General features: G+C 33.2%; 1 protein-coding gene across 3 annotated transcripts; it reads right to left on the reverse strand.

Moving 5' to 3' along the window:
* Window positions 1-20,273: 20,273 nt before the first annotated feature.
* Window positions 20,274-102,328, reverse strand: LOC129227005 (uncharacterized). Of its 3 annotated transcripts, XM_054861633.1 has the most exons (14): window positions 102,185-102,317; window positions 82,751-82,852; window positions 66,650-66,778; window positions 57,337-59,381; window positions 55,631-55,780; window positions 51,806-51,957; window positions 49,934-50,189; window positions 48,358-49,068; window positions 45,754-46,262; window positions 41,649-41,740; window positions 36,114-36,284; window positions 34,415-34,484; window positions 31,069-31,354; window positions 20,274-21,230 (listed from the first exon to the last, which is right to left on the reverse strand). In XM_054861633.1, the coding sequence occupies exons 3-14, from the start codon at window positions 66,767-66,769 to the stop codon at window positions 20,597-20,599; spliced, it is 5,196 nt and encodes a 1,731-aa protein (XP_054717608.1). In that variant the 5' UTR covers window positions 66,770-66,778; window positions 82,751-82,852; window positions 102,185-102,317; the 3' UTR covers window positions 20,274-20,596. The 3 variants fall into 3 exon arrangements, with proteins under 3 accessions (XP_054717608.1, XP_054717610.1, XP_054717609.1); XM_054861635.1 differs by lacking the exon at window positions 82,751-82,852 and having other exon boundaries at window positions 102,185-102,328; XM_054861634.1 differs by lacking the exons at window positions 82,751-82,852; window positions 102,185-102,317 and adding an exon at window positions 71,293-71,433.
* Window positions 102,329-111,127: the final 8,799 nt, after the last annotated feature.

Genomic DNA, 111,127 nt, shown 5'->3' on the forward strand with positions numbered 1-111,127 from the left:
ACTCTGTTTCTAGTGTGGTATCTATCTAGGCCTAGGGGCCTAGTAAAGAGAAATGTTATTTTTTTCACGAGTTACGTGACACGTATTATTGTGAAATATGAAATAGTTAGGAAAATCATTGATATTTAAATGGCTCTAACTAGATTAACGCACAAATAAATCCTGGAGAGGAACAAAGATCAGTTTTTAGTGCCAATCGTATAAAATGTTATGCGCATTAAGAATTTTTCTTTTTTCAACCGACTTCAAAAAGAACGTTCTCAATTCGTCAGAATCTTTTTATGTATGTTCCCTGTAAACTCAAACACGCATAGACCAATTTGGAATTTTTTTTCTCGTTTGAGAAGGTATATACTTCCCAGTGATTCCATGGTCATCAAATCAGTATCTGAAGCTGGAATCCTTGAAAAATCAAGAAAACTCTTCAAATTCTATGGGCAAAGTCAAAGCGATTTTGGTTGTTTTTTAGTGACTCGTGAATTGTTTTTGGAAAGCATACTTTAATAAAGTTAAGCTGATGATGAAGACAATTTTCTTTGTAAATAATTGCGCATTTGAAAAAGTATTCCCTCGCAGTCTTCGCAAGTCTCAGAGACGCTGTGCTCTTTTTCTTTCTCTATTTTGTTCATCTTAGCTGTTTTCAGACTAATGTGCTTTCTCACTCAAAATGTACGTAAAGAGTGAACCACATACTCTACCCTACGCACTTATTTTATATCTACACCACTAAAAAGCAAAAAATAAATTATTTTCAAATAAAAAAAGAACCGACTTCAAAAAACAAAAAGGAACTGAAAATTAAAAAATAATAGATCATACTTACATATGATTTTTTACCCAAACGTATAAATCAAATTTATTTTACAATTCGTGTACAAAAATCAACTAAACTAAACACCCAATTATAAATTAAACACTGATTTTTATTACCGTACGATGAATTTTTTTAATAACTAACTAATTATATACGATCTCTTAATTTTTAATAGCCTTTTGAAGTCTGGGGCTCCTAACGTAACTGAGTAGGTTTAGATTTAAAGACCAATTTCGCGTTTAGTTAAATTAGTGTTCAACTCACGTGGGTTGTCAGTTACGTTAGGTAGTAGTTTAAAGGAAGCCCCGACTTCAAAAGGTTATTAAAAATTAAGAGATCGTACATAATTAGTTAGGTACTTAAATAATTCATCGTACGGTAATAAAAATCAATATTTACTTTATAATTTGATTTTTAGTTTAGTTGATTTCTGTACAGGAATTGTAAAATAAATTTGATTTATACGTTTGGGTAAAAAATCGTATGTAAGTATGATCCATTATTTTTTAATTTTCAGTTCCTTTTTGTTTTTTGAAGTCGGTTTCTTTTTTATTTGAAAATAATTTATCGATAATATCTTTGTTAAGGAAAATTTCTACAAAAGTGTCTACACTCAAAATGTTATTAGTAACTGATACCTTGAGCAAATTTTCGCAAACGACATAAAAGTTTTCTTGTTCTTTGCTGTTTCCTATATTCTGAGTTTTAATTTTCGAGGCAGCCGTTTTTTTGCTTCAAATAGTTTATATTTTTTCCGTATCACATACTCTTTCCTTCTCGAAGAGCCGCGTGTGTTTGATTAATGCTATGTTTTCATTTGGCATGACACTTTGCAGGTTTTTCTTCGGATGTCAACACCATTGTAACCTGCAGTAATTTTCATTTAATACTAGCTGCGTTACCCGACTTTGCACGGCCTACCTCGAAAGTAAAAGATGTCTAAAATGACGCAAGTTCAACAATCAAGGTTGAAATGAAAAATAAACTAGTGTACAGTTTCCCATCGGCGTGTAGAAAAGAGCAATTTTATGTTTCAACATTTTAGTTTAGACCTCGTTGGATTTTCTTAAAAATCCTAAAATTTAGTCATTGTTATTCATTGGCGTAACCATTTCGTTTCACGGATTTTTGCGGGATCACGGACAAAGCGGGATATTTGTTTAAACGCTTTTGTTATTAATATCGAATCGGTTTCTGGTTGAGGGAGGGCGGGTTACAGTAGCGAAGTTGTTTGGCGTGCTAGGCGATAAACAATAAAGTTGCGGGGTAATTTGACATCTTAAAGCTACTGTTGATGTAATTCAATGTACTTTTTGTTTATTTTGCGAAACATTTAAAATTGCAAAGAATTGGTTTTAGTGTTTTGAGGGGTGTTTATGCATCGTAGTTTTAAAAATAAATAAATAAAATGATGATTTTGCATCAGAGGGGATATTTTTTTTTATTCAAGGGTCATTTTTCTTTTTTCTTTTCTCTTTTCTCAAACGATAGCCTTTGGACAGTTTATTATTTTTTTTCATACGGTTACGAGGAAGTAGGATTTCCTTTTTGTTCTAGAAGTATAGTACTATGTTGTTAATTTCGTTGCTTTCCTGCTGGGGAGAGGAGAGAGCGGGATTTTTGTTCACTCGTTTTCATTAAAACGAAAGCATTGCTTTCCAGCTGGGTTACGGTAGCGAGGTTGCTTAGCGAGCTAGGCGATGAAAAATTGGTTTTCCGGATTATTTTACGTTTTTAAGAGAAATTTTAATGTAATTTCATGCTTTGGTGAATTATTCTGACTTGCAAAGAATCTTTAATGTGTTTTTTTAAGGTTGTGCATTTATTTTAGTAAGAGAAAAATGATTATTTCACATCAGAGAGAAGAGAGGGCGAGGGGGTTTTTTATTTTGTCAAGGGATTTCCTTTACCTTCTTAGCATGGGCATCGCCCTGCGGGAACTGCTGGTTTGTTTGATAATGAAAAGGAGGGTAGCTCTCTTTTTTTATCTTCTACAATCATTTTGTTATGCTCATTATTAAGACATGAAAATTATCTTTCATGAATAGCTTATCCATCTAACAAGTAACTTTACCCAAGTGTAAATCACCGATTGGAAAAAACTTTGCACATCGATAGAACACTTTAAAATATCGAACGCGTATTTTTTTTTTTTTTTAAATCGGCAACAAACACTTTTAACGGGGTAAAATTTATTCCTAAATAGTGGATAATTACATGCTAGAGGGTACAATATATTCTTTTGTTTTAAATTTCAATTATAAAAAATCAAATAATTTTGGAAAATTTGAAAGAACTAAACAAACTAACGTTGACGTGTTTTAAGATTTTTCTGAGAATACTGTTTATAGGGGTAAATCATCTCATTCAATCTTACTCCGTCACGCTGCTAAATGCCGATGAACAAATCCATGTAATAAATCAAGTTCTTGATCTCAACATTTCCGATTTGAATAAAATTTGGCATGAAAGACACATAACGTCACCTCAGAGCAACAGTAGGATATCTTACTGTTATTCTTGGGATTAGATGTTTTGCTGTTGCTCTGAGACGACGATATGACGATAAGTGATCCTGCCAATTTTTAGATTTCTACTTCGAAAATTCTTCAAAACATAGGCCCGTGAAAAAATTCAAAATGTGCGAAAACAATAAAAAGTTTGTTTTTACAAATGACTGTAAATTTTCTCCTAATTATAGTAGAATGAAAATTCAAAAAATATTGTAAAGCAAAAAAATAAAATTTTCTATTGATATGTTACACGACTTTCTTACGAGAGATATATTTAATTTTCAGGGTCATTCACCGATACGGGGTAATATATGGTATACCTCTATAAACAGTAATTTCAGAAAAATCCTAAAACATGTCAACTTTAGTTTTCTTAGTTTCTTGAAACTTTCCATCGTTTGAATTTTGTTAATTGAAATTTATACAAAAGAATATATTGTACCATCTAATATTCCAATTATCCAATATTTAAGGAAAAATTTCACCCCATCAAAATTGTTGTTTCCGATTTAAAAAAAAAAAAAACACGTTCAATACTTTTAAGTGTCTATCGATATACAAAATTCTGTTCAAATCGGTGATTCACACTTGGGTAGGGTTACTTCTTGTAAGTCAAGTAACTCTGTACTAGTAAATTGTCGTGACACTAAAGATTCCCTTTTGCGTTTTGCAATGAACAAGCATGCTAAAGGCAAAATATACTAACGGGGATAAAAAACACATTTCCAAGCAAAATGGCAAAATTCATGTTTCAGTTGTAGCCCAAAAATTGACTGAGGATTTTTCAGATGCACTAATTGGTCTGCATTGTTTGACAGGCTGCGATACTTGCAGTGCATTCAAAGGAAAGGAAATATTAAAGCCTTTCAATTGCTGCAAAGAAATGATGTTTATGTTAAGGCTTTTTAAGAATTTAGTACTGTAAGGGAACTTAATTTTAAATTTATGCCTACACATAAATCGTTTGATTGTAAACTGTATGGTCAAGAAAAACAAATTAATAACAATGATGCTCGATACTCGGTATTAAAACAAAATAATAATTTTAAAAAACTAAAAAACACGCTTTCGTGGCAAAATGAACTAAAAAGTGAAAAATAATCTTTGGATGATAGTAGTTGACCAATCACTTAATTTTAATGTAATACAAAAAAGCGTGGGGTGCTGTCTAGTTACATTTTTGCTTGGACAACAAATGGAAAAAATTCAAGACAACTGATAACAAGCCCCCACGCTTTTTTGTATTACATTAAAATTAAGTGATTGGTCAACTACTATCATCCAAAGATTATTTTTCACTTTTTAGTTCATTTTGCCACGAAAGCGTGTTTTTTTAGTTTTTTAAAACTATTATTTAATTTTTCTGTTTTTTAGTCTTATGTTGGAGAATTATCAGGCGACGAAATTATTTATAAAACGAGTGCGAAGTAATGTCTTAAAGTTAAGACAAGGGCACCCCAATGGGAAGCTACTGTGAGTCATCGATGTTTGTTTGCGGAAATCATATTTATATTACTTTGAAAATTTGAGATGCATTTGAATAAAGTTTTGTTCAACAATGGTCTAATCAGCAATGAATTTCCAATTGAAGGCTCATCTAAATTTTGGCATGAAATCAGTTTAAATTTAATTATATTTCATGTTCTAATTACCTTGGAACATTGGAACAAATTTTGTCTGATGTAGAAAAATTAAAGGTTTTTGTAGATATTTTTGAATAATTTTTCCGAGCATTTTTCAATGTGTTTTTTTTTAAATTTTTCCTTTTTCACATTGTTGGATTTATGCCAAAATATTGATTAAAATTGGAGGAAACTAACAATTAAAAGAGTTAATTAATTAATTTGATTATAGAATATTGCATTGTCATCGGGTCTGAGGTCGCGTGCCAAATTTCAAAAGAATCCGATCGCAGGAAGTGGGCGAAATTTGAGCTGCAAGATTCCGTTACAAGATACATACATACATACATACAGGTGAAGCTAATAAAAGCGTGTTAAAAATATGAAAGTTTAACATCGTTTCCTCCAGTTTATGATGAACTACATAATCATATAAACAGCAAATGTCAAGTATGCATTCACCACATAATCATATAAACAGCAAATGTCAAGTATGCATTCACCACAAGTATGCATTCACCACTTGTTTGAAAAGCAACATTGAGTTATTTCCCCCCGACGGAGATGGTTGGGTTATTGGTTAAACTATTACCGCACAGTCATTCTTATCCATACATGACCTAAAAGGTGCTTAAGCGGGTATCCTGTTCACGCGAAACACTTTTCAAACAAATGTTCATGCCAAAGGGACGTACTATTCTCTTTACATAAGGTAATGTAAAAATGGGATTCATTGCAAGAAATAAGTGAGAATTTTCAAAATTCAAGTGGTTTTTATAGTGACTTAAATTAGTAGCGAATTTAAAATTGTTTATGAATATTATTAATGCTAGATATTCAGATACCAATGGTCACTCACTGAGCAGTTTTTAGTATTTGATTTTAATTTTTGAACTGAGTGCTTTACTTAGTGCTTAGTATACACTTAATTTTTATGAATCTGATACTTTGGTTGCAAAGTAGGCATAAATATTTCAAGGTATAAACAAATTAATTTACAAGAAAAAAGTCTCTCACTATTTGTGACAAAATTTGTAATTAACTACCTTAAACTTTAAAGGAAGTATTTTTAGCAATTTTAAATTTTAAACTATTGCATTTATCAAAATATTATCGATACTTTAATGCTCGAAGTTAAAATGAGCTAATATAAAAAAAAAAAGTAATTTGAATTTTGACATTTTGAATTCAAATATGTTTCTTGCAATCACGTGTGTGCGTGTGTGTGTGAGTGTGTGTAGGATACGGACGCAACCGGTAATCAAGCGTTGGCGAAACACAATCTTGCAATTCGAAACGAATTTCAATAGAAAATTAACGCCTAACTCAAAGGTGAGGTGCACATTGTGGACATCTTGATTTGCTTAAAACGTTTTCACCCCTTCACATTTCCTACGATTTGATGTCTTTGACACTTCAACCGAGCGTCAACAATACTGAGCCACACTTTACATGCAAATATGTTTTTCTATTTTTTTCGAAAGAAATACCACTGTTGACGTAAAAGAGGCTAACCATATAGTAGCCATAAGGGGAAAATTTTCACCTATACTGACATAATATAGTTCTTCGAAAACAAAATTACTATTCGCATAACAGAAGTTACCTGTAAATATTTCGGCGAATCAAATGCCCTTTTAATTGTCCACCATGGCCAAGGCCTCACGGATACTGCTAGTATAGCTACATAACTATGAATGTAATCGGCACAATTGCTACTAAATATTCAATTTTAAGTTTTCAAATCTACATTTACATATAGTAGCTTATTTAAAAAATCTTATTCTCTATTAAACCGCCAAAGTGAATTATCTTTCAGGGAATTTAGTACTCAATGGCGCTGATTACAGTTTTTGAAACTGGGGCTTTTGAAAACAAAAATTGATTTCAATTGTTTTCTAATATTCTGTAAAAAGAAAAATTTAACATACATTAAAAAATTATGCAAATCATCTTAAAAAGAAAATGCCAGATAAATAAAGCTACAACAAAGTATCGTGCACCGTTTCATAAATAAAGTAGTTTGAATATTATGTCAAAACATGCAAGTGAGAGATAGCAACCGGGTTGACCCTATGTATTCCAAACATTTTATATGGAATCACTTGCTCTTAGAAGGTTGTGTGTTATGGTGCTAATTGGCACATTCGACGTGGGATAAAATGGCAGGCCTCACCCCGTTTCCGTTTAGGGGAATTTTCGTTCTCCAATAGGGAGTATCATTTAAATGCCATAAATGTTCGATATAAAACTTCTGGAAAAACATATTTTTGCCAATTAGTGGGGGAGCAAACGGTGAAATTTTAGCTCCCGTGCGTTTTTTGTGGTACAATTATGAGAGCTAGTTTTTCTGAAAGGTATTGGGACGAGAAAAACGAATTTGGATTTCGCCAATCCCGAAAATGGTGCAGGTGGGACAAGGGGGAGGTTAGAACTGCGCTGGGGGGACAAGTGGTTTACCGTTCAATTTTTGTAATACGATTATGAGAGTTAGTTTTTCTCTAAAACGTATTGGAACGAGGAAAACGAATTTGGATCTTGCCAGGCACGAAAAGGGTGCAGGGGGGCGGTTATAACTGCGTTGAGGGGCAAGTGGTTTTCCATTTAATTTTTGTGATACAATTATGAGAGTTAGTGTTTCTAAAAGCTATTGGCACAAGGAAAACGAATTTGGATGTTGCCAATTCCGAAAATGACGCAGGGGGCAATTATAAATGCCCTGGGTGGCAAGTTGTTTTCCGTTCAATTTTTCTGATGCAATAATGGGACTTAGTTTTTCTAAAAGCTATTGGCTCGAGGAAAACGAATTTCGATGTTTCTTCCCTCAAAAATGCTGCAAGGGGGCAGGGGGACATTTGTTCCCCAGATGACCGGAATGAAACCTGCCCCACAGGCGGTTTTAGAGCTGGTAAAATGCTCATGCAAAAAAGTAAATTCTCAACACTTTTACGCAAATGCAGAAGCAGCGGATTTACGTGCGAACGTTTATATCGAAATGACGCAAATTACTCTTTAAACTAGAAAGGGGATAGTAGTTCCGATGAATATGACAGTGAAACGTCGTTTTAATTGGTGTTGTTTATTAGTATTGTTTTGTTGACTTATTGTTCAAAATTCGTGATAGCAATACTCTTCTAAAATAGTTTAGTATCTAAAAAACGTATTTTAATGGTTAATTTAAATGTATATTTTCACTCAAGCAAACGAAAGAAACACTTCTACAAAAATATGAACAATAATAAGCAGCCCATAAGAAACATAATAGCTTCATTTTTCATAATATTATCATTTGACTGAATGTAGATTAAATATATTTCGCTCATTTTCGTAACTTAAAAAATTAGGTACCATCAAGGGCGCCCATATAGGGGGGGGGGGCAAGTGAGGGCACAACCCCCCCCTGAAATTAGAACTTCCTTGCTTTCAGTAATTTTTTCTTTGCAAAAATGTAAACATTTCTTTTCCAGCCGTTAATGAATAAGTTATTAAAAACGTCAAATTTTAATAACTCTAATCTGCATTAAAATCAGTTTCCATGGGGAAAATATCTGACCCCCCCCCTTACAATTTTGCATATTGGCCCCCTTGGGTACCATATTCCAGGCCACTCACAACTTAAAGGCTTCGGGTAAAATATTAGTGGTTTATATTATTTACAGCACATTCGTAATTGCATGTAAGCATCCTTTAGGAATGCTTTAAGCTATGAAAAATTGTTGCGGGTGTATAACTTATGAACAAATTGCTTGTTTAGAGAAATAAATAATCTTTCAATTGAATCTCCCCCCCCCCCCACAAATAGAAAAACAATGCCTACTTATGTGTACAAAAAATCACATTTTTAATGTCATGGGGAAAATTGACCTCCACCCCCCTCTGACATCCAATGACGGACCTCAATTAAAGTTATACATTTAATAGGGATGAGGGAATATATTGGGAAAACGATAAAAATCGCAAATGCAAATTTGTAATTTTGTTTAAATCAGCGCCCCCACCCCCTTTTTTTTGCCTAAATGATGGTCTTGGTTCCAGGAACCCTTTATCAATAGAAAGATCATCCTTAGCCGGATAAATTTTCATTCATAAACTCACATATTTTACAAAGAAAAAGGTGCTCTTAATAGCTCCTAAACAGGAGTCTGCAATTTAATTATGTTGTTTATTAGTGGATTTAAGCATTTTAAGCTTTGAAAACTTGTTGTAAATCGAGAAATGTCGAAGATATAACTGTTTTATGTTTGCAGTTATACCCCCTACCCCCCTGCAGCATTTTTGGAGGTTGAACCATCCAAATTCGTTTTCCTCCTGCCAATAATACCTTTCAGAAAAAGTATCACAACAATTGAACGATAAACCACTTGTCTCCCCCAACACAGTTATAACCGCCCCCCCCCCTGCCCCTTGCACCATTTTCGGGCATGGTCACATCCAAATTCGTTTTTTTCGTACCAATAACTTTCTGAAAAATTAACTCCCATAATTGTATCACAAAAATTTAACGGAAAACAAAAATTTAACCACTTGCCCCAAAGCAGTTATAACCGCCCCCCTGCCCCCTGCACCGTTTTCGCTGTTGTCAACATCCAAATTCGGTTTTTTCGTATCAATATCTATCAGGAACACTAACTCCTGCAATTGTATCACAAAAATCGCACGGGAAACCATTTGCTCAAAGAATAAATTTCTACTCTCGTACCCCACCATTCGCAGTATAATACCATATTTTTGGTTTCCTTCACAACCATGTGGAATTTACCCTCACTTAGGGGAACCCTCACCTAGTTTAAATTTTTCGTCAGTTTAACTCATTAGAATTGAATAAAATTGCTGATAGCTGCAATTACGTTTTTAATTTTTTTTTTTTTTTTTTAGGACACCAGTTTGCTTCACAAGTACGTGCAGCAACAAGATATGCTCAAATGTTATTTAGAAACGATTATGATAGTTTTGCATTTAAATTAAAATAACAAGATATTTTGGGAATGATAAACATTGAACTTTTAAAAATGTCCTTTAGTTTTCTTATCCACTTTCAAAAAACAAAATATAAGGCTAGGTTAAGCTCACCAGTAACAGACAAGGATCTACTAATAAAAAATTATAAATTAAATTTAAATAATTAGCCTTTTAGTCGGGTAAAACTGATGTTGCTGCGGCCCATGAAAACGGTGCAAACATCTTGTGTTGTTAGAGTGAATTTCATGAGCCAGTTGGTATTTACAAGGCAGTGGTGGAAGGTTATGAACAGCTGCCACGAGGTCAGCTGGTGTTTCATGCTCATTTGAATTTAATAAGGGTTTAGTTCTAAAAATGAAGAACTTTTGCGCATTTTGAAAAGAAAAAAAGGAATTGTGTCTATTACTCATCCTTTCCTCATCCTGTCTGTTCCTGGACACAATCAGGTTTTTTTGTTTCTATTACTAGGGGGTTTGGACCATTTTACTAAATTGAGCAAATAAAAATAGACTTAACTAATTCGGAGAATCCATAAGCGGCCAAACGTTACATGAGATGCTGTTGCATGGGAGAAAAATAGTCTAAGAAGTCTAAATACATTAAAAGACTCAGAAAATTGAGTTAACCTGAAAGTGATATCTTAAGCACGTCTGTGACTGGTGCCTTTACACTAATTTGTTCTCAATACAGGGTTAGAAAATAACATCATGATCAAACATAAATTAAATTTGGCAAGCGATTAAAAAAAAGGCAACAATAGTTAACTTTTTTTGTTGAATTTATTTGTTGCTGAGAGGAATCTTTCAAAAGAGATCTATATGTACAGCGTTCCACTAAAGTTCCTTCCCACCCTCTAATCATCAAAATGGCTGCTGCTATATTCATAAAAGTGGTGTCTAGGTAAATAAGCCATGCGCTATTAAAAAAAGACCACCTATGGCACCACCTATTGGAAAACTGAAGAGCTAGAGATCCTATCACAAAAAAAAAAAAAAAAAAAAAAAAAACGATTCGAGATAGGGGAAAAATTGAAATACAAAGCTGTAGAGTATCACCTATTTGCTACGAACAGATTTCTTGTTGACATTAATGCAAAGAATAAAACGGTAGAACGTACATTTGGTTTTTCGTGATTTCACGAAAACGTCCCAGATTCACGTTCCTGTGATGTCACGAGTTTTAAAAGCTAGGATAAACAATAATCTTTCGAGCAAAACAAGTCACCGCAATGTCAAAAAAATGTATTGTTATAACTTGTTGTTTCTGAAATCATTTTCTCACGCTACAATTTTGAAAAAAAAAAAAACGAAAAATCAAATGACCTATCTACTCTTATTGATACCAACAAGGTATTTTTTCGTACTAAACCAATAATCATCAACAACTTTGTAGGTCACTTCTTTACCATATCGTGCTATGTTTTCAAGATAGAAATACTAACTCCGCAGTGTTACACCAAGTGGCCCAGTAAGTGGTTTTACTCAGTAGTGCATGACTGCTTTACTATACCTACACTGTAAAAAAAAAATGTTGATTGAAACCGTTTTTAATAGGTGTAACGTCATACAAATTCTGGAGTAAGCTGTTTTTGCTTTTAAACTCAAATTATTGGAGGAGTCTTGCACCATGGTTTGTGAGAAGCCCCGTTTTCCGTCAAAACCTTAAAAAAAAAAAAAAAACTTATCAGTGGCTGAGTGGCCAGAGTGATTGCTTGACACACTTGACGCGGTGGGTTCGACTGCCACCATCGCTCCGAATGTACTTTCACTTCTATGTGCTGTAAATTCTTTCATGTTCAGTGCTATATGGAATAAAAATATAACATATGTAAGGGAGGCGAGACATCTCCTGAGAATGTAGTCCTCATCAAATAAAACCTAACCATTAGGCTCCAAGTAGACAGAAGAAGAAGAACTACGTAGCAACCGAAGCAGAGCCCGTGATTTCTCGTAAACGAAAACAAAATGGACGACACTTGTTGTGGAAAAGCCGGAAAATGATCTAAGTTCATAACGTGAAGTAAGTTCTTATTATCTACCCCTATATATATATATGTATATTTCTATATATTCTCTTAACCACAAAATATCAATGGTTATAACGTTGTCAGAATGATAAATGTAAGAAATCATTTTCGTATATTTTGTAGCTTCAATCTTTTTGAATCTCTCACAATTATCTTGACTTTGCTTGTTTCCTGTTTAAATTGGATCCAAAATTCCCAAAGGTAGTGTGATGTGGAATGCCTCGATTTTTTATGAATTATTTTTCTCACATTAAGATAAAAAAAAAACTCATAAGTATAAGTTTTACACAATCCTATATTAAAACTAAGTTAGTTCAAAATAAATTACTTGCTTCGTGTGTCTTAATTCAATTCTGTGACAGAATGATACAGCCGCCTACATTAAAACACAAAATTAAGGTGTTGGATGAAAAAAGATTCTTAAAAATACTCACAAGCTAGTATTTATGTCAACACTGCATCAAACATGTCTCATGGGAATTAAAATTGTATTTTAAATTCGCTAACTAAATCATAACTGTTTAAAGATATTTTCTGCAGGTATAGAACCATCAGGTGGGGGGAGGAAGGAAGTGCTTGGGGATACCACAACATAAGAACCGCTCTAAAAAGGGATCCTGTGTAAAATAAATAAATAAATGATTAAAATTTGTTTTTTTTTTTTTTTTTCACTCAAAAAATGCGATGCGATCCAACATGCGATCTAGAAACGGAGGTCCTTTTAGAAGGTCACTATTACATGCTTTAAATCTACCAATATACTCTGAAAATGGGAGTAGATACTTGGTCAATGAATATACCGTATTGCCCCGCATTATCCGGCATGCCGGAAAAAAGCGAGGTTGACGAGTATGCCAGGAAACTCGAAATTTCCGGCATGCCGGATAATTCGAGGTTTATTTTGCAACAAAACAAAAGTAAACTTCCCCATTCAGTTCCAGTCAGAGAGCAAACCACTGTAAGAAAAAAAATTGATAACTCCCAAAAGTAACCTTCTTTCAAAAAAAATGTGTATTGCATATAGTAAGTGCTTGTTATTTATCGTAGGTCATTATTAATGGATTTAATTATATGCCGATAAAGTAATCAATTCAAAAGCAATTATTGTTGCTTCGATTTGTTCGTAATTTTTTTAAATAAATTAATTTAGGTTAATTTTAGAGAGGTAAGTTTAATTTTTATTTATCCAATGTCGTAAATTTTTAGCACTAGTTTAGTGGCTGTAACTTTCTGCTTAAATGTATGCTTACTTAGCTTTAATTTAGTTTTTATAAAATTATTCGTCATTAAACAATAGTTTTCTTGTTAAAATAACAAATGACATTGTTAGTAAATATTTTTAACAAAATTAAACTGTTTATTAATAATAATAAGATATGCATATAACTTATATTAATTTTTAAGATGAACATATTTTTCATAGTATTTTTTTTTCCTAACTTTGATTTTTCTGGCGTGCTGGAAAGGACCAGGCAAGTGTTATTGAAAATCTGGTGACCCTCAAATTTTGCGGCATGTTGAATAATGCGGGGTAATACGGTAGCAATATTAAAAGTATATAAATATATAAACCTAACTATAGTGCGCATTGTTATCTAAAAATAATTTTTTCTGCAACACTAATTGATGACTTCTAAAGAGAGTCTTTTGGTGTCCTAAAACCTAATTTTGAGTGCTTTATAAATTTAAAGATATGTACGTATTTATATTTATACTTTTTACTTCCTTTTACAATAAAGGTAATATTGTATTCGCAAAAAGAATTTCACTCAAAAATCGACCTTAATTTCCATTTTACTCACCATCGAATCAATGTTAAGTTTTTTTTACGACTCGACCACATGTGGATAAATGCCTAAGAACGTATAGACACGCGAAATATCCATTTTGACGATTCCCGAGTTAATTACAACGAGTTTTCTCGTGACGTCTGTATGTACGTATGTGTGTATGTTGTATGTGCGTATGTATGTCGCATAACACAAGAACGGTATGTCCTAGAAAGTTGGAATTTTTGTACGTAGACTCCTAGTAGGGTCTAGTTGTGCACCTCCCCTTTTGGTTGCATTCAGGTGCTTCTAAACGGGTCTTTTGCCCCTTTTTGGAGGGAAAGCATTGTTAGTTCCGATGTAAACTCAAGTGGTGTTATAATTTGGCGGACACTTGGCGATATATCGCCAGTATTTCGGACGCAAAGTTTTGTCCCCAACTAGGCGACAAATTTGGCGATTTTTTTTAAAATGTGGTCTCAATTTGGCTACTGCTGTTGATATTTAGGGAGTAAACTATTAAAACACATTAAAAATGCCATTAATGAGGAAATGACATTAAATTGGAGTAAAAGGAGGTCATGTGATGCACACATCAGCTCGTTTAAGTTAATGATATCGCAAGTTAGAGACATATTCTAACTAAAATCATTTCATCTGCGTACTAGTTATTATTTTAAAACCTGGTTGAAATAACAAAATGTAGACTAAAATCACGTTTATAGATATTTATTTCATTCTTTGTTGTACCCATTTTGTGGTTACGTGTTACGTTTGATTAGGACAGAGTGCAGATTTTTCTCTTTGGTATTTTAATAACAAGGCAGAAAAAGAGAATAACACCTCCAAAACGAAAGCTGAAATCGTCCTTTGTCACCAAAATGTGAGCAGTATAATTGTTGACTTTTAAATAAATTTTAACAGGATATTGCTACTTAAAATATCTTAGTTTATATTTTCAGTGTGCTTGATATTTGAGTAGCCAACTGCCAGTTTTTATGGAAGATAATATTATTATAGACTCGGGGTTTTCAGTGTCAATAGTATGTTTTAAACACACACAAAAAAAAAAAAGAATTGTTTGTTCTACCACAGTTAATAGCTGTAAATTCTATGCTTTGAGCTGTGCATAAATGTCACTTTTTTCTTAATATTTGACCCTTCCCCTCTTTGTCGCATAGTGTCCCGATCCGCCGTACCAACTCGCCTCCCTTTATTAACGATATTTTATTTAATCACTTGTGGTTCCCGCATGGCCTTGCCCATGGTAGAAAATAAAAAAGTCATTTGGTTCGCTTGTTTATTTACAGGTAATTACTGTTATGCGTTCAGTATTATTGTTTTTCCAGATATCTACATATATTAGGCAGAATTAAAAATTTGTCACTTGGTCCTACTCATTGCTTATTCTTTATTTCGTCTAACACTCTATTTCTTGCAAGAGAAATGCAAAGGAAAACAAATCATGATTGCATATATTCATGTACGCTTGCCACTGGATTTGAGGAATCATTTTCGGCTCCAAATATCAATGAGACTCTATATTCTCGTCAAATGCTCAACATTTATGACGTCACTTTCGCCTCGTTGCTTCCACGATTTTACTTCCCACGAAAATGTAAAATGTTCCTTTATCGGAGCAAAATTAGTGAAACTTTTAGATTTGTGAGTTCACAAAACGTTAGTTTTGTTTTGTTCTTTAACTTAAATTCATTAAAATAGTGCGGCTATAAGAAAATATAATGTTTGGTATTAATTTACATTTAATCAATATTAAATAAAGAACCAAACCGTAAAATTTATTAACTTTAAATTGAAAACTAAGTGAACATTTATTTCTGGAATAAACTTAACTAAAAAATGTTTTTTTTTTATTCGGAAAGATGTATTAATATTATAAATTAAAATCAGCAGTAATTAAATCGATACCACACTGTGAAAGGATTTAAAAGTTTAGATATGATTTAACTATGTTTCATCAAAGGTATAAAAGTGAGTCAAGAAAAAAACACTAACTTTGTTCTTGCAAAAGTTTTAATTATTTTCTATCTTAAAAATAAAAATAAAAGTAATATTTTTTTTTTCCTTTCAAAATTTAACATTTTAAAAAGAACATTGCAAATGCATTTATTAGGCATATTTTAATGTTTCGTTAGCAAGTCATTAAAATTGAGCGGGAAAGCAGACGACTTGTATTTTTTGCAGTTAAAATATTTAATTAGTTTTTAATAATACAGCAGGATTAATATCACCATAGAATAAAGAGCTTTGAAAAAATAAAAAGGAATTAAAAAGCAGCAAAAAGACGTAACCATAGAAACAAAACAAAATTTTAATTTTAGTATCAAGAATAAATTTCAGTCATCTTTGATTTTTAATTTTATTCTCGAGCGCTCAATTATTTAAAATAGTTTTAAAATCGTTTGGCTTACTTAAGGTAAGCCTCGGTGTTTATAAAAGGAATTCTCGTAACTCTGTAAGTAAAAACTTCGACTAAACTTTACCTTATGCAGAAGATTCAAAGATTTCGAATGACTTAAACTTTAAAGATGGGCATGATATGTTTATCTCCCATATTTTCAAATTCATGCAAAAAAAGTTTTTAAAATTGAATAGAAAAAGGACAAATTTGTATTTTCGGATAAACACATCGAGGTGCACATCCTCAACCTTAAAAATAATTTTGTGCCAAATTTTATGAAGAACAAGACAGAACAATCTTGACCGCAAGCGCGTAAGAGACATTCATCCATCCACGCAACTTCGATACCTTATGTAAAAAAAAAATGAGTAAGTTAAGGTATTAACGCATGTTCAAATAAACATCTAAAATATTGGAAAAAATAAAAAACGAAATTTTTGATATTTTAAAGTACGATTTCACTATCAAGGAATATTAACGCAATTACTAGACCAAATAGTTAGTTTAAATAGTTTTTCCTCCTGAAGTATTTTTGCTGTTATTTTTCCATTAAAAGATCTAGACAGAAGAGTAATTTGAATTCTGAGGTAAATTAGCAAGTTTTCAATCTTTGTTAATGCCTCAGATTAAAAAAAAGCCCTGAATAAATTTTACTTTCCTTTTTCCTAATAGAGATTTGTTCATAGAATGTGGAAATATTTATTTTTTTATTGTATGTTTACAAATTTCGGATTTATTGAGTCACAAACTGACTACCACGAACTCTGAAAATTCAGGCTTAGAGTAAGCATTAATTTCTAATTTTAGTAACAAATCAACAGACAGTTTCATACTCTGCATTCCTTCATAGATATGCATGATTTATCTAAATAAAAATTTTCATTGAAATCTATGACATGTCAGCCACAGTTATTGTTCATTTCGCGTGGAATGACCCTTACACTAGTTGAAACCTGATTTTTCGATCTGCACTATTTACGCGCCTAAACCATTAACTGGACCAGTTTTATTCGGAAAAAAATCTCGCTTTTGTTGAAACATATGTTTCAGCTAATATGTTTCAGTTAATTTATTTACACGATTTGCTCGCGTTCGTGTAGTGTACGTTCGCAATAAGGAGTAATAATTTTTTAGCTTTTATATTAATTTTTTACAAACACTTTTATCGTTCTCAGTGATAGTTTAAATGCATACGAGCTTTATTGATCTTTGTGGGAGTTTTTGCATACACTAGCATTGTTTTCAGACCAATTTCGCTGATTTTCCATGAAATCTAACTATCCGTACTTATTGTGACGTCCTATTCTGCGGATGATTGGGAATTTACTTTACTTCTAGACGATCTCTAGGTTATTTCAACTCTTTTAGTAACTGACTCAAGTTCTTCTTAAGTAATATCTTTACTTAAGATCAAGTGGCAGCGATTTTTAAAAACATTTAGGGAATCCTTGTGTTCAAAGGATTTTCTAGTAGTGCTGTAGTTTTTAATTATTTAATTTATTGATTTTTTTTTCGTGTAGACGAAAACTATAATTTATTTACATGAAATACACCGCCAGTTCAGTCATTTCCAGTCGAGGACTGCAGTTTTGTGCTTATTAGCACTCATCAGCCCTGCATAGGAAAGTGACTGAGCTGGAGATGGAAAACCTCTTAAGGAAGCCAAGAGTGCCAGCTACCAGTTAGTTTGGCACTCTTGGCTTTCTTAAGAGGTTTTCCATCTCCAGCTCAGTCACTTTCCTATGCAGGGCTGATGAGTGCTAATAAGCACAAAACTGCAGTCCTCGACTGGAAATGACTGAACTGGCGATGTATTTCATGTATTTCTGCTTTAGCCCTGGCTAATTGTGCGGTAATTTACTGAATAAATAATTTATTTGTGTAAAACTTTCAATCAATTCCGAAGGAGTACAGTTCAATTTAACTCGCGAATATTGCATTTACTTCAGAAATGCCAAAAAAAGTTGCAGACAATCACTGGTTTATCTAAATACCATGAAACCTTGCATACTAATATAAGATGCAATTGAACACAGTGAAATTGGTGACAACTTACACTTAACGATGAGTAATTTTTCAAGAACGTGAAAAGAAACTGTACTCTTAATAGAAATGTAACGTTACAAACATTTTATGTGTAAGCTTACGGAAAACTTTGGTGAAACCTTACTTAGAAATTAGCGAAACGTTATTTTATAGTTAGATTACTGCGGTGTAACTTTCCACAAGCGTTGTGTAAATTCATAACAGTGTAACAGTTAAGTTACTCCAGAGCAGCGGAGACAGCTGTGCTGCCACCGATTTTATGGAGCATGGTTACACAATTCTTTTTTATAGTGTAGTACCTCTTTTAGAAAATAGCAACAGCCGCTCCGAAGTTAAGAGTGTGGAAAGGTATTTAGTTGGAACACTATAATATAAAATATAAAAAAAAGAGAAAAAAACTGCCCATTGATTGTCAGTTCTACTTTTTAGCCCTTTGTAAATACAGGGTGATAAGAAATAACTTACTGACACATAATACTCCATAACTTTAATGGTAATGAAAATGTTACGACCAAACTTCAAAATAAATATAAATACATTATTTCGTCTAATATATTTACAAATTTTCAAAGTGGCTACCTTTAGGATTAATACAGAGCTTTAAAGGTGTCCCAAAATTTTCGGCTCTGGGCCGCAACTCACTTTCTGATATTTTATCCTATCCTTTGCACAAAGATTTCTTTAGGGATGTCAAAGTTTTAAAAATTTTTACTCCCAACCTTGTCTCCAGAGGACCTTTTTGCAATGTTGAACTGCGTCTTCGACGCCAAAACATATCGCAAGCGCATTTTGGAAGATGTTATCTTACCTTGGTTGCAAAAGTTTCTTGGAAACAAAAGATGAACCTTCCAACATGATTACACACCAGCACAAAGAGCTGAAGGCACTCAAGATTGGTGCAAGACTCATTTTCTGGCCTTCATTGGAGCTGAAGAATGGCCACCGTATTCCCCAGATTTGAACCCAATGGATTATTCTGTTTGATCCATCGTGGAAATAAGGGTGTGTGCTAAACCTCATAAAACTTTGGCAACCCAAAAGAAATCCTTATGGAAGACATAGGATAAAATATCAGTAAGTGAGTTGCAGCCCAGAGCCGAAAATTTTGTGACACGTTTAAAGCTCTGTATTAATCCTAAAGATTGAAAATTTGTAAATATATTAGACGAAATAATGCATTATTCAGTAAATTAACGCCCATTAGCCAGGGCTAAAGCAGAAATACGTGAAATACACCACCAGCTCAGTCATTTCCAGCCGAGGACTGCAGTTTCGTGCTTATTAGCACTCATCAGCCCGGCATAGGAAAGTGACTGAGCTGGAGATGGATAACCTCTTATGGAAGCCAAGAGGGCCAAACAAACTGGTAGCTAATGTAGAATTAGCACAGATGAGTGCTAATAAGCACGAAACTGCAGCCCTCGGCTGGAAATGACTGAGCTGGTGGTGTATTTCACGAAATAATGTATTGATATTTCTTTTGAAGTTTGGTCGTAATATTTTCATTACCATTAAAGTTATGGAGTATTGTGTGACCAAGTTATTTCTTGTCACCCAGTATAATTTATTTTTGCTGGCTATATGTCTGATTTAACGTTTCGTTAAGTGTGCATCAACTTGACCGCAAGTAACTAACCGCGGGACGGGGAAAGTTAGAGCAGAAATTTTCTCTTTCAATAAGTTTTTGCAAAACGAAAATTGCACGAGCTACAAACTCAAAACTCGAGGTTACTTATAGCCAAAAAATGTATGACAACAATATGTATGACACATTAAGTTGCAGTTCAATTTTTGCTTAAATATTTTACGAAAAAATATATTATTAACTGAAAAGTACGCCTTCTAGTCTTGGTCTCCCTTAAACGTCATACACATTCATAAATTATAACGAGGGCATAAAAATGACTCTCTGTGTGGATATATCTTATGAACACGGACATGACACTCATGCTATAAAAAAGTTATAACGATAAAAAAGAAAAAGAAAAAAAAACAGATTTTTTTTTCTCGGTTGCTTGCTGCTAAGGAAAAATTGTAAAGTAAGTCGGTTTCAAAACAGATTCCAAAAAAAAAAAAAAAACTTTATTTAAATAATAACAAACTTTATATGCAGCAAATTTTATTAAGTTTTAACTCATTGCTTATTATACATTGTAAAGGAATTTGTGAGAACATCATGGACAAGAGAGAAACCAGTTTTACCGAAATAAGTTTTTTATTCTTAAAATCTCTAAACAACTGAAAAACGCACTGATATATGTACCCATCTTTAATGAATACTTACACATACATTTGTGAAGAAAGTTTTTATTACATATATATTTCTTGTCGGTTATAAAGTTTTTATTGCATCGTGTTTCGTGTTTAACTTGATTGCGAATTGATGGGCACATGGGGAGAGGGACTGATATGGATATATTTATATCTACACTGCTGCAGCAGCACCGACACTTGCAGCTACGCCAACTCCAACATCTGCAGACGCAGAGAGTGCCTCGATTGTCTCGTCCACAGAGGCTGACACGAAAGGAACGGAGAGTCCGAGTTTGCTAAAGACAAGCTCAAGGGCAAGTTCTTTACCACCCGTGAAAATGCCGGGTATGGGTACACTGGCGCTAGGGTCGACTGGAATGAGAGACACGTAGGAATCGATGGCATCCTTAGCAATGGACACGAGGTCGATCGCCTGGGAGATCGGATCGATCTCTCCACTGAGGATAAGGCTCTCGAGAGCAGAGGCAATCTCTTCGGCGACCTTCTCGACGACGTTAACGACGTCACCACCGTGAGGGAGACCGTACGGTGGCACCAGGAACGTGCTCCAAGAGTCGCTAGACCTGAGGAGGTCGTCCACAACGCCACTGAGGGCGGATGAGTCGACCGAGATGAGACCATCAGGAATGATGTCGACTTCGATCCACGACGATGAGATGCCGTCACTCGGGCTGCTGTCACTGCTCCAGCTGAAACTATCGGAAGCACCGACGATGCTGTCACTGTGACTGCTGGTATGGTGACTGCTACTGCTGCTGCTGCCGCTACTAGAGCTGCTGCTGGAACTAAGAAGAAATTGAAGAACAAACAGAATTTTTATTTCGAAAAAGTCATTTAAGAAAAGCATTTATTTCATTTTTTCAAGATATGGATTTGAAAAAACAGTCAGTCATGGAGAATGCAGACAGAAGTGTAAACGTAAAACTTCAAAGGAACGATCTTTATTTAATTGTGTATTGTTTCAATTTTTGCTTTTCAAATTAAGTACAGTTTGAAAAAATATATGCTGCACTAAATTTACAATGGTTAAAAATATTAACCTTGTATAGTTTTGTAAGCATTGTTTATTTTTTAGAGCATATATTGATACGAATGTTGGGAACATGTGCAACTAAATGCTTTGTGCCTGTTATTCATCCCCCCCTCTCCCCAAAAAGCAAAAACTGTTGTACTGCAGATATATCTGACAACAAAGCAACTGAAATGATAAGCTAACAAAATATCAAATTAAACGAATACACACTATACACAAATTAAAATCTGACCGAAGCCAAATAGGGGGGCAAGGCAGTGCCCCCGCCAAGTCGAGCGCGAAGCAAACACTGCCGTACCATCCTTTACTGGAACCATTTCGCCGCATTTTCAGGCCCCTATTTGAGAATCTCTGGAAGAGACCAGAACGCAGAAATTTTCGTCATCCAGTAAGCTATAATCACATACTCAAAATCCAAAATTTCAAGTCTGTAGGTCATTTAGTTCCGAAGTTAAGCAAAAGCAAAGTTTCGCATTTATAACACTCACTCACTCATGGTCATCAGAATAGAACTAGTACTTTCCATAAACTCAGAGAGGTGAAATTTGATACAGAGTTAGGGTTTAATGGCCACATAAGGGGAAAACTATAAAAACTAAGCTAATCGAAGATCTGGAGTGACCGTGATTAGAAAACACAAGAGCCCAACCAAACTATTAGAGATCGACATACCGCCTTTACAAAAAATATTCAACTTGGTGGACCGCTTCATTTGATGTCAAAAATCGAAAGTCTGAAGTATCTAATGAAGAACCCCCAACTGGTCTCAGCTGTATTAGAGATATGGTAGTGCCCCCTTCTACTATTTGTACATAAAAAAATTGACTGTCATTGCAAAAGTCCAGCGTAGTGGGACACATCTTCTAATTTAATCTAGCCTAACTTTAGTCTACTCGAACATTACACAAATTAAATGTTTCTACAAAAGGAAGTGAAAGGCCACCAAAAACAGTCTGTAAAAAACTAGCCAAGTCTCGATGGAGCTGCTTGTTTATCTCTAAAAAGTAATGAAATCTAGACATAGTCATATAGTCATGACAAGTCTAAGGTTCCTTACTGCGATTTCTTTATTATTATAGCTAATATTGTGTGACTTGGCCGTTAAAGGGTACACAAGGGTTCAAAACCAGGTGCTCCATGACACCATGGCACCAATCTGTCTCCAGTTCCGCTACCCATTGACGATGGAAAATTGCCACTTGGAAAACGTGTAAACAAAATTGACTTGTACCTACTAACGTATAAAGAATGTTTAACGGCCAAGTCACACAACATTAACTATAATAATGAAGAAATTGCCGTAAGGAACCTTAGATTTGTTATGACTTGTCTGGATTTCATTACTTTTTAGAGATAAACAAGCAGCTCCATCGAGACTTGACTAGTTTTTTACAGAATGTTTTTGGTGGGTTAACTTTACTTGTATACGTACAATATTATAACTACAGATATACTGTTCTTATACAAAGTCATTGAACAGAACTCGCAAGATTTCACCCTAAGCAAAAAATGTTCAACTCGGAAATCTAACAGTCAACTAGGTTACACATCATAGTTACAGATACAGTTTACATTAGTTGGTAACTCGAACCCATTCAGATTACCCAGTACTAGGGTATGCAATCCCTGAATCCCGATCCGGAGTCCCGCATTTTATTTAGCGATATTAATCCTGCGTAATTGAGAGCAAAATCCCGCAAGATTTCCAATCCCGCAAAAATTTTCCATGCACGCATCTTCCAACGTTTGCCGCTTGAAAAAGAATATTTTCACAAACATTTGAAGTTTGAATCACCTTCGTCGAATTTCTGCAAGAAAAGCAAGGAAAACTCATATGATGAACGATTAATTTAGAACACAATAAGACTAGTCTATTCTTCTGAGAATGAATTGGTATTCTCTCTCGAGGGTTTTGTATGTTCAGCAATTCAGAAATTGCATAAAAGTCATAAATGTTTTCTTAAATCGTCGCTAAAATTTTAAATCCATAAAATTACGCTTTAATAAAAAATGAAAAAGTGCATTATGGATCGCAAAACCCGCTGGAGTAGCCTGAAGTCAATGTTGGAACGTTTTATTATGTTTAAGAAAAACACTGAAAATCTGTTACTTGCTAAAAGTGCACAATATTTATCTCCGAAGAAGAAAGCAATGAAAAACCTAACATTATTTATGCTCTCTAACATGTAGAAAGTGCCTGCTGTTGTCTTTGTCACCGCTTTTATAAATGTGGGTGGTACCTTGAAAATTATGTTGAATTGGTAATTAATGAAATGTTTGTTAATGAATTAGCTGAATCTGTAACATACGGCGTGACTCGAAAAGAAGCGACAGCAACTTGGATAAAACACAGATTGACTCGCAGTATGTTAAGCGGCTGATTTTTTTTTTTTTTTTCATGTATCTTTTAACTGAAAGGTGAAATTAGCGAAGTTATCCAAAACCTTTTACTGAGACTGCGATATAGTGAAACCAATCAGCGTTCATTTCCTGAGCTGTAATGTCTCAAATGCACTGATACATTAACCAACGTTAATGTAGCAACAAGGTTGGGTATTCTCAACGCAAGTTAAATTAGATACAGCAGTACACAATTCAAACACATTGTTTTTCCTCGAAATTTGCAATTCTTGAGTAAAAACCAAGCATGGCAGTCATTGGAAGAAAAACTCTATTGTAGTATGTCATGAAGTTAATGGTCTTTTGCTAAATGTCCACAATTATTTAAACTCTCTAGAACCAACTGCATTGGAGCCATAACACGCGTTTTCATCAAGCGCATTATTTTTGGGGCACACTTTAGCATACCAAACGATAGTTGCTAATTGGTATGTGACTTTGCAGTACTCTACTAAATGATGTACGGAATTCGAGAAAACTACTAATTTAAAACAAAATGAAAGCAGTCTTTCGTAAGAAGCATAACTTTTTCTACTTGGCATTAAAATTTAACTTTTAGAAGAATAGTCAATCCCGTTTGATCCCGCGGATTGGCTCCTTTCAATCCCGAAGTTCCGCGGGACTGAATTCGGTGCAGGAATAGAAACCCTATCCAATACAGATAAAATTTAAGATCCACCTAGCTATCTTATTACAATTATTTTTATTATTCATTTTTTTTTGGAAACGATTAAAAAGTTTTAAGTTTTAACACTCCCATTTTGCACGTTTTTATGCTTAAGATTAGACACGAATTTTATTTGCTAACTTTATTATCAATTAACATTGCAAGTAGGGGAATGCGAAGCAAAGTTAAGATGAATGAGCTTTTTCAAAATGAACAAACTGGAAATTTGTTTTGAAAATTGCAGTACATAAATAAAGAACATTGTATTAAATAAAATTTGCATTGAAACATCATTTTTAATTTTTGGCAGTAAAATTGTTGCTTCAAAAAAGTGGATATTTTTTAATTCTTTTTTTTATGGGGCAAAGTGAAAAAATGAAATATTTTTTGAATGAAATATTATTTATTCAATTGTGAAAAATATTTTTTAATAAATTAATGAGCAAATAAAAGGATAATTTAATAAATGAAAAGATAGTGAAACAAATTAATTAATTAACGCAGAAAGGAAAATAAATGAGCAATAAAATTGGTGAATGAATCAGAAAATAAGTGAATGAATTAACTAATGAGAAAGTTATTAATAAGTAATGTAAATAAATTAGTTTATAAATAAATAAATAAGTGATTTAGTTAATGAATGAATGAGTAAACGAAACGAACTCATTTCACTTTGTCCCATCCGTTTTGTCCCGAATGCATTTGACTAAAGTGTGAAAAATATTAAAAATATAAGTGAGCTAAAAATTAACTAAATTAATACTGCACCGAATGTTAGGAGGTCCCAATTAAAATTTATAATGCTAATAACAAGGAATTTATCATTTGACAACATCAAAATATTTTTTTACATACAAAAAAGTATTACAATTTGAGTATAAATTTTTTGAAAATTGCTTGTATTATTAGATACTTAATTTTCAGAGGTAATTTTTTCTTGACTGGATAGACTACATATTACTAGGTAAGTGGCGCTAAAAACGGAGTAAATATTTCACCAATTCACTTTGCCCCACATTCCTCCACCACTAATATTTTTATGCCTACTTTTCCGTCAAGGAAAAAAATGAATAAAAAACGACACATGAAAGGCTGTTTAATACATCATAAAAATATTTGTACAGTTTCGAATTTTTCACATAGTTAGATTCGAAATTACAGGTTGGGACAAATACATTTTTAGAATTTTGTTCCTCAATGCTGACCAATATCTATGCCTAACAATTAAAAACATTATACTTTGTGCTAGTGCAAATATTTGTTCCGTAAGTTAAAACAATAATTCAGGACACATATTGTTTGCATGAAAACAACCGATGACAGCGGTTTTATTCTAGAGGGATCCTCCAGCTGCAGAGATTCCCTAATGATTACGTATATTGTTTCTCTGGTTTAACTTCACAACAGTATTGAGCCCTCTTTTATTCAAATGTTAGTATCGTTTCTTCTCTCATAAAGAGAACAACGTCTATCTCTTGAATTTTATACTACAGCCAAATGAAAATATGTAAAATGTATTTTTCCCGTATAACTTTTGTAGGATTGGGTACATGTTTCATCTGAGGCTGTGAGAAGCAAATGGGTGAAGGGGACGTTTTCAAGTGCCGAGTAAGTCGCGTAAAAAGTTAAAATCATAGATAGGCTTTTATTAAATTTCTTTTCTAAATCTTGTTAAATAGCAGCACCTACCAGGGCTACTGGTTCTATTCCTTGCCCCATATCGGAGGAGAGGTTCTCCTGTGATTTGTACTGGTTATCTGAAAATTTTGTCACTTACATCCCTTTGATTATCATTGCGTTATTTGTTTTAACTTACTGAATTTTTGATCGCTTTCGTTTGGATCTAAAGAAAGTTTCCTCGCTTTCATTTGAATCTAAAGAATGTTTCTTCGCTTTCATTTGAATCTAAAGAACGTTTCCTCACTTTCATTTGAATCTAAAGAACGTTTCCTCACTTTCATTTGAATCTAAAGAACGTTTCCTCGCTTTCATTTGAATCTCAAGAACGTTTCCTCGATTTCATTTGAATCTAAAGAACGTTTCCTCGCTTTCATTTGAATCTAAAGAACGTTTCCTCGCTTTCATTTGAATTTAAAGAACGTTTCCTCGCTTTCATTTGAATCTTAAGAACGTTTCCTTGCTTTCAGTTGAAGCTAAAGAACGTATGTTTCACACCTTGCTCATTAAAAATTCGACAAATCGAATCTCTTAATCCACCTTATTGTATAACAGAGGATAGCAAATTCATTGTAAAAGAAAACGTGTAAGGTTACCAGTATTAATAGGTGTAATGTTACACGAATTCTGAAGTGTGCAGCATCATTGTTTTAAAAACTCAAATTATTTTAGGAACCTTGCACTATAATTTCACTAGAATTCAAAGCGAATGCGTAAAGATCAGAATCGGCTCAGAGCAGGTTAACTCTTAACTAGCGGAATGTAAACCGACCTTGGTAGCCGAGCGGTAAAACGCTCTTGCTGTGCGAGTCTGTGAGATACCGGTTTTGTGTTCGAAGTCATTTCCTCTCTTAGTGCAATAAAAATGCCTTGTTTGTTTATTAAAATAAATATTCATTGTACATTAAAATAATTGGTGTGTATTGTTTGTTAAAAACCATGAACTAGATAAATCGTTCAAGAAAATCAGATGAAAGTTTCCTTTTTGGTCATGTGTAACCTTTCAAGCAATTACTCTGTAAGCATGCAAAAAATTCTGGTGTAACCTTACATAGAAATGTGTAAGACGTTACGCTATAGTTACATTACCATTGTATAACCTTCCACAAGCAATGGTGTACCTTTACAAAAGTTACATAAGTTAAATTACTCCAGAGTACTGGTGGCTGCTTAGCTGACACCAATTTTATGAAGTAAGGATACACAAAATGTTTTACAGTGTTGGCAGCAGGAGCGGACTGGCCAGGTCGGCTAGTCGGGGATCCCCGACTGGGCCAACCGCCCGGTGGGCCACTTCAAGCATTTTTTTTAAATTGAACTTAATACATTTAAATTCACACCTAACATTTTTTAGAGTGTCATTAAAAAAAATAATAAATAAAACATGTAATTCGTTTAATCTGTGTAAAAAAAAGCGTTCGGAAACAGGTTTATTTTTTGTTTACACCATAAGCAGGGACCAAAGTAAATAGCCGAAGTTCACCACCTACGAACGCTTGCCTCTCTTTTATCAACTTTCTCTCTAGTTTTTAAAGCTCTGGGGGGCATGGCTCCAACCCATCGAGGAAAGGGGAGGAGGCCAGAGAAATTGGGGTCCGACGCGGCCTGGAAAAGCGTCCGGGGCGAAAAAAGCGGGTTAGAAACTCGTATTTGTACTTCCGCTAACAAAAATTGAAGGGACCTGCACCATTAGACAAAGCGGCCCTGGCACTGCTATAAATGTGTGGATCATGCTTTGGGGTGTTGATACACGAGCAGGAGCATACACGGGGGGGGGGGGGGGGGGGGGGGGGGGGGGAACGGGACAGCTGTTGGCCCCGTTCCGATCCCGAAGAAGGCCCAAGATTTTTTAAATGAGAGGTGAAATACATGTAGGGACGTAGGGGGTAAACAAGATAGAAGGGGCCCGTAAAAGTCATTTGTGACGTGCCCCAAAATTTCTGTGCACGCCCCTGGTATTTCACTGGTTGTGACAGATTCAACTAAATGCTGTCAGCTGGCAATATATTTCATTGCTCTATTGTAAATCATCGCTACACGAGTATTTTCATCTCCGAATCGCATACGGGAAAGCCAAAGCAAGTCTGGACTACGATAAACTGAATCAGAAACAGAACAAAATTTCGACTTTCGAAAGAGCTCCTGAACGCAGGCGGATTTAGGACTGAGTTCCGGGGTGCTGGGGAGGGCAAGGTTTCTTTTTTTCTTTTATTTTTCTTTTCTTCTTTTTGAGCTACATTAGTTTGAGGAGTAATTTATCAAAAGGGAATATGTCAAATTTTTTGAAAAATTCATTTTATGATATTTTCAAAATCTTTCAGACGACCTTTATCAAATCCGAACGTGGAAAATCCTGTTTTATTTAAGGGTAAACTGTGGCTTTTTGATCAAAAGGTAACAAATACGTCCTCTGCACGTTTTGTTTTGAACAAAAGGGGACATATCCTGAAAGAATCTGTAGTACGGAGACTTTTATTTCCAAAGGAACACGATGTCCAAAATCCTCAAATTTTAATCCACTACTTTTAGGTTCGTGTACTTCGATAAGAGAATATGAGAAGGTGAAACAGTAGAGTTTTGTTGAAATTGGAATTTTCAACATTCAGGTTTTCGTTCAAAAGGGCACATATCCAAAATTAAGATGGCGATAACTCTTTTTTTTTTATTTTTTACAAAAACATTTCTCACTCTGGCCCTTTGATTTGCTTTTGTGCTCAATTCTGTACCCAGAGAAGTTGATAAAACTATTTTGCTCTTACCTTAATTCGTTTTTCTCAATTTTTGGAAATTGGATATGTTTCTTTTTGATAAATTAGTCCTCGGTTGTAATCAGGGCCAGATTTATGCTTAACGAGGTACCTAAGGTATTTCAGATATGAGGTGCCTCTGTAGTCTGAAAGTCACCGACGATACTAGCCTTAAGTTTACAGTTGAGGACTTGGATGCAAGAACCAGTTCAGTCCAAACTTTTTTTTTTTTTTTAAATTCATTTTTGCATGTGGCCGATAGTATAGAAGTTTCGATTGGTGCTACAACGGGAACCAAATGTAAGATCAGACCTCTGCTTTCTGGTAAATAATGTGGGAAAGAAATTAGCCTTTTTACCGGACACTGATGTTTTTTTTGTTTTTTTTACCAAAAATGAGAAGTCTGGACTTACTTAGTTCTTGCATCAAGGCCCTCAATTGTGTTTTTCAGATTTAAATATCGAAAAATTGCCAGACAAAGTATTCGAACCTTCACTGTTCCATTAAAATCACTAAAGATAGCCTAAAATTTCACATTTTGAAAATTTCGTGGGAGAGCTCCGTAACCCTTTTATAAGCACTATAGCCAAAAATTGATTTCTGTTTCAGAAAAAATGCCCTGAGGAAACCAGTGTTTCCCCCAGACCAAAAGAGGGGTAGTGCGCTTTCAGATAAAAGGGTACTGTTTAGAGAAGTTTTGTAAAACACAAAAGGTGCTTCTTTTACTTTTTGGTTTTCTAGGTACATACAATGTTCAAGTGTTTTCCACAGTAATTATTTTTAAAATATTGAAAAGCTTTTTCATGTTTAGTTTTAAAGGTAATGCGAAAAATATTCAGATATATTCTAATCAGATTCTTGTGATAAGTTATTGAAACGAAAGACTGACGTTTCAAGGACAGGTTTATGTGAATTTTTACCTTTTGAAAAAAAATTAGCTTTTGTGCAGTTTTGTCTAAACTTTCAAGGGGCAAGGAGGGATGATCAAGTTAAGGTTCAAAAGTTAGCTTAAAAGCGGAAGGGCACAACGTCCTCCTAAAAGATCTGGGGGGAAACACTAAAAAAAACCTGTCCCCATTACTTTTAATATTTTCAAACACATTATAAGATTATGTTTTTAAAATTCCAATGTCGAAAAATTAAGGAGGAGATTCACCGGATTCCCTATGGTAACTAAATGCAGTTTAAAATTGGGTAAAGTATACTTCAGTTTTTAAATGCTTCCAAATGAGATCACTGAGCCTCCTCCTCTCTCAAGCGTGACCAATGAGTTTTTCGTTTTTTAATAGTTCAAAATCGAAACGTTTTCGTAGAGAGCTCCCGATGCTTCCCTGTTCCATTAATTTTACCAAGAGTAACCTAAAATTGTATTTCTAAAACTTCCCATTTTGGAGAATTTTTGGGAAGAGCCCTCAACATTCTATTGTAAACAAAGATAGCCAAAAATAGACTTCAATTTTGAAAAAAAAAAATCGTGGGGGAACCCTTTTTTTTTCAGTTTTCAACGTTACCGAAAATTGTAAAATTACGCTTTCTGACATCAACTTTGAAAATATTGCTTGGAAGGGAACTCTAGAACACCTTCTCCCAATTCTTTTCGCCTTATGCCTGTACAGATTAACCAATTTCGAAAAACTTCCGGGGGAATTTACTCGATTCTTCCCTTTCCTCGTGACCTTCCTATGTTGTCAGTATAGAAGCCTAAAGATGTGCCTTTTCAGAGTTATAACATTAGTATCCTTTGAAGGCACATGAAAAACGTGTCAGTGTTAGCTTTATTTTACGTTTCACAATTTTCTTTTTTTTAAACTTTAAAACTTGATTTAGAAACTTAAAGGGAAATGGGAACTATAGCGGTAGTTTAATGTCTTTGCTTGGCTCCGAAGAATCGAGATCCGGTACTGGTTAATTCAACTTTTTTAATTTACAGAGGTGGGCCAAAATACTCTTTAGCCGACTGGGCCAATGTCAGCCAGTCCGCCCCTGGTTGGCAGTGTTTGTTTTTACCCTAAGTTATCTAACTTTTGAAAACCAAAATGTTTACTGACCAGTACATTGGTAAGGGGGAATATTTCTTTGAACATGTGTAAATTACATACCTGCTGCTGGAAGAGGAACCGAAGAATGAGTAGGAGGAGAAGGAGAAGTCTGTGTCGGCGAACCATTGATCTCCACCGTCCAAATCGAGGAATGTGTGTAGGTGGCCGTTGAGGTGGTTGTCCTTGTAGTCGAACGGACAAACAAGATAGTAGTCAGAGTGGTGACCAGAGCTATGACCACGATCGTGGCGATCACCATGACGACGGTAGTCGGATTCGTATCGATTGATGTAGTAGTTCTGAGATACTACCATTGAACGGACTATGTCGTCGATGTCTTTAACGCCTAGAAAATCGAGAAATTTGAAATTACTATATTGAAATCTTGCCTTATCGTCACATAGAGTGCTAACTATACTTTCCACAAAATATTGCTTACAGCCTTGTCCAGTGGTCAGAGAAATATGACTGCGATGGGAAACTCCTGGGTTCGAATCCCGGCTCTGGCATGATGTACTTTATCGTTCCTCTTCTTTTGCTTTCTTTGTGTGAATGTGTTGTTATGCTGTGAATGGCTGCACTGTTAAAAATTCAGGAAGATTTTCTGGTAATTGTTACTGTAAAATGGCGGACTTAACGCATCGCTGATATTTACGGTAATTTATACCGGAGAAATAAGCGATCCCAGCGCCAATTGGTTGCTGTGGCCTACCGAGGAAACCGTAAAATTTTACAGTAACATTTGATTTTTACGGTAATAGTTACTGGCAACATGGATGCCAGTAACAATTACCGTAAATTTTCCAGAAAATTTTTAACAGTGAGCCTACCCTATAAACGGGTCCTTATGGCATGTGTGTACCGTGGAAGTCGGATTTCACACGAAATTACGGCGCAGTTGGAAAACTGAAGCAGCGCACCAGAAAATACCAGCTAGCTGGCACAAAACAACAACAACGTAAAATACCGGTTTTTAGATAATGTGTTCTAACTTTTATTTAATGTCAGGAAGTAAGAGTTGAGACTCTGGCCATCTGCCATTCGTATTTGAGGCATCAACAAAATAGACCATCGAAGATGGATTTTCATTTTTCTTAAGGGTTCTAAGGACCTTTAATCTTCAGAATTTTCGATTTTCTGGAAAAAATATATGTTATGCATAATTTTATTCTGAACAATTTGATACCTTATTTATTACCGTACGCCAAAAACCTTTCGAGTTATTGTAAAAATGCGTAAACTTTCCCCGTAGAGATTTATGTTAACAGCAGCTGTTTAAGCCTCTTTTTCTCAGGTGCCGATTTCTTCGGTTTTCTCGTTTTGCGCGCATTAAATTTCAGAAAGTTTCTCATATATTTCCGTAAAACTTTTCATGCATGTTTATCTGATACATCTTAACGATCTGAACCTAAATTTCAACTAAAAAATTAAAGTTAATATTTAAAAATAAATATTTTTTTACCCAAAATTTGGAAATTTGCGATAATAACTTAACACATTTCAAAAAAATAAATAAATAATTTTAAAAAAAATAAATAAATTTAGGTTCAGGTCATAAATATAAACCAGATACGCATACATTAAAAGTTTTACGGACATATATAATAAACTCTCTGAGATATCATGCGCGCAAAACGAGAAAACCGAAGAAACCGGCACCTGAGAAAAAGAGGCTTAAACAGCTACTGTTAACATAAATCTCTATAGGGAAAGTTCAGGCATTTTTACAATAACTTGAAAAGTTTTTGGCGCATAGTAATAAATAAGGTATCAAATTGTTCAGAATTAAACTGTGCATAACATATATTTTTTCCAGAAAATCGAAAATTTTGAAGTTTAAAGGTCCTTAGACCCCTTAAGTTGTGTTGATCGGCACTGAGTGATCATATATATAAGTTATAATATGTTTAAAGAAGAATATTGAAACAACTTAAAATATCACTGAAAGTTAAGCAAAAGAAATAAAAATTTAGCCCTAATAATAACTTAATTTGGGATAAATCTAACTTGGCAGCATTGTGAAAGTTACGCCGATCCCAATAACAACATTACGTCGCAACCTGCCAGAACTATAAATACTTTTCCCGAAGTATAAATACTCTGTACCAACGTAAAGTTGATCATTAGACAAATACTGGACGTTAAACTTTGAAGAAGAAAAATCTAAAAATTTATATGTTTGCCATAAATTTGTAAAGGTTGTATATTATTTGACAGGTGAATCTGTAAAAGAGCATAGTCCTGATATTTTGCATACTTTCTTACAAATAGTCATTCTTAGTATTTAGCCAGTAGACTGCAAATGATTTTTCTCAGAAATAGCTTCTTCAAAAATAATTTTTAAATACTATATAAAATTAATAATCTTTAACAATCTATTATGTAATTTTTGAACAGTAAATAGGATCTAAAATAGTAATTCATTGATATGACAATACAAATAGTAAATATTTTCAGTAAGTTACCAACATATAGCCAGGGTTAAGGTCGGAATAGTTTTTCCCACAATATACTTTGTCGAGCACTAAACTTGTTACTGAATTATTGTTTAGATATACAAAGGCAGAAAAGTATCCGGCATCATTTTCATTTTTTATGAATTTATTTTACTTTATTTTATTTTTTATTTTATTACTTATTTTGAGAACTAGATGGATATGAATTACGCGCACTTACATGAGCTGACCTTGAATTTTGTGCACATGTGGTATTTTTTTCCGATTGTCAAATGCGGCAGTCCCTGGCAAACATAGCTTGACTGAGTCAGTGTGAACTGCTCTCATCGATTTTATTTAATTTCAAAAAAATTATAAAACCATCGACGCAGCGCTACTGCTTCAAACTTTACCAGAAACTGGACGAGAGCCGAAGAGAAATCATTTGAAGGATGCAGATGGCTTTCGGTTACATTTTCTCAGCACCTTTCTCGCATTTAAATTTGATGTTTTTGGCAAAAAAAAATCATATTATTGAAGTTTAAAAGGCTCTATACTCTCCTGATATGGACCCTTGCGACAACTGGTTGTTCCCTAAACTTAAGAAGCGATTGAATGGTTAGTGCCAGCAGTACTTCAGTTGTTTCATCACTTTACTTGAAATACAAAACATCCGACTAGGGCACTGAACTTACCGTCAATCAAACTCTGTTTTCCAACAACTGACGCTATTGATAGACGAGAAAAAAAATCACACAGGCGCAGAAAGGTTCAAAGTCGACTCATGTCAGCGCGCTTGTTTCATGACTATCAGGATTCCATGCAAAAAAATACGGTAGGATAGTTTTCTAACAGCCCCATAAATTTTAAATATGTAACATTTAATGTATTTTCATAACACAATGAAACTGATTCGAAACAACAAATTTGTACGAATTTACTTATTGTTAAAAACATAAAACTTTCTTTACCCATCAAAGTTGCTGTTCTTTCAAACTCCTTTCGCAAAATTTGAAGTGCCCTTTGCACACCATTTCTGCCCTAAAACAGAAATTTTTAAAGTAATGCTGCAAATTTATAAAACAAAAAAACATAAAAGTGATTAAATGATCCAAAAACATTCAACCGAGACTCTAATTATACATGTAGCTTTGTATTACATAATGTTTTACTTTTGTGTGCCGCAGTCAAAAGTTTCTGGAAATGTTGACCTTTTCCCTGTACTAGGTGTTACCTGTACAAGAAGCCATTATGTTTATCTTGTCAAAATCAGACACTCATATAAAATCGAACCGCAACGAGCATTCATGTTTTCCCAAGTAAGTTCAAGATTCGAAAAAAATATCTTAATGTTCCCACCCAGTGTGTCTTAAGGCCCCTTATACAGAAGGACAAAAAATTTTTCGTTTCAATTTTATTTTTCGTTTGTGTGAACTTGTGTATTTTTTCTAAATCCATTTCTGTCATATTCTTGTGCATCACTGTACCCACTCTTCCTCTACCTAAAATGCATGAAATATTAAAATATACAGAAAGACAAGGAAATACAACAGTGTCAGCATCAGATTTTAAATTTTAATATTAGATATAATGCCTATCTTATATAATTAAAAGTTGAGTGTATAAAACCTCTGTATGTATCTATGTATTCATCTATGTCCGAGTTAATTCCCCGAACGCCAGTGAACTGACCATCGAACCAGGTATCGATAGATTAATATTTTTAACGGTCTTTACGTTTGACTATTTAACATAATCCTCCGATAATAATAAGCGGAGATATTAAAAACCATTAATTATGGTATTTGGATTTAAACATAAAATCCCTATTTTTCAAAGGCTTTCTTCCATTCAAATTACTATACAGTGTTTCATCTCAACTTTCCGAAACACTGCTTTTATAAAAATTTGTAGTGTGAAGAAATGTCTGTTGCAATTTTTTTTCTCGAATGTGAACAAATAAAATTCTGGCTTTTGTTTTAAAGGCTTTTCCTGCAATCGGGGAATTTAAAATGTTTCCTTTTTGGTTATTTTCCCGCAATCAGCTGCAAAATTTTACTGTTTTTTTTTTTTTTTTTTCAAGCCTCATTGTTGAACACACGTCACTTGACATAACTTTTACTTTCGAGGTAGACCGTGGAAAGCCGGGCGACACAGCTAGTAGTTTAATATTGTTTGGGCAAACTAATGTTGTGGACATAACAAGTAGGTCTTGTCTCTTCTTATGAAATGCTAGAAAATCACCCGTCAGGGTATGAGGGGGGGGGGGGAAACGGCTTCTGCATTTAAACGAAGCAATTGCTTGTTTGGTGATATTTATGGTTGAAAATTTAACCCTAACTCCAGTGGATAAACTTTAAACTCCAAAAGATATCGTTCATTATTGATTACTTTTTCGTTTCTTCATTCTTCTAAAATGACAGTCTTACCACTTAAACAGTTAATTACTCTATCCAGTTCAGCCTTGATAAATAATAAATAAATAATGCATTTCTCTGCCTGTCGAACATTACTAAAAATTATTATCAAATTATCATAATATAATGCGAGTTTCACTGTTGATGACGTCAGAACGTTACTTAACCAGTGAATTGACTACTATATATATGACGATTTCAATATGTCATGCTGAAAACCATTGATACAGTTAGAGAGACGTTGAATACTTACACTGTGGAGATGTGCCCAAGCAACTGGTCTGCCAATAAACACTGCGTCAGCTCCTATGGCGATGGCTTTGAAGATGTCAGTGCCAAATCTTACCCCTCCATCCATGAAGATTTGGACATGGTCGAAGTCGATGTCTTGCAGAGCTTCTACTACCTCAGCTAATGCTTCAATCTATATATATATATATATATATATATGACATCTTAAACTTCAATTTTTTTGGAGTGTTTAACGGAATACTGTCTTAGTTAGACTACTGTCCGAGTCCGTTAAAAGTGGAATCACAATCATTATGGAAGCAATAATGATAATATAGTATAAATAAAAATAGAATATTTTAAAAAACAAAACAAAAACAGTGTATGAAAGATCTCGGTGAGACCACCTCATTCCAATATTTCAAATTTTGATCCAAGAATGCTTTCTATTTGTTGAAGTGAGGTTGAAGTTTTAAAGAAAAACTTTTTACCAACCAGCGACAGAGCTATTCCACGGAAAAGTCAACCCTTTGTCCCGCACATTACAGCTCATACAGTTTATTAAAAAGTAATAATTTTAAAGGTTAATGATGATTTTTTTTACTTAAGAAATCAAATAAGTTTGTAGTTTGTTAAGCAGAAAAAAAAATGCTTATTAATATTTTAAAGTATTATTTTTAAATGAAATATATGAGCCAACTCGAATTGAACAAAATGAGTTTTCCGTGAAATGACCCGATGACATTAGTGTAAAATTTCAAAGGTTTCCTTTTCGTAAAAGAAAGTTACTTTTCCTGGCATTTAGCATAACTTTATTATATTTTTGGAAAACCTAAGGCGTTTATTCTACTTGATTTCTGAATAAAGGTTCTTGCACCACAGTGTTATCCAAAATATTTTCAGTTTGGAATGCTGTAGGTTTTTTTCCGACTTTGATTCGATATTAGTTGTCTGTTTCGTGTCCTTGCTTTTCCTGTTGGATTTTTAGAGCATATTTAATCATTTGTCGCCTTCCTTTCATATTAATTTTGCTTGGTACCCCCTATTTTCCTTTACTATCCACATCTCCCATCTTTTTAAGACAAATTATGAATTGTGCACAATATCTTCAATATTTAAAATTTTGAATGCGATTTTTTTCCCCACTTCAATGATAATAAGAAATTTATGGATTTTTTTTTTCAAATGAGCTTTTTTTTAGTATGTCATGTTAACCATTTTGAACTAAATGTCAGTAATTGAAAACATGTTTTACACCAATAGAGATTCAATTCATTATAAAATTACATGATATGGTAAATAATGATCAGAAAAAAATATTGCTGTAGTATTCTCAATCCGTTTTCGTGGTTGCGATAATATTGCTCCTATACTTGCACTTAATTCCCGGAATTTTAAACTTTGACTTTAAATTTGTATTTATCCTAACACAGGGAACCATTATGCATCATAATGTAAAGTATCAACTTTCTAAGAAGTTTTCTAATCTTTAAGAAGTAATGATTCGTGCTAACGGCCATACCTTAAACACGTTCAAATCATTATTTCTTAAGTTTTTTTTGAGTAATCACGATTGCTTATTGCTCTCATTCGACTGTTTTGATGTGCTATCATTTTATTTTCCCACTAGTACCCTCTGCAGCATCACCGTCGACCGGCTCCTCACAATGCTGCTCCTCTAGCGAAAACCGTCTCCAGGTTGCGTCCATATCCTACAATTACACGCATACATACACGCACGCACTCTCAAAAAGCACATACACACACATATACCTACACACATACACAAACACATACACACACACAAACACATACACAAACACATACACACACATATACCTACACACATACACAAACACATACACACACATATACCTACACACATACACAAACACATACACACACATATACCTACACACATACACAAACACACACACAAACACATGCACACACACACAAACACATGCACACACACAAACACATACACACACACAACCACATACACACAAACACATACATACACACACACGCATACATACAGACACCTACACATACACACACAACTACCCACACACTCATCACACTCATGCCTGCACACATACACAAACACATATGCCTACACACACATACACATTCCCCACCACACACAAACACTCATACACACAACTACCCACACACTCATACCTGCACACAGACACAAACACACATGCCTACACACACATACACATATCACCTACACGCAAACACACATACCCCCACACACACATAAACACACATGAATACACACACACACACACGTGATTGCGAAAAACATGATTTGAATTCAAGAGGTCAAAATTCAATTTTTTTTTTTTTTTTTTTTGAATGTAGGTATTTTATATTACAATACACAATGGTTCCTTATTCATAGCCATAGTTAAAAATTCGGGAAATAAAATGCAAGTAGGGGAATATGGGGCAAAGTGAAATGGTGAAATATTTACTCTGCTTTTAGCGCCACCTATCTGGTAATATTTTAACTATGTAGTAATATGTGTAGTATATTCCAGTCAGGAAAAAAATACCATCGAAGATTAAAGCATATGATAATGCAAGCAACTTGCAAAAATTGGTACATTTTAAATAAAATCTGAGGTCTACTAATATTCATTGCAGTATTTATCTCTTTAAGCTATTGTAAACTTGATGCATTTTGAATGCTTTGTACAGTTAGTCAAGTGCATGCGGGTCAAAGTGAAATAGTTAATTCATTTCTTTTTCATTCACTTACTTATTCACTTTTTTTTTCTCATACATTAACTAATTTATTTAATTATTTAATCGTTTATTATTACTTCATTCCCTTTTCACTTATTCATTCTTTCGTTTATTTACTTAGTTATTTAATTTAGACACACGGCAGTGTGTCAGCCAAGTTCGGAAATCAGGCGACACATCTGCCAGTGTGTATCTTACACGAACCATTTCAAGCTACTTTTGACTCCCTTATTTCTCAAAAACTATTAAATCTACGTGCTTGAAATTTTGTATGTCTAATAGAGCTGCCTAGCAGACTTATAATCCTAAATTTCATGAATGTACCGCTTATAGTTCTGGAATTATTACTATCTGAAAAGTGTCATTTTTTACACTGACTCACTCACTCATCAAAATGTTTACGAACTTCCAAGTGTCTCACATACTTGAAATTTGGCATAAAGACATATTTTGGGTGATTCCTGGAATCGCCCACTTATTCACCAAATGGCGATAGTGCGCCAAATCTAGTGATTGGTTGAAATCGAGCTATTTTGGAGTCTGCCGTCAAAAGCGTGTGATTGGTTGAAATCACGCCAACTCGTCACGCGCAGCGTGACGAGTTGGCGATTTTTGGAAATTGCGCCAAGCAGGGGGTGATTCCAGACTCGCACCCATATTTTCATGCATATGTAAAGGGAAAAATCTAAAAAGTCAAGAAACTACTTTAAAATAGCAAAAAACTAGGCCATTTTTTATGAGCATCATGGCGTAAGCGCTTCACCGCGCAATTGCAAAATATTTCGCCTAATAAATCAAAACAAATAGGCTCGTCAAACATTGCCAAAACAAGTTTGTTGAAGTTTTAAATTAACTATTTAATTTCTAACCAAAATGGGGCTTGAAACAATACTTTAAAATCCACTAAAATGAAAAATGATCCATCAAATAATTAAAATTGCACATCTAGAGCTAAGCCTTTAAAATAAAAAATAGTCGGCTTTAAAATTTTATAAAAACTTTAGATCTCAATTAAAAAATGCAAAATTTTACAGGAGGAGCAAAAATGGCAGCAATAATTTCAACAATTGAGAAATATTTTCGCAAATTCTGCATATTTTACGATCTACGTTATGATAATCCCCCCGAACAATAAAGAAACTCCAGATAGATTTTGAGATGAGTCTTAGCAATTTTCCTAATTGCCGACAAATTTGAGGAAGCCAAAGACCAAGAGCTAATGTACATTGGCCTTGCTGATAAATGGGAAAACAGAAGATTATTGCCAAAAATTGGCGATCGCGCCAAGTCCCCAGTTATCAAAATATCTTCATAACTTCTAATAAAAAGAAACCGCAAACCAGTGTACCGTAGCAGCAGGGAAAAAAGGAAAATTTGTAATATACTCTTTTGCATTTATAACTCTCTAAATTAGAACATAACCTTTGATTTAGCTTTTCAAAAAGTAATGATATCCCAACAAAACATAAATGTGAAAAAAAAAGCCAAGCTCGGTTGAAATGAGGTGAGGGAAAGACGGTATCACCGACAAAAAAAGTTCAGATCTAAACAGTTACCAAGTTCCATAGCAGTTCTTCATAGAAGTTGGATTTTCCCATGTTCTTCAATTCATTTAAAAAAACATTTTTTTACTTTCTTTGATATTGGATTTAAAACTTGGCAAGTTTGAAAAAAAAATAAAAAAAAATAGTAATGACTAAAACTTGCCGCAAGTTTAAAATCCATTATCAAAACAAGTAAAAAATTGTTTTCTGAATGAATTGAAGAACGTGGGAAAATCCAACTTCTATGAGTAACTGCTATGGAACTTGGGTAACTGTTTAGATCTGAACTTTTTTTGTCGGTGACACCGTCTTTCCCGCACCTCATTTCAACCGAGCTTGGCTTCTTTTTCACATTTATGTTTTGTTGGGATTAAAACTATCTTTAATAATCGAATAGAAAATATTTCATTGTTAAAATATTTCATTTTTCACTTTGCCCCCTAAAGAAAGAAGTGGACAATATCCAACATTTTTTGAAATTACAAATTTACAGTCAAAGATGAAACATAATGCTTCAATGCAAGTTTTGTTCTAAAATATATTATTCATTCTTAATATACCATAATTTTCAGAACAAATTTCCAACTTGTTCATTTTGAAATAAGTAAGTTTTCTTAACTATTTCACTTTGCTCCGCATTCCTCTATGTGCCTAAAAGTATCGACACTGTGCAAGAGTGTGGATTGAGGAAGTGTGTTAATATCAATCCGAAAATAAACCGACATTTGTATAACTTTGGATAATACTGCGCCTTTACTATTTTTATGTCGAAAAAAAAACATGCACAGAGAACAGAAGAAAAAGAGCATTATGAATAAAAGCAAAAACAAACAAGATACAACAAACAAGCGGTTTTTTTTTTTTTTTTTTTTTTGTGTGTGTTTTTTTCTTTCTTTTTTGTAACAATTATAAATAGTTCATAATAATATTGGCTATTTTAAATAAAAGTTTTGATTAAAGTTAATACATAATCTAATAAAACTAGATTATATACCATCAGTTCAAGTTTAAGTATTGACTTGAACAATAAAAAAAGTAAAATAACTTTTGCTTTAATAACATCTATACTTCGTAGCAAATAATCAATTCCGAGGTTATGGAACCTAATGATTCCTTTAGTCAAAGGTTTATATTTGCTTTAAGCACCATCTCCATTTTTTTGCTAAAGCTCATCTTTTATTAAAGAATATTTTATTCGCTGTGTTTTACTAACGAGAAATTTTGGTCAACACTTTTTTTAAATGCCTAATACTTACTGTTGCGGGAGTTTCATCGAGTCTGCTTCCACCATCATTTGATACAATGACACCGTTTGCACCATTCTTAGCTGCTTCCCTGGCATCACAACCTGAAAAATTCACTCTTAATTACCTTTTTTCCTATTTTTCAGAAAACTTAATATATATAATATATAGGGTTGACCGGGGCACATTTGCGAGGATTTTTCTCAATAGATTTTCTAATTTCTATGTTTGAACCCAGGAAATTTCAGACTTTGTGGTTTTATGAAGCAGTAAATGAAGTCAAAATTTGTATATTCAATTGTTGCTCAGCTTGTGTTTTTAACCGTAAAAAAAAAAGTATTTTTTGATTCCAAGACGGTTGCGTAAACTTGCTCCGAACCCGGGGTAAGTTTGCGCATCCAGTGGAACACGTTCACGCATATTAAAAATGATACCAAATAGTAAATTAAATAGATACTTAACCAAATTTGAATATTTTATTTATCTTAAAACACTTTAAAAATAAGAAAATCACAAATAATTAATCAAAGATTATTTTGTAGGCTAAACTTAAATCATAGAACTTATTGCTAATTAAAAACAGAAACTATTTATTCATCTTCTTCATCGCTGTTAGATTTTACTAACAAAAATTAAGTATTTCTTTTCGCATACTTGTCATGGGACTGCGTTTTGACATCTAAGACGTTGAGCCCTCAATTCTCTACTTCGTAAACAGAATCGTTCATTAATTTCCTTTTTAACAGAGTGTACCAACTTTTCTCTGTCGCAGATATCGGTTTCATACTTTTTTTCTTTGATATCTTCTATTTCTGCTTCAATAGAAACTTGTAAATTTTAAATTAATTTCTCATTTTTGTTTTCTTCTGCCCATTATGTTTCTTTTCTTTGTAGCTTCTAACTGCTCTTGACAGAGGGCTTCTTTAATCAGAGTATCAGTTAAGATTGTGAGCATCCTCTTTTTTCTCCTTTCCTGGTTCCTAAGCTTTGGTCCTACTTTTTCAAATAAACTCAGTTGGGGTAGTGATTTTCCCCAGTAAGCCTTCTACATCCATATGTGATGATGTAGAAGGCTTACTGGGGAAAATGCTTGGATTATTGATAAGCCTTTTCATTATCTTGACATCTAACGTGGTTCTGTTTGAACGTAATGTCTTACCATCTTTAAAATAAAGAAAATGTATCAGAGGCTGAATAGTATATAAAGTTAAAGCTGAACAAACATGAAGACATCACTCTGGATTGTAAGCTATAAGATACGAATCTTTTACTTAATTTAAAATGAATGTGGTTCTTTTAAAATTAAGCAACTTGAAAATACTCAAGGTTTGAAACAACACGGAGCGAAAATAGCGTCCAAGACCCGTTTAGAAATAAGACAGAGTAGTAAGACACAGTAAAAACTTTTGTAAATGTGCCCCGATGAAAATGCGTAAACGTGCCCCGTCGGCAAGTTTGGATTTATTTTTACCGTGCAAAAAAATTTAATAACTTTTCTGCCCAGACTACAAATACAATTCTCAAAAAAGGATAAAATTTTGTTACGTTTTATGTGTTTATTTGTTTTTAGCAAAGTATTATTCTTTCACAATAAGCTTCAAAACGTTTAACACAAAATTTACTCGACATGATAGAAAACAGATTTTCCTCTCCGCATGCTAAACCGAAGCTCAACTGATGCTCAAAAACTTGTGAGAATATTTGCTAGGGAGCAGTATCAATCTGCTATGACTATTGACTCTCCAGTTATAACTCGTTTTTGAAAAAGGGCTCTGCGTAAACGTGCCCCGGTCCACCCTATATTTAACATGATGTTCCTGTTTAACCTGAAAGATTTCACAACCCTTATGATATTTCAAATTGCAAAAATGTTCCAAATCAGATGCAGAGCTGAAAGTTTGAAGCAAAAATAGAAACGACTGAGAAAATACAAATTTAATTTTTTATACGGACCCTAGGTCTCCTAACTTATATTTAAAGAAATAATTTCTATTGAAAAATATTACTAACACAAAAAACGTGACATTTGGTAGACCAAAACTCAAGGAAATATTAGAGTTCGAAGTTCTAAGGGACCATACAGAATATGAGATTTTAACTTATCGCCCATTCAGAGAATGTCAGGTTGTCGAAGTAAAAAAAACAAAGTATTAATATTTTTCATTGCTATTCTAAAATAAGTGCAAATGTTATCCCATGATCAGCGGAAACAAACTTTAAAACCTCGAACAACTTGAAAAATCACGCTATGTCCAGCTTTAAATGCTTGATAACCTCTATATTTTAACCCAAAAGTTGCCAATGGCGGATAGTGTAAAGTAGTGTAAGTCACAAAACGCTGCGTTTCATATCTCGGTGAATATTGGTCGAACTAATGTCAAACGTTTTGTGTTGGAATGATTTTATTATAAAAAAGTATAAAAGATTATAAAAAGCTAAATTTTTGTATTTTTGACTTATTTTTATTTTTGTTTCAAACTTTCAACACCTTAACTCTGCATCTGAATTTGAACATTTTTGCAATTGGAAATATGTATCTAGGACTAACGGTTGCGAAATTAGAGGTCTTGCAAATTAAAACAGAACGCCCTGTATATGTGTAATAAATATAAAGAAAGCCTAATGTGTCTAGAAAGTAATGTTAAAAATATTTTTAAAAAGTAAAATATAAATTTAATAATTAGATAAATTAAGTAAGCATTTTGAACTGGAGAAAAGCGTGCCCGTTGGTTTGATTATCTGCACCCTTCCCTCTTTCCACTTTGAAGAAATATTCCAAATCAGAATTACATTTCCGTAACTACCAACTTTTAAAAGATTGTGATTTAATAACTGATTGTGATCAAATACATCGAATTTTTAAGATTTCGACTTAATTATTGTTCATTTTTAAAATACGTGTTGAAATACCATTACTTTTCCCCACTTTTGTTAATGTGATGTCTCTTTTACGCGTACTTAATTATTTTTTCTTCTCTTTTTTTCTTTCCTCATTTTTTCAACAAAGTTAAATGTTTTCTTCAAGTAAATTATAAGATAAATAGTTCAATGCCTGTGGCTAAAGATGGATTTTACCTAATAGTTCATTTTACTTCAATATAAAAATCTTTTTTTTTTTTTTTCAAAATCTTTCATTACGTATTTACACGAATTAAACAAACTTTATTTGAAAATATTTGTTAAATAAGATGAATTTCTATGTACACATTATTTTTCGGACGAAAAATTTCTTTTTCGACGAAAAATATTGGTCTTAATATCGAGGATTTCCAGAGATGTAAGTCTGTAAAATGTGTGATAAAATCTTAATAAAGATTATCACGTTGAAAATCACAAAAAATGCATTTTTTGAAAGCAAGATTTTAGACAAAATATCATCAAGGGGAGAGACTCGATTTGCCTGTCCGCTATTTTTACGCGGAGGTGAACGAAGAATTTCGTGAAAGTAAGAATTCATTGATGGCATTCTTTCTTTTTTTGAATCAGGAAATAATGTTGTATGAATTCTTTTAGAGGTTCATCGTTTAACCAGAATCTTTTTGAAAAATTAAACCGATACTTTTAACAGTGTAGCAGAAAAGTATAACCGTAACTTGTCGATATTTTATTGGAAAAAATATACGCTCTTTTCAGTTTTCATGTAGTGCATTTGTTACGTAAAGGTACACCATTTTACAATTGAAGTATTACTTTTCAAATTTTCTAGCTAATAATACAGGGTGTTTCAAAATTATCTTTACAACTTCAAAAATTCATAACTTCAAACAAGATATTTATATTATGTCTTTTGCATGTATTACTGCAACTAATAAAGATTTTTTTAGTATACTTCAACATGCGTACCATTGGTGGCCCTAAGCACTTCCAGTCTGTAACCAATTTCAAGCCAGGTACAGTAAAAATAATTTTGGAACACCCTGTATAGAAAGAACGTGCAAGATTTCAGTGCTCTTCGCTATTTGGGATTTAATATTTGAACTAAAACAAAACCTTGACTGTGATTGCAGCTGTCACGGTAATAAGATTAGTCATTATTTGTCGAATTACTAGATATGTCTTGACGTAGAATAAGCTATTCAACATTAACAAATATTTATAGCAGTAGCAGCTTAAATACCTGTTAGTATTCCTTTAGCAACGACTGGTAAATCGGTATTGTCTCGAACTCTCTTGAAGTCGCTCCAATCTGCACCTGGATCCACTAGGGCGTCAAAGAGTGTCTCGAAGCTATAAGAACCGATGCAGAAGCTAAATGTTCCCGCTAGTCCTTCAATATGGCCTTCGAGTACTCCTTTGTGGTGGATGTGACCGAATCCAATGTCAAACTCAGCAGGTTCATAGAGAAGTCGGTCTGCGCTGTAAGAAATGCTACCGGATACGGATCCAGAGACGCTGGCAGACTCACTAATGCTTTCTGATATACTGGCGTCCACTGATGTACTGGCATCCGCAGACAAACTTGCATCTACTGAAGCACTAACATCTGCAGACAAACTGGCATCTAATGAAGCATCTGCTGATATACTTGCATCCAATGACGCACTAACATCTGCACTCACGTCAACACTTGCAGAGATGTCAGCATCTGCACTTGCAAAGGCAGCAACGTCACGTTTTCGACGGTTTCTGCAATATATTGGGACTTTTTAAAATTTAGCAACTACACATTTGTCAGAATCAAGTATTTTTGTATGCGAGAAAGTCGATTTTGGTGTAATGGAAAGTAGACTCGTTCAGTTCTGAACGAAATTTCTTGATATTAACCTTATGGCACGAACACAGCAATGCGGGTACAGCCATTGTTAATATAAATATTTTTAGAGTTTGAATCATGTTGTTTACATCATACTTATATACTTGAACATTTTACAACTAATAATTTTTTTATCAATGTTTTATACATACATGAAGTAAAGTTATATGTTAATTGCGCAACATTTGATAATTATATAAAATTTCGTTTATATAGGTAGCTCTCAAAAGTGCAATCTATTAGAAGTGTAATACATGATACTAAAAAGCAGCAACATGGAGTAAACAATTCGCTTAAATCTAATCCGACGAAGCTTGTTTTCGAACCAAAGAGCTAACTACATTTATAACCTGGCTCATACAAGTTAATTTTCAGTAGCGTGATACTTAAAGGTTCCAATTTTAAAATATAAAATAATTAAGCCTCCCCTTTCTTTTTTCTGCTAAACGTCGTCAACAGTGATTATTGGCCTTGTGTCAATCCAAGAATTTCTCATCTTTCAACTGAAACAAGAATGGGCGCGTTTAAGATCAAACATCTTTTTATCAGAGTCATACTGTAGCACTGTTGTACTTCATTTTCTATTATTGCTAAACACATTCTCATTTTGCGCGGAGGTTGATTTAATGCTGCGTTAAGCTGTCTTCTTAGCTATTATATACAGGATGTTCCGTTATAACCTGCAAGACCTCTATTTTCGCAACCGTTCGTCTTAGATGCATACTTCCAATTGCAAAAATGTTTAAAATCAGAGGCAGAGCTAAGATATTGAAAGTTTGAAGCAAAAATAAAAATGAGTCAAAAAATCCAAAATTTAACTTTTTATACTGACCCTAGGTCTCCTAACTTATGTTTAGGAAAATAATGTAAATTGAAAAACAATTCCAACACATAACGTTTGACATTGGTACGACCAATATTCACCGAAATATGGAAAGCAGCGTTTTGTGACTTACATCACTTTACTCGCGCCGTCAATAACACCTTTTGGGGGAAAATATAGCAGTTAACAAAGGTTCAAATTTATTTGTGTGCACAGAGTGTGGTTTCTCGAGTGTTTTTGTGTATCACGGCATAGCATTGGCAAAAAAAATTTAATAGCAATGAAAAATATAAATACTTTGCTTTTTTACTTCGACAACCTGTCATTCTTCTAAAAGGGCGATAAGTTCCAATCTCATCTTCTGTATAGTTTCTAAAAACTTTGAACTCGAATATTTCCTTGAGTTTTGGTAGCGCAAATGTCAAGTTTTTTGTGTTAGTAATATTTTTCAATGGAGATTGTTTCTCTAACTATAAGTTAGGGGACCTAGGGCCCGTATAAAAAGTTAAATTTTGTATTTTTTGACTCATTTTTATTTTTACTTCAAACTTTCGATATCTTAACTCTGCATCTGATTTTGAACATTTTTGCAAATGGAAGTATGCATATAAGACTAACGGTTCACACACACACACACAACTACCCCACACACACACACACACATACACATACCCCACACACACACACAAACACTACATATACGCACACACACTCGTGATTGCGAAAAACATAATTTGAATTCAAGATGTCAAAGTTCAAATTAATTTTATATTTCGCAGTCAGATGAGGTACGCAGAACTGTCTGATTGTGTTGAGTAATTACGGAACAACAAATTTTAAGTTTTCCTCTTCGAAATTTATTTTAAAGAACATAATTTCTCAAATGTTTTCTGTAGCCAACTTTGGCTGTCTTATGTTCCACTGGCTGAAAAATCAGACAGGTTGTGGTTTTATTTAAAGCAATTCAGCTCTGTAAAGTTGTGCATCAAAATCTCTACTTTCCTGTATTTTGTTGTTGAAGTCACGAAAAAGAAAATAATAAACATTTTAGTCAATAGATTTCTCATTTTCAGCAGTAACATTTGAAAGTACTTAGAAGGTATGCGAGGAAAGTAATTATAGAAAAGAAAACATATTTTACTTACACTGTACCGTCAGCTGTTCCGTAATCAGCATTACCATTGTAGTCGTAATTGTAGTCTGCTGCTTCTGCACCAGCATAGTCATTATTCTGATTGTCAGTGCCACCATAATCATAATTTCCGGTAGTGCCACCATAATCATAATTTCCAGTAGTGCTACCATAATCATAATTTCCGGTATCGGTACTAGCATAATCGTAAGCTCCAGGATCCGCTCCAGCACCAGCATAATCATTATCACCTCCAGTAACATCTCCAGTTGCTTCAGCACTAAATTTTGCATCAGCCTCAACACTTGTGCTTGCACTCGCATCAAGTACAACGCTTGCACTTGCGTCAGCTTCAGCGCCAATATTTAAGCTTGCACTAGCTCCAATATTTGCACTGGCTCCAATGCCTACATCGGCTCCAATACTTGCACTGGCTCCAATACCTACATCGGCTCCAATACTTGCACTGGCTCCAATGCCTACATCAGCTCCAATACTTGCACTAGCTCCAATGCTAGCACCGGCTCCGATGCTTGCACTAGCTCCAATAGACGCACTGGCATCAATACTTGCATCAAGACTGGCACTCGCACCAAGGCTAGCGCTTGCATCAAGGCTGGCACTTACGTCAACACTGGCACTTACATCAGCTTCAGCATCGAGCTTAAGTTTTAACCTTTCACCCCTGTCAATAATTACATCGTGATCTTCTATGTTTGGCAACCTGGAAGAAATAAATTTATTTTTTCAAACTTCATGTAAAATGCTGCTACATATGAATCTATAAGATAAACAAATATTCTTCCTGAAATGGAAATTCTTTAAGTAAAAGTGAAATTAGCATTTACTATGTCTTTTTGACCATCTTCAAAATGGACACGGTTAACAGTTCATACCGAATGTATAACTTCTTTTTTACTGTTGTTAGCTCGGAGCGTTCCAGTTAGAGAACCGATTTTGACGACTATTTTTCAAAGGATGGTGGGCATTTTAACTTAGGCCCCATTCTTTTGCTAGACCATATTTGTTCTTGTAAAACGTTATGGGTAAAAAAGAGTAAATTTCATGCAATTTCTCTATTAAATGATCCTTTACACCCCCCTCCCCTCCTCAAAGAAAAAAAAAAGTTGCCGTACAACAGTGATATTAATAGCAATCATCGTGCGAAATTTTAATGAAGAATTCTCTGAAGCAAGCATGAAATTCATTCTCTAGTCGTAATTTTATCCTCATCTTTGCTAATAATAGAAAACGAGACTAAGTAAGGAGACAAAGGATTTTATCATGGGTAACTTGTATGTTATGAAGTATACATTAGGTTTTTAAACCGTTAATATTTAAACGTTTCTAATTAAATTATCTCTCAAATTAATCCGCGAGAGGAACAAAAAAAAATATTTTTTGTGCCAATCGATTAAAGTTCAACCGTGTATGTAGTTTTTAGCATTTATATAAAAAAAAAAAAATAAGGTGAACTTTCGTGATTGTACTATCGTACTATTTCAGAAATACAATTACGTACATTCAAAAAAAAAAAAAACGCACAAAAAAAATGCGCTGCTAAAAAAAATACGTATAATAAGTACTACCTTAGATATTCAGGAAGAATGATGTCTGCTCCTCTGGTAACGAACTGGTCAGAATACACCGGGGCGTCAACGGTCACCACAATGGCTTCGTAGCCGGAGTCAGAAGCTCTGCTGACGATGTTGTCAGTGATTCTTCTGTCTTTGAAAACGAATGTTTCCATCCACAGTTTCGCATGAGGCGCATTGAAACGGATTTCTTCTAAGTAAGTATTTGAGAAGGCACTCACAATCATTGGAAGAAGGAAGGCTTCAGCAGCTGCAGAAAAGAATAAGTGTTTCTTAGAAGTGATAGCTAAGATTAGTTTTAGCAGCACAGCGTTTTTCAATATACAGGGCGTTCCGTTTTAACCTGCAATACCTCTTTTTTCGCAACCGTTAGTCCTAGATGCATACTTCCAATTGCAAAAATGTTCAAAAACAGATGCAGAGTTAAGATATTGAAAATTTGAAGTGAAATAAAAATGTGTAAAAAAAATAAAACTGAACTTTTTATACGGGCCCCAGCTCCTCTAACTTATATTTAGTGAAATAATCTCCATTGAAAAACAATTCCAACACAAAAAGTTTGAAATTAGTACGACCAATATTCGCCGAGATATGAAACGCAGCGTTTTGTGACTTATTCCAATTTCATCTTCTGTATGGTCTCTTAAACTGTAAACTCGAATATCTCCTTGAGCTTTGGTCGCTCAAATGTCAAGTTTTTTGTGTCAGTAATAGTTTTCAATGGAGATTATTTCTCTAAATATAAGTTAGGAGACCCAGGGCCCATATAAAAAGTTAAATTTTGTGTTTTTGACTCAATTTTATTTTAGCTTCAAAATTTCAATATCTTAACTTCGCATCTGATTTTGAATATTTTTGCAATTAGTAGAACTAACGGTTGCGAAAATAAAGGTCTTGCAATTTAAAACGGAACACCCTGTATAAGGTTAACTGTCAGCTAATCATGTATACATATTAATTTTTACAAATACAAAGTTTTGAAATCTGATCAAATTAAAATTTGTATAAGGCATATAATTTTCAATAAGATATATAAATTTCATACTTATTAGGGTGATTCTAAAAAAATCGTTTTTTTTTTTTTCTAAATTTCGAAATCGCGTTACCACTCAAAAGTTGTAGTTTAATGCCCTCAATCGGAGAAAAATAAAAAAAAAATTTAAGTTGATACCTTCGATTGGCGCATGAGGCTGAAAGTTTAAAAAATAATCTAAAAATTGATGCTTCCAAAAAAGTAATAAAATTAGTTTTTCTATATTTTTGTAAGGCAACAGTCATAAATTATCAGTATTTAGCTTAGTTTCATCCTAAAAAAATATTTTATAGCTTTTTTAGGTTTTTTTTTTTTTTTTTTGCGCATACGCCTTAAATGGGGCTAAAATCTCCTGAATTTAGGCCATGCGCGAACTAAAAATCTTAGTTAAAAGCTATAAAATGTTTTATAGGTTCAAAATACGTTATATACTGACAATTTATGGTTGTTGCGTTATGAAAAATACAAAAAAGAAACTAATTTTATTATTTTTTGAAAATTTAAATTTCAAACATTTTTTTAAACTTTCAGCCTCATGCGCGAACTGAAGATGTCAACTTGGATTTGTTTTTAGATTTTTCTCCCATTGGGGACACTAAACTACAACTTTTGAGAGGTAACTCCATTTTGAAATAAAAAAAAATCGATTTTTTCGAACCAACGTAAAATTTATTTCATGAAGTGTAAATAAATTTTCAATTAATTTAGAAAAAAACTGATGTTTGAAAAATTAAATATTGTCGAGTGTGATTACATATTTAAAATAAGTTATTATATTTTTAAATCAATCGTCAAAGTACTTTAAAAAGACAAAGCAGCAACTAACGCTTTACCATGCGCTACGCCAATTTCTCCATCGGGATGTGTCCATTCCAAAAAGGGTATAGGAGAAATTCCAAAAGGTGCGGACGCAAAATGACCCAAAATTTTTTCTCCAATGTACGGGCTGCCAGAGTTCTTTTGCACTCGAGGACGAAGTTTGTATCTGAAAAATAATGATCCGAATTAAAAGAACATTTTTAAAAAAAGGCAAAAGCAACGGGAAAAAATACTGCATTTATTATGCTACAACGCTAGCTACTTAAGTTTAAGTTGTGCATGAAAAACCGCTGCTAAATGAGTATGCATTGGTTCGGTTTAATTTCACAAAATTGCAGATACACGGGGTTCGCGATTGCAAGGCATCCCTCTTTCAATGCAAAATAAGTGAGCTTATGGATGAAAAGATATCCGACAAAAGTTTTTATCGAACGTCTTTTCATCCATAAGCTCACTTATTTTGCATTGAAAAAGGGGTTCATCTCCGAAACTTGTGAATGTAGTAATCTGCAATTTTGTGCTATTAAACGTAGTTGTTTTTCATTACGACAGAATGTTCGAGACATTATCTCCATCACAGAATTGCCGAAGCAAACATCCGACAATGAAAACCAGGTATTTCGATAGCTTATACCCCAAACAAACATACTGCATGATATGTAATTTTTCAGAAGGGAAAAAAATACGAGTAATAAATAGGTTTTAATTAGGGATGCACCGAAAAGCAAATTGGCCGATTACCATTTAATCGGCTGCTGATTAATCGGATCCGGCCGATTAATAATCATAATGATTATTTTTAATGCTACCAATTCCTCCGTCATTTTTTTTCTTTTCGTTTTGACTTTAGAAATAGTTAACAGTTTATTTCTGAGAGACGATTTTTCTCATCTCTCCTAGTTTTCCAAAAATAATTTCAAATTTTCATGCAATTTCTTTCATCCAATTTTTTTGCTAATAAAATCCCATAATGTTAACCAGACATGAAAATTTAAAATTATTAGGGGAAACCTGTGGTCATCAGGCAAATTTAGGAGAACTTTTAAATTTAAATTTATTTTTAAATCATTTAATCCAAGTTTATTTATTTAAAAATATATAAGGTTAAGGTTAGTTAAAAGCATTATTCTAATGGGGAAATTTATCGAATCATGAAACATGATGCAACCTTTTTATGTATGTGCACATTTATTCAAAATAAAAATAATAAAATAAAAATAATAATATTACTTCAACCAACACTTTGTAACAAAATAATAATAGTAAAGTACGTACTCATTTTTTTAACATAAAATATTTCTTCTTTTTTTTTTGAATCAAAAATTCATAATTTAAATAGCAAGCTGCATGATGTAATCGTATGTATAGTTACGAGCAACAAAATAAGTGAAAAAAATAATCAAGTTAAACTTTCTGAAATAATCCTGATTTTCTTTAAGAAATAAAACAAAAGCATTTGGAAATCTTTTCGTTTTCGTGGGAGAGAGTTAAGGGGAGGTTTCAGTGAGATCACATACACACTTCCTTGTTTCTTTTATATTTCTGTCCTTCAAAAAATAAATAGAAATAACTTTAATAGCATTAAAATAAAAAGTAGTTGCAAGGCTGGTGATACAAAAAATGTAAAGGAGGGGCCAGGGTAGAGGGGAAGGGGAATATGTTTTGCATTCCAATTTAAAAGTCCAGAAATTTTATTTGTGAAAATTATCCTTAAATATTTCATTCAGTTTTACGCACTTTCTCAACTTTGTTTTTACTCTATGCACTTTCATATTGCAGTTCTAAAATAATGTTTACAGCAAGTTACATTTATTTACTGTTCATAAATGTATTCACGACAGTTTCTTGTTTAAGGTATGCTTTAAAAAATATGTTTTGAAAAAAAAAAATCGGCCGATTTATCGGCAAATTTTTCTTCGATCATAGATATTCGGCGTGGTGGTCGATTAAGGTTGATTAATTGGTGCATCCCTAGTTTTAATACAACGAATTTCTCTATCTGTCGGGTTTCCTTCTCGTTATTCGTTTATTTTATTGATGTAACCTTAAATAACGACATAGTATGAAAAACTTTTTTTTTTCTGAAAATAATTGGAATTAACTAGTTTACAGTCTAAGATACTGATAGTTTCTACATAAATCATGTCCGCGTACAAAAAAGGCCGAAAGAATGCCGAGAAAGAGCCATAAGGTCACAAAACGCCTGAAATAATGACAACCTTAAAGGATTTGAGACATTACAAGATCACTGAAGTTTTGTTTTTGTAGTCACTATCTTAATAAATACGAAGTTTCTATAAAGTTTCTATAAATACGAAGTTTCTATAGAAGTTGTTCCGTTCGAATTATAGATAAACAGAGATTCTCAACGGCTAGCTTTGTGGACCAGTTCTTTTTCGTGAAAAAATAGGACCGGAGATTTATCCCTAGCTGCATTAAACAAAATTTTCTTATTAAAAATCATAATAATATTAAAACTTTGTCAGATTTTTTTACGTTAATTTTGTGATTATACTTGTCACAATGTTCCTTGATTCTTCTCAACAGCTTCTTATCGTGCAAAATATTGATTGCTGTTATTATTTGTCTTTAAGTTTATGTAGGGGAAGACCGTTATATACGACCACTACCATTGGACATCAGGCATAAAAACTATCATAAAGCTCCATAAAACCTTGCTCGATAAAATAAAGAGCTCGTCGAAAAATACTGTTTTCAGTAGATAAAGAAAAATATTCATATACTACGTGCACTACTGTTGGAAGAAAGGTTAATAGGGCTTAGAAACAATAACATTTGGTGCTTAGTTTCGCAAACAGTAGTAGTGAGTTTTTAATTACAACTAGGAGTTGAAAAAAGCAATGAAATTCTTTGATATTTGGAAAACGATTGCAGATGAAAACAATTTAGATGAAACTTAAATGTTTAGAAAAAAATTAATCGGCTTTTACACTGCCCAAAATCTTCAAAATGTGTTAGTGTGTAAGAGTTGATTCGAACATGTCATGCTCTTACGTGAGAGCATCTAATGATAGCTGTAATTCAAAGTCAAATAAGAGGCTTGTTTTTTTTTTTTTTTTTTTTTTGGATAAGCTGCAAGCGTATTCAGTTTTTTGAGTAGTTTTTCTCAAGAACAGAAGTTTGGCCTGTAAATAGACACCTGCTTCATATCAGTGATGTTTCTGCTTCAAACATAGAGCATATAAAGCAGCGTAAAAAATAGACCGAAAGATCACAGAATGCCTGACTTGATCTTTGTCAATAATGTGCCAAAGAAGGAACTCAGCGAAAAACGATCACTTTCTAATCCTGTAAAATATCTTTAATCAGGCCCGTCATTTAGGGGTCAGGATTGATATGTAACCCCTTGGCTTTGAAAAATTCATGTATGTACGTGGGCGTGTTTTTGTTGTTTTTCGGAATGATTCTCATCGAGTATACCCCTCCCCTCCACTCTAGAAAAAATCAAAATGATGGGATTGACCATGATAAAAAAAAAAAAAAAAATCTCAAATTTCCGGGGTTTGTCCCATTTAAGAAGGGATATCTATACCTAATTAGGACGTTTTAAGCATTGTTAACAATACCTAATTAAAAAAGAATATTTTTATTTTTAGAGCAATTAAATCTACCTAACCCATTTCTTCATTAAATTTGACTTATGACGTCCTATTTTTTTTTTTTTGCTTTTGTTCAGCCTCACATATAGCGGCACATGCCTCTTATTCGTAGGGGTCCCATATTGTCGATCTTACCCTATCATTGCAAGTAAGCCACGCAAATGGAAAATATATTGTAACTTTAAAGCCTATTAAGGAGGTCACATAGAGACTTTTCACCTGTCAAAGGCCAGATCATTTTCACGCACTGTCGTTCTATTTTCCCTGTTATCCAAATAGAAATCTCTGCGCTGAGAATCCACTTCCCTCACGACGTATTCTCGGAAGCTCTCCAGAACGGGATAGTCTTGATATCTTCGGTACAGTCTCCTAGAAGAAAAAAAAATGAAATTATTTCTTATAATAACCCTTATGGAAGTTAAAATCTTCCTTTGGACGTCAAACAGCACTATATACATTTCAAGAAAAGAGCTTAACTTTTAGAGATCCCCTATTTATTTATTTTTTATGCTTCGAAAAGTAATAAATGAATGTTTTTATAAATTAACTGTACGTAACTTGATTCCCGTTTCCAGTTCCCTCGCGTTAAATTGTACTTGAGTTTTCAAGATCTTCGTACATTATCTAAAAAACAAAAGTTTTCGATTAAGTTTTATTTAACATTAAATTGCCAGTGTATGTCAGCACAGCGCCAACTATTGTTCACAAAGCAATTTAAAAAGAAAAAACTCTCATGTTTGCATTTCCTAATAAAAAGCAAAATTGCTGTAAGGCGAAGCTTAGAATTAACTATTAAGTTTTCTCAAACATGATTAGTAAAAAACATTTTTTTTTTTTAATATGGTGTGTTTCTTATAGGTTAAACTAATCAATATTTTTTTCCCTTTATAGAAAGCATCTTTTTCCTGAACAAAAAACAAAAACTTCTGCCATATATTTGAACAAACTGATATTTCTATTTGGTTTTACCTACACTTCAAATTCTTCTGTAGAGGGAACATTTCGTTATAAGCAGAAAATGAAGATTTCGTTTTACCTTCTAAAATATCACGTTAGCTAGAAATTTCTAAAAAATAAGCATGCTTATACCCTTATTTAAAAAAAAAATGGTATGAGCAAAACTCCTAAATTTGCGTTCTTAATGTTTAAATATTGTGTTCAATTTTCCAGTTCACTCTTATTTATAACATCTTCTCAAATCTATCCCCAATGGAAGTCAAACTGCAATCAAATCATTACATCAGATCTTATTGAGCCAATAAGACTTGTTTCTTTTTCTTTTGGTTTACTATTGCGACATCTGCCCCTTCCATCTTAACACCTCTAGGAGAATTTTTCATGAAATATAATCTAAAACTTATTCTGTGCACATTTTTACCCCATGTAAGGGAGAAAAAGCATAAAATTCCTAGTTCATAGAAGAAACGCGTCTTTGAAGATGCTTGCATCCACGTCAAATCAGCCAATGTGCTAAAACATTTGATTTTTATTCTTAGCTGCAGGACTTTTTCCAATCCTAATCTGCCATATTCTTATCTTAAACCTTTGCCATTCAGATTATATAAGAATTTCAAAAATATTTGAGTGAAACTTAAGTTAATATCATTAGAAAGATTTTATATTTTTTTATTTTTTTGGTTTTGAGAATTGGCAAAGTAATGCTTAAACGACTGCACTAAATAACTGTATATAGTTTTGAAAAAAGTTGCTTTTTGCTTCATTTAATCTATTTTAAGAGCAGTACACTTTTTCAATTGCATTGAACATATATTCCTTTTTTTAAGATTGACCAAACAAAATTAAATACTCTCCGTGTTTTGTTTTCCTTTAGGACATACAGTTTGACGTCTTTGAGAAATGGTTTATTTTGTGCACAGTTTCTGACTACAAAATGTAATTTCTACCAAGTGCAACAAAATACTTACTGGTCAAACTCTGGATCCCTAAGATGAATCGTAACATGAGTATGTGTGTCATCAAATTCATTAATAACGGCATTTACTTCAGCATCGACTTGAATAAAATCGTCTATTTGGGCTTCGATTTGTTCCTTTACCTTGACTTCGACTTCATCGCCTCTCAGCTGCAAAGCGGCCCCAAATCCTCCTTCAGTGAGACCACCGCCATGCTGTTCCAGATCAAGCAAAACATCAGCTTCCAACTCAGCTTGGATTTGCTCACGCGTTCTGAACCTTGCTTCATCTTGAAGGATTGACCTTTCGTTTTCCAAAACTGCCTTTATTTCTGCATCTAAAGCCTCGTCTAAAGCCCCGTCTTCTTTTAGGAAAATATTTCCTCCCTCTCTCTGAGCAGCTAGAGCTTCTTGCTCGATTTCGAAGTCAACAACGGAGCCCCATTCCTCAGAATTTGAAATTTCTTGAGAGAAAGATAACGATGGTTCACCTATCTCTGCTAATCTTGCGTCTTTCTGTGCTTTTATCTTCAAAGCAGCTTCCGCTTTGAGCCCTTCAGCAAGTCTCATCTCTTGACTGTCAGCATGTGAACCTTCCGTTGATATAGACTCCAAAATAGATTCCTCATCGTATTCTGAATTAAATCCTCCCACATGTTCTATTACTTTTATTTTGCGATAATGTTTTTTCTCTTTTTCGTGAAGATCTTTTTCTGTCTCATTATGATCCCTCCAGCTGATGTGCGTTTTAAAATTTTTTTTTTGTTTTTCGTTCACATCTAACTCCTCTTGTTCTTCTTCGATAATTTCTTTTCTATGAATTTCCACATCTTCATAATCTCGCTCTTCGTAATCATATCTTCCTCCTCTATGCCTTCCACGTCCATAATCATAATCGCCACTCTCCGAATAATCGTAATCGTCACTCTCTCTGTAGCGTCCACGGCCTCTGTGTCGTCTGCGTCCTTTACCATAATCTTCTTCATAATCTGCTCCATAATCTCCTTCAACGTCTCCACCACCAGTTAAAGCTCCATAGTCATAATCGCCTACTTGTTCTGTTTGCGCTTGAACATTTACTCCAGCTTCTACGTCAGTTCCGAAAGCATCATCAAAACCGTAATCACCACCAAAATCAAAACCCTCATCACCTTCGGCGACAACGTCTTCCGTGGCTTCAGCTTCGTAATCACCACCAAGCTCCAAGCCATAATCAGCTCCAAAATCATAATCGCCACCTATGTCGAAACTAACATCACCTTCAGCTTTAGTCTTCGATTTTACCTTTATGTTACCTTCCACATCATAGTCTCCTTCCAAATCGTAATCGCCTTCCACCTCAAAAAGGCCTTCATCGTCAGCGCCTTCATAATCATAAGCGTCTTCAAGATCTACATTCTCATCAGCAGTTGCTTCAGTTCCTTCGTAATCATAAGCGCCTTCAAAATCTACAGTCTCATCTGCAGTTGCTTCAGCTCCTTCGTAATCATAAGCGCCTTCAAGATCTACAGTCTCATCTGCAGTTGCTTCAGCTCCTTCATCTTCATAATCTTCGTATTCAATCTCATACTCAACCCCTGGGTCTTCAACTTCTTCATAATCGCCAAAGAGATAGTCACCGCCCACATCAGCCTGTGTAGTTTGTACCTGCTTGGTACTTGTTTTTACTTTGGTTGTGGTCTTAGTTGCTCCTCCGACGTCGAGTTCTCCTCCGACATCGAGTTCTCCTCCGACGTCGAGTTCTCCTCCGATGTCAGTTTCCCCATCAACGTAGTAATCTGCACCTTCACCTAAGTAATCAAAGGCATCAAGACCTACATCGCCCTCAAAGTCTACCTCGGCAGCACCTCCGTTGACTACTTTTGTACTCGTCTTAGTGGAAACAGAAGTCTTCGCTCCGCCTCCGGTGACCGTTGTTTCGAAGCCGCCGACATCCAAGCCCAGTTCAGCTTCAGCATCAGCCTCTGCTTGGTCGTAACTTTCACCTTCGAGAACGAGTTCTTCTACCAAGGTTGATATATCGTCATTCGTGTCCAAGTCATAGTCGCCATCAGTGTCCTTCAAGAATAAAACAAAGAAGACAAAATAAACAAAAGAACAACAATCATGTTTCTTTGTTTTATTCCATTTTTACTGAAATATATTTTATTCTTATTCTGAGAATGAAATATTTTATATTTTTCTTCACTTGCAAACTTATTTATACTTTTTAGTAACAGCTCTTCATATTCCAAACTATGGAAGTTCTTCTGATTAAAAATTTAACTTAAAGTTAATACTTTAGATGATGCTTTGGGAAATGATTGCATGGGGATTCAAGCTCTAACTTTCAATGTCGCAGTTTGATATCAGTTGTAATGTAACTATAAAAATTAAATATATTACAATTCATATTTGCATGGAAAAGCGTGGTTGGATCATATAGTTCGTAATTTTTATTTAAAGTAAGCGCAATTTTTACAAACGACTGCTACTGAAATTAAAACACTTGAATAGGTGGATGTTAATTTTGTAAACTTTATAATATTGCCTTACAACCTTTAAACCCTTGCAGTCGATATAAATGCATATTTTATGTTAAGTTTTTTATTCAAACTTGCTAATAGTTTTCAAGAGGCAGTGCGCATTAGCGACGAGTTGCTTGAAAGGTACGGTGAATAAGCATAAGTATACTGATGCTAGGTCAGGATTGACGCTTTCATTTTACGATTGTTAATACATTTCACAAACATTATTCTAATATATTGATAGTTTTTTATTCACTCAAGTAAATATAATTTACACATTTTAAAATAAAGTAAAGATATTATAAAATGTATGAACTAAAAGATTTTATTGTTTTGCTACATTTAGAGACTGAGAATACTGCAACATAACTTTAGCCAAAAACGAAAATGTTTTCTCTCAATCTTTAGATATCTGGGTTGTGACACCTCATATAATAAAAATGAACTTTTAGAAAATAAGCTACTTGAATTCCAATATGTTTGACAGATCTTTTAAACAGAATCCTAAAAAATAAAACACGAAAGGATACTCAGATAAAAATTTAAAGGTAATGGCAACGCCGATATTTATAGAAGGATCAGGGACTTGAAGGAAGGATCAACTAACTAATGATCACATACGCAAAGACTCAAAGATATATGACATCTATACTAATAATGTTTAGCTGAAGAGTTTTTGTTTGAACGCGCTTACCTCAGGAATTGCTGGTTTGAACTAAAAAACTCATTTTGCGTTGACTACTCCATTTATCGAGAAGGGCTATAGGGTACTTTTTTCAAATCAGATTGATCGAAATACTTTTGATTGCAAATTAAATGCTCAATTAATTGTTGAGTTCTACGAATTCCCAATAGATGGCGAAGTAAGTTAAATAATCGAGAGGGTGCTTGCAGACAGTGCCGATAGCTGCGAGGAACCATGACACACGGCTCAGACGCTACGCTAGTGTGTGACTATTTTGGTCAGCAAACTAATTTTATGCGTTTTTTTTTTTGTTTCCTCCTCCCCCCCCCCCCCTGATTTTCAGGCACCGATTTCAGGGTTTTCTATTGGGTTTTGTTTTCCTCATTTCTTCAACGTTTGTTTTTGTTCTTATGGTTAATGATAGTTTCTTATCTAAGTAAATAATTTGATTTGTCGTATTATTCAATTGTGATTGCTCTGATTAACGTTTTTATTATAGTATTAGTTATTTGGCGAAACATTTTAAATTGCAGAAAAAAACCGCTTCACTCGCCAATGGGCAGGGTTACGGTAGCGTGGTTGCTTGGCTCGTTAAGCGGTGAACTATATGCTTGAAGGATTATTTTGAGTTTTAAAGCTACTGTTCATCTTTTTATCTTGTGTTTGGGCGAATAATTTAAATTCCAAAGAGACTTTAAGATGTTGTTTGAAATTGTGTGTACACATTTTAGTTTAAGAAAAATAATCACTTCAGAGCTGAAGGGGGAGGGGGCGTGGATTTTTTTTACTCAACGGACTTCCTTTAAATTGTTAGAACGGGCATCGCCGTGTGGATACTGCTTATCAACCATAAAATAACACTATCAGGATAACTGGAAGAAACAAGTGGAACGAACTAACAACGACCGACTGCTTAAAAAGAATGATGAACTACAAATCTAGAGGTCGCCGAAATCGACGCAGACTATAACGGCTCTAGTGGACTGATCAGCGGATATAGAACAGACTTTGAGCCTAACCCATGATGATTAAGATGATTTTCTAGAACTTCTTGGCGGAACACGTTGACAGAATTTTATGCGTTTAGAAAATATGTAATGCGTAAATCAAAGCAATGATTGTAGGGTATTTTACGTAAATGTTTGAAAAAAAAATGCTGATTAGCAGGTTTTTAGTAGCCAAGAGTTTTTACAAAAATAAATTAATAAATAGATTTAAAAAAAACATACAATATACTTGGAATCTTGATAGATTGTTGAATTTTTTTTTTCCTTTGCTTGAGAGCTCGTAACTGACAAACATATTTGTGCAAAGGCAAGGCTTCGTTGTATCTTTTGAAGGTTTAAAGATGGAAGGTTTTGCTGTCCACCACACTGGACTCCAAATTAAACTGTTTAAGACATTTTCATGCATGATTTTTTTTTTTTTTTTCAGGTAGGGGAATGTGGGGCAAAATGAAGTAGTTAAGATTACTTACTTTTTTCAAAATCAACAAGTTGGAAATTTAAACTGAAATTTACAGTACATAAAGAGAGAACAATATATTTAAAATAAAACTTGCATTGAAACATTATTTTTTATTTTTGGCAGTAAATTTCGTGGGGGGGGGGGTGGAAATTTTCACTTCTTTTTTTCATGGGGCAAAGTGAAAAATAAAATACTTTTCTACTGAAATATTTTCTATACGATAATTAAAGATAGTTTTGATCAAATAAATGAATAAATAAAAGAAAGAATGAATAAATGAAAAGGAAATGAAACAATAAACGAATAAATAAATGAAATAATAAGTTAATAAATGAAAAAATTAATCTATTAATACAGTAGTGAATGAGTAAGAAAATAAGTAAATGAATGAATATGTAAGGGAATTATTAAATGAAAAAATGCAAATAAATTGATAAATTAGTTCGTATGTGATTTGACAAAAGATTGAATAAGTGAATGAAATGAACTATTCCCACTTTGCCCCGCAAGCACTTAAAATACAAATAGGGGAAACCCGACTATAGTGGATACCCAGGGCAAAGCGAATTTTGCCTATAACTCCCAATCCCAAATAATTAGTAGGTCGGCAGCCGCGTTGTCATAGCAACGGTCGCCTGTTGCCGCAACGTGTGCGACAAACACGTCGCGACGAGTTCGCGTCACGCGACGCCAGTGACAGAACAAAGTATGTTTTGGGGAAAACAATATTAGTTTACAGAGGTTAGTGTTTCATTTATAACTTTAATACTATTTGTGACATGTTCTTTGTTATGGGTAGGATTTGATGTACGGTTATATAGCTTTCAACTATCCGTAGACGACCAGTTTAGATGCTCTGGTTTTTTAGTAACTTTTAGTAACCTCAAAAATGTACCTGAAAAGCAAAGCGGATTGGGCAAAGTGGATACCATATTCACTATGCTTGGTCATGAGAAATTTCTTCATCCGAACCTGGAAGTCCTTCAATTTTAAGATCTCAAGAAAATGCTACCATTGAACACTGTCCTTATACTCCCATGGAATCTGAAACAACAGAATAAGTCCAAGGTAATGATGTTCCCGCCGCTTCACCCAAACCTGGATGTACTAAGAACTACTACAGTCTTTCAGTTTTATGACCTATTCCTCAACCTGTTAAACCAATAACAACACGTAAATGAAAGCTACAAAGATCTACACTACTGACAAGTGCTCCAGTAAGGGACAATTTGAAACAAAAATTTGAAAAATCAAAAAAGACTGTCATGAAGCAACTAGGTGATGTTTCAACTAAAGCATCTTAGAAGACTGTTAAAAAGACCACTACCAAAAACACTAAATCAAAAATATCTGCTACAAAAAAAGGACTGCATAAGAGAACGATAAGAGGAAAAAAGTAAAGAAATTTGATGATGTAAAGTGCATTTTCTGTGGTGAAATGTTCATTGAAGAAGATGATCAGTCAACTGAAAACTACATACACTGTCGTATTTGTACTCAGTGGTGTCATAAAGAGTGTTCAGCATTCGAAAATGGTAATGATTTTGTTTCTGATAACTGCAATGATTAGTATTGTAGCAGAAAAATGTTTTTTTTTTTAATATGTTCCTAAATTTTGGATGTTGACTTTTTTTAGTTTAATTTCTTTTTTATTTTAATAATTACTGCAATAATTAGTATTGTAAAAAATATTTTTTAATATGAGCCTTTAATTTTCGATGCTTATTTTATTTTTAAGTTCAATTTCTTTGTTTGTAATAACTACAATAATTAGCATTGTAGCAAAATAATGTTTTTTGGATATGTTCCTTTAATTTTCGATAGTTATTTTATTTTTGATGTTTAGTTTCATGACAAATAATGTTGTTATTCGCTTTGCCCTAGTACCGAATCTACTTTACCCGGGGTGTAGGGCAAAGTGGATATTCATGCCATTGTTAAAAAGTGGCCTAATATATAATAGTGTAATTAATATTAAGGAAAACTGTTACTGCATTACGTAAGTTCATTAAATGAAGACTGATTATAAACATTTGTTTCAATTTTCAAAGTTATAACTAAAGGACAATAATCAAGAAAATCTTAAGGTATTCACGTTGCCCGGGTTTCCCCTAAGCATATTATTAAACAAATCAATACTGTACTGAATACTTACAGATCTCAATTAACACTTAAAATGTTCATAACAATTACTTTATCATTTAATAATAGCAAAAATATTTTTTATTTACAACAAAATATTACAATATGCGTATCAGTTTTCGAAAATTGCTGGTATTATTATATTCTTTGATTTTCAGAGGCAATTGTTTCTTGACTGGAATAGACTACTTTTACTTTGCCCCGCTATTTCACTTTGCCCCACTGTCCCGTACTTTTCTTTCTTAAAGGTCATTGTTTAGCAGACGATTTTATTTCCTGTCACCCACGTGATCGGTCACCATTGTATCTGTACCTTCTATAAGGTGAGGTCAAAGATTGATTTTGATGCTCAGACGATCGCTCTAAACCTGAATCTTAAAATGACTATGAAAATACTATTATGACAAAAAAATTGAGATTTATAAGTTGTTTTACCTTGATTAATATTTGATTTATGTATCCCAGACCAGTGGTTGGAAAAACTGCATTTTTTTGTAGCGAACTACAACTACTTTGTTATAAATGTAGTTAACTACAACTACAACTACTTTTTTGAAAATGTAGCGATTACAAACCACTTTTGAAATGTAGTCGCTACTTCGCTACTTTTCAAAAAATAAGTAAATAAAGAGCATACTCACTATAGTGTCCCACAAAAAATGAAAGTTGATTTTTTTCAACCCTTGCGTACCCTCTTATATTTTTTCTCTTATGTCAAAAGAATTGCGCAAAAATGTTTCATAGAATTTGAGCAACGGCAACCCGTGTCCACTTGGCGTCTGAAAGTGTAAACCAGCACTTGTATGCTAGGCCAAATCGAAGAAAAAAAAATATTTAGAAACTCGAGCTTTCTGTTGATAAAACGTCGTCCCTATACCCCAGATGTACCACAAAAATATTTTTTCAAATTCAAAAACATTTAGATATCCCATACTTGCCCTAAAATTCAAAGTTTTCTTCAAAACATAGATTTTATTTTTCTATTCATCTTTTTAAAAATTTCTTATAAATTTAAATAAAATATCAAGTTCAAAAACTTAGCTTACACATTTTCAGATCAACATTTGCAAATGAATAATGAAAAAATAATGTATTTAAAATTCAAAATATTTCTTAACCTTACAAAAATCCATATCTTTGAGTACTATGTGGGAAACTCATTAATGTAGAAATATTACAGTAATTATAGTAGAATTATTTTGTAATTATCATATATAAAGTAATTATATTATAGTAATGTGTCATAACTATAACATTTACTCGGAAAAGTTATTCTGTTCTTATGAAAAGTGCTTAGTACTTTTTTAAAAAATCTGCTTTTATTTAAAAAGTTTATTGAAAAGTATAGTTTCAAGAAATTGCTGCAAACTACTATTTTTTTGTATTGAACTACGCACTACACTACTTTTTTAAAAAGTAGTGCGCTACACTACAAACTACTAAACAATGTAGCTACTACAGTAGCGTTGCATATTCTGTGTACATGGATAAAGCTCAGTTGTGAATCACTGTACACGAAAAGAAAGTGATACATTTTATTAAGACAAAAAACTTCTGATTTTTCCGCTGTTGAGTAAAAAAAAATTTTTTTAGGTTGTTGTAACTTGTAATGGTAGTTCTTTAATTTTATATTGCTACTTGATTTACGGAATATATAATTAGTTTTTAACCTGACATTTTATATGTGATTCACAACACATGACCAATGTGACTCACACTACAATTCCCCTAAACATTTTTATTGACAGTAAAAATACATACAAAAAATCCGTAAAAAAAAAAAAAAACAAAAAAACAAACAAATTGTTCTTAATTTTACACAAATATTAAAGTTGAATCTATTATGTGTATACAGGGTGATTAAAAAAAACATTGACAAAATGACGTGGTAGATCAGTCATATCTTATGGATAAAAATTTGCATGTGGGAACAGAGGGTCCCAAACGCAATGCTAACGCGCTACACGCACACACAGCCAGAAACTAATGTATGCAAAACAGGTCACAAAGAAGATTTTACGTAACGTTTTAGTTTTTAAGAAAGGCTTAGAGCAGCTTTTAAAAATTACGGCCTTGAGTAGCTCTAATACATTCGTCGCAGCAACGGCAAAACAATCGATGAATGGTTCGTTTTTGCGACAGTGCATGCTTTGCCCCTACGACGCATGTATTACAGCTGTAGGTCACACATTTCAACAACCGCTTTAAACCAGTCTTAAAAACTGAGATGTTGTGTAAAATCACCTTTGTGTAATGAATTTGTGACCTGTTTTGCATCCATTAGTTTCTGACTGTGTGTGCATGTAGCGCGTTAGCATTGCATTTGCGACCCTCTGTTCCCATGCAATTTTTTATCCTTATGATATGACTGATCTACCATATCATTTTGTCAACGTTTTTTTAAATCACCCTGTGTAATTATTTTTTGAAAAAATGAAAAGAAAAGGTAAATCCACAATTTTGTGTTATGGTGTACCTTGCATGGAAATAACCTACACCAAGAGCTTGCTATAAATGTTTCTTACCACTTCAAAGTTTACTGTCCCATCAGCGTCAAGGGTAAGCTTTTGGGCTGTTGCAGAATGTAGTATGAGGAGTAAAAAAGGTGCCACCAAGAGTAAGGACCATTTCCCTCGAGGTAACATCCTGAGAATCTACAAGCGGAAAAAAAAAAGGAATTTGTTAACGTGCCTGGAAATAATTCTTGGAAGGCTTTTTTTTCTTTCTTATTCAAATTGTCTTTGGCTGTTTAAAAAAAAAATGAATTGGTGAGATTTACCGGAACGTTTATAAGTGTTTTCCATATTATCTTTATAAAAACTGGTGGAGTGAGTGTACCTGGAAAATGTACTTATTTATAGTAAAGCAATGTATCTGATTGAATACGGTATTGAATGAAATTATTGTTCAAACCCAACTTTTACTAATAGATAGTCAACTTCTTCGTAAAGGATATCAATTTAAAAATCCGGCAGAAAAATTCTTAATGAATTTGGATTATTTTAAAACATTGTATTAGTAAATATATAGATACATCTTCAAATTTCGATTAAATATAATTTAACTACGAGCATGTTTTGCTTGAGAAAAGCTCATTGAATTTGTGTAAGTTTGATTTAAGAAAAATTCCATTTAAAACTGATTACTAACTATCAAGTATCACAGCATTTACTTATGTACTATAGGGCTTCACTCTTGCTCGTTTTGCTCGCCAACTCCAATTGTCAAAAATAACGACATTTGAAAGATACTCGAATGTTCGTGAATGCATAGCAATCAACTGATGCCTTAACTTTCGAAACAATCATGGTAATGTCCGTACCATGATTAGGATTTCGATATTTATCGCGAAGTAGCATCCTCATCAGAGGCAATTTTTAGCATTCTCCATTTGACAGCGGAGATAAAATTATTAAAAATAGTGGCTAATCCTTTTCTTCAATATCATCAGTCTTTAGTAGTTCTGTTTAAACATTTAATTTTATTCGTGATATACAAATGCTTCATTGCGATGACTGGAAAATGTGTCATTAATTCTTGAATTTTGTCGGTTTCTGAAAACTAAAGTGCAAAATAATACCGTAATACAAATGGAAACATTATCTCTTTCCTCTTATCTCTAGCGCAAATAGCGTTTACTTTCGGGGAGAGGGGTCGCTGCAATAAATCTTACGTATAAGTAAAATGACATACTAAGATCGGCAATACAACTTACTAGCTGATCCGTGCAAAGCATTTGCGCTCGACCGAGTGACCGAGTGTTTTTTAAGTAATTTTCTGAGCAACAGAAAAAATGTGATTTGTTTACTTGATAGGCGAAAAAACATCTTCAAAAGGCTATAGTACTTTTGAAGCTTGATGAAATATTTAGGACGTTATGGCGTACTCTCCCCCCCCCCCCCAAAAAAAATACACGTCTTGGAGAAATCATGTATATAATACTGCGATAAACCATGTTAAAACAAACTCTCTCTTGTTTTCTCTCTTGGGGGGGGGGATTTCAGTGTCATAAAACAACTGTGGTTTATTACAATCCTGCCTTAATGAGTTATGATTAGGTATTTATGGAAATTTTGATCAGAATTAGGATGAGGATAATTAGCCATTTAAAAACTACATTTTCTGACTTAAGAAAGGTTCAAACCCACAGCGTTCGCGCTATTAACAGGACGATCTTAACAACAGGAGTAATGGACCCTTCCATTTTTTAAAAATATTTATACAAAATTGTACTACGATTTCTCATGCTGAAATTAATTTCATGTTTCCGAATTTCAACAACGGAACAGTACCTCAGAATCCAGAAAAGAGTTCAGATTATCCATAGACAACCTAAAGTAACTGCTGATCTACTTTCCAAATTTAGCGAATTCCAAGATCGACTTGGAGGGAGGAGAGTGATCCTTCCCTTGCTCTACCACTAGTAAAACCTAAATCAAAATTAAGTTTTTGTATATTTGCGCCTTTTGACGTTGCACTTATTTTAACAATGTCAACGCAATTGTATTTGATTTTAATGTTGTTCTGCTTTAAAAATTTGTAAGACATTCATACCAAGCAGTATCTGCAAATCTATAGTAATTTTTGTGAACATTTTTCAATAACAAAAAGCAAAAAGAATTTTTTACTCGAATATTAAAAATTGCGGAATTTCCAGCGATTATTTTGACACTTATTCGAATTTATTTTCAATAAGGAGCTTATATATATTTATAACAATACATATTTTTTCTCTAAGAATAGACATGGTCCAGAATATCGTCCTGATCGACTGAAAACGGGTCTGTAATCATCCGGGATGCTGCCTACCATTTCACGTTCGGATCCTACATTCAAAAAAAAAATTAGTTAAAAAATCCGTTAGAAAAAAAAGTAATTAAAAGATTTATTTCGACCTTGTGGCCATGAGGTATCGAACCTTGCAGTATCACGACGCTTTAACTAATTAACGCACGAACTAGACAATGCGTTTCTATTCCGGGATGCATATGAAGAACAGAATATGAAGTTTTTTTTTTTTTTTTTGGACAGTACACCCAAATCGTTTTTTTTTTTTCTTTTTCGTAGAAAGCGGTGAAACAAATATTTAAATTGATGCCTTACTTATGAAATTTGATAAAGTAATTAAAGAAATTTTGGCATTCCGAAAAAAAATGACGGAAACATAATTTTAAACAATTACTTCGATCTGATGGCCGTCAATACTAGTTCGGGGTGTAAACGGTTAAGACTGATTATATGCAAAACGTTCTCACTATGTGACTATTTCCAAATTTATTTTCTCAAAGGCAACGCCAGCTCAAGAATTTATAAAATACTCAAAACATTATTCCTCTTATGCAAGTTTCGTCACATTCGCTATTTTTTTTTAACTTTTACCTCTCTTTTAAGTTTTTTTTTTTTTTTTTTTCAAGTTAAGAATATATTGAAAAGTCTATTAAAATGAATTGACTCATGAATAAGTAACATAATTAAATGCATACGTTATTTAAAATCAGATGATAAGTGCTAACACATTTTTGATTATGTAATCCTCGACGAATGCACTTTTTAAAAATCAGTACATTTAAAAAATATTTTGAAAATTTATTTATAATAACTCTTTGAATTAATTGATTCTGGAACTATTAAGTTAACTAAAACTCATCATATAAACCCTTTCGACAGAACACCCACCTCCTAGGTGAATATAGTGTAGGTTATTAGTTATACTTAGCTGTCCGTGAAATTTTAATCGGTCTGAACACTGTACGCACAATGTCGAAATAAAATTTAAAATGTTTTCCCCATTGTATTTTATTTAAGTTGTGCCACCACAAAAAAAATTTCTGACTCTCTGTGAATCAAAATGTGAAAAATACAAAAACAATTTACCCGTCTAAGAGATGGAGTTCCTGTATCGCTCGAATAAAAATGTACCGCTCAATACCACATATCAAATAATAATAATAATAAATAAATAAATAAATAAATATCCTCATATAAATAATAGTCGATTTTCGAGTAACGCGCGTCCAACAATGAAACTCGCTTCAAGGCATGATAATTTGATAATATGGTTTGGTAATGTATAACATGCAGGGATATACTTGATCGTGACAAGGCTGAACTCGATCCGGCAACTCAACTGTTTTACTGGTAAGACTGTGTCATTTCAAGGGAATGAAGAAACGAAAAAATGGTCAACAATAAACGCTACCTACTAGAGTTTAGGGTTCATCCACTGGAGTTTGGGTTACAATTTCAGCTATCAAAATTTTACCAAACAGGCAATGGCTTCGATCAAATGTAGAAGCAATTTTCACCCGTCATACCTTGACGGGCGACTTTCCAGTAATAATAAAAATGATGTTGGAAGAATGAAAGAAATTCAAGATTTTACGCAATACTATTTTTTACAGATTAATTCTCAAATACTATAATATTCACAAAAAAAAATCAACGTTACAGTTATTGTTTGTATTTTGTTGTTAAAGTTCATAATGTGTAGTTGATAAATATCCTTCCAAATTGTAAAATTCTAAGTATGTGCTAATACTGATTACGTGGTTTGTACCTACCACTTAATAACAATGTCATTTAGATTTGTGCCGTTTTGTGGCAGGAAAAAATATTTATCTCTGATTTTTAAACACTAAGTTTTTAATTTTTATTTTTTGCTCCATTGTTTATTTATTTCTGTTCGAATTTTTGAAGTATGCCACTGAAGTCGCCGATGAGCTATATGTTCCGCTGTTAAAACCGATAAAAGACTGAAAACAATCTTGATTATATGACTCTCGGAAAATAAGATTGTCTAAATACAATCGCATACTAAAAGTTCATTATTTAACTGCAGTCGCATATTATTAAGTTTCTCAAGGAGTTCAATTCATTAAGTAAAGTGAAGTAAAGTAAGTTAAGTAAAGCTGAAAAAAATTATTTGAACTCGAATCCTCGACCAATTTAATTTATTAAATACAGTCCCACTTATTTGAATGCGTGGATTTAGTCTGATTGTACACAACTGTCGACAAAGACTTTTAATACAGTCGTTTCTGTAGGTTAATTGCTAAAATTAAATTCGATCTATCTTTTTTACTACGCGACTGTCGACAAATTCAAACTATTAGACAAAGTCGTATGTCTAAGATATGTTAAAGTTTATAAGACATTAAAAACTTCTTACTAAGCAGCTTCTTTAGAAAAAAAAAGCAATTATCCTTCTAACATTGATAACTGCTTAAGTTTTATCGCTGTGACATCTCGAAGGCGAAAAGTGAATCAAATGGAAACCATTTCCAGAAAAAGTGCGCTTAAATACCACTGGAACGTTACGTAAAATGAAGCGAACGAAATAAATAAAAGCTTCAAAAATCATATTGACTGAAGCCTATTTGAAGATGTTCAGGTGGAATACTCTGGAATCACGAGGATAAAGTTAAACACATAAAAATGGGTAAAGCAAAGAATCTATAAAGTTATTGATTTTATGGACAAGATCTGTGATTGTGTTTAAAGTGTACAAAAGAAGAATGATTTGTTCCTGCAAAGGTAGTAACAGAAGTAAACAGCGTTGCTGAATATTTGCTTAAAGACACGTAGAAATTTTAGACTGCTTTTGTCAAACATATTAAATTTTTGAATTCGCTCTATTTTTTATAAAATGATAAACTATTAAAAAGCAGATGAAAATGATATATGACTTGATGAAAAATGATATACTACTTCAACAGTCATAAAATATGTATCAAATGGCAGTTTATACAGTAAAATTGATGGTTGGTTGCTATACCTCGTAATTGAGCTGTCTTTAGGTTACCTGTTAAGATTTTCTAATTTTTCCTATTAACCGCAAATACAGGACAATCAATCCTATGAGCTTTGAGAAAAGTAGGTTTCTTCCTATAAACTTAGGGGAAACTAGGAAGGTTTGACCCATAAAGAGACTTGACCCATGAGGATTTCTTTCCATGAAAAGGATATTTACGGAAAACTTTAGACATATTATTGGCTTACCAATCACACAAAAGTATTTTGCTGGGCGAAACCATTTCAGAATGTTCAGTGGTTTTCAAGAAATTTATGAAGATTTTGGAATTTGTTGAATTTTAACCTCCAGTTTTAAGGGAAATGAATTTCAAAGTGTTTATGTTTTAATCACTTTTCTAGCTATATATTGATAGGTGGTAGTTTTAAATAACGTTGCTAAAAAATTATGGAAAACAAAAGAAAGCTACCTTGGATGCTTTGACCCTAGCTAAGACTAATTTGAGGTTTTTGTTTAATTTGATGTTTTTTCAATGAATTTTTGCTAATAAATAGCTGAGATTTTATGATTGAGGCCTAATGGTTTTATTTTAATTAAGTAATGACTCTAGTATTGTGAACATGAAGGCCTGATTTTTTTTTTTTTTTTTTTTTTTTTTTTTTTTTTTTTTTTTTTTTTTTTAACTTAATGAATAGCTAAAGTATTTCGGTCTAATAAATTGTTTTTATTTGACAATAACTAAAATACTAATAATCTTTAAGCCCAATGATTTGTTATTTATTAAAACGGCTTAAATATTGTTTAGGTCTGAGCTGATAAAGTTTTGAATTAGACGTCTGCCCTTCTGCTGATGTGGAGTAAGATTTATTTAAAAAAAATATATATGTAACACTTCACCTAAGGAGTGAACATTTGTTCATTCACTTCAAGTATCAATTAAAAGCAAAGTTTTAAGCAAAAAAAACCATCGGACTTGCGTTTTTGATTTCAGTATTTATGAGTTTTCTTACATTCATGAAGGGGGATCACGTCTCCCTAGGTGTTGGGTCAAGTCTCCCTAGATCAAGGGGGGATACTTGACCCATATGCAGAAGTTAGGAACATAGTTTTTTTTTTTTTTTTTTTGCTATTTCTACTCAGAGTTATGCTATTATTTTTATTTATAATTATTTGAAAAATGGCAATATATGTATATTTTTTATTTCGTTCTTACAATTCAAAAAAAAAAGGGAAACAAAAAAAAAACAAAAAATGGGTTAAGTCTTAGGATCTAAGAGACTTAGAGTCTAAGTCTTAAGTCTTAATTGGGTTAGTTTCCGCTTTTCTATTTTTTCGCTATAGTGAACAATTTCGATATAATGCACCGAAATTGTTCAAAAACAAAATTCGCCTGATACAATGCAACGAGCAAAGCTTTCACAGCCGAGTGGTATAAAACAAACATACTAAACAAAGTCAATTTTACTAAGGCTATACCTGAGCTGTCAAGTTGATAAAATAGAGAGAATAACTTTTTATGAACCATAAATCATTTTTACAGAATTGAAAACATACAGTAAAAAAATATCTTCTAAATAAATATGATGTCTAATTATCATAATTACTATCAACAGCAAAATTGTTTTTCATAAGCAAGTAAAATTAGTCAGTATTTGAAATAGACTGAATTATCTGAGAAGATTTTGCCTCGTTTTCCTAGTTAACGTTTGTAATTTCCCTATAACAGCTATTCGATTAATTTCGCCCTTTCTGAATTTAAGGACTTGTATTTTGAAACATATATTCAGAACAGTTCGAGCACCTTTTTAAAGAATTTCACTAGTTTGTTTTCTTCCCCTCCCACAAAATTTCTTCACCGACCGGTTAAAAAATAAGCTGCATTTAACGCACTTGCTTATCATCACAGCAAAACTTGTTCTTCTGCAGAAAAACGCAGTTATAATAGCATTAATTATTTCTGGCATGATATCCTATTTATTTGAGCTCATTAATAATTTTTTTGGTTATTTTCGAGCAGTTGGGAAGTAGTATGAATAAGTATATGCACGAGAGAAATGTATGCGTATGGCGTTAGACAATAAAATAAAATGTAATCTTGTAACCAACCAACGTTTTTCTAGCCCAAATGTCAAAAATATTTCCCAAGCGTGTTTAAGAAAAACCGTTTTTATATGCCAAAAGAGTTCGAGCATCTGGACACTAAACAGCAGTCCCAAAATTCCTTGATATTGCACTTCTGACGTAATGTAATGCAAGATGGATTTCTTGTAGCAGAAAGACACGCGTATACACAATACGTTTTTTTAACTTGACAAGAATGTTATGGATCATTCTTCAAAAAGTGTAACTTTTCTGTCACACGTCTTTTACAAAAAAAATTTAAGGAACGATTAATTTACCAATGATTTTTAATTTCATCAAAAATATATCTATTTAATCCTGCCAACATTCTTTTAATAATAATTTTTATTTTAGTATATTTTTGGTTAACAACATATGAATTCTCACCTCTGTGGCATGTCACACACCTTGTGGGGCTGTTTATGTTGCTTAATTACTTATTTAATTAAAAGTGCATACTTATTTATTTATTGTTCCTTTCACAAGTGTCTCAAATACTAATTTGTTTAAGTATATTTAATTTTTTAATATTGTGTTTTAGTTTGTTTTAGAAGGATAAGGACTCATGCCACACAATAAATTCTCACCTCGTTACCTAAACTCAAAATGCCATTCCTCGTTAACGCGTGGCAGGAATGACATTAAATTTTATTTTCCATGATACAAGGCCCCCCTTGTTTATTTTCAGCTATAGTTGAAGTTGTGAGATTTTTGTTTGAAAACAAGAAGATAGATTTTGCTTTAAAAACTTAGTGTGGTTATTCTAACTTCTCAACTCCGTAAACTTAAATTTCAGGAATTTAAATTAATGCAAAAAAAAAGGAGTGAGCATGTTTTCATATGCAGATTGTAGCAACGAAGAAAAAAATTTCCATGAAAAATGTATCTATTAGGCCTATATTAATAGAAAGATCCTCACCTCCGTCACAGACCTTATCAATGTCATTATTCCTGAGGTGAAAATAAAAAATGGAGGGGAAATACATCAATAATAGACATTCTGCCAAATTTATAAATTGCCTGTATATCCTCAAACTTACTAAACACTATTTTTAACATACATTTGAAATTGCTAATTAAGCCGTACTTTAATTAAGATAGCTTAATATTATATTCTCACTAATCATTAAAATAGCTTATTGTTCGCACAATTCATAAAATTACTACTTTGAAATGAAATTGACCTCGATTTTTACACATTAAAAGTTTTTTTGTTTCTTTTTTTTTTCCATTTCCGTCAACAAGGCATTTTTTATTTATTTTATTTATGAGTGAAATAATTGGAATTTAGCTGGGCCATTGTTTATGGTTTTTTCTAGTTGATAACACTTTCATGTGAGAATGAAAAAAAAAAAAAAAGAAAACAAAGCAAAAGGTTTCGAAATTGGAAAATATTTGCGTTCAAAAATTACTTCTTCTGGAGAATGACACACATCTTATATTTGGTTTTCATACAAAGGTAAACGTTTTCTGCAACCCATCATCTTGTAACTAAAATACTTATTCAGCCCTTTATCCTTAGTTGGAAATGGTTATCCATGTTATTAATATTATTATAATACTTATATTTACTGTTTACGGTCACATTGCTTATTTTTGATTTTAATGGCTCTCAAGGGGAAAAAATTATAAACATGGGTGGCTATCACTATTATCATCCTTTAGAGCTTTATGCTCTAAAAGACGATTTCCATAAAAATTTCCGACATACAATATGCCTTTTAGGGAACGCTACCGAACTTGAAAGTTTTGAAAATTCAATATTTTAAAAAAATCCATCATTTTTATATGCTAAAATGAATTGCAAATAGTTTATTTGTTAACAAATAGAAATTGGGGACGATAAAACTTTTTAATACAATAAATTAAAATAATTTAAATAATAATTACGATTAAATAATAATTATAGTTTAAATAATAATTAAGTAATAATTACAATAATTTAAAATCTTTCAGCAAACAGCTATGGAAACTGACAGTAATGACGTCGTAACCCACCACGTGAACAAAGTCTTAAAATTTATTTTAAAACTGAAACATTTATTATAGCTTGAGTTAAAGTGTATCTTTAGTCCTTGAATTCATAATTTATTCTTTAAATAAGACTCTACTTTAAAAAAAAACTAATAATTTCATTTCACTGAAATTTTACAATTAATAACTCATTGCATAAAAATCTCTTCTTTTTTTACTTGCCAACATCGAGGTTGTACTGCACCGAAACTTGCATGAAGTATTTGAGATTTCAATTCTTTTGCATCTTGTAAATTTCTCAATTATTTTTTGAGTTAGAAGCTATTTTAACGTCACTACTTTAAATCTGCTAATTTTATTCTTTATTTTAATAGATTACCTCTAAATATTGGATATTTGGAAATTAGAGGGTACGTTATATTGTTTTATTTTAAATTTAAATTAAAAAAATCAAAACAATGATTGACGGTTTGAGAAAACTAAACAGACTGTGACGTGTTTCAAAGTTTTTCTGAAAATGCTATTTATAGGAATAAACCATCCGTCGCAATCTTACCCCGTCGCGCGGCTAGTTGCCTATGAGCAATTCCATGTCGGAAAAATCACCTACTTGACCTCCCCATTTCCGATTTCAATAAATTTGGCATGAAAGACACATATGACAATATAAGTAATGATGCCCATTGTTAGATTTTTATGTTGAAAATGTTTTGAAATATAAGCTAGTAAAAAAACTCAAAATGTGCGAATAAAATGAAAGTGTGTTCTTAAATGTAACGTTAACCCTAGTTATAGAAGAATAAAAATTCAAAACATATTGTAAAGCTAAGTATTAGAGCTTTCTATTGATATGTAACATAACCTTCTTACGATAAACTTAAGTTTTACGGTTATTCATCGTGACGGGGTAATACTGTGAAGGATGGTTTACCCCTATTAATAGTATTTTCTGAAAAATCCTGAAACACATCAACTTTAGTTTGCTTAGTATTTTCAATCATTATATCATTTTTTGTAATTAAAATCTTTACTAATAATAAAGCTGAAAGTCTCTGTGTCTGGATGTCTGGAGGATGTCTGGATGTCGTCTGGAGGATGTCTGTATGTCTGTAGGATGTCTGCATCTCTGTAACGCGCATAGCGCCTAGACCGTTCGGCCGATTTTCATGAAATTTGGCACAAAGTTAGTTTGCAGGATTGAGGCAAATCACCTCGAAGCGATTTTTCAAAAATTCGATTTTGTTCTTTTTTTACTTCAATTTTAAGAACATTTTCCGGAGCAAAATTATCATAAGATGGACTAGTAAATTACGAAATTATCATGACGTGGAATGGGAGAGCGAATGAACATAGCCAATTGGCGAGAAATTCGTCATCTATTATTTGTAAATATACAGGCGAACCGAATGACCTTTTAATTTTCAACTACGGGCAAAGTCGTGCGGGTACCACTAGTTTTAAATAAAAGGATATATTGTACCCTCTAATTCCCAATTATCCGCTATTTAGCGTAATATTTCATCCCTTTAAAAGTGTTTAGTGTCGATAAATAAAAAAAGGGTCCAGTATTTTTAAGTGTGCAAAGTTTTATTCGAATCGGTGATTCACACGTAGGTAGGTTTGCTAGTTAGTGATTGCTCTAAAGTTTTGGAGAGATGTGTTGAGAATTTTGAAGATATATTAAATGGAAATAAAAATCCCGTCTCTCTTGCTTTTCCTCAGGAATTAGCTGAGCCAGATCTCAGGAATCCACCAGGTTTGAGGAACTCTGGAGTTGTTGTTAAAGAACTTAAAACTGCATAGCACCTGGAATTGATCTCATACTGACTGAACGTTTCAAATTTGGAGGACCAAAGGTGATCGAGTTCATTCATAAGATTATTCTGCCGTGTGCAGTTAAATGACAGTATCTGCAGAAATGAGTTTTTGAGATATTTGAAGAAACGCGTTTTGGATTAATATTAGCAATAGGGAAATGTTGGAATTAGACTTCTTTTTAGCACCTTTTTTTCAGCGGAAACCAAATAAGCGAATTTGTACAATAAAGATAATGTATAATAGATGACAAAAATTCAAAAAAAGAAAAAGGAACTGAAAAATTTGCAGTTACTGCCCTTTAACTTCACACGGCAATGTTCAGATTATACCAGACTGAAAGTTATAGGGTTTCTGAAGTTATACCAGAGGGCTGGCATTAAACCGTTTTGTGTCCAATCCACAAAAAAGGAGGCCCCTAAATTTGTGATAACTATAGAGGGATTAGCTTACTTTGCAGTTGTTACGAAGTTTTTGTCGAAGACTTGTCTCTTAAGTAGATGATATTGTTGAAGACTATCAGTGTGATTTTTGTTCAGGTAATTTTGTCGTAGACCATATTTTTATCTTGAGCAGATACTGGAAAAACCATATGAATTTTTTTAACATTGATTAGCACCTTTTATTTATCGACTATAAAGCGACCTATGATTACATCAACCTCAGTGAATAATTGAAAAACATCAAAATTTTTAGTAACCTATTGATTTTTGTTAACTTGATAAATATGTCACTTAATGCGACTTACTGCTAAGTTTTGGTTCTGGGGTTCTCCTTTGATAGTTTTTCGTCGACAGAAGAGTTAGACAGTGTGATGCATTTTTGTGTCTCTGATTCAAAATTGCCTTAGAAAGTGTTATCAAAAATTCTGAAATCAGCAACAGTGGAAATGTTTTCAATAAGTCTGTCCAATTGCTTACATTTACCGATGACAATATGCTGGTAGTCAGATGCAATTAATTCCTTATGGAAGCTTTTAATAGCAATTTCGAAAGAGGTTGTTCCGATGGGCTTTATATAATAAACCAAGATAAAACAAAATGGCAGATTTTTTTTCCTCTCGTATTTACCTTGTGTTTGGGGACTAGAAGTTTGAAACAGTTGCATATTTCATTTACTTAGGATCGTTGTTCACCCAGAACAACGATATTTTTCTGCAAATACGAGACGCATTGCTGCAATTGCGAGACGGACAACAAAGTTATCTCTATACAGGACTGTTACTGGTCTCGTTCTAACTTACTCTGAACATGTGGGAGGAAATACTGTTGGGTACCTTTCATCGTAGAATCTTAAGAAGCATCTTTGGAGGAATTCACGAAAGTGGAGTCTGGCGTAAAAGACGCAATATTAAACTGTACAATCTATTTAAGCGCCCTCGTGTTCACATTATTAAGATTAGTCATTTACATTGAGTCGGTAACATCATTCGCCTTGCAAATAGCATTACTCTAAAGAAAGTTTTCATAGCCAAACAAAGCTGCCTTGGATGGATGTTGTGGAAGAGAATTGCACTGTCCAAGATGAATCTCAGAAAAGGAGGAGACCGCCTTGGCTTTCCCTGGGCAGTCAAGCCGAGGATGATGATGATGAATACTCAGGGTTTTTTAATTTATACGAACTTTAGACCTCTTGCACAAGTGGCAGATATGCACCGATTTTACGTCTTTTTTTTTTTTTTCACTTTTTACGACTTCCCAACTTTTAACTTTCCCACCGTATTAGAGTTGGGGGGAAAATGTACTTATTCGGCCCACTATATTGTGTTTGTTTATAATTACTTTTTGTGTCAAAACTTTTAATATCTTGAATCTTCATGTTACTTCGAATACTTTCTTCTGATAGTCCTAAGTGTTCTCGTCTTATTTTTTGCACGGTTACTAATCTGTGTGCTGGAATTTGGAGGGGGAGGGGGTCTAATTTGATAGGGTTTTGATATCATCTGAGGGGGTTCTCCGTAGCATATGAGGGGGTGTGCGCCATCCTCCTTGGGGAAACCTCTGCTTAGCTGATACTTTTTTTCAAAGGAGATATAATGCTGGAACTTGACTCCCCTTACAAATATTTCTGGATCCTCCTCCCCACCACCTTTACGCAACGCACTCTTCAAATACGGAAGATTTATTTGCTGCACAATGTTAAATATTTCCTTTTATTTTTCAATGACAAAATGAAAAGGATTTAAAAGTAGTATTTTGCTTCAGCAATGCCCTTTACAGGTATTCTTCAGATAGGGAACTTTTTTTGGAACTTTTAATTCGTATATAAGCTTTTCGACGCAAATGTTTCATACTTTTTGTGTTAGTCTTGTTTTTAACGGAGCTCATTTTCCTGAATATAACTGTAATTAACTAGATGCCGTATAAAAAGTTTGATTTCATATTTTTTTCACTTTTTTTCATTTTAATATTTTTATGTCTTATTTCTGTACGTTACTTTGAGCAGTTTTACAAATGAAAGTATGCATCGAGAAAAAACGGTTACGAAAATATAAGTCTTAAAGGTGAAACGGGGACCCGCTGTACATTAGGGTGGGCCGAAAAAAAGATATTTTCAAGAAGCAACTTCTAATAGCAAAAAAAAGTTGTGTATTGCCATCCCAAACTTGGGAGAAATAACTAAAAAAATAATTATTATGTCTTCAGATCGCGCATTGGTAGCAAAGTTTGAAAAAAAGGTAAAAAATGGTCAATTTTCAAATATTTTTATAAAAATCCAAGTGTTCAAAATTTTTGTTCTAATCCCTTTTAAATACTTCTTTTTAATAATCTTTTAATATATCCTCGAAAATAATTACATTCCTTTACATTTTTTAGTGGCGCATAAGCCTCAAACTTACTTGAAATCAACCAAAAATCGACATTTTTAGCTTATTTTGTATATTGCAGCATTTCTTCTTTTAGATCCCAGTTTTGTATTTTTTACAGTAAATGTGCACTGTACAGCTCTTTGCTGGAACTGCAATTATATTGTGTTGCATTAACAACCCAGAACCCGCCCCAAGTAGGTGGTTGCACTTTGTCTTCCACCCTACAATTCCCAAGAAGACTGGACTAATTGGTAAGAATTATAAATTTGTAAAGTAACTTTCATAACACCTAATTAGTTTTAAACAAGTTTCTACGTTTTGATCAAGGCGTGAAGTTGGACTTACGACTCAGTTTTGGCACTGATGTTTGAAAAATATAAAGGTTTTCATAGAAATCCATCTCTTCCGTCTAATACCTCAAATGAATTTCTGCAGATTCACTGAACAGTTCCACGATCCATTCCACTTCCTCTGCGTGACATGGAAATTTTAAGAATACATACTTTAGAATACTTGTATAGTTTCTCGAAAGGACAAAATATTTTTGTTTTTCACATCATCACTAAAGCGGAGGAAGTAAACACATTGACCTTGAAACTGACTGCTGTAGTTCGAATCTTCAAATCTTAATATTGATGGAAGAAATTCTCTTGTAGCTTTTGAAATGTTTCTTGATTGGTATTTTTTTGCGTTGTATAGATACCCTACTATAATCCAACTCTTTTATATTTCGCATTTAGTGCATTTCCATGACCAGTAACAATTTTTAAAAAATAACAAAGTAAACATTTCATTGAATCACCGGATCCACGATGTTTGGAAGATTATCACACATCTGACTTGTAGATTTTGTAACTTTAAATAAATGTACAAGTCCATGTTTCACGGAAGTTTGCTCTTTTCTTTAAAATTTAAATTATATCAAACCATAGAAGCATAATTTTTAAAGATATTATTTAGGAGTTCCTTCATTCCACTAGTAGTTTAGTTTGAATATTATACAGACCCGGCATTCCGTTAGCACACGTTAACGAAAGCTAATGACTAAAACGTCTTACTTTTGTGGGAGCGAGATCAAGTCACATTTTCCTTCCTGTATTACATTAACAATATCCATCAAATACTTTTGCTCGCTTTTTAAGTCAGTTTCCAAAATTTCGATTTCTTCCGACCGAGTTCTTTCTAAGTTAAAAAAATTTAATTTTACAAAAACAGCTGATGCTTTACCCATAAATCAGTAACTGTCCTCTTTTACAACTTCGGCTGTAAAATGGGACATTAAACCGATTAGTGAGTCGGTAGGTGGGGTGTTTTTTGGGATGAGACAAGATATGGATTGTTGTGAAAACCTTTATGCTCGCGATCCTCAATGCAAATATTGAGTCTCAAGTCCAACTTCAAACCTTGATCAAAACTTAGAAACTTGTTTAAAACCAAATAGTTATTATTATTGCAAGTTACTTTACAAATGTACGAGTCCTGTCAATACGATTTTTCTTGGGAACTGCAGGTGGAACACCAAGTGCAACCACCAAATTGGGGTGGGTTCTGGGTTGTTAATATAACATAATTTAATTGCAGTTCCAGCAAACAGATGTATAGCGCACATTTACTGTAAAAAATATGCACAGCTGGGATTTAAAAGAAGAAATACTGCAATATACAAAATAAGCAAAAAACGTCGATTTTTGGTTGATTTCACGTAATTTATGCGTGAACTAAAAACTGTAAAGGAATGTAAATATTTTCAAAGATATATTACAAGACTATTAAAAGGAAGAATTTAAATGCGATAAGAACAAAAATTTTGAACATTTGGATTTTTATAGAAATATTCGAAAATTGACCACTTTTTACTTTTTTTTTTTCAAATTTTGCTGCCAATGCGCGATTTGAAGAAATAAATATTAATTTTTTTATATTTTTTTCCCATGTTTGGGATGGCAATACACAACTTTTTTTTTTTTTTTTTTTTGCTATTAGAAGTTGCTTCTCGAAAATTTCCTTTTTTCGGCCCACCTACTGTGCATTCCTCATTTTTTGTACGATACACTATTGCTCTCTCATTTTTAGTTTCCAAATGTTTACATACGCTTGCTTGTTATGTGTGAAGTGACATTTTTCATATCAAATTGTTTGATATGCACAAATACTTACTTTTAATGTTAAGTAATGGAACTTTTATATTCCGTGGCTCTATAGTATGCTGCTTTGTTCTTTCCCGTAAATAATGCTCCCGATTGACTTTTAAGATTCCGCCTGGAAAAGAACCACAGTTCAGAATTAGAATCAAATTCGAACTCAATGCCGGAATTTCGAACTTATTTTGCGTGTCTCTGTGCATGTTTAATTACCCCCCTTTTTTTCTTTAAGCCTAATGATATACAAACATTTTAACTCTTTAAATAATGCACACTTAAGCTTGGAATAATAGTATTTATGAACATTTGATTTTAAGGGAGCTTATTCGAACAATAAATAATTTGTAAAGGTTTCACTCTTCCATTGCTTATTATTGTAAAATTTCATTGAAGCGTTTAAGAATAGTAACATTTTCATAGCATTTTGTTTGTGTCGAATACAAAAATGACTATCATGAGTATCCTAAGTATCTCAGAACTATTTTTTAAAGTTGTCAAATGCAACAAGTTAGTAGTTCTTGGGTACGTCCGCATTATTCACCCGATACTAATGCACAATCATGTTTAAAATATGTTGAAGATTAATGTTTGTACATAGTCAATTCGCAAAAAAAAAAAAAAAAAAAAAAAAACTTTTCATAAGATTAAGATAACTATAAAACTTGAGTTCTCTAAAAATTGATCTTGTAATATGATCTTGTAACATATTCTGAAGAACCCTTAAAATGTTTTGCTTTGACCCCTAAAACATTTTTTGAACTTCGGAAAAAATGACACCACGTTGTTCTAATTTTGAGATTTCACGTAACTTGAGCTTGTTAAAGATGCTCTGCTAAGTAAATATTTGCTGATTTCATTAACAAACTTCAGTTAAATGTAAAACTTTGAGCCTACAAAAAATATTACTCAAAAATCATATTTAGAAATCTTAACAGCGAGGGAAATTTTTAGGGAAATATATAATACTCGTTCGCTGGGAATTTTAGAACATAAGAATCCAGCAAGTATGACACTTGTTACCAGTGGTGCCCACACGGAGGGATTATGGCGCAAGCTGCGCCATCAATGTTTTTTTTTTGGGGGGGGGAGGGGGGATTTTTTTAATTTAATTATTTTTTCTTCTGTTTATATTTTATTTCATTTATTTATTTAGTTAGTGTGTGTGTATGTCACAGGCGTAGCACAGAAACTTTTAATAAAATAATAGTAATTAAAAATAAAAAAATAAATAAAAAATATTTTAAAAAATAAATAAAATAAAAAAGAGAGCTAACAAAATAAAGAACAAAAAAGAGAAAGAGGGGTGAGAAAATGTTGGGGGGGGGGGGGGGAATTTGCGCCATTAAACTTGGGAAAGGGGGGATGGAGCCCCTGCTTGCTGCATCTTTATGGCACTTCCAAAGAAAACAACTTTATACAGTGTTATTGGTGATTTTGCTTCTGCTAACTGCAACAAACTGTGTTTTCTCCTGTGCACTTGATTTTTTTTTTTTTTTAGCTCAACAGTTTAGCAACTATCACTATTTACTCCAGGCGAATAATACCAGAAATTGCTTTTAAATACAGAAATCTCCGCTTCATTTCACCTGTTGGTATTTTTGAACATCTTTATCGAGCATGCTAAACATCTCAATATAGGGTGCAGTAAAACCAGTAAAGTTGAGCACCCTTATAAGTTTGCCACCTGTGTAAGTTAAGCACTTTTTTCATGTACAGAATTTCTCCAAAACCATTTAGATCAACCTCTTTACGTTTCTCACCTGGTTAAGTTAGCCACAAAAGTAGTGCACCGGAAATGGTCAGCATCCCCAAGTTTTACTGTATCTGAATATAACTACAAGTTAAAGAAAATTAAGAGGGTAAAATAAAAAACCCTGAATTAAAAATTAAGAAAAAAAAACTGAAGAAGGAAAACCGAACGATCATTTATTTAGTTCTAAATTTCCCTAAGCATTTTTTTTTTCTTTTTTTAAACATTTTTTATACTATACTAAGTCTAATATATTTTATGAAATCAGCGCAAAAGCGCTAGATAAAGTCAAATGTACTGTCCATATTAATAAGGAATTCTGCACTAGTAAGGGTTCTACTACATGAAATCCATGTTTTTTCATTTAGTTGTGGTGGTAAAGTTTGTCAAACGTATCTTTTTAACATGAAAAAAAAAATATTTTAAACAAATAAAGGTATTCATGTTATGCAAGGGAGAAGAAAAACACTTGATGACGTAGAAGAGGTAGTATTAAGTTAAGTTTATCAAAGTTTGAGCTTTTTTTTTGTGAATTTTCACTATTGATTTTAAGCACTTCAATAAAAGCTACTTTTTCGAACATTCAAAGGTATAAGAGAGATAAATTTAAGAACAATATTACAGAAGAAATTTCACGAATCTAAGTATGTAAAAAAAAATATAAATCTACATAAATAAAACAGAGAATATATGTGTGTGTATACAGGGTGTTGCATAACTAATGGTCCATACTGAAACGGGTGATAGACCTTGCCAAAACAAACAACTTTCACAATTCAATGTGGGGTTGGAACAGCAAACGGCGTTCCGGGAGAGGGTACTTGGCAATAAAGACCAAGAACAACAATATAAAGACAAAAAACCTTTAAAAATGCTTAAATAAGCGTCTGCAATCTGCAAAACAAGCTTCACATCAGCGATGCATTGAACAACGCACACGTTTGAATATTCATGTCATATCACAAAGGTCTGAATCTGGTGCACTTTTTCGGGAAAGGTCTTCTGGTTACGCGATAGGTGTCTCGTACACTACACCCCCATAGCATGCTCCAGAGAAAAAAAATCCAAGTAGGACAAATCGGAAGATCCGGGAGGCCCTCTCCCTTTATGGCCAATCATCGGTTCGGAAAGGCAGTTTCCAGGTAGTTTCGCAATCAGCTGATGCTCCGTCGTTTTGGAATGATATGATGCCTCGAACATTTGCTGGTACATGTTCATAAATGGAGCAACACCTGCTGGAGGAAGATACAGTAGGGGAGCGAGGGGCTTGTTGTAACGATTTTTACAAATGGTGTCATATCTTGAGATGTATTGGTTAAATTATCACTAGCTAAATTTTGATTGGTACTCTGACTATTCTTCTATGAAGTCTAATTGAAAAAACATCACATCTATAGGTATCTCTTTCAGGAAAAAAAAAATTCTAAAAAAGGGAACTGTTACAACTTACCCCGTACTTGGGTTTTGTTGTAACATCTATTTGGACATATAGTAACAACAATAAAAAAACATGAATTTTACATCATTAATAATTTATTCTCTTCACATTTTGCTTTGTTTTCAACAAATAATTAGGTATTTAACGAAAATAATAAGATATTTCTATTAAATGCATCTACTATTAAATAATTAACTGAAATACACATTTCTTTAGGTAATCAACAACTTAAATATTTCAGTTTTAAACTATTAATCCTTTTTTGCATTAAAATTCTACCATAGGTACTAATATATAAACTAGGCACTTCGAAATCACAATAAGTTAAATTATAAACCTCCAAATTAAGTATTTTAATTATCTCGTAGTTCTTACATCTTATAATAATCAGTCTGTTCATAAGTCTATTTATCAATGAATTCAGTCTTCATCTGAGTTAGTTTATACAAACAAAAGAAATAGTATCTCCTCCGACACATCCTACATGTGTCCACATCTTACATATAATACATTCAACCCAATCACCTTTTGAATGACGGTACCCTTCGCTGCAAACTAGACAATATCACTCTTCAGATTCAGAATTCGAATTCAAAACCCTTTTCTTTACTCTTTCTATTCCATCTTTATTGTTTGCAGATTTTTTACCTTTGCTTTTTCCCTTTACTTTTCCTTTATCTTTATCATCTTTTTTCTGCTTTCTTTTCATCTTTTCTTCATATTCCACTCTCAAAGCTTCTTTTTCAGATTTGTCTGTCAAAACAGTGGACTTTCTTTTACGCCTGTTATTTATATTTGTTTTCCATGATGGTGCCATTGGTAATGGTCTAATTTTCGATAGGGAAAATTTGTTTAGACCAGAGCAACTCGAAGTTGGTTCGTTTGCAGTTTCGAGATTCAACGATAAATTTTCAATCACATTTAGAGAATTTTCTGATTGTTCAGTGGGATCTGGACAATCAGTGACAAAAGAGGACGCAAAGTCACTGTCTTGGAAAATATCTACATTTAAAGGCCAAACACCGGAAGCTTTAAATCCCTTATTACATTACAAATAACATACAGCAATATGGGGCAAGTTGTAAGATGTTACAGAATACCTCGAGATTTTGTTACAATTAACCCCAAACCATAGTTTTTCATATTTAGCGTGTTAACTATTCAAACATCTTTGTAACCTTGAAAACTATGATAATACATCATACATAGATAAATGTTAATACGAAATAAAATATTGAAAGCTCTATTTAGTCAAAAATAATAAAGCTAACCAAAAATGTACGAAGGTCACAAAATACGTTACCTGCCAATAACGGAGGGCTAGCACACACCCACTCACTGCGTCGCCTGGCGGGACGCTGGCGGTGATGACGTGACGTGGTACATTATAACAGTAAGAATGAGTCAAAAAAATAGGTTAATAAAGTTCTAATTCTTAGTGAAAAATCACTGTTACTACTTACCCCTGCTACATCAAGCCCCTAGCTCCCCTACTTATGTTGATCTAAATAACGTAGTTATGAAGTTAAAAATAAAAGTTATCTGTATTCATATTGTTGTTCTTGGTCTGCTTCCCCATTTTTGCGAACCCATTACCCTCTACCGGCAGGCCGTTTGCATTCCGACCCGCACATTGCATTGTGAAAGTTGGTTGTTTTGGCAAGGTCTATCACCCCTTTTAGTATGGACCATTAGTTTTGCAACACCCTGTATATGTATGTTCTCTATACAAATCAACGGTTTACGTAGGATCTCGTCCAAAGTTGGCAGGGAGGTACTTGGGCACCCAAGAAGGAACGGAGGGGGGAGTCGAATGCCAAAAAGGAACCGAACCGTTCGAATTTTAATTTTAGGACCCAAAATAGTGTTTTTCTTATACGAGGGCAAAAAAATTCTCGCAAAATTATAGTAAAATATCAGTGGAAACCCCTATTTTTCTACATCAGATAAAATTTGTTCCAATGTGCTAAGGTAATCAGAACGAGAATTATAACTGGTTTTAATGAATTTTATGCTAAAATGTAGGTAAGCCTTCAATTAAAAACTCATTGATGATCACAATCATTGTTGAACAACGTTTTTTTTTAAATTTAATTTGTAGTGAGAAGAAAATCATCGAGAAGAAAGATCCGTTGCACTTTTTTTCGAATATGAACAAATAAATTCTTGCTTTTGTTTTGAGGCTAGTCCTGTAATTGGGAGATTTAAAAATTTTCCATGTTATTTATTATTCCAAAATTTGTAGGGACATTTTAGTGTTTTTTTTTTTTTTTTTTTTGTTCAAGCCTGTTGAACGTGCGTCAGTTGACCAAACTATTATTTTCGAGATAGACCGTGCAAAGTCGGGCGACGTAGCTAATACAAAAAAAAAAGTAAGAGAAACAATACAAAGACGGATAACATATTAAATTTTATTATAAAAAATTCATTTTAGACGTTTGCAAAATAAGACAATATAAAAGCAGCTCTTTTTTTGGACAAAAAATCATCTCTTTTGTTTTCGTTGCCAAAACTTAAAAGGAAAAAAAAATTCTTCTTTAAATAATATTTCAAAACGATATTTATAAATTTTCATCTAAATAAACGATTTTTAACAAAAAAAATGTTTGCAGATCTTTCTTGAGGTAAATAATAAACTATTCTGAATTGCCTTTTATTTTCGGTCACCATAAGTAAAAATAAGAAAAGAAAAAAAAAATCCTCCGTAGGCGTTGATGTAACAATATTAGTAATAATCATAATAACAGTAATAATAACTGTAAATTTTGGAACCTGTGTTTTTCAACATATTCTTGTTTACCAGCAATTTATAATTTGGCGTTAGCTTATTCAATTGCCACTTTTTCGGGACTAGCGTTTAACGGGGATTTTTAGAGACTATTGTCCTTATTCTGACGTAAATGTTTTCATCTCCCCCCCCCTCTTTTGTCTGAACATGATTGTTGATTATTCATCACTTAACTTTTATTTTCGAGACAGGTAGTGCAACGCCGGGCGATACAGTTAAGAATGAATAAAGTTCAAATATAAATTTGAATGGAGCCAGAGTTTATTTAGATTAGTCCAGGATCTGAAGGGGTTGAGCATGCATGGAAAGGCTGACGCAATATTATTTCTGATTATTGTTACAGGCACGATGGTGATCATGAAACCACATGTCGTCGCCCTCCTGGGTAGTCGACATCCCCGGGGAAAGCAGTGGGGGAGCCGTTTTCTAAAACACTCATAACTCGCGAACTATTTGAGATAAAGCACTAAAAAAAGTGGCAATCGACGCAACAAAACAAGGGCTTCATAAAAGCTAAATATAATTATGGACCTATCTTTGTTGGTTTCTGAGTAAAATTCCATTTTTCACAAACAAGCAAAATTTTTGAATAAAATGCGCAAAACAAACTTTTTTTGACCAAAATAAATTCCAAATCAAAATTGTTTGATTTGTTTTTTTCAAATAATGCCAAAAATATCATTATTCAGTTTGTTAAAATCATTTAAGTACTGTTAACGCGTTGAAAAACAAAATGACAGTAGCAAGCTCGAACACGATTTGCATTATAGTTCAGGATCTGAAGGGGTATTTTGAGTATGCATGGAAGACCTGACGCAAAATTATTTCTGATTAATGTCACAGGCACGATAGTGATTATGAAACCACATGTCTTCGCCCCCCTGGATGGTCGACTACCCCGAGGGAGGGGGGAAAGCAGTGGGGGAGCCGTTTGCTAAAACACTCATAACTCGCGAACTATTTGAAATAAAACACTGAAAAAAGTGGCAAAAGATGCAACAGAATAAGGGCTTGAAAAACCTAAATATGTTTATGGTCTTATCTTTTTTGGTTTTTAATTAAAATTCCTTTTTTAGCAGCCATGCAAAAATTTTGAATAAAATACGAAAAGCTTTTTTTTCAAAGATAAGTTCTTTTTTAAAATTATTTAACCGTTTAGGGAATCAATAAAACCTGAAATTTCATTATTCAGTTTGTTTAAAACTACTTAATTATTACCTACGTGAGCGTTAAAAAGCGAAATAGAAAATGCAAGCACTTGCTTAAGTTAGCGCATTGAATAAAACGGCAGTATGCTAAGGAGAAAAAAATAGCCTTATTATCCTTATAACGAACTATTCATTCTTCAGTTTACAAACTTATTCTAATTGCAAAGTATTTAACTATGGCTTTAATTTTGTTATATACTGCTTTAAATTTGAGAGGAACTAGGGAACCAGGCTCAGAGTAGTTTCAATTCAAATATTATTTTAATTTATTTCTATTAATTTGTGTTTTCAATTTGCACAAAAGAATATTGCGGGTATTGTTTTGCGGATATTGCTTTTTATAATTTACTCAACAAAGAACAATGATACAAGAAATAATATGTACTAAATAAATATAAAAAATGAGAAGCTTGAGCTTTTATGAAAACGAATATAAATATAAAATTATACACTAGAGTTCTAGTAAAACTAATTAAATAAAATTAGTAAAATAATGCGTATTCAAAAATAATTGTAGAATATCAATATGCATACATAAAGCATTAATATATCAGAAATTCTGAAAGCTGGATCATACTCTTTTTTGTTGATTTGTAATTGTTCTATTGAATCGTTCTCTTCCGAGTATTTTGTAGTTTATGGGGTTTTGCTTTAGCCTTAAAAACACAGTATTTACAGCAAGATGAATTATTAATAAAACATTTACAAGATTATTTACAGTTCTTGCCTGCGCAGGGTGGAATTAAACTCTCTGGTAACACTGGCTGCATCATAAGGTGTGGGGCTTTATTGTTTTATTTTCATTCAAGTGAAACCCAAACTTGGTTACATCTAAAGGCACTGCTAAGGTACAGGGGAATTGATTCAATAGTACAGTTGAGCAATACTTCTTAGCACATGTTGGAAAGAATTGCAGGAGCATGGTAAAGAGCTGATATATTATATTTATTTCTGATGGAAATGACAAGAAATTATTGTGTAATGTACTCTCCGGAACTTCTGGTTTTCAAGTTATGAAAACGACAAAGAGATGTATCGATCGTGTTTAAGGTCCACTCGTGTAGTTTGACTATTGGAGAGAAAATTTTATTATTTTTTATTTGGAGACCTGCAAAATCTTTGCTACATTTGAAAGTAGTGTTTGGGACATTATGGACCAGAGTCATTCATTCCATCGATAACTTGAACTTTGTTCTTAAAATAGGGTGCTTCTTAAAGAGTTTTGCTGCAAGAAGTATCATTTTCAATTACATTCACGAAATCGGATCTCGCGCTTTGTTTCAGTGAACCATTCTGATGAACCTAACCTAGCATTGGGCTTATTGTATGGGAATGATTTTTAGATGTACTAACATCACTTTTGAGCTAACGTTTCCCAGGTTAAATGTTTTTTTGGTTTTCTTTTGCAGTTTTGCAGTCGCTGTTGAAGACATTGCCATTGCAGGATTTCTCTGGATAAGAGACCATTCACATATTCTTTAACGTTCCACTGAAATTTTGATGCTGCTTTTGTGGCAATAGCCTCGCTCACTGTGTTTCATAACTCAGGTGTAAAATCTGCAAAAGGGTTATCCTGATCATTTATCCTTTCCGTAATTACTTCGTACTTGCAAACTTGCATGCTTTAATTTTTAAAAAAGTCCCATTGTGACCCATACTAAGCAGCTATAATGCGTTAAAGCTTAACTGGGACATTGTTTGATAATATTACGAAATAAAACCGCCAAAACAGGAGAGCCACAAAATTTACTTTGGTTTATGTCGAGTCTTCAAGGTACATTCCGCAAACTTGTTTTTTTTTTTTTTTTTTCCTTTGTAAATTGCCTCAAATGCTTTTTGAGCTTGCTTTCATTTCACTTTTCAACGCTTTGATAATATTTAAGTAATTTTAAACAAACTGGATAATGATATTTCAGATTTTATTGGTTCCTTAAATAGTTAAATAATTTTGATAGTTTGAAAAAAAAAGCGTATTTTATTCAAATTCTTTGCTTGTTTGCGAAAAATAGAATTTTACTCAGAAATTAACAAAAATATGATCATAGTCATATTTAGCTTTTATGAAGTCCTTGTTTTGTTGCGTCTCTTGCCACTTTTTTCAGTGTTTTATTTCAAATAGTTCGCGAGTTATGAGTGTTTTAGCAAACGGCTCCCCCCACTGCTTTCCCCCCTCCCCCGGGGATGTCGACCATCCAGGGGGACGAAGACATGTGGTTTCATAATCACTATCGTGCCTGTGACATTAATCAGAAATAATTTTGCGTCAGGTCTTCCATGCATGCTCAAAATACCCCTTCAGATCCTGAACTATAATGCAAATCGTGTTCGAGCTTGCTACTGTCATTTTGTTTTTCAACGCGTTAACAGTACTTAAATGATTTTAACAAACTGAATAATGATATTTTGGACATTATTTGAAAAAAAAATCAAACAATTTTGATTTGGAATTTATTTTGGTGAAAAAAATTTTGTTCTGCGCATTTTATTCAAAAATTTTGCTTGTTTGTGAAAAATGGAATTTTACTCAGAAACCAACAAAGATAGGTCCATAGTTATATTTAGCTTTTATGAAGCCCTTGTTTTTGTTGCGTCGATTGCCACTTTTTTCAGCGTTTTATCTCAAATAGTTCGCGAGTTATGAGTGTTATAGAAAACGGCTCCCCCACTGCTTTCCCCCCTCCCCCGGGGTTGTCGAACACCCAGGGGGGCGACGACATGTGGTTTCATAATCACCATCGTGCCTGTAACAATAATCAGAAATAATATTGCGTCAGCCTTTCCATGCATGCTCAACCCCCTTCAGATCCCGGTCTAGATTCCTAAATGAGTTCAATTACTTTTACATGCATTAAAATGTTGACAGTACTGCACCAAGTAATAATTGTGGAATAATTGTGTTTAAAAGCAGCATCTGTGTTGCGGTATAACTTGCAATCTATGTTTACAAAACAGAAAATTTATATATAGATACATTTACAGGTGTATGATGTATGGTCTCTATACAAATCCACAGTTTACGTTGTATCTTGATCCAAATTGACAAGGAACTACTTGGCTATACGGGGGGAGGAGGAAGTTGAAAACTGAAAATGCTCTAAACCGTTTGAAATCAAATGTTTGGACTCGAAAATGGCTTTTTCTACTACAAATAGCTATTGCATCGACGCAATATTTTTCTCATTAGAAAACCCTTTAAAAAAATCCTCTTATAAGACGTTCTTCCTGCGATTCCGAAGCAGGATACGCCTAAATTAAACACAAAAAATGTTAAAACAATTTTAGTTAAGAGAAAATCAGTTTTAAATTGGTCAGAGTCGTCTGCTCAAGCTAATTAGCGTTTTTGTTTTAGAGGTAGACCATGCAAGGCGGCGAAGATTAACTACAAAAAAATGTAGTTTTGTAGTTCTTTCGTCGTTTGATTTTTTCTTTAGTTTATTGTATAGCTCATACATTTTTAAGCTATGATTTTTTTTTTTAGGAATTCCTCTCACACATTGTTTGAAAACGGAAAACATTCGATTGTGCTCACCTCCCCGCCTCCCCCCCCCCCCATTTCCTTGGAGTGATTTTCAAAAATATGCTATTAGTACTACTGTACTTATCCATTCATACATTTCAGTATGCCAATTTATCCTTCATTTTTTCGAAACTACTTAATAATTACCAATTAGGTTTAAGATTAGGATAGATTAGATTCATTAATGAAACGCATACATGGCATAACGAACAGTAAACAAAATAGAATCAAGCTACACATACAACGTCAATTACAAAAAAAATCACAAACATTAAGAAATTCTAGATTGTAGTTCAACATGAGTTAGTAGAGTGCCAAAGGCACTGTCCGCCGTGTTATTTATCAGTATTATTTGGAGTAAAAATGCATAAAAATATATTAAACAAATAATATTTTTTCAAAAGAATTAGCACAATCTACACAAGTAGTAAACATTTCACATAAAACAATAATTTGTCTGTGTGACTCCAAAAAAAAAATAAATAAATAAAACCATTTACTCTGTGATTGAACATTTTATGAATAAAATCACAATACAACCCCCCCCCCCCCCCCGGTATTCTAGTTAATACATTTTATCAGTTAAAAGTTAATTATTGATAGATTTTTTTTTTTTTTTTTTTTTTTTTTTTTTTGTATATTTAGAGGTAAATTTGCTTCAAACAAGGTTTGTAGGAAAAAGCTTTAAATAAAGATTATGTATAGAAAATATCTTTTCTATTTTAACACTTTTCAACTCAATTTCGAACAGTTCAAGCCCCTTAACATAAGCGGCTACGGAGAAACTGAAAGTCAATATATATTCTTAACTTAAAGGCGGATTTACTTCAAAGTTTGTTAGAAATAGCTCTTGACGAGCAACTCCTGACTCCGACTCTGACTCTTGTGCTCAAAAATTAGTCGGACTCCGACTCCCCGACTTGGAATCTGATTTCGTAGTTTTGGCAAACATGTATACACGGAGCAAAACTGACTGATTCCGATTCTTGGAAATTTGACTCCGACTCCTTTATCCCAAAAGAAGTTCGACTCCGACTCCCCAAAACATTGGCGGAGTTGCGGACTTGAAGGGACATAACCGATTCCAACTCCGAGTTTTTGAATTGAAAATTTTTGACTCTCTAATCGGACTATATTATCTCAAAATGAGATTGACTCCGACTCCGACGCCGTGGCTTTTGCTGAAAAATAGTTAGTGTTCATGTAATTTGTTTTCATTTTCACTCTAAAGTTTTAATTTATGCATACAGTTTTTGGCGGAAATATTCGGAGTCCATTATGTTTCTGCTAAATAAATGCACTGACCATTTTTTGTTCGACTATGAAAATTATTTCTTTAAGTTGACATTTAATTGGTTTTAATTATTTTTGAAAGTTTATTAATTGATTTTTGAAAACAAAATGGCAACAGGGGAAAAACAAACGAATTTTTTTTGATATGATATATTTATTTTAATGAGATTAATACTTTTAATTCTGTTTTTTTCTTTTTGATAGCGGTTAAGGATTTTTTAATGGAAAAAAGGTATTAGCTGCTTTGTTTAAAAGATGCTGCTACTTTATTTGTTCGTTTATTTATTTTTTACACATCTAGTTCTTTAGATGAGTGAGGCATATTTTATTCCTAGAAATCAGCTTAAAATAATAAAAAAAAAATACATTTGAAATAATTCGCGATTTTAGCTAATTTTGAGAATATTGATCAGAACCTAGAAAATCGATATTAGTATACAGAAAAGTATGCTTGCTTGGTTTTGGGAGAAACTTCTTGTTAGTAATCGTTTTATTTGGTTTTATAACTTTATATTGTTTTGCTGAAATTCAAATATCATAAAGAACATTCGATTTGTGATATCGGGACGTGCAAATTTGACATTAAATTTATTCAGCATCAGTAATTCCCTAAGCATGCCATTTTTTGATATCTTACAAATAGTTTTGAAGGATTACACAGGGCAACAGTCATTTTGGTGCACGGGTATTTTGAGCTGATTTAGTACGAATTCGGTACACTAAGTTCAAATATCACATCAGTTTTTGCACAGGAGCTCAAATTTCTAAGATTATTGAACTTGAAATATATGTGACATAGGTTTAAGTTACACCCATATATCAAACTAAAAACGAAGCATGGAATTTTTATTCATATTGTATGATACAAATAAATCAGAGCTTAATTACCAAACAGATCAATTAGGCTGTTGGCCATGGGTTTCTGATTTTTAAGGGCCCCGTAAAGACTAAAATTGTACTAGTAGATTATTTAAGAAAATGAAAGAAAATCAAGGTATTCTTTTTTATTTGTTTAAATTTTTTTAGTTGTACAAGTGTAGGATGTGCTCTGCTTCTCACCAACAAGTATTTTGAATGCGTGGTTCAACCCCAAGACACCCCTGAAACCACCACCCCTGATTCTCCAATAATGTTTTATGTTTTTTTTAGATTTGACTGCAGAGGTCCCCAAAAAATTTTTTGTTTAATGTTACCCTCTATATTAATTGAGCCCTGAAAATATTATATACAAACATCCAAATCGTCACACGTCACACGAAGGAAATGCATGCAAAGCAAGATCTTACAAGTTGTCCTTAATTTGTTAAATCATTGTTAATAAACTTGCCAGATATTTACTTCATGTAGTGAATTTTCCTGAGCGTAACTGAATTGCAGACTGACAATAGGGCAAATATGCTGGAAGCAAACCTTGTTTAAGAATTCTATACCAGCTTTAGAAGTGCACAAAATAGAGTTAAAGCTGCATATTTTGGATAAAAAAGCCGTACTTATCTGAAAAAGTAGAGCTGCTAGAGAAAAACTAATTTCATATTTCGATTCAGAGCCCCAAACATATCTAAAATCAGTTTTAAAACTCTGGGCACCAAAGAAGAAACATTTTTTTTGTTGCCCTGTGTTATTGAAGAATTATGATTTTTAGTAATCATTTATGCTTACTGAGAGTAATGTTCAATTCCCTGGTGCATAGTTTCGCAATTTCCGCCTAAACCTAACACTCGTAAGTCAGTAATGTCACTATGCGTCACACGTCTAGGGTAGTGACACCCAAAATAAAATTTTAAGCACTTAAAAAATATTTAAAAAAAAAAGATTTCCCCAATATTTCGAACTATATTTAATCAATCAAACGCAGCAAACTCACAGCGGCTGGTGGAGGGGTGTGTATGCGCCGTTGTCAAACGTATAGGGGGCGGGGGGGGTAGCAAAATAAATATCCAAGTTTATGAGCCATATAAGCTCTTCAATTCCACAATTTTTCTCCTGTATTTCAAATTATATTTAATACATGAAATGTTCTCGCAACACTACGGGAGGGGGAAAGGGGACGTTAGTGCTGTATGAATACCTGAGAGCATCCCCCCCCCCTCTTGAACGAAATCCAGGAGGTGACACACAAACAGATTTAAGAGTTTGTAAAAAGTTTAATAAGTAACTTAAATTCTCCGAAATTTTTGCAAAATATTTAAAATTATGTTTCAACTTCCAAATGCAGTAGCGTACCGTTCGTTCTACTGCATTAGGTGCGTACCGGGGGCGTTTGCACCTGGTGACACCCTTCTGAAGAGGTGCACCCCAATGATTTTAGGAGTTTCAGAAATTTTAAAAAATGCTTCAATTTTGAAATGTTTTTTTTTCGAATTTCTTAAATTTGATTTAGTCTAGCAAACGTTATGTAATTTGTTTCCCAACCTTATTTCATCACACAACTATCCAAAAATTTAATTTCTTCCATTTGTCGCATTTATTGCGACGACGTTGAGATGGGGGGAAAACAACAGCTTCAAAATAACTGGAGCCTATGTTTTATAGTTTCTCGATTTGCTTTTTATTATATTAAGAGCGTTTTTGCAAAATTCAGAACTAGGAGGCGTGTTTATTAATGTTTTTGTATGCATGTGTGGAAACCTTTACTCTTTCGTTTAAGGGGATGTAGTACCGAAAAAATGTGAAATTTTCTTTAAATTGTCGATTTTTAAATTTTAGTCTTTATAGGATCCTTCAACTGCTTTATTTGTATGTTCTAAATCTCATTCTGAAATATTAAAAGGGAAAAAAGTTATAACCGATTTCGTAACATCATGTCTGCTGTGATCCCTTTAAATTTCAGGTAGTTCACATCCATTGAAAACTTTAAATGCGTTTTTCTCAGTTTCTAATTTTTACATGTTTTGGTGTATTTAAAGTGCAAAGGCTTTTTTTTGTATTTAAGATAGCAATTTGAAATTTTTTAGCACATGTTTATAAGCATTTGCCTCACATAATTGGGTATTTTTGAAACTCTAAGTGAAACAGTTTTTTTTTTAATCAAACTTTAAAATAAGAGATTTTTACCAGTTTTTTAGACATACTGTATAAAAAAAATCATAAATATTTTTCTATAGCTCTAATATTTTAAAAAATACCTAGTTTTATGTAAAAGAGTTTGAATAGTGTTTTAAAAAAAGAATGGATTCGATACGACAAAAATTGCAAAAGGAGATAGATTTTTTTTAAAAAATTTCAAAAATTTAAAAAATTTTAATTTTATATTAAACTAGTGGTACCCGCACGGCTTCGCCCGTAATAGAAAAATTAAAAGGTCTTTTGGTTCGCCTGTATTTACAAATAATGTATTGTGAATTTTCTCGTCAATTGGCCTGTACTCATGTTACGGTTACACGTTATGATAATTTCGTATCTCGCCAATTGGCTTGTGCCCATGTTACGGTTACACGTTATGATAATTTCGTAATTTATGATAGTTTTTTTTCTTAAAATTGGAATAAAAAAAGAACCACATCGAATTTTAAAAATCGCTTCGAGGTGCACACCCCCATGCTACATACTAACTTCGTGCCAAATTTCATGAAAATCGGCCGAACGGTTTAGGCGCTATGCGCGTCACAGACATCCTACAGACATCCTACAGATATCCTACAGACATCCTCCGGACAGAGAGACATTCAGCTTTATTATTAGTAAAGATGATGTATTAACACGACTTTTTTTGCTAAAATGTTTTATTGTATTAAATCATAAACATAAAATAATAAAAAGTTTTGAGTTAAAATGAATATAAAAGTTTGTTTTTGTGTATGGTACTGCGTCCCCTTAAAGCAGAAAAATGTGCATGTTATTGAACCAGTGCAACGAGCTTCAGATCTAATTTAATGTTAATCTAAGCCTCCAGCAAATACAGTTAAGGTTGGTCAGAAAGGATGTGACTGTAATCCACTCAAGTATTGATGTGTGTTGTTAAACAGAAAGAAAACGATAAAGGATTTTAATTAATTTATTTATTTTTAACTTTTTACGATACCTACATCGGTTTAGGGCCATTCCACGAAAAAATCAACATCTTGTCCCGCACTTGACGGATCATATATTTCATCAAAAAGTAATGATTTTAAAGGGTAAATCACGAAATTTTTTGCTGAAAATATCACACATAGGTTTGTAATTTGTTAAGCAGAAAAAAAATGTGTCATTAATATTTTATAGTACTGTTTCTAATGACATATATGAGGCGTCACGTGCAGGACAAAATGACCGCTTTCCGTGGAATAGCCCTTTAAATGTTTTCTATTTTCTATTTTTTTCTTTTGTTACTTTACAATACTTCAGTGTCCCTTTCATCCGGAATTTTAATAATTTATTATTTAATCGTGCTTTTGATTAAATATGTTTTTTGACCAAAGATTCTGTTTGGGAATATAATGTTACTAATACAGAGGTGAAAACTTTATGCTACTAAATACGTCCACTTTATGATGTTTACAATGCTGTTTGTGCAAAAATATATAAGCCATTAACGTAATATTTTCAAATTTGTATTAAACAACGGTTTTAAAACTAGAAATAGGGTTCCAGAGCTGTGCCAATTTTTGGTTAGTCTAATTTTTAGTAGGCGATTAATTTTCAGCCTACTACAATTTTCTCTCTCACTATCTAGGCAGTAACTCAAGGCAGTAGCGTAACTACTGGTTGGCAGGAGTGGCTCTCTCCAGGGAGCGGCATTTCTACTGATTAAAAAAAAAAACTTATTTATTTATTTATTTTGATTATAGAATTTGAAAATTGCTTTAGAAAAATTCAAAAGAAAAAAAAAAACTCGCAAGAAAAAGTGCTAAAGGGGGTTTATATAATCCACAGAGAAGGAACATTGGGCATCATTGAAAACAATTCTAAAAAAGAAAATAAGAAAAAAATTACAATGCTGCCTACTATTTGTCGAATCAATTAGTTAAAATGTTCCCAAAAAAATTGGGAGGTAACAATGACCTCCGATGACTTCCCACGTGGAAGACCCTGGGGGGAGGGGCGCAATTTTTTTAGTTCGCCAAGGGCGCTAGACCTCATAGTTACGCTACTGACTCAAGGCGAAGAGGAGGGGGAAGCTGTTTTTGAGCACTTCATTTTTGAAAAAAATTTTGTGGGGGTGCTAAGTGCTCCAACCAGAAACAATAAAAAAAAAGACATATGTAAACTTATAAAGTATTAAGTACCTCTGAAAATATTCAGTGCTCCGGGAAAGAAGAATGTCGCTACAGACTGGGGGTTTTGGAAGAGTGAGTCACAAAGTGTGTAAACATTGCTTTTGTTTATAGCTTGGGCTTCTGAATAATCAGTTAACATGCAGTTGATGTTTCAATAACGAGAAGATGAAGTTGAATACTTAAAAAAAATTTATGAACTTGATATTTTGTACTCCTTGACAGTTGTCCAATCATGTATAGTACTTGATAAAAAAAATCATTTGTGTTGACCGATGTAGTTTTTTTCTTTCTTTCTTTTTATTCTGGTCATAAATTAATTTATTGTATGCAAATGCGGCAAGTAAAACTCAGCAGAAAGCAAGAAGTATAGTTTTAAGCAAAAGATTGCAAAAAGTTCTGCTTGCATTTTTCACTAATGGAATGGCCAATTTGCCTCGAAAAATAATTCTAATAAGCGAGACATTACAAGCGAGACACACAAGCCGGGACAAAAACTAAACATTGAAATGGTTTGGCACACTGAAAACGTACTACATCAACCGATATTCGAATAAGCGGGCTCGACGGTATATCATGGACTTAGGAACAGCAAAATACTTTAAGCGTAACAGTAGGAAACTAGGTCTTGTTGATAAAGGGCTGACTTGATTCAAGAACTTTAATTCTCGAGTGCGTATGTGCTCAGTACTGAGAGTCTTAAAATATACTAAAAAGGTAAAAATTAAAAAACATTGTATATTTTTCGGAAGAAATAGATACATATATCATGTATGCATCTAAAAGGGATGTAAAATATGAGATTAATTTATATCGGTCTTTTTAGCTAACTTCAACTTACGGGATACCACATAAATGAAACTATGTTTCTAAAAATTGTATGAATTTCACGTTGACATACAATATTACAAAAGACAAAAATCCTTGCGGGGAGGGCAAAGTATACCACTGTCTAAGTTCCTACCTAGGTCTATCCGTATAAAAATTTAAATGAATCTTCACATAATTTTTTAACTTCGGAAGCGTAGGTGATGCATATTTTCCAAAATGGTGTACATATGTTCAGTAAACCGCAAACCGTCCACACTCAAAACGTTTTTGGATTCTGATAAATTTCCAATGTCATTTAAATGTCAGTGAAGTGCATAGGTGGATAGCAGACGACATAGTGACCTTTGCAACCAGCTTTGCTTAAGATAAAATTGTAAATAGAAACCTTAGAAAAGTTACAAATGTTGCAACCTTAAAAATATATTGTTTTTATATCGAACAAAAAGTGGTGCAATAAAGCAAGATAGATAATCATATTGCATTTTCTGCTTTAAGTCTAAAAAACTGTATTATATTTGCTATTTAAGGAATTCAAATAATTGAAAGAAGGTCACTATGTGTGTAAAGATGTGCAACAGATGCTTGACTTTAGCTGATTATTATGTTTAAATATATTTAGAGATAATACGAAACCATTTCTTATATTTTTGTACTTCCGAGACTCAAACTATTGAGTTATACTATAAGCATCCGTTCTCTCATCTCCAGAAGTTTTTAATACGCATAACAAGCATTACACAGAAAAAGCATTAGTTAATTGTCTTGATATAGCTTAAATCAAAACGAAAAGTACTGAAAATAGTCCATAAATGTATACATTTATGTGAAAAATTTTAATTTTTCGAAAGAAAAATTTATTCCGAAAATAAATTTTCCCAATTTAATTATTATTTTCACCGTCATTTGCATTTTCCAATTGAAGGGCTCGGGGCAAGAATGTCATATGCCACATTGTGAATTTTCAGTAGGCCAATTTCCAATTTATAAAAAGTAGTTGTAGAATGTTTCAAGGGTATTATACATTCTATATTCTGCAATACTAAAACCAAATGTGTTTCCCTCCAAATGGCATAATCCATTGTCATGTTTACTTTTAGTTGTGAGAAACAAAATTTTTGATCGAGCAGTCATTGCTTGTGGCTTGTCACATTTCTGCTCCGAGCCCTTCAATTGCTCTTCCATTTTTATCCCTCCCCATGATCGATTTATTCGGGTTAATTTGCATGAAATTTTGTTCTCAGTGACGGTCGTGCATTTTTTGACACAAAATCTGTTAAATAATGAGTTGTGTTTGCTTCCTTGGGAATCGATTACCCATCATCAACCCTCATTGTCAGCATGGAAATTAGTCTGTATAATCGTAAAATTGTTTCAATTTTTAATTTTCCCAGTTTTTGAATTCACACCAAATTCTTTTAATCTGCACTTACCCTGGTCTTGGGCTGACTTTTTGTTTTTGATTGGATGCTTTACGGCGTCGAAGCAGCTTTTCTGGACTATCTTCGGAGCCGTCAGGACAACTCCTGGTTCTTGACTTGCGACGGCGGCCACTTTGGACGTGACGCCCCGCCTCTGAGTTGTAGCTCTAAATGTGTGACGTAAAAATGGGAGGATACGCCCTCGTGCCCGCCCACCGATTTAGTGGGGAAGGGCTTCATTTTTGGGGCGGAGCAAGTGAACTTCAATATTTGCCAAGTTAGAGCAATATTTACTAAGAGATTGAAATCAGGTAAACGCTATCCCGTAGATAAATATTTTCTATCTAGCGCTTTATGAAACTGATTTTCTTGAAATGAATCAATATCTTTGGGTAAAATAAAAATTGAGTTACTGTGTTTAAAGGAAGACTGGGAACTGATTGTAGAATATGTTTATTTTGTTTTAATACGTATTTACTCTGTATTCTATTTCAAACATAAACTTCACGGAAGAGAAAACTTCTATTTTCATGAAATTAAATTCTAAACTCAAGGTTAAATATCATGTAACTCAAGTCTTGTGTGTTTTAATATACAAATATCAATTTTGTGTGTGTGTGTAAATTCACTGTTCATACGTTGCAGACTCGAGAAGAGGCTTTTAAGGGATAACTCAATTGATAGCCTCTTTTTAACTAAAAACTTATGTTTTTGAGTTCTCAGTACCCAGTTAGGGCTATAATTTATTTATGAATTACTCTTATTTATGTAGCACAGGAGTTGAGCTTATTACTTATCGTCGGGGGTACAGTACAATTGTCGACAGACAAACCGGTAGAACGACGGACATGCATTTTTCCCATTTCTTTGATATTTATTTAATTATTTCATTTCTTCTTGCCCCCTCCCCTTTTTTTGTTGTTTGTTTGTTTTTAGAGATATTTCTAAGATAATTAAGTCTTCGGTATATTTTGTTTTTAATTTTTTTTTTATTATTATTATTTTTTTTACTTTTACGTTAAAGTATGCGGCGAAAAATAAATAATGTGTTAAATGATATGGAAAGATGAGGTGATGTACATTACTATTGCGTTATTGCATTATTCTGGGGGATTACAAACTGAATATATGTTTGAAAATAAATAATATGCGGCATGAAGTATGTAGGTTGGTTAAATTTCACACACATAATTGAAAAAAGATAGGATTTTATAGTAACAATGAAAATGTAAAATATGTATATATATCTATACTAAAATATTATAAAGAGAGGAAGCGGATTTTTGTATGTTTATATGTTCGAGGTAATCTCTGGAATCATTACAACTATTTGAAAAATTCTTTTACTAGATGAAAAATGCATTCTTACTGAGTGACATAGGCTATAAATTATGTATATATGTATTTATACTAATTTTTTAAAACAATAATTTATCTTCGCTACCAGTTTGTTTCGAACGGTTTTATTCTTATCTGCATAACAACAAGTCCTGATATTCCTGCATTGGCACTAAGCAAATTGTTAAAGGTTCTCTTCGAACTGAATGCTGAGGGAAAGAAATACGTTGTCAGCAAAAGAACGTCCAATAGCTTAACATGTGTATGAGGTTGCGTAGGATAAGGTACACCGTACACAGCACTATTAGTCTCGGATTTTGAAAACCACTTAGAGTCACAGAATGCTTAAGCTTCAAGATACATTTAAACGGATTATAACTAAATGCAATTCGGGCAATTAGTTAGTGAATTCAGGTGGTGCAGATAGACGATATTAATCCGTGTTTCTAAACATTGTAATTTTGCATGGTTTCGGGCTGTCCTTTAAATTTTTTTATTCATACTATGATAGAAATGAAAAACATCTGCTAGTAATGAATTCCCTTTACAACATTTTGTTGGAAAAATTCTCAACTCAAATTGTAATTGCACATAATTGCCGTACATTCAATGTTAAGAGTTTAAACTATAACGAACAAAGAATATTCAATAGGAAAGAAATTGACAAAATAGAGAAAATTATAAATAAAAATTATTTTGAAATATTTTTCCCAATGACCGTGTTTAAGACTTTAAAACGATATATAATTAAATAATATAGCTTATGAATATCCTATAAGAAAGAAATCCGCTCCCCCTCCCCCCAAAATGTAGACTTCATGTGAGAAAAGCTAGTTTTCCGAAGAAAACGAGTACAAGAGGTTGAAAGGCATCCCGGGATTGAAAAAGACTCACCTGTTAGTAGACGATACAATATTCATCCTATTATCCAATCGGAGTTTTCTCACTTAAGAATTCATTTACAACATTTTCGTGATCAGACATACAGGGTGGTCATAATTAAAGTTATCCTGTTTAGACCCCTCTAGTGACTGTTTTACACATTGGATTTCAATGAAACTTGGAATATAGATTATATAGACCATGGGGAGCAGGATTATGCAATAAAAAATAGTTCAAAAATCGACCACCAGAGTAGAAAAGGGCGCATGAATCAAATAAGACGGAGACTGTGTCATAAAATCGATTTTATTTACAGAATTTGTTCAATGTGCATTCCATCTGCGTCCATCACGTGTTCAAAATGTGTTATAGCGTGAGCCACAGTTGCACGAAGGGTTTCCCTATCAATAGCATGAACATGGTGCCTTATGCTGTCCTTTAATTCAGGCACTGTCTGTATGTTTTCACCATAGACCCGATCTTTCTAGAAGTTCCACAGCCAGAAGTCACACGAATTTACGTCCGGCGTTCGCGGGGGGCCAAGCTGTAGGGAAATGCTGAGGAAATTGTCCTGTCATCACCGAAATGCATACGAAGCAGTGCCTTTAGTGGACGAGCCATGTGAGGAGTGCACCGTCTTGCATAAAGACACTTGAGTCCCAACACGCTCGTTGTTGCAAAGCTGGAAGGACTTGCTGCTCAAGAAGCGCTCAATATCAGGGACCGGTGACGGAACACCTTTTAGGACCTTGGGGCGGGGGGGGGGGGGGGTCTCCTCGAAGAAATAGGTACTGAGGATGAAATCACCGGTGAAACTACACCATACGGTAATGTTATCGTGATGCAGTGACTGTTCATACACAACATTGTTGCTGCCGGATGTTTTATGTGTGTAGAGCGCCTCCTATCGTCGATTTTTGAACTATTTTTTATTGCATAATCCTGTTCCCCATGGTCTATATAATCTATATTCCAAGTTTCATCGAAATCCGATGCGCAGAACGGTCACTAGAGGGGTCTAAACAGGGTAACTTTAATTATAACTACACTGTACTGCCGAAGTCTTTTTGCAGTTAAAGGTCCTGCCGGCCTATCAAGCAGCATGTATAGAAATTAAGAAGAATGTATGGAAGCAAACCTTATTCGATACGTATAACTTTCTGACTCCGCTCCTAAACTCAAGAGAGTTGTTTAAAACTATTTTTAACTTTTATGTCAACTTTAAGGTTTTATTGCTGTATGCCAATCATTTAAGAAAGATCTCTGTGACGACATATTGCAAGTAGAGCGTCAGCAGAGATATTACAACTGTCGTTTAATTTCAAACGATATAAACTAACATCTAATTTAAATAAAAGGCCAATGTGTCAATGAAGCGAAAAGTACGTAGGTACTTTTGTTTGCCACAGCCGCAGAGAATGAACGAAATCAGTTCTATAAAAACAAGATTGGGACATGAAAACCAAGAACGCAAACTAATGTTTATCGGCAGCCGGTGGAGCTATGGAGAAAATAATAGGCAATTATCGATCAACAGGCTTTTACAATGGTTTATACGGAACTGCTTTACTTAGAGGTGCAAAAACCGATCATTCCACAGGTAAACTATACTTGAAATATCAATTCCAGAAAGACTCTGTTTGGCCACAAGAAAAATCAGGCAAGTGGAAGAACTTCTTCAAGAGGGTGTTTCATGAGGACGAATGTTCGATGAGCCACCGTTCGGATATAGAAGGCGTAGATAAAACCCATGAAAGGCCCAAAAGGTTCAGACAAAATTATGAGAAGTATCACCTTCGTATTTGACGGTGACTTTCATCAAAATCTTCCTGTGGCACCCTAGAGGAACGCGAGCAGTTATGCTTCAAAGATTATTAAAGTCGTCTTCTTTTAATATATATATGCCGAAATTTGTACTTTCTTGTAAAACTCCATGTCATTTTAAGCATATGTGTCGGTTTTTACCCATCAACATACATTACTTCGTTTGTTATTAATTTTTCTGATATATACTCATTTTCTGAGTGCCTGGTACTTTGTCCCATTATCGACGCTGTCTATTATTTATTATTATTATTTTTTAATTTTAATAAATAGTAAATAAGTAATAGCTGTTAATCGTTTTAATTGACTCATACTGCAATGCTAATGTAAGAAAGGGTAAAAAAAAAAGTTTAATTTCCAAACAAAAACCATTGCTTTTCTGGACTCAAATAACAGCTTTAGACATCCGTTGTCGCCGAACTAGGGCCTATGCAGTCAAACCGCTTTATCTGGGTTCAGTGACTGTGATTTGAAGAGGGGGGGAGGGCGGGAACGACCCTTGCACTTTTTAAGGTTCATTTATTTATTTTCCAATTTAAAAGCAAAACAGAAATGTCAAAATTTTTGGAACATAATTATTTGTCTTACTTTGTATATCTGTTTACGAAACATTATTTAGAAAAAGCAAAAATTTTTATTTTATGTATTTATGGTTTTTATAATAGTAAATCAATTCTTTTACTTAAACAAGTAATTCTTGTTGAATGAAATTATTACCAGGTGTTTTTGACATCTCAAAATACTTTGGGGGTAAATAATGTAAGTATAATCTCTAATTCATCTCTTCGGGTTTCTTCGGGGAAAGTTATTGTCAGGGCCGGATTTAGGGGAGGGCAGGCGGGGCTACTGCCCCAGGGTCTCCACAACAAAGAGGCCCCCACAATAAAATTTTTACAAAATATCCTAACTTTCACGGGTCAGCAAATTTTACGTTTTTTCTCACAGACTTTTTTTTTTTTTGTGTGTGTGTGTGTGTTTCTACGAAGAATGCTTGCTAAAATTTATATTATTATCGATATATCAGAAAGGGAGGGGCTCCACTCTTTCGTTGCCCCGCGGCCTCCACACTTCCAAATCCGGCCCTGGTTATTGTGTACAAAACTCATCAAAATCTTTAAAAAAACGTGAGTTAAGCTGTTAGATTTACATTAATTACAACTCATCTCCTCTCAAAACTAAGCTCCAGCAAAATTTTGTTCATTTTCTCACTCTCTCTCTCTCTCTTTTTTTTTCTTTTTTTTTTTTTTTTTTTTTTGCTGCTGCTAAAAGTCCAATGGCTTTTAGTTGTTGGTTTTTTTGAACCCCCTCCCTTTTTCAGTTTCAATCGTTGCCTCTTCCTGGGTTCATATCTAGTGATGCTAACTAACCTAAATCCAGAATTTCATCCAGATCGGTGATTCTCAATGTCGTGCAGTTTGGTAGTTAGTCTTGAAAATAACCCATCAATTTTAAAGAACAAGCATGATTTTTTAAGCACTCAAGATTTGCTTAATGATTTTTTTTTCGTTATAGTGGATTTTTTTTCATTTTGTGATTGGTAGATAGTGAGTAATACAATCTACTAACGTTGTTTGAAAATTTATTCTTAGTCGCGTGAGTGGGATATTCGTTTCCTTTTTTTTACATGCAAAATACACAATTAGTTTTTCTTTCTTTCTTTTCTTCCTGGCAATTTAATACGAATGTACTTGTTTTTTTCCCCCTTAATATTTTTGGAAAAAATATAAGGATACTGATATACAGTTGTTGTGAATGATTATATTTTGTTTCATATCCAACTTACATAGTTATTACTCTAAAGTTATTTAAATAAATTAATTTAGAATGTTTTCTTCATTTTCATTTCGTCTGCTTTAAAATAAATAGTTTTTTAACAGTATCTTTGGTTTAATATTACAACTGAACTTATTTCTTACTAACTGTAAACACTTCTCTATCTCTCTCTCTCTTTTTTTTTTTTTTTTTTTTTGTAGTGACTACTTTGTGTATTATGCTACAACGTTTGCAATATTGCGATTTATTGATGGATTTCGGTGCGATATGTGTATGAATAAAAACTCTGAAAATATAATTTGAAATGTATGCAATGGGGTTGTACGACCCCATTGCGAAGAGTAAAGACTATAGGATAAGAAATTTGAAAAGCAATAACTTAAATTTAAAAAAAATTGATCTGGACACCTCACCACTTTTACATACATTAAATAATCCATGTTATCCCATTAACTCAAAAAAAAGTAAGAGAGAGCAAACAAGAAGTTCCGACCAGAACTAAACGAGCTCACTTTTTCGTATAACGATATCGACTTTCTAGTATCTAATCAATATTCTCAAAATTAGCAAGGTCTGCAAACTATGTCAAACATACCGTTTTAACATTTTATGATAATTTCTAGAAAAATAAAAATATGCCTTGCTCAGCTGATGAAATATGTACTGGTGAAATATATAAATAAACGAACAATAAACTAAGCAGCTACTTTTTTCCATTAAAAAGAACACCTTTCATCACTTTTAAAAAGAAAAAAAAGAAATAATAAGCTCAATTTAATATTAATGTTGTTGTCTTGTCCATGATGTGCAAAAGAAAAGCATTAGATTACTCCAAAGCTGTCGAAGACATCAGTCTCGGTGATCTCCACAGCTTTTTCTGCTCATTTTAACAAATTTAACAAATGCAAAGCGCCTTGGATTCTATTTTTCCCGTTGCCAAATAATAATGATTAATATATATTGTCGCCTCAGAGCCACAGCAGGATATCTTAGTGTTATTACTGGGATTAGATGTCCAACTGTTGCTGTGAGGTGACGATATATATATATATATGTAGGTACACATAATTTAAAAACATCATAAAAATGAAAGGAAAAAAATAATCGGCGCAGCTCTTTATGTTAAAACATAAGGAACTCTGAATGTCATTTTATATGCCATTGCCAAAAATGTAATACATAAATTAAAACTTTAGAGAGTGAAAATAATAACAAATCATACCAAATGTCAATATTTCGCAAAAGAAAACAGGGCTGCGGAGTTCGAGTCAGAGTCGATCTGATTTGGGGTAAAGGATTTGGAGAAGGGAGTCAAAGGTTTTAAACAAATACTCGAAGTCGGTGTCGGTCATTATTTCCTCAAAGTTCGCAACTCTGCCAATACTTGCGGAGTCGGAGTCAGATTGGTTTGGGATAAAGGAGTCGTACTCTGAGTCGAAAGTTAAATCCTTTTGAGTTCCAATAATTGGAGTCAGTCATTTTCCATCCGAGTCTAAATTTCTGCCAAACTTACGGATTCTCAATCTGAATGGAGGAGTCGAAGTGCGACAAATTTTGGAGAACATGAGTCGGAGTCGTAAATTGGTCATTATTTTCCCACCGATAACACAGACCTTGTCAATGTTCCGGCTGGAAACGTCCGAGGGGATGGCCAGTTCAAGTTAGTTTGGTACGAAAGTGCTAACCCACAAGATCCTATAACATAAGACAAGCTTTCTTTTTTTTTTCATCGACCATTCTTCTTCCAACACTGCAACCCTGAATATGTTGCAAACCTGTTCCGAAAGTTTGCTGGGAACTTGCAGTGTAAGAATAAATGGCGAGAACTAATCATTGTTGAACGTAATTATTTTTTTTTCAATTTAATTTCGAAAATGACCGTTCTAATGGCAATGTTATAGGGAAAGCACAAGATTTTTTGAAAGCACTGATAAGCACTCGTAATTGTAATTTTTCATTATGATTGTTTTCGTTCAACTATCCGAAAATTAAACGAAGAAAATCTGGTTAATTCGTCCATACATTTTTGTCTTTTTGTGACGACAAATAAACTTGCTAAACGATTGCAATGATTTAGATAATCGGTTGTTTTTTTCAGCTTAGCTATATTTAAAAAAATCCTTAATGTATTAACAATTTTTTTAACTGCTCAAATCGTTTTTTAGCTGTTCGCATGGCTTGGTTTGCATGAGAATTTTAAAATTGGATGCTTTTATTTTCTGCGGGATCATAAACGCTCTCACCTTTTCACTCTTAGTTGAACTGTTTCCTGATATGTCTTCGTCTTAATGAGGGAAAATAAGTGCATATCGAAAGCAATTTAACTTGATGATTATCAAAAGAAAACTTCTAGACTAAACATGCGGAGCCAATGTCTTTTTTCACTGACTGTATCGCATCTAAGTTCTCGCTCTTGCATTATTTTATTAGTCTCTTAAACGTGAAGAAATTCTTCAGTTATTTGAATTCAATTAATAATTGTTAATTCAAACTTTATTAATTTGTTAATTTTTACATGTTCCAAACATAAAATTGAAAGGCAGTGGGGTTCTTCCATGTCGAATCATCCAGGCGTTTCTAAAAATTACACCCAGTATCTCCAATTTTATTTACATTTGGTGTACCTGTAAGCTTTTTAATACTGATTATGAAAAAATAAATTGTAATGCCATTGGTGAAAGGATTGAGCAGTTATGAGACTTGATATATACTAGTATATGCCAAGATGACTTTTCTGCCGCCATTTTGAATGACACAGAGACAGGCATGAATGACTGAAACTTCCTAAAAATTGTCACAGATTGGATTTTTTTTCCTTCATTTTTTTAGAATGACGTAAGCTTGATTTTGAACTTGTTTAGATCTCTTACATTTTTCCTGCGAGTGTTTATTTCTAATTTTGTGACTCGAAAATGGAGTAACTTTGACAGAAATTTATTCACAATGGGGCCCCCTTGAGTTTTGAGTAAATTTTATGCACAAGTGCCTCTAGTTATGTTAGAACACCCGGTAAAAATTTTTGACTTGCCATTCAAAGACGATCATTAAAAAACACAATTTTTTTTTTCAGTCAAAAAAAAAAAAAAAAAGACAAAGAAACTCTTTTCGAAAAGTAATGTTTTCACGACTCTTTTCCCT

This window comes from Uloborus diversus, chromosome 7, assembly GCF_026930045.1.
Source record: "Uloborus diversus isolate 005 chromosome 7, Udiv.v.3.1, whole genome shotgun sequence".
In the NCBI taxonomy this organism is placed as follows: Eukaryota; Metazoa; Arthropoda; class Arachnida; order Araneae; family Uloboridae; genus Uloborus; species Uloborus diversus.

Coding starts and splice junctions, on each gene's coding strand:
- LOC129227005 (XM_054861635.1), bottom strand. CDS start 66,769: ATGTTACCTCGAGGGAAATGGTCCTTACTCTTGGTGGCACCTTTTTTA. Junction 41,741..45,753: donor TGCTAAAGGAATACTAACAG/GTATTTAAGCTG, acceptor TGAATTTTTCAG/GTTGTGATGCCAGGGAAGCA. Junction 34,485..36,113: donor CTTGGGCACATCTCCACAGT/GTAAGTATTCAA, acceptor TTTCTGTTTTAG/GGCAGAAATGGTGTGCAAAG.